At 50.4% G+C, this 136,240-nt stretch overlaps 12 protein-coding genes and 3 non-coding genes across 33 annotated transcripts; 5 read left to right on the top strand and 10 right to left on the bottom strand.

Annotated features, from left to right (window-relative positions):
• Positions 1–9,138: 9,138 nt before the first annotated feature.
• LOC101175551 (protein Tob1) lies at positions 9,139–11,462 on the bottom strand. Its single transcript, XM_004086784.3, has 2 exons — positions 11,242–11,462; positions 9,139–10,847 (listed from the first exon to the last, which is right to left on the bottom strand). Exon 2 carries the CDS (start codon positions 10,789–10,791, stop codon positions 9,829–9,831), a length of 963 nt encoding a protein of 320 aa, XP_004086832.1. The 5' UTR covers positions 10,792–10,847; positions 11,242–11,462; the 3' UTR covers positions 9,139–9,828.
• A 6,562-nt stretch (positions 11,463–18,024) lies between these two features.
• On the bottom strand, positions 18,025–38,169 carry LOC101157681 (C-Jun-amino-terminal kinase-interacting protein 4). 7 transcript variants are annotated; one of them, XR_002872174.1, is made up of 31 exons: positions 37,481–38,168; positions 32,529–32,649; positions 31,706–31,776; positions 31,476–31,567; positions 29,706–29,853; positions 28,444–28,774; positions 28,266–28,359; positions 28,016–28,140; positions 27,905–27,916; positions 27,757–27,771; positions 27,622–27,679; positions 27,059–27,211; positions 26,927–26,984; positions 26,695–26,825; positions 26,539–26,596; positions 24,918–25,105; positions 23,969–24,098; positions 23,815–23,901; positions 22,589–22,750; positions 22,356–22,527; positions 21,996–22,290; positions 21,645–21,770; positions 21,486–21,566; positions 21,346–21,413; positions 21,129–21,277; positions 20,280–20,451; positions 20,092–20,205; positions 19,417–19,596; positions 19,201–19,329; positions 18,962–19,138; positions 18,025–18,913 (listed from the first exon to the last, which is right to left on the bottom strand). XR_002872174.1 is itself a non-coding variant. In XM_023949711.1 (30 exons), exons 1-30 carry the CDS (start codon positions 37,778–37,780, stop codon positions 19,020–19,022), a joined length of 3,936 nt encoding a protein of 1,311 aa, XP_023805479.1. In that variant the 5' UTR covers positions 37,781–38,169; the 3' UTR covers positions 18,025–19,019. The 7 variants fall into 7 exon arrangements, 6 of the variants coding, with proteins under 6 accessions (XP_023805479.1, XP_023805480.1, XP_023805478.1 ...); XM_023949711.1 differs by having other exon boundaries at positions 18,025–19,138; positions 19,417–19,593; positions 37,481–38,169; XM_023949712.1 differs by having other exon boundaries at positions 18,025–19,138; positions 24,918–25,099; positions 37,481–38,167.
• Positions 38,170–38,773: 604 nt separating this feature from the next.
• On the bottom strand, positions 38,774–44,687 carry daglb (diacylglycerol lipase beta). 2 transcript variants are annotated; one of them, XM_004086785.3, is made up of 15 exons: positions 44,040–44,687; positions 43,820–43,971; positions 43,264–43,438; positions 42,930–43,197; positions 42,728–42,850; positions 42,525–42,652; positions 42,318–42,444; positions 42,172–42,255; positions 41,982–42,059; positions 41,838–41,918; positions 40,618–40,745; positions 40,477–40,545; positions 40,299–40,371; positions 39,970–40,223; positions 38,774–39,347 (listed from the first exon to the last, which is right to left on the bottom strand). In XM_004086785.3, the coding sequence occupies exons 1-15, from the start codon at positions 44,132–44,134 to the stop codon at positions 39,158–39,160; spliced, it is 2,025 nt and encodes a 674-aa protein (XP_004086833.1). In that variant the 5' UTR covers positions 44,135–44,687; the 3' UTR covers positions 38,774–39,157. The 2 variants fall into 2 exon arrangements, with proteins under 2 accessions (XP_004086833.1, XP_011471767.1); XM_011473465.2 differs by having other exon boundaries at positions 40,477–40,519.
• A 185-nt stretch (positions 44,688–44,872) lies between these two features.
• On the top strand, positions 44,873–46,242 carry mrpl58 (mitochondrial ribosomal protein L58). 4 transcript variants are annotated; one of them, XM_004086786.4, is made up of 6 exons: positions 44,873–45,330; positions 45,438–45,462; positions 45,536–45,595; positions 45,671–45,753; positions 45,827–45,996; positions 46,063–46,242. In XM_004086786.4, the coding sequence occupies exons 1-6, from the start codon at positions 45,202–45,204 to the stop codon at positions 46,145–46,147; spliced, it is 552 nt and encodes a 183-aa protein (XP_004086834.1). In that variant the 5' UTR covers positions 44,873–45,201; the 3' UTR covers positions 46,148–46,242. The 4 variants fall into 4 exon arrangements, with proteins under 4 accessions (XP_004086834.1, XP_020557641.1, XP_023805486.1 ...); XM_020701982.1 differs by having other exon boundaries at positions 45,803–45,996; XM_023949718.1 differs by having other exon boundaries at positions 45,536–45,753.
• On the top strand, positions 44,947–45,018 carry trnaq-cug. Its single transcript has one exon. It is a non-coding gene; the product is annotated as a tRNA-Gln (tRNA).
• A 104-nt stretch (positions 46,243–46,346) lies between the features above and the next one.
• Positions 46,347–46,418, bottom strand: trnam-cau. Its single transcript has one exon. It is a non-coding gene; the product is annotated as a tRNA-Met (tRNA).
• A 427-nt stretch (positions 46,419–46,845) lies between these two features.
• trnar-ucg lies at positions 46,846–46,918 on the bottom strand. The gene has a single exon. It is a non-coding gene; the product is annotated as a tRNA-Arg (tRNA).
• A 953-nt stretch (positions 46,919–47,871) lies between these two features.
• Positions 47,872–58,914, bottom strand: cdr2l (cerebellar degeneration related protein 2 like). Of its 2 annotated transcripts, XM_023949580.1 has the most exons (6): positions 58,491–58,914; positions 52,374–52,486; positions 50,596–50,744; positions 50,364–50,528; positions 50,083–50,290; positions 47,872–49,416 (listed from the first exon to the last, which is right to left on the bottom strand). In XM_023949580.1, exons 1-6 carry the CDS (start codon positions 58,567–58,569, stop codon positions 48,649–48,651), a joined length of 1,482 nt encoding a protein of 493 aa, XP_023805348.1. In that variant the 5' UTR covers positions 58,570–58,914; the 3' UTR covers positions 47,872–48,648. The 2 variants fall into 2 exon arrangements, with proteins under 2 accessions (XP_023805348.1, XP_023805349.1); XM_023949581.1 differs by lacking the exons at positions 52,374–52,486; positions 58,491–58,914 and adding an exon at positions 52,014–52,364 and having other exon boundaries at positions 50,596–50,888.
• Positions 58,915–62,603: 3,689 nt separating this feature from the next.
• Positions 62,604–65,505, bottom strand: LOC111946450 (keratin-associated protein 10-6-like). The gene is made up of 2 exons (XM_023949778.1): positions 65,500–65,505; positions 62,604–64,720 (listed from the first exon to the last, which is right to left on the bottom strand). Exons 1-2 carry the CDS (start codon positions 65,503–65,505, stop codon positions 62,879–62,881), a joined length of 1,848 nt encoding a protein of 615 aa, XP_023805546.1. The 3' UTR covers positions 62,604–62,878.
• Positions 65,506–69,934: 4,429 nt separating this feature from the next.
• On the top strand, positions 69,935–81,470 carry sap30bp (SAP30 binding protein). 3 transcript variants are annotated; one of them, XR_002289859.2, is made up of 10 exons: positions 69,935–70,348; positions 70,767–70,882; positions 71,976–72,020; positions 75,201–75,240; positions 77,066–77,154; positions 78,632–78,723; positions 79,220–79,332; positions 79,401–79,617; positions 79,723–79,816; positions 80,412–81,470. XR_002289859.2 is itself a non-coding variant. In XM_004086787.4 (10 exons), the coding sequence occupies exons 1-10, from the start codon at positions 70,255–70,257 to the stop codon at positions 80,588–80,590; spliced, it is 921 nt and encodes a 306-aa protein (XP_004086835.1). In that variant the 5' UTR covers positions 69,935–70,254; the 3' UTR covers positions 80,591–81,470. The 3 variants fall into 3 exon arrangements, 2 of the variants coding, with proteins under 2 accessions (XP_004086835.1, XP_020557643.1); XM_004086787.4 differs by having other exon boundaries at positions 79,401–79,459; XM_020701984.2 differs by lacking the exon at positions 71,976–72,020 and having other exon boundaries at positions 79,401–79,459.
• A 3,177-nt stretch (positions 81,471–84,647) lies between these two features.
• itgb4 (integrin subunit beta 4) lies at positions 84,648–100,283 on the top strand. Of its 5 annotated transcripts, none has more exons than XR_002872074.1 (43): positions 84,648–84,924; positions 85,877–85,959; positions 86,188–86,270; positions 86,354–86,455; positions 86,524–86,728; positions 86,798–86,894; positions 86,972–87,143; positions 87,486–87,749; positions 87,836–87,925; positions 87,994–88,116; positions 88,196–88,363; positions 88,437–88,513; positions 88,602–88,810; positions 92,166–92,269; positions 92,337–92,432; positions 92,494–92,626; positions 92,696–92,815; positions 92,990–93,108; positions 93,181–93,214; positions 93,294–93,488; positions 93,578–93,681; positions 93,754–93,812; positions 93,899–93,922; positions 93,997–94,145; positions 94,232–94,411; positions 94,679–94,827; positions 94,902–95,109; positions 95,182–95,729; positions 95,794–95,974; positions 96,068–96,205; positions 96,283–96,465; positions 96,719–96,847; positions 97,145–97,291; positions 97,703–97,846; positions 97,916–98,065; positions 98,185–98,289; positions 98,399–98,548; positions 98,616–98,804; positions 98,879–99,034; positions 99,318–99,482; positions 99,553–99,651; positions 99,719–99,902; positions 99,944–100,283. XR_002872074.1 is itself a non-coding variant. In XM_023949223.1 (43 exons), the coding sequence occupies exons 2-43, from the start codon at positions 85,884–85,886 to the stop codon at positions 99,847–99,849; spliced, it is 5,886 nt and encodes a 1,961-aa protein (XP_023804991.1). In that variant the 5' UTR covers positions 84,650–84,924; positions 85,877–85,883; the 3' UTR covers positions 99,850–100,283. The 5 variants fall into 5 exon arrangements, 4 of the variants coding, with proteins under 4 accessions (XP_023804990.1, XP_023804992.1, XP_023804991.1 ...); XM_023949223.1 differs by having other exon boundaries at positions 84,650–84,924; positions 95,182–95,499; positions 95,569–95,729; positions 99,719–100,283; XM_023949222.1 differs by having other exon boundaries at positions 99,719–100,283.
• LOC111946382 (butyrophilin subfamily 1 member A1-like) lies at positions 100,119–106,775 on the bottom strand. 2 transcript variants are annotated; one of them, XM_023949227.1, is made up of 10 exons: positions 106,612–106,775; positions 105,872–105,968; positions 105,617–105,715; positions 105,445–105,552; positions 105,224–105,373; positions 105,010–105,150; positions 104,887–104,938; positions 104,557–104,583; positions 101,130–101,156; positions 100,119–101,001 (listed from the first exon to the last, which is right to left on the bottom strand). In XM_023949227.1, exons 2-10 carry the CDS (start codon positions 105,932–105,934, stop codon positions 100,442–100,444), a joined length of 1,227 nt encoding a protein of 408 aa, XP_023804995.1. In that variant the 5' UTR covers positions 105,935–105,968; positions 106,612–106,775; the 3' UTR covers positions 100,119–100,441. The 2 variants fall into 2 exon arrangements, with proteins under 2 accessions (XP_023804995.1, XP_023804996.1); XM_023949228.1 differs by lacking the exon at positions 106,612–106,775 and adding an exon at positions 106,042–106,209.
• A 798-nt stretch (positions 106,776–107,573) lies between these two features.
• LOC101160039 (histone H3.3) lies at positions 107,574–109,337 on the bottom strand. Its single transcript, XM_004084058.4, has 4 exons — positions 109,211–109,337; positions 108,430–108,567; positions 108,200–108,353; positions 107,574–108,124 (listed from the first exon to the last, which is right to left on the bottom strand). Exons 2-4 carry the CDS (start codon positions 108,555–108,557, stop codon positions 107,996–107,998), a joined length of 411 nt encoding a protein of 136 aa, XP_004084106.1. The 5' UTR covers positions 108,558–108,567; positions 109,211–109,337; the 3' UTR covers positions 107,574–107,995.
• A 133-nt stretch (positions 109,338–109,470) lies between these two features.
• unk (unkempt family zinc finger) lies at positions 109,471–118,334 on the top strand. The gene is made up of 15 exons (XM_023949226.1): positions 109,471–109,838; positions 112,222–112,431; positions 113,431–113,607; positions 113,669–113,799; positions 113,868–114,003; positions 114,170–114,287; positions 114,458–114,542; positions 114,621–114,889; positions 114,966–115,025; positions 115,278–115,461; positions 115,530–115,625; positions 115,718–115,903; positions 115,980–116,161; positions 116,273–116,533; positions 117,577–118,334. The coding sequence occupies exons 1-15, from the start codon at positions 109,693–109,695 to the stop codon at positions 117,727–117,729; spliced, it is 2,394 nt and encodes a 797-aa protein (XP_023804994.1). The 5' UTR covers positions 109,471–109,692; the 3' UTR covers positions 117,730–118,334.
• On the bottom strand, positions 118,323–125,390 carry unc13d (unc-13 homolog D; the record flags this gene model as incomplete). The annotated part of the gene is made up of 20 exons (XM_023949467.1): positions 118,323–118,466; positions 119,351–119,568; positions 121,022–121,145; positions 121,216–121,336; positions 121,405–121,488; positions 121,561–121,632; positions 121,895–122,009; positions 122,088–122,167; positions 122,244–122,318; positions 122,471–122,677; positions 122,749–122,844; positions 122,920–123,072; positions 123,143–123,260; positions 124,162–124,292; positions 124,367–124,418; positions 124,558–124,655; positions 124,731–124,787; positions 124,853–124,943; positions 125,034–125,155; positions 125,256–125,390. Coding segments are annotated over 20 exons (2,259 nt in total), but the record flags the coding sequence as incomplete, so codon positions are not given.
• Between the last annotated feature and the right edge of the window lie 10,850 nt (positions 125,391–136,240).

Below are 136,240 nucleotides of genomic sequence, written 5' to 3'. Positions count from 1 at the left end.
CAGCAGGACGCGAAGCAGGACGTGAGGCAGGAAGCGAGGCAGGAAGCGAAGGAAGTGAAGCAGGAAGCTCAGGAAGTGAAGCAGGAAGCGAAGCAGGAAGTGAAGCAGGAAGCGAAGCAGGAAGTGAGGCAGGAAGCGAGGCAGGAAGCGAAGCAGGAAGCGAAGCAGGAAGCTCAGGAAGTGAATCAGGAAGCGAAGCAGGAAGCTCAGGAAGTGAAGCAGGAAGCGAAGCAGGACGCGAAGCAGGACGTGAAACAGGAAGCGAGGCAGGAAGCGAGGCAGGAAGCGAAGGAAGTGAGGCAGGAAGCTCAGGAAGTGAAGCAGGAAGCGAAGCAGGAAGTGAAGCAGGAAGCGAAGCAGGAAGTGAGGCAGGAAGCGAAGCAGGAAGCGAAGCAGGAAGCGAAGCAGGAAGCGAAGCAGGAAGTGAAGCAGGAAGCTCAGGAAGTGAATCAGGAAGCAAAGCAGGAAGCTCAGGAAGTGAAGCAGGAAGCTCAGGAAGTGAAGCAGGAAGCGAAGCAGGACGCGAAGCAGGACGTGAAACAGGAAGCGAGGCAGGAAGCGAGGTAGGAAGCGAAGGAAGTGAAGCAGGAAGCGAAGGAAGTGAAGCAGGAAGTGAAGCAGGAAGCTCAGGAAGTGAAGCAGGAAGCTCAGGAAGTGAAGCAGGAAGCGAAGCAGGAAGCTAAACAGGAAGCGAGGCAGGAAGCGAGGCAGGAAGCGAGACAGGGAGCGAAGCAGGAAGTGAGGAAAGCTGCTCCTTAACACGCTGACACTTCTGCGCCAACATGGAGGCCAAGCGGTTAAGGAGCTGGTTTAGCTCGTGCTGGTTTGCGGCGCCTTCCGTCCATGAAACCAGGGTTCAACTCCGGGCTGCTCCCTGTTCCCTTCTCTACCTCTGAGCCGGTCCCAAGCCCGGTTTGAGAAGGTTGCGTCAGGAAGGGCATCCGGCGTAAAACACTGCCAAATTTACCATGCGACTTGTTCGCTGTGGCGACCCCTGATGGGAGAAGCCGAAAGTGGAAGATGGAGGCCAAGCGGTTGAACCAAACTGGCTGCTGGGGTGTTTTTTCCCATCATGCCTCCTGCTGTCAAACAGCAGCACATCTGGAGCCTCCTCACATGGAGGTGGCAGCTTTCTGCTCATTATTTCATTGCAAGAAGAGATTATGGGATGCGGTGGCTGCAGATCCACCGCTGCATTCAAACGTTGAGTTTTGCTTCCATAATCTGAGAACGTTTTAAATCTCTGAAATTAGACTTTTAGAACTTAAACTTCTCTTTTGTTGGAAATGTAATGACTTTAGTTAAACATTTATTTTAGTTGTATAGAATTTTTTTAGAAAACCTCTATGAAGAAATGACAACCAGGATGAAAGTTTGACGGTTTCAGACGTTCTCATGTCCGTTTGCGTGTTTGCAGTCAGGAACTTCACTCGGGTTCTTTGCTGCTTCATTTGATCGCAGGAACTCGAAACTTTTTATGTTCTTCGTCCCCTTGGTGACAGTTTTCCTTCAGCAGGTAGAAAAACAGAATTTATGGATCCATCAACAGAAAGAACTCGTGAAAGCCCCACATCATCACACTCTCACCGCCGTGTCCGAATGTTGCTCTGCTAGTCTTTCTCTGAAAGTCTTTGCTTGGGTCCAGATGGAAAAAGACCCAAACCTTACAGGACGTTGATCACTGGGGCCCCTGGTCCTTCAGGTGGATCTCTCTGGAAACCTAAAGACGTCTTTGTGATCCTGTCAGTCGTTTCTGCGATGGAAACATCTCAGGAGCGTCCAGAGACGTTTGGGCTAAGATCTTCTTCTTTAAGGATTTTATCCTTTAAAACGTCAGAGTCTTGTTTTTTCCCCACACATTTCTGTGGGTCTGAAGCAGGAACAGTTCAGGACAAGAAGGTTTTAGGTCTTAAACCCTTCGGGTTAATTACTTCTCTCCTAAATATTTTAGGCCAAATTTCTGCTCAGAGACCAAATATCTGATTTCTGATGGTTTATATTTTACTCTGATCGTTTGATGGTTTATCATAAACGTTGCCGTTTGGTTCTCAAAGATTCTTCCTCCAGCTGTGGAGTTATGTGAGGCTACTGGAGCTGCAGTTCCTCCTCTAGTCTCTGGAGGAAACACCGCTTTTGTTTTCAAACCTCCGTCTGACCTGAGAGGTCAGTGGATGTTTCCCTGAGGCGAGCAAAACCGGCGTGACGCCATGAGCGGCGTCAACAACCAACCGTGGAATGTTGAGACGCCACATTCCCCGTTGGAGACCAGAGCTTCCCGGACGACAACCGCAAACATCCACAGTGCTGAGGGTGGAGAAATCCTCATTTCAGTGAAAGTTTTGGACAGAATCTGCTTCCTTCAGCAGCAGGACGGTGACATCATCAAGAATTCCCATCTACCCAAAAAACATCAGGAAACTGTTTCTGTCTTCAGCTCGGCGATTCACAGGGAAGCAGCTCTGCACACACCCACTGCCAATGACTCACACACACACACGCACACACACAAACACAGCATCTCATCCCACAGCTGACAGCTCGCTAAGTTTACATCCCATAATATCCAACACAATCACTTTGCTGAGACAAGCAGATGAAATACAACCGTTTGTCTTCGTAAAAGCTGTTTGCTGCCTGTGATAAACGTTTGTTTTTGTAAATATATATATTCGAATAAAACAAAAGACAAATGAATAAATAATAAACGCTGATCGATGTTGACATTTTGTTGGAAATGTCTGTAAAAGACAGTAGAACAAAAATGTTCAAGGATGTTGAGACAAAAAAGGCAGAAAATCATAGAAAATAATGAACATGAAAGCTACTTTGACCAAAACTACACTCAAAGTGATCCTGATGAATGTGTAGAGATGAACCAATGAACCATCCAGGATAGACCCCGCCTTCACTCAACAGTGGCTGGGATAGGCTCCAGCAACCCAAAATGGGATTAAGTGGGTTTTGAAGACGGACGGATGAACAGTTCGGTTGGATAAAACATGCATTTCTGAAGGAATAATGGTGTCAGGTTTAGAAACAAATCATCAAAACATCATATTTGCTGATGATGCATCGTTTCTTTTCTGTAAGATGATCCTTTTTATTTTATTTTATCAAATTTCTTCAGGAAACAAGGACTCGTCCCCAAAAAACCATTGTGATCTCTGATTTACAGAACGCTGTTCTTAGCAGCATAAAACACCTGAATGCTCATCCTGCAGGTGACGCCATCTTTCATCTCGCAGGTTTGAACCCCGGGTCCTTGAGTTGATGGAAGACCCACTTTTGACAGAATCCCGGCAGAAGTGACCTTCTCCTCGGCCGCAGATAATCCTGCCTCAGAGGCGTCTGATTCATTGCCGCACACGAGCAGCGGGAGAAGGTCGCCGTCAGACGGAGGTCAGGGTTTTTGACTCAGACCTTTGTCCGTCTTTAAAACATCGCCGTTTGGCCGTTTAAACGCAGCCACCATTGCCTGTCTGGCCCCACCCCCTGTTAACCTCCACTGGGTTTCCCTGTTCCTCCTCATCCTCCCCCTCTTCCTCCTTAAAATGCAGCCGCATGTCTCCTCGCCACTTTGAACTGAAGATGAAAGCGTTGATCCTGTAATGAGGATCCTAACAGCAGAGCTGCATGTCCAATCAGAGCAAACGCTGCCGCCGCATGAAAGGGATGTAAGCGTCCTCATGCGACTCCAGCACGTCCCTCCCTGCGGCTCGCCGTGGACGGCCGGCGCCCGTAGAGCGATGAACGCAGACTTCCGGCTCGCAGAGCGTGATGGAAGGCCGTCTCCACTGTGCTGCAGGCAGAGACGCTCCTGCAGGAGCTTGGACCAATCACTGCTCACTAACCTCGTCCGGCTCCAACATGGCGACGTCCGTGTGGCAGAAAAACGGCGACTGAACTGGCTTCATTTGGCTGGAGCCGGAGGTAAGGCATTTTCTTGGGGTGACGTTACACGCGCTCAGTCCACGTCTTTGATACAGTCGATGGTCCGCCCTCTAGTGGTCATGAGTGGTATTGTAGTTTTATTGTCTGTATTTATATAAGAGTAAACATCGATCACTGTCACCTTACCTGCTGTACTATGACGACAACACAAGTCCTGTCCAGGAACATCACATTAGTTCTCTCTGACGAAGGTTTTTATTTGAAACAATTGTTGAAAATATTGACTTTGGTCTTTCTCCACAGACGGCGTGTTTTTAAAGGAAACGCCGGTTTTTAGATGGTAAAAGCGTTTTCTCAAACAGACGAGTTCTGTAGTGCAATGGAACCAGAGGTGAGGAGGAGAACGTTCTTTTCTTCCTTCTTTCTGCCTGGATTTGAAGACGGCCGTCCAGCTGTCCAGCTTCAAATCTGACGCAAGCAGCAAAGATGTGAATCTTTCTTTTCTACCTTGACCTTTCTCTGGGTATCATGAAGCGCATCAGGAGACTATTTTCAATCCAGGATGGTGAAATATTGGAGGAGTGGGCGGGGCCTGTGTACCACGCCGCACTGAGTCATCTCTGGAAAGGTTTCTGTTTTCTCTCTGGTGGCAGAAACCTGCAGGGATCCTCTCAGAGGAAATGACACAGCAGGAACATCAAACAGCAGAGAAACGTCCAGAGCCGGAAGAAGAGAGGGATGAGGGAAAAGAGAGAACGAGCAGAGGACGAGCGAAGCTCCTGCAGAAACGCCACAGCTTCCCTCCCCAGTCTGAGGACTGACATGTGGCTTTGATGACCTTCCCAGAGGTCAGAGGTCACTGAGCATGTCATTGGTGTTGTCATGGGGGGACGGGCTCAGGCTCTGAATGTCAAGAAGAATTATTGTTTTTAAAAGTTAGATGTAGTAAAAATGTTTCTTTGGTTTTTTTCTCATTTTAGTTTCTAAAACGGAACATTTGTGGTTGAAAAGTCAAACGTCAACAAGCTGCTTTGAAAATGTCTTCAATTCAAAACAATCACTTCATCTTTTTCCGCTTAGTCATGGTTTCACTCCGTAAAAACCGTCCCTCTGTTTTCTTCGTCTCCCTCCTGCTTTTCTCGTCTTTCCAGACGTCAACAGGCCGCATTCCTCGCATAGCTCCCGCCACGCCCAGAGCTGGGGAGTGGGCGTGGCTTCACAGCAGCAGGTGATGTGGGTGACCTGCAGCATTAGCATAGGAGGAGTCCCTGCAGAGGAGGGGGGTGGGGGCGGCGAGGATTCTCCTGTGATGACGCAGAAACGCTGCAGCGTCTATTTTTAACTCTATTGATGTGCTCCGCCCCCTCGGCGCTGTAACCTTCAGCTTCAAACCAAAACAAACAGAGAGGCGGGGGGGGGGCCCTGTGGAGCTTATGGAGCTGATGAAAAATGGATCATGTCTGCATGTGGCAGAGATGCGGCGTTTCTCTGAGGCTGGGGGATGATCTCCTCTGAAATGAGATGGCAGCAGATGAAAGCAGCAGCTGACGGACGCCGAACGCCGTTTTCATTAGAGCTCCGGCTGCAGGTTGATCCCCGACACAGCTCCTTTATCCTCTGGTCGGCCGCTCTTCCAGCAGAACGCTGAACTCCTTCCTGAGGTTCATGCGGCTGAGCCTTGGCTCCACGAGCCTCTCAAATGACACGTGCTCGCCGCTCTGTGGCGACCAGGAACAGGTGCTCCCCTCCCACACGGAGCACGCTGTGGGTCAAAACCCAACGGCACCAAAGGACCAAACGTCTCTGAGGGTCCTCCTGGACCTGACACCCGACGTTTCTGGAGGGTTTCTGTCACCAAACTGTCTGAAGGACACAAGACCGTCGTCGGCTTTTAGAAAGATTCAAATCTGAGAGGTTCTGATGACTCCTACAAAATAAAAGTTGTGTTCTGACGGAAGAACTTCTCTGGATGAAGAAGACACGTTTCAAATCCACAAGATGTTCAGCTGATGTGACGAAGCTCAAAGACACCTGGACCACCGACGACCTGATGACCTGACAGACCATCGGCCTGACAAAACCACCTTAAAAAGTGTTGGCTGGACGGTGGTCTGTGACCCGGTTTTTAAGGAGTCAAGGAGTATTCATTGCCATTTTCAGTGAACAGAGTAGATTCACAGAATAGGAATTTGCTGCGGTGCCAATGTGTGACATAAAACACTTAAGGATGGAAAAAATAAACAAGAGTAAGCAAAAAAACAACAACACAAAGGTCAGAACAATAAATAGAAGTACAACAGTGCAAACTGAGGATGGAGAGGGTGCAGGTGATGGTCAGGTGATGGTCAGGTGATGGACAGGTGATGGTCAGGTGATGGACAGGTGATGGTCAGGTGATGGACAGGTGATGGACATATAAGTGAAACGTTTAAGAGGGGAGTTAAAAAGTGTTCATGAGTCTGACTGCAGAGGGAAAGAAACTGTTGTGGTGTTGTGAGGTTCTGGTCCTGATGGACCTTAGCCTCCTGCCTGAAGGGAGGGGCTCCAGTAGACCATGTCCAGGGTGAGTCGGGTCGGCTGCTATCCCACCTACACGTCCCCGGGTTCTGGAGACGTAGAGGTTCTGGACAGATGGAAGGCTGCAGCCAATCACCTCCTCAGCTGAGCGCACAATACGCTGCAGTCTGTTTGTGTCCCTGGTTGTAGCTCCAGTGTACCACATGGTGATGGAGGAGGTGAGGATGGATTCTATGATGGCCGTGTAGAACTGAACCATCATCTGGGCCGGCAGCCTGGCTCTCTTCAACTGCTGCAGGAAGAACATCCTCTGCTGGGCCTTTCTGAGCAGAGAGCTGATGGACGGCCCCCACCTGAGGTCCTGAGTGATGGTGGTCCACTATGGTGATGGGAGAGACTGAAAGGAAAGCAGCTGTTTGACAGAAACAGCTGACCTCTGTGACCTCTGTGGGTGCTAGCTAACGCTGCGGTCACCATGCTAACCCCCCCCATCAGATGACCTCACCTCCCCAAAGCCGGCTGTGATGTGATTCTGACCCTCCTCTTCCTCCTCTCCTGCTTCCCATCAGGCTCTTCCTCCGTTGTCAAAAACATCTTCAAATCTTTCAGCTGACTCATGAACAGTCAACAACCGTTTTTTTATTTGTCCCGTTTCATAGATGAACTTTTGAACGAGTGAAACTGGAAAGGAGACGTTCCTTCAGACGCTCCTGAATCTCCCCCGGCAGGAGGCGGATCTGTGGAAACGTGACGCTCCTGTCCGGACGGCGAGGAGAGAGCAAGATGGAGTCACAGCACGGCGACGCCCCGGACGCCAGGAGCCGCTCAGCTGGTGTGACAGCGGACCATCTGTGGACCTGAGTATCCCAGAGAGCTGCAGAGGAGCGCACACACACACACACACACACACTCCTAACCCTGTGTGCGTGTGTGTGTGTGCTCCTCACACACTCCTAACCCTGTGTGTGTGTGTGTGTGTGTGCTCCTCACACACTCCTAACCCTGTGTGTGTGTGTGTGTGTGTGCTCCTCACACACTCCTAACCCTGTGTGTGTGTGTGTGTGTGCTCCTCACACACTCCTAACCCTGTGTGTGTGTGTGTGTGTGCTCCTCGCACACTCCTAACCCTGTGTGCGTGTTTACCAACAGACCTCCACATGAACCGTGACGTCATTCTTCCATCTGTAGTGACTCACACCTCGCCATCTAACCCTCAGCTCCTCCCCCTTGTTCGGCCCTCCTCTGATGTTGGCGCCGCTCCACGTCACGGTCCAACGCCTGACGATCAAACTCTGATGATCCTCACTGAGACCAGAACCCCGCAGAACCTCCCAACTGGGAGAGAGCTGTCAATCAAAACATGCCGAGTCAGAACGTCTCTGGAACGCCAGACTTTCTGTTCAGGGTTATGTTGGGGGAACAGGAGGAGGGAGGGATCTGGTGAGGGAGGGGTGTCCCGTGTTTTCTGTCTTAATGGTTTTATGGCCATTTTATTTGCTTTCATTTAAAGCTCCTTGTGTTTTCCATTTGAATGAAAGGCACTAAACGAATAGTTTGAGTTTTTGTTGGAATGGAAGCCCTGACGGCGGCCCCTTACGGCGCCCCTGACGGTGGCCCCTTACGGCGGCCCCTGGCGGCGCCCCTGACGGTGGCCCCTTACGGCGGCCCCTTACGGCGCCCCTGACGGTGGCCCCTTACGGCGGCCCCTCTGGTGGAGCTTCAGCTTCGCCTCGGTTGGTGATCTAAACCTCCACAGGTTTCAGAATCTGCAGCAGGAAACTCTGAAATGGGAGAACATTTCATAGATTTGCCAAACTGGATCACTGACATCATCCTTTCCATGGTGTTGCTGTGGCAACCCTGCAAAGTTCTTGACAGTGAAGCAGCAAACTCCTGCAATCAGGCTGAAATTGTTTCCCGGAACCGTTCTCCAGAGAAACCCGGAAGGGATCGTCAGAACGACGACAGCCTGAAGCGTCTGAGAGGGACGATCACGAAGCTCCGCCCCCTCACCTGCTGAATTATTCAAACACTGAAGAGACTCTGACATGCCCATCGTGGCCGTTATACAGAAACATTAGGCCCCGCCCCAAAGGCACCAGCTCCATAGCAACCAGAACACACGAGGCTGACGAAGGCGTGAACCTGTTTTCATACCAAAAGCCAAACCTGATCAGGGTTTTCCAGACTGTTTCACAGCTGCCATGGCCCCATCGTTGCCATGGTTACGCCAGTCTCGCCTGACCAGGGCCTGACTGCAGAAACGTCACGGAAACATTTCCTGTTCTGCCAGTTTTGAGTGTTTTCCGTGAGAGCTTCATGGAAACCCAAGCCGCCCCGTTTCTTATTGATGAGCATCTGTTGCCATGGAGACGGATCATGAAAGAGGGCCGACGTGTTTGGACGTCAGCTCTGCGGGGAGGACATGCGTCTGCTTGGACAAAGACTTTTATGTACGGGGGTTTTATTAGAAACGTAGCTGAGCCGTTTCCATGGCTACAGGACCTGATGGGAGGAGTCAGTGAGGTCAGGTAGGTCACTCCAGGCCTCCGTCTGATGAGGTTTTTGACTTTGCTTTGGTTCTGCAGTAGCGAGACCCGTCTCAAAACACGGGTCTCGAATTCTGGATGACCCGCTTTAGTTCTGAAGCTCTGTCCTGCTCAGCTCCAGCGTTTGGACGGCGCCGGCCCGCCTGTGACCCGGACCCACAGAAGCACAGCAGACGGCGAGTTCAGCCGGAGTTTTTTTATTAAAAAGATCAGGGTGCAAATATCAAATAAAAAAAATAAAGACAAGCATTTTAATAGCATTTAATACAAACTTAATATAAACTATTTCAGTCCCTCGACATTAAGACACTGACTCAAAATACTTGTTATACCGTTTCTGTTTCATTTATCAAGTATTGCACAATTTAGGTACAAAATCAATATTCATAAGATTACATTTTCTCCATAATAGCAAAAATCTTCAACGTCTTAACAGAAAATACGATTCATCTTTGAGAAAAAGCAAACGTTTCTACAGCGTGGAGGAACCGCGGGCGCCGTTCTTCAACCGTCGTTACAAAAGGAACCGAAGGAGAAGCTGCTGCAGCCGTCAATCATCCGGAGTAGAAAGATAGAAATGCAACACCGTCATAGAAACAATATAGACTCTGGAATCTTACAAACTCTGTACTAAATCAAGTTCTACGCTTAGAAAAGAGCCAGAACCACGCGGCGCAGAACCCGGCCGCCGGTTCCGCTTCATCGTCTTCTGGAGGATTTAAAAAAAACTTGTGCTTGTTGGCAAAAAGAAAAAGGATGAGTTGAACTCAGGACGCCGTTCCACAACAAACTCAAAGGCGCCGCCGTCCCCCCAGGCGCATGCACGTCAGTCCCGTCTACCTGTGTTTCTGTCCTTCTGGCTGGGGGGGGCTCAGTTGGCCATGACGGGCTGAAACTGCTGGTTGGAGTGCTGCACGCCGCCCAGGCCCAGCCCGTCCATCAGGGACTTGTCGTTCAGGCCGCCGTAGGCCGCCAACACGTCAAAGGCATTGTTGTACTGCAGCGCCCCCAGGCCCAGGGCGCCCTCCCCCGGGAAGACGGCGCCGGGGCTGGCCTGACCCTGCAGGCTGGAGAACACGAACTCCTTGGCGTTGGGGGAGAGGGCGGAGTTCTGGCCCGGCCCGTACAGAGAGTGCATGGAGGAGGACATGGCTTTCTGCTTCAGGAGGGAGGACACATTCACACCCAGGTGACTGGTGGGGGAGGCGCGGGCTGCCTTGCTGCCCCCCCCACTGCCGCCGCGGCTGCTCTTCATCTTTGTGGAGCCGAACTTGGTGGCGGCGAAGGTGGCGGTGGTGAAGGTTAAGGGCTGGGCGGAGCGCGGCATGAAGGACGGGCTCACCGCCGCCGACTGTCCAAACGGCGGCGAGGGGGAGCTGGACTCGGACGAGGCCCCCGCCGGGTCGCTGATGGGCATGAAGACCTGCGCCTCGGGGTTAAAGCTGTTCTTGATCTCCCTGTCCAGCTCCGAGCCGTTCTCGCCGTTGTCGTCCACGTACAGCACCTTCACCGCCCCCTTCTCCCCGATCTGGTAGGACACCTCGAACGGGTCGATCCACACGCTCAGGTCCTGGGGGAGGTTATTCCGGACGTCCTCGATGTCCAGTCCGCTCTCTTTGGCCGCCCGCTCCACCACCGGGTCCACCTTCTCCCCCACGTGGATGCACCTGAAGCCGGAGCCCTTGTAGGGCTTCTCGGGGTACCAGTGGCCCTCGTACTTCCGCCTCAGCTGGCGCTCCAGCTCCTCCCCGAAGATGTTGACGCGCCTGCGCGGCAGCTTGTTGTACAGGTAGGAGATGATGAAGTTCAGAGCCACCTGGATCTCCAGCTGCATGTCTGCGTCACACGAACCTCCGGGTTTCAGCAGAACTTCAGGTTCGGTCCAGGATCCTGGAATGAGAGCAGAACCGTTCAGAGGCGATGGCGGTCCGGAGGCACGTGGGGCCTGACCTCTGCCGGTGTCACCCCCCCCCCCTCCCCTCCCGTCTGAAACAACGTTACATAATCCGCGTTACCGAGCACATAGACGGACGGCGGAGAGCGCGGGCCCGGCACGCGCTCGCTTCGGTGAATGTTTAGCTCTGCCCCGGTAATCGGTGACCCGTTCACTGCCGGGAGGAGGGCGGAGGCAGCGACGCGAAGCGGCGGTGGTTCGGAACAGACGGTGTCAAACAGCTACGGATCCGGACCGAGCTCGGTTCTTATTCTACAATAATACGCGAGACTCGGAGAATTCCGGCGGTTTCCGCTCCGCCTGTTTATGGCGGCGGGACGTTTTACTCACATTCATTGAGGTCCGCGCCGCTCCGTCTCGGTGCTCCGGGACTCCTGCCGCTCTGTTCTGGAGATTTCCGAGGGCGATGAATATAAAAAAGATTCGGTTCCGTCGTCGTGTCTATTCCTGCTGGCTGTCCGTCGCGGGGGGAGGTGGTTCGGGTCCGGTTCGTGGCGCTGACTCCCCGCAGCCTGGGAGTTTTTACAACTCTGCCCTTTAAAACTTCGGGGGATGTGCTTTTATAGTACCCATCCGCCACGGACACGGTGAAGGTGGTGATGCGGCTCGCAGAGGTCAACACCCAGAGGCGCGTTTCTATTGGATGAGCGTCTCTACGTCACTGGCAAACATGTTTTCTCCATCGATGATTGGCTGAAGCAGTTGTCAATCAGCAGTGGTTCAACACAGCAGAGGTTTGCGTTTCAGGTGCGAACAGACGAGAAGATTTGGTTTTACGGACTTTGTGCTCATTTATTTAGACAAATAGAAAATAAAAACTTTGGAAAACAACTTAGTCATAAAAACGATAACATTTCAGTTTATAAACGTTCCTGAAGACCCGTTTTGTTCACCGAAACAAACTATCGACAGTTAGAGAATCAAAAACTAAATTATTTTAAATTCATTATAGCCTCATTTGTTGTTACTATAATCCGGAATTAGTCTAAATTTAGTTTTAGTTTTCTCAATCCGGGACAAACAGATCTAGTTCTTGTCCACGGCGGAAGGATACCCCAGTCTGAGGTTGTGTTTCTCCCTTCTGCCAATGACATTTGGATGTTTTTCTGTTGGAGCGCTGAAGCTGAGGTTCTCCGTCCGTAGAACCGGTTCTCCTCTGCTCGTTCTCTAAGTCTGAAAAACTGTTCTGACGTCATCTGCTTAGCTGCTCTGCAGTGGAACCTGAAGTCCACTAAGATGAAGACATTTTTCTGTTTTCATAATTCTATGGAAGGCTAAAAGTGACGAAATTATGTTGGTCTAAAGTGCAAAGAAAATCAACAAATCAGTCAAAGCAAAAACATTTTAAAGATCACAATTTAAAAAGCCCAACAATTAATACATATTTTTCTTTGAGAAATTGAAACCAAATTCCAGACACTAAAACACAATTCTAAAGGGAAAAAAACAACAAAGAAGAATAAGAAATAAAATAAACAAAAAACAAAAGGAAATATTTCAGAAAACATTAAAATAAAATGTTAATAATTTGCAGTTAAAAGATGAACAAACGTCTTCATCCAATCAGTGATGTCCCATAATTCTTACCTTTCCGGTTTCTTATGTAAAAGAAACATTTTGTTTTCCAAAATGTTTCTTTTTACCTTTTGCTTCTAGAATTCAGTTTTGATTCCTGTTTGTGTATTACTTGCTTTGCGTTTTTAATTGTCGTAATTTTTAAAATGTTTTCCTGTTGAGTGATTTGTTGATGTGATTTGAACTTCAGGGCCACCGTTCAAAATCCACCACATATTGTTTAAAATCACAAGTTTACTTGTTTACATTTTTTTGTACATCTAAATGTTATGTTTTCTTTTAAGAATAAAAAATAGATTTGTTTTAAAATATGTATATTCCTAGTTAAAAATATGGAATTTTTAAAATTAAAAATAGGTTTTTATTTAATGAATTAAACTAAGATAAAACATAAACAAACGTAGGACATACATATTTTTGGCCTTCATATCTCCATAAATTACTCAGTATTTGTATTAATTATGATCACATTCAAAAGATATGTTATGATTAAAATTTACTATTTTTTATTGTTATATTTCATACAATCTCACAGCACCTATTGTCTCTTTTATAATGGTGATGAATCTTTATTTTTTAGTGTAACTTATGCATATTTATTGTATAGTTGCTTTAGCTAATAAAATTCTCTGTTTTTTTTAGATGCATGTCATTTAAAAAATGGTCTCCTTCATCAAACACACTAACTCTCTTCACTTTTAATTTGATTCTTTTCATGATTTATTTCTCTTTTCTGTGACAGTTTATATTTATACAAGTTTATCTTTTTCCACCAAAGACTCTTACATGACACGTTTCCTTTATTTTGACATGTTTGTCCTCATTTTCTGTAAATGACTTTCATAGTTTGGGAAACTCATTTTGTCCCATTTGGTGCTCCGTACTTCAGGATCTGGTCAGATTCCTGAAGCAGATGATCTGATCTCAGACCTGCTCTGAGGAAAAATCCACAACAGGAACACAAACGTTTCCTGTCTGTTCTGTCCACCATGTGTTTGGAAAATGTGATCAATCAAAGCCAAGAACCCGATCGCTGCTCCATAAACACAGTGGAGGAGGTGCAGGAACCTGCAGGAGGAGGAGGTGCGGGAGGCTGCAGGAGGTGCAGGAGGCTGCAGCCACACAGAGACTTCTTCTAGTGTCCAGATTGCGTCTCGGTGGGGGTGAGAGATGAGTCTCCGGTGATGGATGACCCTCCTGCTCCTTAAACACACCGTGGGAGTCCTGGAGACGCACGAGGCCACCGGGCGGGACGGGCTTTACTCCGTCACGTGATGCTGAGAGTGAAGGGAATCCAGACTTTTCTGTCAGGTTCGTGTCTCCTTCTTGTAGCTCTGAACTCAGTGATGCTGAGAGTTTCTACCAGTACGGAGAGACCGTGAGGGGCGGGGCCTCCCGCCGGCTACAGCCCTGCGGGGCCGTGGACGGATGCTTCTGCACGGTTGTCGGTGTGGAATGACGCTTTCTCTGCTCTGACTGAAATGCCGTGTTCCTCGTGGGCAGCGTGTCCGTAGTGGCAGAAGCTGGAGCTGCAAACACGCGTCGGCTTCACATTTGGGCCCCGGCCTGCAGGGAGCCATCTGGATGAGCTGGACGGTTCCACATAGGGACCAGCTGTGCTCCTCCTTTAGATCAGCTGTGCTCCTCCTTTAGATCAGCTGTGCTCCTCCTTTAGATCAGCTGTGCTCCACCTTTAGATCAGCTGTGCTCCACCTTTAGACCAGCTGTGCTCCTCCTTTAGATCAGCTGTGCTCCTCCTTTAGATCAGCTGTGCTCCTCCTTTAGACCAGCTGTGCTCCACCTTTAGATCAGCTGTGCTCCTCCTTTAGATCAGCTGTGCTCCTCCTTTAGATCAGCTGTGCTCCTCCTTTAGATCAGCTGTGCTCCTCCTTTAGATCAGCTGTGCTCCACCTTTAGATCAGCTGTGCTCCTCCTTTAGATCAGCTGTGCTCCACCTTTAGACCAGCTGTGCTCCTCCTTTAGATCAGCTGTGCTCCACCTTTAGATCAGCTGTGCTCCTCCTTTAGATCAGCGGCGGTGACGTCACTGTTCGGAGGAGTTCGGCGCCGTCATCAGAAAACTTTAGGAGGGAACCTGAACGCACCACCTGAGATGACCTCCTGTGAGCTTCGTCTGTGGCCTCAACGCAGACGTCTGTTCACGTTTATGATGCGCGTCACATGACTGCTCTCTACGGAAGCTTTGAAGGGACTAAATATTACAAGAAGAACTGTAATCTGAATAACAAGGATTTGTCTAAAAGGACAATGAAATGAAATGTTTTATGCAAACAAACATTAAAATATGAAACATTAACCGTCAATTGGGGACCAAATCCAAACCAAACCAAACCACTTCTTTCCTCGGGTCGACTCGATTGTTTGCATGTGAGCAGCAAGCAGGCCTGAACTGAGTTTAGGTGGTGCTGGTTCTGACGGTTACCATGGAGACGTGACCTTTGTTCAGGCCACGGTTCTGGATCCAGATGTTTCACAGAGTTTGATCCAAAACTGCAGCTCTAACATTTCATTGAAGACACTAAAATCCTGCTAGTTTCAGTTGTTTTCCTGTCAGATTCCAGTCAATCTGTTCCAGAGGAGTTTTTCTCTCCAGCCGGCCCGTCTCTGATCCTCTGGACGGGACGGTTTCCTCAGGCGGGTCCAGAGCAGAAACCTCTCGGGTTTCCTGCTGATCTCAGTTTCAGAGCAGGATAATTCATCATGCATTATTGAGAGACAGAAGCGGGACTTGAACGGCCTTCACTGCAGCTCCTCCTGTGCTGGTGAGGAGTTCAAGGTCAGACAGGGAGTCCTGTAACTCTGTGTTTTTACTCACACACACTTTAAGGGGATTAGCTGGAGATCAGGCTCTGGTGGCAGCGATGAAGAACCCTAATCCTCCTAATCGTCTTTCAGGACAGTCCTGGTCGGCTGACGATAACCGGCTGGAACTGTACGTTTGAGGAGAAGTGAGGAGCAACCTGCTCCCCGATCGTCGTCTCCTCATGGACAGCAGGAGGACGTCCATCCCACCCACAGACGGGTTCAGCTGTTGGCTCTGAAGAGCTGATGGCGTTTAGGACGAGCTGGAAGAACTCAAGTCAAAAGTAAAACCAAGCAAACAGCAGAAATATAAAACTTTGGGTAATTGGCCATGAAATTGATTGGTAAATATATATATATATCCATCCATCCATAAATACATCAATATTACTCTGAATAAAAATAGACATGACCTCTTTACCAACACAGATTCAGGTCTTTGGAAATCCATAAGTATTAATGAATAGTGGACGACCTGGTCGCCGAAGGACGGACATCTTCCTCTGCAAACATCTGAATAAGAGGAGCGGCCGTTCAGACTCTGACAGTGACGCCATTGAAGAAACAGAACTGAAGAAAATCATTTACAACCTTTCTAGGCCCAATCCCACCCCCCACAGTAACTGGGGGGCCTTTTGTCCACTTCTCCTGGTGAAACGAAGACACTTTACAGGAAGAAAGTCCACTTTCTGCTCCCAGGTCTGTTCTGGATCCAGTCAGAACCGCCGTTCTTCTTTGTGGTTCTGAGCGGTGGAAACACAGAAAGCCGTGTGACCCCTGACCCTCTGAGGCAGGTCCATGAGTGAGTGTGTGCGTGCACGTCTGCGCCTGCACGTGCACGCACACACGTGCAGGCGCAGACGCAGCACTCAGATCAGCTGTCTGCTGGCATCCGGACCGGGTTTCCTCATTCAGCCCCCCACCCCCCTCCTCTGTGCAGTCAGCTGCTGCACCTCATGAACATGGAAAACATGGAAGCGAGCCTGAACCCAGAACACGGCGTGGAAACCTTCTCAGCTTCTGCTGCTCCAACGTCTGACGTCAGACAAACGCCTCAGTCTGTAGAAACGGAGGTTTTTCAGCTTTACTGATCCAGTTTTTGGCTCCAAATTTGGCATTTTTTCATTTCATATCAGCCGTTTATTTGACTAAGATTCATTTGTTTCTTCACGTTCTACAATTTAGCGTTTGAACCTCTTAAAATGATCCATTCTTGGCTGTTTTTCATGCTCTCCGGGTGTTTTAGGTCAAAGCTTCACTGCAGTTCAGCTGAAGTCAGAAAAACTAGAGGATGGAATCTGAAACCCCAGAGACACGCCATCCTCCTCAATCCCAGCAGGCTTTGCAGCACCATGGTCCCCAAGATGAAGGAGAACTTCTACTCAACTGGACCCGGGACGTCTGACTGGTCCGGGTCCAGCAGCTCCAGGAGGACCTGAGGGTCGAGAGCCACGCCCCTTTTCCAGTCCTCCTGGACTGGCTGATGCAGACTGTGTGTTAGTGGAGAAGGTCTGAGCTCAGGCTGCTGACCCCGTGACCTTTCTCTGGAGGAGATGGATGGAAGGACGGAGGCATTTATGTTCCAGTGAGATCAAACTCACAACAGTGTCAGTGAAAGAAAACGAAGCTCTTCTGTGAGGTTGGTCATATTCTAGAATCATTTTGATTTGAGAGCGTTTTGCTGCAGACGTTCTCGTCTCCTTTCCCCTCGGAGGTCGTTGGTTCCCACAGCGGTCCTTCACCACCATGATTCCAACGGTTCAACTAGTTTGAAACAACTTTGAACTTTTACATGTGTGCGTGTGTCAGCTGTGAATTCCATCCCTGCTCCTTCACATTACGTAGTAAACTGTAGAGGGCCTGGAGAAGAGCCTTGGGGAACTCCACATCTAATTTAAATGTCACACCAAAAGCGTGTTTGTCGTAATGATGTCGCTTTTCCCAGTTCAAATTGTGTGATGACCAGCAGGAAACATGGATGGAGAAGCCGAAGATGGAATCTGGATTCTGTCACATGACTTTTTCTGAGTCCCTTTGCTCAAAGGTTAAGGTTTAAACTCAGCTATAATATTCATGTTATATAGTTTTTTTTACATATAAATTGTAAATTTGTTTTCAAAAAGTAAAAGTCTAAACATGAGGAGCTCAAATCAGCACTTTTCTAGATCAAGTCTGCCATCTAGTGTTGGCAAAGAGAAGTGCAGGTTTTCAACCATTTTTGCCTCAAATTCTCTCAATGTTGACATTTTTCTTCACAGATTCTGGTGAACGGCTTCAACACGACCCATTCTAACTCCAATGAGTTTAAACGTTAGGGGTCCTTAAGGAAGAAGGGCGCCGCCTCCACGCCGTCTGCAGATCAGCAGCAGAAGGACAAACACTCAGACTTCATGGTTTCCACATGTCGGCTTTTATTTTCCGTGTACAAAGATACATTCTGAGCTGCAAAGAGGCAAACAACAGAGATATATACTGACATGGCGAAAATGAAACACACACACACACACACACACACACACACACACACACACACACACACACACACACACACACACACACACACACACACACACACACACACACACACACACACACACACACACACACACACACACACACACACACACACACACACACACACACACACACCACACACACACACACACACACACACACACACACACACACACACACACACACACACACACACACACACACACAGTTAGCTTTAACGATTGCATTCCTGTTTTGTCTTAAATAGACTCAGCTTTGCTCCAAACCACTTAAAATAAACTTAAAATTCATAAAAAGACAAACTTTTTTCCCGGTTTGAGAGGAAACATTTAAATGTGATGAAGATTAGAAGCCCCTCCCACTACCAAAAATATCATTTTCCTCATAAGAAAGTCTAAAAATAGATCATTGCACAAGAGTTTGTCACCTGCAAAGCCGCCGCTCGCCGCCGGAGCTCGCCGCGGTAGCAAATGGAGCGACCTTCTGAGAAGAACACATGATCCGTGGCGCCCGGCCTCCACGCATCTAGGCCTCTGGCAAAGGGGGGCGCTGCAGGACGAGTTTATTGCTTCTGATTTCCCGCCTGAGTCTCTGGGATGAAGAGCATCGCTGGCTTTGGCTGCTTTCAGACCTTCAAACCGGTGAGGATCCGGCAGATTTCTCTGATTATTTACTAAAGAAACGGATAGAAACGGTTTCTGACCACAGAGAAACCGTCACATCAGCTGATTGGACGACTTTGATGAAGGTCTGAGTTTGAGTCTCTTTCTGTCATTTACGTCTTTATTTATTGGTCTGCATGTCTCAGGGATTGTTGCTACGGTAACAGTCTGGTCTTTGTCGAACCGCTAAATGTCCGCAAACAAGCGGATGATGGAACGGAGGAAGTTTAGACCGTTGAGAAGCACAGTGATTGATGCAGACGCAGCGGCGGAGGATCAGAAACGTCTCTGATCCTCAAAGCTGAACTGAAAACCAGTGAAAAACATCCTCAGAAGAGGAGGCGGCGAGGAGCGGCGCCTGCAGGAGTGCAGACTCATCTCACCATAGCATGATGCATAGTTCATGTCGCTGCAGGGGGAGGAGCTGACCCGGGGTCAGGGGGAGGGGCTGACCTGGGGTCAGGGGGAGGCGCTGACCCGGGGTCAGGGGGAGGGGCTGACCCGGGGTCAGGGGGAGGGGCTGGTTTGGTGAAGCTCACTCGCCGCTCAGCAGGACCTGCCACACGATCAGGTGGCTGCGCTCGGCTTTGGCTGGGGAGGCCTGCAGCTTTAGGAGGGCGGCGTCCGCCTCCTGCGCCTCGCCGTCCTCGTCACCTGCAGACGAAGGCGCGTTAGAGGTTGCGGGTTTATGGCTCCGCCTCTCAGAGTTCACCCACCTATTCTGAAGTCGATGTAGCCCTCCCCTCCGCTCATCACCAGCACGCTCTTCATTCCCTCCTGACAGGAAGCGTCGCTCTTCTCTCCGGCCGCCTCGCCGCCGCTGGACGAAGGCGGGACGGCGTGACCTGGAACCGAACAAAGCATGAGAGTCGGCGCCACAGCAGAGACGGCAGACGTCCGTCTCCGTGGGAACGTTCCTGCAGATGGCTCACCCGGCACTGCGGCGAAGAACTTGACGGCGTCGCGGTGTCCGTGGAAACAGAGCTGCGCCTGAGCCATGGAGCAGTAGGGGATGACGGTCCCGGCCGTCACTCTGTCGCCGCTGTCGTCTCCGTACAGGCGGACCACGGCGCCCGGAAGGTTCCCGGCCGCTTTGGAGGCCTTGCTGGCTGCTGGTGGAGGACAGAGAGACGCTCAGAAACGGACAGAGAGACGCGAGCTCACCGGGTTCACGTCACGGCCCGGTTCTTCTACGTTCTAATTACTGCGTGGGTTTACGCCGTCGCCATGGCAACATGAAATGAGTCAGATCTTTCCTGCTCCATTCTTAAATCTTAAACGGACCACAGCACGGTTGCTATGGTAACCAGGGTGGAGTCAGTGGTCTAACAGTGGATCATGTTTCCATGTTTGAGGTTGAAATGATTGTTTTTAGAAACTTTGTACACTAACACGCGATGACATCACAACTTCTACTGGACCACATTACATAAAAAGAGGTTTACAGAAACGGTTCACTGGATCACAGAAATGTGACTGGCTGAAAGTGACAAAAAGGTTTCCTATGATCCAACAAAAACCCTGTGGGACGACCCGAAGGAAGAACTCCGATAGAAAAACAGGGGCAGAGCTGCGTCACGTGACCCGTTAGGAACCGCTGCACTCACTCTCCGTCAGCGGGATGGAGATGATGACTCCGTTCCCGGTTCCGATCCACAAGCGGTTGCAGGACATCATGAGAGCCGTGATCCTCACGAAGGAGAAGCCCAGTTTGCCCGTTCCTGCAACGGAACCACCAGTCAGAACCCCGCGGTCCGGACCGCGAACCGGAGCGGCCGGACCGCGGGGAACCCACCCAGCATCTTGCTGACGTAGGGCTCGATGTCCACGTCCTGCAGGTGCTGGTAGGTGCGTGCGTGGAACAGCCGGAGGGTGGAGTCCAGCCTGATGGACACCCAGATCCCGTCGCCGTGCCAGGCCAGCTGCCGGACCTGACTGTCCTGACGGGGGTGGGCGTCGAAGGACTTCTGGGGGGGGTCGGTCGACAGTCTCAGAGAAATGTTTGTCTGAAAGCCTAATTAATGTCATCGATGCATTGAAGCTGCCAGCGGCGTTGTATGACCCCCCCCTCCCCCTTTTTTACCTGCCCCCCATACATGAGCGTCTGTTTTAACCCCCTCAACCCCCCTGGTCAGAACTGCACTTTTTCTAAACTGCAGCTTTTCTGGTGGGTTGATCTCCATAGCAACCGTTTTATGTGGCGGTCGTCTGGTGGAGACGGACAGGTGGACGTCATCTTTGGAAGAATCTGCAAAAGTTAACTTTTAGGTTTCCCTGGTAACAGAGGTTTTTGTTAACCACGCCCACATTCCTGATATGTTCATATGGATTACAGTTTCACAATTCTCCACTTTTGTGACCCCCCCAGCCACCAAAAGCTACAGACGGAGCTTCCAATGAGGCTGGAGGGACTTTTGTCCTTTTGATTGAGGTTAGGCAGACTCTTCCCAAGGTCAAAGGTCACCAAAACTTTAGTAGTGGTTGTAGACCTCAGCTGGCGGTGTGTGCGTAAAGGTTTGTGACTCAAAAGGCTTCTTTAGTGTACTTTGAAACGTTTTGAGCCCCGTTCCTTTTTTTGATGGTTTCTCCCGCCGTGATGTCATCACATCACTGGCTGAGGGCGTGTCTCCAACTGTGTCCTCACCTCCACCCTCATGGCCTTTGGCTTCACCACGTAGATCTTGTTCCTGTAGCCGCACCACACCGCGTCGTGCACGACGGTCATGCAGCGAATGGAGTGGGCCGGCCGCCCCAGGTCCAGCAGGTGGTACCGGCCCAGGTCCCACTGTCCGTCTGTGCAGACACGCCCGTTAGAACCCCTCCCGCCGTTCACTCACAGGTCATAGGAGCCCCGCCCTCACCTGCCCCTCGGCGGAAGATGGCGATGGTCCCGTCGGACATGCTGACCAGAACGCGGCCCTTCACGTGTCTGCGGGACAGAGGGTCATTGGTGGGGGAGGGGCGGCGAGGAGAGGACCTCCACCACTTTAAGTAGACTTACACGATGCAGAAGACGGACTCCTTCAGCTTGATGGAATGGAGACGCCTCCTCCAGTGAGCCACGGAGGAGTGGACGTACAGGCTGTGGGGGGGGACGGTCACACACAGGTGGGTGTGTGTGTGTGTGTGTGTGGGGGGGGGGTAAATAAAGGACACCTACTGTCCGTCCTGAGCTCCCAGCCACATGGTGGGCTGAACGCTGCTCATCCTCTGAGCCTCCTCCATGGTCAGCTGCTCCTCCTGCTCAGGGTTCGATTCCGCTCCGTCCCTCGGGGGTTCCCCCTCCCTGCTCCAAACACAAACTACTGTCAAGAGTTCTGGAGGTCCAGAGATCACTGCAAAGGTTCTGCGCCACTGAAACTGAACCCTCAGTCTGAGTTCTAAAGGTTCTGGTTCTTTCTAGTCTGTCGGATACAAATCCCCTCCAGATGGTTCTGGTCCGTCTTTCCAAGCAGGTCCAGTTGTTCTGCTGAACACGTGTTGGTTCTGCTCGGGTTCTGCAGCGGCTCACCTCTCTAAAGAACCTTCCCCGGCTCCCAGCGGGTCGGAGAAGCTGGTGTCGGCGTGGACGCTCCTCAGACTCTCTCCCGCTGGTTCCTGGGCTGCTCTGGAATCCACACAGAGGTTCTCACCCGGACCGGCGCCGGCGCCCTCGGCCTCGCAGCCCACCACTGTGATCCCGCCCAGGATGCTGTCACCGGACGGCGAGCTGCTGTCGGCTGAGGCGGAGCTGCCATCTCCGGCAGGCCCCGCCTCCGGGTTTGGAGCTCCTTCTTCTTCAGCGGGATAGTCCGTCTCTCTGGCGCCTGAGAAGACGAATCTGGCTGCAGGTCAGAGGTCACAGGAAGCGGTTCTCCGGCGGATGTCTTACCTGGCACGCTGGTGATGCAGAGCACGTGAGCGTTACAAACCACGAAGCTCTCCAGGATGTTGCCGGGCTGGTTGGCGTCGATGACCACGACTTTGGAGGCGGACTGGGTGCTGGTGCAGATCCAGACCAGGGAGGACAGCCGGTCGTGGTGCTGCAGCTCCTTCTGCTGCTCCTGCAACGCGGACAGTCAGGCCGCCGGCTTCAACCGCGGAGGCGTGCCGGTCCGTCCGTACCTGCAGCTCCTGGTCCAGCTTCTCCAGGCTGCTCTGGGAGCCCGCCTTCTTCTGGGGACCCTCGGAACCGGACAGGTCGTGGTAGAACACGCTGGCTCCCACCAACAGGCCCCCGTCTCTGGTCTTTCCTTCAGACAGGTTCACACCGGCGGCGCACCACAGCTGGGGAGATGAAACGTTTGGTGCTAATCCAGAACGGGGAGGATGAAGAGAACCGCAGTCTAAAGGCCTGTACACACCAGGACGAATATTCGCCAGGCGTTATTCGCCAGCGTTTTTCACCACGTTTTTTGTGTTCACACCCAGGAGATTTTCGCTGACGATGAGCCGAGCGAACATGCAATTTCATTCCCTGACATTAGATGGCGCTTAATGTAAAACAGAAATACTCCTGTACACAAGGTGGCGCTGCGCAACTTCACGCTTCTTAAAGTCGCTTTTCACTCAGAAGAAGAGAGCAAGTATTTACACGCTTGTCAGAATCAATCAAAGAAAACATGAATATTTCAAGCACCAGTAGCTCCAACTGGTGCTTGGTTCGGGGATATTTTAGAATGTCCGTCATTATTGCTTCGCGGCTGTGTAGACGCTACTTGGCGTCTATCTTCTTCGCTGGTATATGTGCTCAGCAAGGCAGTTTTGTGTTTGAGCGCCCCCAAGTTGTGTTTTACTGTAACTTCAGAGGCTCCAGACACGTGTGCAAAAGCGCCGTTCTCATTGGTCGAATAGATTTCGACGCGACGTGACGAAAAAAAAAAAATCGAACCCGAGGTGTTTTTTAAAAAGTGACGCTTTGACGGGTGGCGTTTTTTTCGCGTCGGTGTGCACACTCACATTGGTGCCCTTTGTTTAGTCACGAGGCGTTAAACGTCGGCGAAAATCGCTGGCGAAATTAGTCCCGGTGTGAACAGGCCTTAAGCGCCCGTAATCCAGATTATGGAACATATTCTGCATAATTAATGAAGCTTCACTTAAACTGGATTAACTATGAAGTCTGAATGAGAGAAATTCTGATTAAAACGGATTTTTTAAAACATTTTTTAAAATGTTTCATTTTCACCAAATTAACCAGAAAACTTGTTTGTTGACTCTGTCAATCAAGTGCCGTCACCATGACAACCACACCAACATGAACGCAGATTAAAAATAAGATTGTTTCTCCGTTTTAAGGTCAATTGCTTCATTTCAAACATCATTTTTTGCCGTATTTCGGTTTTCTGCAGCACCTTCATGGAAGCCTCCTTCTCGTCCAGCGGCCGGAGGAAGACCGGCACCGGCAAGTTCTTCATCTTCTCCGCCTGAGCGCCGTTTCCCTGAAAGGTCAGAAGCAGCTCAGAGACTCTGCAGGAACACGGAGAGCGTCCGCCGGCGGCGCCTCACCTTCAGCTTCTTGGGCAGGCTCCACCCGTACGCCTGAACGCGGCCGTCCTCTTTCTGCACGTGGGCTTTGACCTGCTGGTATTGCGCCCTCTTCTGCTCCCTCCGGGTCACTACGCTCTCCGCTGGAGCCCTGCACCACCAAAACACGAAACACACTTCCGTCTGAGCCAAAACAGCGCCACCGAGTGGTTCAGACCGGAACTTCACCTCCCTCGGTTTCGTTTATCAAAAAACGAAATGTTCTGGTTCCTATTAGCCGAACTCGCATTTTATTCCATTTACATTAAAGTGCGTTTGTGTTTATTTTGAAGTTTTTACACCAACGTGAGAATCCTGACTTTGTTCTGTGTTCAAATCCTTCCAACCTGTGCCGTGACGGGTTGGAAGGATTTCCTAGCCGTGGTTTTCCAGAACCGTTCCAGAAACAAACATTTGTGTCAGACTAGAGCAGTCGGTGCCGCAGAATCAAAGAGGCGTGTTCATACATCCAAGTCTGTCCGCCTCGCCGTTAAGACCGCAGCCGCCGTATCAACAGCGGTTTCTGTGGGTGTGGAGGAAACTGCAGGAACGTTTGGAAACGTTCAATTACAATACAGAACTCCGTCTTTGGTCCATTTCTATTAAGAGTCGAGACAAAAGGCCTTCAGAAAAACTGAATCTGTTCTATTTGCTGTTAAAAATGTTCATGATATTCATTGTTTTATACATTTTCACTCATCTTTGAGTAAATCTATTTTAAAGTGACTATCTAGACTAAAACGGTTACTTTACAAACACACTGAACCTCAATCCAGTGGAAATGAAGGATTTTTATCCATAAAAGACTTTTTTTATGTTTTGTTCCGAGTGAATCGGTGAACTACAGAAGCAAAGAAGGACTTCCTTTTCCTGACGTTCGATGTGTGAAAGCGAGGCGTGACGGAGCGGCGGCAGAGCGGCGTGGACTCACTCCTCGTTCAGGAAGTCGAATGCCTTGCTTTTGTCGCTGGGCAGCTGCTGCAGGGTGCTGCTCTTCTTCTTGATGGACGGCTGGATGTGGGAGGTGGGGGCGTTGTACTTGACGTTCACCGGAGCCTCCGCCGCCGCCGCCGGCTTCTTCCCTCCTCCGCCCGACGAGCTAAACAAGCGGCTGAAACTGGAGGTGTAAGGGGGGGGGCGGGAAGTGGGGGGAGGGGAGGGAGGAGCAGACACACAAACGTATAGACGGGTGGACACAAGCGGAGCGCCGACATTCACGGGTCAAAGGTGCCGACTCGGCATGCTGTAGACGTCTGGGAGGGGGCTGCACGGGGGGTGGGGGGCTTTAGCCAGGAAGTTAGTGAGCGGCGCAGCAGGCAGGACTACAAAACACTTCTGCAGGTGATCCAGGTGCCACAGTCACTCCACCCACCAGCGTCACAACATCCTTTACTCAACGGAGACCAACTCGCCATCAGGCGGTCAACTTTGACCTTTCCACCTCAGATGGCGGGTTCGGCTCCGTGATGCGCTTTATAAGAAAACGCCATTTTCCTGCCCAGGGGTACCGGCCCGGCCAACGCTCCAGTGTTGACGCTCGTTCACGCGGTTAACGCCGTTCCAGCGGATTCTGAGGCAGAGACCAGCTGCCGATACGCTGGATGTCAAGAGACTTTTACTCTGTTCCTGTACAGTCGTTGGTGTGAATATCACAATATCACACCGTGTGGTGAATTTTACGTGAACGATTACGTTACTGTGTGAAGTGTTTAACGTAACGTGCGGCGTGGAGAGAAGCGGACGCCAATACGCAGCGCTTTGCATTCCCTGCAGCAGTAAAGCTCACAGAGCTCATGTTTAGGCGTCGCCGCTGTTGAAGGGTTAAACCCCATTGACATGGTTTAATAACCCGTGCCGGGCACGGCGGTGGAGAGATGATGATATGGGACAGTTCTGAAGAACTGAATCGGGACCGTCATCATATATGGAGTATATTTACTTAACAGGAGGTCACCTTTCTCAGGTGTTTCTATGTGAGAAACCGTTTTTACCAAAGACTCTGAATCACTTTCAGAACTTTCCTAATAAATTTGGTGAAAAAGCACAGATTCTATCATGTTAACAGCTTCCTAATCCCCCCCATTTCAGCCCCAACACACCTCCTGCAGACAGATGCCACAGCAGCAGGCAGAGTAAGGGGGGACACAAAGAAACAGAAGGAAGACTCGTCAGATGTCGTTCGTTAGCCCCGCCCCCCAAACGATGTGCATTTTCAAACCAAACGTTTAATCCAAAATCCAAACAGGAGAGCGAGACAGCAGGACGACGCAGAGACCAAAGTTCTGCCCGGGCGCCGGTTCACACAGCAGCAGCCAGACATTTGTTCTTGCATGCTGAAGAACAATCGTCTCCAGACTGGGACAAGAAGAAGCTGAAAGAACTAACAGCTTTGTCCTGCAAGAACAAGCGTCTGCTGCTGGCGTTGAACCAGCAGCCTCTGTGCCCGGCTGCCTTCCAGGCTCTCCTGGGTTCGGGTTTCGTACCCATCACAAAAGTCTAAAAGAAAAGACGTCTGCTGCTGAGGAGCTGCAGCCAACCCAAAGAGAAGCTTACAACTGCCAGAGGCTGGACTTCTTCTTCTCCGGGAGAGCGGGGTTCTCCTTGGACGCCCTGAGACGGCAGAAGAAGGGAGGCCTTATTTTCTCAGAACACCTCCTCAGACTCCTCCTCCTCCTCCTCCTCCTGCTGTGCTTCGTCTCCAGCCTCACCGGATCATTTCGGTCCACCGGACGGCTTCCTGCAGCTCCATCAGCCTCTCCTTGTACTGGTTCCTCTCCATCAGGACTCTGGCCATCTCCACCCTGGTGAAGCGCTTCCTCTGCGCCGTCGGGACGTCGCTCTGCGGCCAAAGCAGACGGGTGATGCAGGGATGTGCGCCTCCACCCAGAGAGGAGCAAAGTGGGCTCTCCTCTGACAGCAGGGTGTGGGGTCTGGACTCACATCGTCCTCGTTCTCGTTCTTGACCTTCTGCTTGGCGTCCTCCAGCTCCGCTCGGACTCTGCAGGAGACAGGCAGGCCGTGAAGGGAGGCTCCTCCCACAGAGCGGCCCAGAGGGGGGAGAGGAGGACTCACGTTTTCAGCTCCTCCTCCAGCTCCTTGTTCTTCTCCTCCAGCTTGGTTTTGGCCTGGATGACGGCGTCCAGTTCTCCTCGCAGAACTTCCTTCTCGCAGGCCAGGTCGTCCACCTGAGCGATCAGGTCGTTCTTCACCACGTTCAGAGCGTTTCTGCAGGAGGACGCAGACGTTCACCTCTGAGCTTCCCGACTTCCTGGATGAACCTCACAGCTAAAGGAGCGGGGTCTGATTAAGAACAGCACCCCCCCCCCACCGGCAAACCGGATTTTTAATCTGAAATGGTTCAAGCGCAGAAAACGCAAAGATTTATCTTTGCGTTTTCACCTAATTTTTTTGGAAAGATATGAAAGCGAAAACATTTTCTTAGGTGAAAAGAGAGGAGCTTCCATTCTGCCGACACAGGCGTGTCACCTGGATCCAGGTAACCTTTCCCTGCACACTGGCAGCGTTAGCAGCCCGATGTGACGCCCACAGCTCTGCCCTGAGGAGCTCCAGAAGTGCTGAGTCATGTTTGGGCTCACAGGCCTCCATCAGGACCCGGAGCTGTCCGTGGTACTAACTTGGTCTCCAGCAGCTGCGCGTTCTCGTGGATGAGGTGCTCCACTTCCCGACCCATTCCTGAAAAAAGCGCACAGACGTGAGGACGGTTTCACAGCAGCTGGTTCTGGTTCTTCTGACGGGTCCTGCGGTCTTACCCAAGTAGCTGCCGTCTGACAGTCATGAAAAGCAGAACCACAGTTAAAGCTCAGAGCATTCCTGCTCCTCACTAGCCTTCATCTACACCTCCAGTACGGAGCAGCGCGGGGACATTACAAATACAGGGGGGGTTCTGACGGCACCCACCAGAAAACTCGTCTGCGGTGAAGGTCCGGTCCAGCAGCACAGACGAGACGGTTCAGAGAATTCCACAAAGCGGGAGATGTTTCCGTAAAAAGAGTGGGAGCAGCTTCTCACCCAGCAGGTCGGCGCCGTCGTCCATGTCGCTGATGAGGTCATTTCCTGCAGACGACAGCTCCTCGAACAGAGAGTCGGTGTTCCGGTTGAAGGCCGGGTTCTCCACGCCTCCTTTGGTCGGCGTGCTGCATGAAGAGCAGACGCCTTCAACTGAGGACGATGATGTTTGACCCAGAAAGACCCGACCTGAGCAGGAAGCTGCAGACCGGAGGTCCCAGAGGTCCCAGAGGACCCGGAGGACCGTGAATACCTGGTTCCTCTGCAGCCCTCCAGGTCCATGTCCAGTTCCGGGGTGGACTCGATGATGGCCTGCACCTCAGAAGGTTCTGCGGCCTCAGACCCGTCTACAGGAACCAGAAATCACAGGAGAGCTTTAGCGCTGCCGAGCTGGCGCCCCCGTGTGTCTGCAGGAGGACGCTGCGACTGACCGTCACCCTGCAGGGGGGGGTGAGCAGACTCCTGGTCGTCTGACCCAAATTGGCCCCACCCTCCTTCCCGCCTTGCAGCGCTGGTCTGGGTTCCTTCCAGAAAAACTCTGTTCAAGTCCAGATTCTGCTGCTCTGATGGTTCCGGGTCCTGGGGGGGCTTCACCAAAGACTCCAGGGAGACGTCTGCAATGACAGAGGAGGAGGCGGGTCCGGTTCTGGACGGCGGCACGGCAGAGCTGCTGGGTTTGGACTCTGAAGCTCCGGTTCTGGAGACATGGTTGGTGGAGGAGCCGGACTTGGACCTTCCATTGGGGAAGTGGGCCAGCTCATCCTGAAGGAGGAGGTGCAGGTCAGGCTGATGCACGGCGCGGCCCCACGCGCTAACACGCCAACATGCTAACACGTTAACCTCTGAAGACTGAGAACGAACATGGAGGGAGGAGGAGCCAAACAGGCCGACTGCTGCGTCACGTTTAGTGAGCAGAACCTTTTCTGCTATAACTGTTAAAAAGCAGAACGTGCAAATAACAGACCGACTTCAGACGCAGAAATGATTAGATTAGATCTGACAGAACGACGAAAAAAAGGAAACATCAGGAAGACGAAAATACGACAACATTGATTTAAAGGAGACGAAAATTAATGAATCAATCACACACACACGGGGGAGCCAGTTTAGCTCGTGCTGGTTTGCGGCGCCTTCCGTCCGTGAAACCCGGGTTCGACTCCGGGCTGCTCCCTGTTCCCCTCTCTACCTCTGCCGGTTCCAAGCCCGGTTTGAGAAGGTTGCGTCAGGAAGGGCATCCGGCGTAAAACATTGCCAAATTTACCATGCGACTTGTTCGCTGTGGCGACCCCTGATGGGAGAAGCCGAAAGTGGAAGTAAAAATCACACACACACGGACACACACACACCTAGACACAAACACACACACCTAGACACAAACACACCAACAGTGGGCTCGTGCTGGAGTCCGGCTGTAGACAAACGTTCATCAGATGTTAACATTCATGGGGGGGCCTGCAGGAAACTCGGTCCCCATCAGCAACAATGCACACAGTCTGCCCCCCCCCCCCCCCCCCATATGGTACCACTTCCCGTACTTCCTGGGCTTTGAGCCACATCTCTCAGACTTCCACACAGAAGCTGCTAGAACGCTCCCAGAAGAGCCCCCCCCCCCCCCCCCCCCCCGAATGGAGACGTTCTGGCGTCCATTCTGAAGCTCCGTGACCCCCCTGTACACCCCCCAGCCCAGTGGTACCTTGAGGCTGGTGTTGGACCGCGGATGGCTGAGGCTACTGAACCTCCAAGGCTCTGAAGGAGATTCCAGGGGATCCCTGTGGAGGTCAGAGGTCAGCCCTTCACCCCCAGGAAGCTGGAAAAGGCCCATGGAGAGGGGCCGCTCCCTCCTGCAACACAGAGGGAGGGGCTGCTGTCAGGCCAGAAGGCTTTAGAGATCAACCAGTGAAGGAGAAGCAGCTTCATGACTGTGGAAATAATTAACGGATGTTTCCATGTCAGATTCTGATCAATCATCCATCAATAAACATTTCTACAACATGAAAACAGTTTTAGTGAACCAAGAAATGATTCCCTAAATGTTCCATCCTCATCTAATCTGAAAGAACAACCTGCAGGAACCAGAGCTGCTGCAGGAAATAGTCTGTCCCCGGAGGAGACTATCGCCAGAAAAACAAGGTTTTCTGGAGAACAGAGCAGCCAGTGAGAGGCATGGAACCCAGAGCAGAACGTAGAACCCGGAACAGAACGTGGAACCAAATATAGAACAGAACGTGGAACCAAATATATAACAGAACGTGGAACCCAACATGGAACAGAACGTGGAAGCAAACATGGAGCAGAACGTAGAACCCAGAGAACAACGTGGAACCAAACATAGAGCAGAACGTGGAACCAAATATATAACAGAACGTGGAACCCAACATAGAACAGAACGTAGAAACCCAGAGCAGAACGTAGAACCCAGAGAACAACGTGGAACCAAACATAGAGCAGAACGTGGAACCAAATATAGAACAGAACGTGGAACCAAATATATAACAGAACGTGGAACCCAACATGGAACAGAACGTGGAAGCAAACATGGAGCAGAACGTGGAAGCAAACATGGAGCAGAACGTAGAACCCAGAGAACAACGTGGAACCAAACATAGAACAGAACGTGGAACCAAATATATAACAGAACGTGGAACCCAGAGAACAACGTGGAACCCAACATAGAACAGAACGTGGAACCAAATATATAACAGAACGTGGAACCCAACATAGAACAGAACGTAGAAACCCAGAGCAGAACGTAGAACCCAGAGAACAACGTGGAACCCAACATAGAACAGAACGTGGAACCAAATATATAACAGAACGTAGAACCCAACATAGAACAGAACGTGGAACCAAATATATAACAGAACGTAGAACCCAGAGCAGAACGTGGAACCAAACATAGAACAGAACGTAGAACCCAGAGCAGCTAAAACAAACAGCTGATGGTCTAGAGCAGAAGTTCTCCAGCTGGAGAACCGTGGAACGTTCTCCTGATGCGAGCCGCGCACCAACACACCAACATACCAGCGGCGCCGGGGTGAGGAGGGCAGGGGGGGCAGGCCGGGGACGCCCGCGGCGCGGACGGAGAAGTGAACGAGCAGCAGCACCGACAGAGACACCAGAACGGCGGAGTTGATGACCACGGCTCCGCCCACAAAGCCAAAGAGCAGCAGCAGCACGCACCCGGGGGTCATGGCCCCGAGCCGCCGCGGGGGGGTCAGCGAGAGCGTCTGCTGAGTCACATCCAGAGACGAGGGAGCTGCAGTCCCAGCTGATCCTCAGCAGCACTCTGCCCCCCCTCATGCTTTGGGTGACAGGCTCCTCCCCCTGTCTCTCTCTCTCTCTCTCTCTCCACAGCAGAAAAGTGTTCAGCCAGCAGGTCATGGGGGGTCCAGCCTCACAGCTAAACACTGTTGCTTACTAGCCCCGCCCACATGGACCACCCGTCTCTCAGCCTCACACTGACCGTGTTCGCGCCGACGAGGCCGGGTCCGCGGGTTCTGCCGGAGCGGCGCCGTGTTTGCTTCTCTCCAGGTGCTCCATGTAGCTGTGGATCATCTGGAACGGGACAGGGAGGAGCTTTGTGAAATCGCCATGGAGACGAGGGCAGCAGGAGCCGCCCACAGAACCGCCGGTCCAAACACGGACAGCAGGTTTCAGGAAGGGTCAGCGGCGCCGCGGCGTGGAGAAACCCACCTCTGTGTGTCTGTGGTGGAGAGCGTTGTACTCCTTCTTTAGCTCCGCCTCCCGCTCCTCAAACCTGCCGACTGCAGCAAGAAAACAACATGGGAGTCAAAACCCGACATCAACAGAACCACCAGAACCCATTTGTCCTGATCCGTCATTGGTCGGACCGGGATGAGAGTTTCACGTTGTTTCACCCTGTGGAGAAAAATCCGTGAAGTTGACAAGAAATAATCTGTTGTTTTATGAAAAAAAACTCAAAATGAAATTTAAATCATTTCAAAAAAGAAAAAATCCTTTTCTGAATCAACATGAGTAAAGAGTTATTTAGGAATAAAAAATAAAAATAAAAAAAAAAATCAGAAAAGGGAAATGAATTAACCTTCATGCTATCTTATGACCCCCCCCCCTTCCATTGGCGTGTTCTCCCTACCATGACAAAGGTGGATAAAGGTGGAAAGATTTCATGTAATCCATGGACACCAGTGAAGATCACAAATCATTGAAGAAAAAAGGTTCAGAGCTCTGTCTAGTGGGTCTAGATGACCCAACTCCCAATGGTAAAGTGCCTAGGATAGCACAAGGGTTAAGATGTTACCATGACGTATAAAAACATTAAATCTAGTTGTAATGCCACCAGTCAGCCAGCAGGGGGTGCTGACAGAGAAAGAGACGTCTGCCTGACGTCTCAAAGCAGAGACAGACAGGAAGAAGAGAGACAGGAAGACGCTGGACGTCCCCGCCGCCATTTGAAGCTCGCCGTCTCAGCGGTTGACAGATAAAGGCGTAGAACCACAGGTACGGCAGTCGTAGAGCTGCGGGCCGTCACACTCACTCTGGTCTGCGTAGTTCTTGGTCTTCAGCTCCATCTGACGAACCACAGACTGCAGCGTCACCAGCCGAGCCTGCAGGTCCTTCTTCTCGCCGTCCTGGGAGTCCTCCAGCGCGATGAACCTCTGCAGACAAGCAGACGCTGCAGTCAGCCGCAGACAAGCAGACGCTGCAGTCAGCCGCAGACGGACTCATGGGGGTCTGGGCCTCCAGACACCACTCTGGACTTTCTCACAACACCGTTGTTCACACTACAAGGAACCTAGCCCCGTGTGACCCGGACGTCACATGACTTTGGTCTCAGAGATGGAAGTTCCTACCCCCCCCCCCCCCCCCCCGATCACCTGCAGATAACGAGCAGCTTTGTCTCTGAACGAACGCCACGGCGCCGCCTGAGGCAGAACTGCAGGTCTGATGTGGATCAGATTAAATCCTGCGGACGGCGGGATGAGGTCACTTCCTGCCTCAGGTTAACATTTTCCTGCCGAGCCACCTGAGCGAGATAATGGCGGGAAAACGGCCGTCACCTGAGTCACACCTGAAGCGTTCGACTCTGCTGAAGGTTTTTCAGAAGCATGGATGGACTTAAGCAGAACGTTCTGTCCTGCTGATGAGGAGGAAGAACCACGGAGAAGAACGGAGCAGCAGTGGAACTGGACCTGGTGACAGAACCCCCCCCCACACACACACACACCCCAGGGGTAACCTGCAGAACTGCCCCGGCTCCAGGGGGCCATCCCGTTCTGGAGAGGATCTGAAAGTGGGCAGCTTTGATGTTAGAGAACCCGGTTCCTCCAGGAACCTGGATGCAGCCCGGTTCCTTAAGACCCCCCCCCCACACACACACACACACAAACACACACACTGCTCCTCATATGACGGCGCTCCGGAGAATGACTGTTCCAGCGCTTTAAGGCGCTCTCCTCCAACAATGGCGTCTTTGACGGCGGGCAGCAGCTCCCTCGTGCACGCAGACACATGCTCACCCCCCCACCCCCACCCCCACAAAGACCGAGCAGGGCATCAACGCTCCATCCACAGGGACAGAAATGAGCTCCTTTAGGGGTTTCTGGCAGCTGGGGGGGTTGAGAGCGGTGAAACCCCCAGACTCCCTTCATCTGCTCCACACAGCCGTCTGCAGCTGTGGTTCAGTGGTCCACCTCACGTCCAAGCGCTCTGCCGTCAGCTCTGAGGATGCGTCGGAAAGAGCTGCGATGACACGCTGGTCGTCCGATTATTCCAGATGGGAAAAGTATCTGCAGCTGCAAACCCGTTAGATTACCCCCCTCCCCCCATGACTGTTTAGAAGAATCACATGACGGTCCACAGACTGTGAAGATGTCAGTGGATCCCGACGTTCCTGCAGATTTCCTCGATTCTTCAGATGCAGATCAGCTTTTCCAACATCTTCATTTGTTTCAATCCTTTCAAGTCTATTCCAGAACTTTCAGGACTAAGAAAGAGCTGTTTTTGACTCCTCCCACTTCCTGTTTGAATACGTTCCTCCCGTGGGCTCCATGCTGAACTAGCAAACATCCTGATGGACATCTGCAGGTTCTGATCCAGTTCTGCTGGGTTTGGTTCCTCAGACTTTAACAAACATTCACAGAAACTGATTCAGACGCAGCGTTTCTGCAGCTCTGCTGTGTTTTTGAAGCGTTGGTTGAGTCTGCAGGCTCAGAGGTCCGGATGAACGCCTCTGTCCGTTAAGGGGAGGGAAGTGGTTCTGAAAGGACAGGAAGTGGTTCTGAAAGGACAGGAAGTGGTTCTGAGAGGACAGGAAGTGGTTCTGAGAGGACAGGAAGTGGTTCTGAGAGGACAGGAAGTGGTTCTGAGAGGACAGGAAGTGGTTCTGAGAGGACAGGAAGTGGTTCTGAAAGGACAGGAAGTGGTTCTGAGAGGACAGGAAGTGGTTCTGAGAGGACAGGAAGTGGTTCTGAAAGGACAGGAAGTGGTTCTGAGAGGACAGGAAGTGGTTCTGAAAGGACAGGAAGTGGTTCTGAAAGGACAGGAAGTGGTTCTGAAAGGACAGGAAGTGGTTCTGAGAGGACAGGAAGTGGTTCTGAGAGGACAGGAATGGCGTTTTTCCTGTCCCCAGTTTCCCTCCTCCTGCTGAGAACTGGGATTCCTGCTGGACACAGAAAGGGGCGGGGCTCTCTCCAGCGTCCTCTGAGCCAGCGCCGTGGGTCTGAGAGCTGGGATTCAGGTGTGAACACCTGTTCAGGTGAGGCAAAACCTGAAGATCTGAAATGTGTGACCTTACGAGGTTTATGAAAATTAAAGTTAAACATGCAGCAGTTACGCTTTTTATAAACTGCATTTTTTTCAATATTTATAATTTTAGAAGTTAAAACGACGTCCTAATTAGGGTTGTGCCGATGGACGATGGTATCGTCCACCGTGATGGGTGAGTAGCATCCCGATGGAGAGACACCATCGTGATGCCACGCCCCCGCCACGTTGCGAGTCGACACCATAAGCCGCGGTTACATGTGCAAAATATCTTGATGGGATCAATGGTCGGTCCACTTGACTAGTTAAGTGCGGGAGCGGACTACTTCTTTTCTATTTTGTTTGTTACATTTTTTGTTAAAGTCACTTCCCTCAGTTTATACTGGATCATTGCGGATGAGTCATTAGTTGGGAAATAAAATAAAGTAATAAAGTAAAATAACGAATAGCAATTATATAAGAACGAAAAATTTAAAAATAGCCCCCCCCACGATGATATCATCGTCCATCCCGATGGTTGCAAGCAAACATCGTCAACGGCCAATTTAGGGGACATCGCCCAACCCTAGTCCAAATAAAAGAAAATCACGTCATACGATATATTACCGTAAATTCCGGACTACAAAGCGCACCCGATTACAAGCCGCACCCACCCATATTCACGTGTTTGACTGCTTTTATACATATACAAGCCGCGTCAGAGTACAAGCCGCGTCAGAGTACAAGCCGCACATGTGATAGCCGATATTGTCATCCTGACAGATCACGGCCAGAATCCCAGAGTGAGTGCAATACATTAGCACATTGTGGGTGGTGCCAGTTTTGCCTCTGGGTCACGTATTTGAGTGTATCGACATCTGACAAACAGCATGGACCTATATTCTGTTCACAAGTCCCTCAGTTATGGTGTTTTTATTTCATTTTTTTTTTTTACTTATTGACAATCTAGGTATCTAACATAAAATTACAAACAGTAACCATATAATCAACATTACATCCCTCAGTTATGATGAGGAAATTTACATCCGCGATTCCACATTTCCCATGAGTCTTAGGGGCTAAAGACGGGGCCAACGCCCGGCTCGCCATTCTGTTGTACGTGTTTAAGAATGAGCAAGTAGCAGAAGTGCATGGAGGGGTGAACGGGAAAAGCTCTCCTTCCGCTTGTGTCGCGGCAGCGTTATGGGAGTAACAGGACTGGTTAGAAAACACAACGGTAAAATAAAGCAGCGGCGACTGAAAAGCGCGCGCCTCAGCGCGATACGCGCGCCTCAGCGCGGCGCGTGCGTCAGAATTCAGAAGCCTCTGCGCTCCGCTCCCGCCCCGCGCGCTCCTTGTCTCCCCTTCCTATCTACTCCGACACCTCTGGCCAGCGCGGCTTCAAGGAGGAGCACTTCGTCCCCGTTGCGCCGGTGGATGGAGCAAATCGTTTCTGTGCAAAGCAATCGGACTTAATACTGTACGTTTTGTGTATGAGGGGCGGATGCGTTGTTACGTGTGGGAGCCATCAGACTGCCATCGGCCCCGCAGCTCAATCAGCAGGAGAAGATGTCTCCAGCTCACACGGAGGCTGTGAGTTTTTCAAAGCAAAATTCCGCTTTTACGGTTTCCTTAGAAACCTTAAATGGAGTGTAAATTCACTCCATGCGCGGTTCTCTCCGTCACGCAGCAAACCGGCTTTTCCAAACCCGTTGGTGACGGTGGACTTTTTTACGCTGCTTTTAACGATTGCTTTTAACTTGAAAGCTTCATCATATTGTTGCGGCGATCACGTGCACGTTGGGTCTAATGGCCCCAAAGGATTCTGGGATGCGGCCGGGCATGCGTGTTTCATTTTGTTGAACCATGACTGAAGTGTCTAAGACCTGAAGTCAAGTCCATGCTGTTTGGCTGCTAAGAGGTGTGTTGAATAAAAATGCCTTGAGCTTGGTGTTAGATAAAGAATTCAAACTATTCACTGAGTTCGAAAATACGTGCATGGCGGCCGCTAATTAAATCCATAAATTAGCCGCGTCACTTAAAAAGCCGCAGGGCTGTAAACGCAGGAAAAAAGTAGCGGCTTGTAGTCCGGAAATTACGGGTAATCCAGATTTTCGGTCTTTTAAACAATGTTTAGCATCCGGTAGAGGTTGTTCCTTGGCGGTCCGGCAGACGGACGCACCCTCACGATGGAGGTCAGGAACTCACGTTGGCGCTTGAACTGTGGCGCTGCGGGTCAGAGGGGTCACCTCCCCGTCAGACGCACAGGTCCAACCAGAGGTTCTGCTAAAAAGATCAACTTTCAGGTCTCTGAACCACATTCCAGGTTAGGGTGACCTCACATGACCTGCAAAGGTCAGGACCGGCTTTCTAAAATCAGTCTGTGTGTGTCAACGTTTCCACCAACCAGGATGAATCTACTGGTTTCTAGGGGTTCAGAAGGTCCAATTTACACAAACACAGATTATTAATCCTAATCCCGCCAGATCGATGGATATTGTGAATCTGAGAGGACTTGATAGTTTTTCTATTTTGGATTAGAAATGAAAGATTTGGTCTGATTACTGAATATAAACATTTAAAAACTCGTGATTATTCGGATGAACTGAGGCCACCGGCTGGGCGTTACCATGACAACGGCTGTCTGCCTCCACAGCCCCTCCGACACAACTTCTCCGCGGAGACGCTGCGGTGGACTCCCCGCATGCTCTGGCGGGTCGTTCGGGGGTCCTGCGGAGCACCCACCTCCTCCGCGTGCTTGCGCAGCGCCTTCTCCCGCTCGTACTGCGTGACCAGCTGCTCGTTGTCCTCCTTCAGCAGCTCCAGCTCCACCTCGTGCTCCTGGTTGACCGCGAACACCGAGTCCAGGTTCTCCAGGACGGCCACGACCAGCGGCATCAGCTCCTTCACCACGTCCTCGTCGTACTTCTCGATGAGCCGCTCAAACTCGCGGTAAATGGAGCTGGCCAGGCCGGACACCCGCTCGGACATGACGGCGGAGCTGCCCGGGTCGTCCTGGTACAGAACCGCGTCGTCCAGCTCCATTTTTCGCCCGCGCGAGCACTTCTTTTCCCGGCTAATGAGTTAGCCGCGAGCCTCCGCTGGCCGCGGGAAGTTCGCCCGCACTTTAAGCCAAAGCTGTCCCTCCAACAGTCATCTTTAGTCGGTGTTTGTGCTCAGGGGAGTCCCCAAAAACCCACCAACTCCGTGTGAAGCCGCCGGACGGGCGGCCGGTGGACTTTTCCGGCGCTGTAGCCCAGCAGCTAGCAGCCCTAAAGTCCTGACTTTGACTCCTGATTAGTTTCCCGATCAACAGATGAGCCTCTGCTGCGTTCACGTGCTGTCGGAAAACGGAATCTCGAGAGTAAAAAAAAACAAAACAAAAAAAAACGTGACGTGACGGAGACGATACTGTGCAGCTAAAGCGAATCCTTAGCACATTTATACCCGATTTGAAATTATATAAGTGTCTTCGGGGGCGGAGAACAAACTGCGTCAAACAAGACACTCGTGGTTTCCAGCATCTCTAAAAACAATAGGCGCTTTATTCCATTAAATGTGTTCGCCTTGATGGCAACTTTAAATGTATTTTCATCACTTTTTTGGGATAAGCGATGCAGGTTTGAGAACTTCAATAGTTCACAGAGGAGCCCAGCTATAATCTATTCACAGTTAATAAATGAACGAGCCTCATTGAAGACATCATGGGCGATGACGTCACATTCCATAAAGAGTTGATGGAAATAAAAACACGTGCAAATATTCAGATCTGATCTGTAAAGTAATAATAGACAGTAAGAAATATACTACTGCTAGGTACTATTAATACTAAGAAATATGAATATTATTAACATTTTTCTGTTTTTATGCAATTCTTACCTTATTTTTGGTTTTTTTTACACATTCTATAGGAACAAAATGTAGATGTTATTTTTGCAAAGATGATTTTCCTCATAAATTCCTGATGGTTCCTGATGCTGTGAGGTCAAACTATGCTAAATATTTAACATTTCACACGATTCAATAGTGAAGCAGGACGGTTTGTCATCAATGCCTTTATTTGTGTGAAGGCATTGAAAGCAACTTTATGCAGACATCAGCTGATTTAAGGAAATGACAGCCCCCACCCAGCACAGATGACCCCCTCCTCGGCTCTGCCCGCCCAGACGAGGAGGACGCTGTAAACCCGCTGAGCGGTTCCCCCCTCCCTCTGATGCCAAAACAGCACAGAACACGACAGTCCACATTCACGCGTCACGGCAGGTTCTGCCGTCAAAACGAAGACGCCTCTTCAAAATAAAAGTGCAGCAGAACCAGTCGGCCTCATCCTCCGTTTCCCCTCCACCGCCGCTGCGACCACACCAAATAAAATCGCTGAGTGAAATAAAATGGAGGGTTAAAGCGCCGTCGGGCCTCCAGGTCTCAGCCGCTGTTGTTCCGGCTGCTTCCGGGGGCACAGAGGGGGGAGGAGCGGTCGCGGGTCAGGCTGTTGAGCGCCCCCAGCACGATGTCGGGCATGTGATCCGACAGCATCCTGGGGCTGATCAAAATACTCCTGAACGCCATCTCGCTGGACCACTCTGCCCGGTACCGGACCTGGGAGAAGCAGGACCTGAGGGAACCAAACAAAGTTCTGAATCCTCTCTGTGTAACTCCGCTTCTTCTGTGAGGAGCTCTGAGATCCAGATCTGAGGGAACCCCGTCAGCTGAGGGAGGGGGGCTCACAGAGGAAGAAACTTTACTAACAACACTTATTTGATACAATCCTGAATTCAAACATGTTTAAAGAACCAAAAAGGGACAAAAATAATGAGAAAGAAAGAGAACAAATACATTTCTGATCTTTTCCTGGGTGGGTGGGACTAACCTCAGTCTAAAGCTGATTGGGTGGATTTGGGGAATGAACTGTCAGTTTATTGATGCAGCTAAAAATCGACATATACTTGTTATACATGTTTGAGTGAATTTAAGTGTTCCAGGTAATGCAGGTGCTTTCCACCAGGGGGCAGTGTTGACTCGTTTTAGGGTCAATATGCTTAAACAAGAACACAAGTTGTGTTTTATTTCCTGATGACACATAAACGTTACATAAATATTTCTGTGATCAAAAGCTCATTTTCAGTTGAATGAATCCTTGTTCCTGCGAGCTCCTGATACCAGTCAGCTGTAACGTGAACTTCTGGGGGCGCCTTTTCTAAACACAACCTCAGAAAGTAGAAGATCAGGCCACTGACCTCCGCGATGGTCCGTCTTCAGTGACGTGCAGCACACGGCCTGGCAGGAAGAGGGGGAAGTGCACGGGCGCGTGGGCGGGGGAGTCGTCGGACGCCAGGCTCTGATAGGACGAGGAGTGGCGAATCATGAGGGACTCCTCCCCGAGCAGCGGCTGGCGGAGCGTCTCCTCGCGCCTGTTGTCCATCTCGGTGGGGAAATCGTCCGGGTCGCCCCCGAAGAGTTCGTACCAGCACCCTTGCAGGAGGATGCGGTACTGCAGCAGACAGACCGATCAGAACACGCCACCAGGGGGCGCTTCACGCCATCGCCACAGCTCTGAGGCTCTTACTTTGGGCTTGTTGCAGTTTGAGACCATCTTCAGGATCCGCTTCTTCAGGTCTTCCATGTTGGGAATGCTCAGTCTGAGAAGGGCGACAAAAACAGACGAGACGCTTACGGACTCTGACGCCTTCATGTAACGTGACCGCAGAGCCGCAAACATCAGACGGGCCTCCTGGCCTTCTTACCTGGGAACCAGATCCTTTCCCAGGACGATGGAGACCACGAAACCTTTGGAATAATCAGCCAGAGCTTTACTGCACAAGCAGAAAGAAACGCTTTCAGTTCAAGAAAAAGTCCGACTTGTGTGAAAGCGGAACCCGTCTGACCTGAGGAGGCCCCCTGGTGGAGAGAAGGCATAGCACTGCAGGGTGGGGAAGGAGCTGCGCAGCAGGATGGCGAGCACGGAGGCGGTGCCGGCGCCCAGACTGTGACCTGTGATCACCAGCTTGTACTCCTGATCACAAGACAAGCAGGTTTATCTGATGCAGTTCTTCACAAACGCTTTCTGTGTGAATGTGGAAGAAACGCAGCGCCACAAAGGTTTAAACGAAAGCTTCTGTGTTTGACCCGTCGCCTGCAGACAAACTGGGTGTTTGCTTTTTGAGGAGGGACGTGAAAATAAAGAGAGTAGATGAAACGTGGAGGAAAAACCGCTAAAGTGACTGAAACGGTCAGCAGGAGTTCTGAGCTGAAGTCCATAGACTTATGGCACCTAAAGAAAATCACAACATAAACGATCACTTAACAGAAATGAATCAACATACCACAGCTGGGAGAATCAGCTGATGGTTTTCTGGAACTTCCTTTCCTGACATTGTATCTCTGACTCTAACAGATTTGACGTTTCGTCGTTCGGCGCTTCGGTCTGGACTAAACCAAAACCTCTCAGCGACGCCGGCTTTGATGGGAACTTTTTCCTTCCTTTATGTCAGGGTCGGTTTTCGTGACCAAAAGCTTCTCTGCAGATGGATTCAGTCGGGATGTTTTACTCCATCGTGTGATTTCCTCTACAGCAGACCCCAAAACTTCCTCCAAACACGGCGGCGCAGACGGCCGAGCTGTCTGCAAATCAGACGACCTGCAGCAGCTGGTGTCCGTCTGCTGTCCGTGAGGAGGAAACGGCGGTCGCCTTGGATACGCAGCAGCACCACTGTGGATCTCACATGGCGATTACTTCTGATCTGCATTTGGCAGACGGGAAACAAGATAAGTTGGAAAACGTGTGGAGAAACGTCTGCGTTGTGTTTTGATGTCACCGGGAAGAGCGGCGACGCCGGGTTTTGGCGTGCATGCAGACGTCTGAGCGAGCAGCAGACGGGAGGAGTGAGGAAAATGTGTCTTTTTTTAGAGGCAACAACTGAAACCGTTTGTTTTTCCTTCAAAATAAAGGAAAATAAATAAAAGTTTCCCCCTTATTTTTCTGCTTCAAACGGAGACGTCATGAGTTTGTTGTTGGTTTCTGGATTACAGACACAAACGGCGGCTGTCAGCCCAGTGCAGAAGAACCCCACCTCCCTCCCTGGGGGGTTTCTGAGTGCGTCCTCACCGGGGCGATGGAGAAGGCCTGGTTCAGGATGCCGTCGTTCACCAGCTTCCTGTAGATGTAGCCCGCCGCCTGGCACATGCCCTGCAAACACACCGCTGTCAGAGCGGCTCCTCCCATCCGCACAGACGCGCTCTGAAGCCTCACCTTGTGGGCGTAGCAGGCTCCGGACACGCCCTCCACGGGCAGCTGCTCGCACTCGGCGGACAGGTCCGTCAGGACGTCCTGCAGGAACGAGCAGCAAACGTCTGTGAGAGACTGACACGGCCGCCGCTCCGCCACCGACCCAAAGAAGATCAGGAGACACTGACGCAAACCATCTGAAGGCGCCGCCCACCTTTAAGGAGAGAGTCCCTCTGACCGCCACCACCACCGCCTCTCTCTTATGATCCAGAGCCACAAAGAAGGGGATTTCGTAGATCTGGAAGGCAGAGGTCCAGTGAGCACAGAACCGGGACACGGGACCGGCAGATGGAGCCGTACCTGGTTGTGGAAGCTGACGTGGATGAAGTCCCGGTACTGCAACCCGGTGCTCTCCAGGATGGAGGCGAAGTGGCAGCCGAGGTGGTCCCCGCCCACGATGTCGTAGTCTCCGGCGTGGCTCCGACAGCTGCAACAGGAGCACATTGGGGTTTGGAGCGGGCCGCTCGGCGCCGCCGGCACGGGCGAAAGACGGAGGCGGGCTCTGACCAGTCGCCGCTGAGCTTGCAGGGCGCCGAGAACGGGTTGGAGTAAACGTAGAGCGGCCAGCCGTACGCCGCGGCGGCAAAGGTCATGCAGTGAGCCGCTTTCTCTAGCTCCGCCTCCAGGTCCTGCTCCTGTAGGCAGACAGGAAGCTTTTGACGAGCGGTTGCTTCACTTTTCCCGCTTCTACAGAAGCGACGATGACTTACAATCGGGGAGGAGGGGCTGTGAGAGAGAACGCCGTCCGGGTCTCTGCTCAGCTCCACCTTATCCTGCTCCTGATGCAGCAGAGCCAAACCGGCGGCGATGTCGCTGGGAACCAGATCTGTGTCCTGCAGCACCAACACAAGGTCAATCAGTGGCGGCGAGGACTTTCACCATCACGTCTGCCTCACGGCGAAGCTTCCTCACAGAGAAGAAGTCGCTGAAGAGCTGCGAGATGCTGGCGAAGGCGGCTCTGTGGCCTTCGTCCTGCGGCAGGCAGCAGCAGAGCAGCCGCAGGCGGCATTCCCAAACCTTCGCCGCCACGGAGCGAGCCGTGGACAAGAACTGGGCGCCCTCGCTGCTCTCCATGTCGCGCACCCCCAGCGGCTCCGTGAGCTCAGGCTGACGGCCAGAACTGCCCATCGGGTCAAAGACGAAGACCACCCCCACCCCTGTGAACAGCAGGATGACCCAGCTGGGGGCAGAGCAAAGGTGCTGATTAAACAATCCAACACCCCCCCAAGACACACCTGTCTCTCACCTGGCTACCACAGCAGAAATGACTGCAGCCACGGTGGCGGGGTCGCAGCCCCCGCCGCTGTCAGACACCCAGACGGCCCCCATGCAGGCCCACACCAGCTCGGGCAGGTAGAGCGCCGCCCGCAGGTAGACCAGCGCGGGCATGGAGCGCCGCGGGCCGGGGTTGGTGATGGTGCCTGAGAGACGACCAGGTCAAGTCAACTTTATTCAAACTCAGTCAAACTTTATTTAATCAAACATTAGAAACCAAATAAAGACAAAAAACCTCTCAATGAAGTGCTTTGACTACAATGCTTGAAATGAATCAATAAATCAAATCAATGAAGTATACCAAAGTAAAGAACATATTTAAAGCTTTTCCAGGTATTGATCACCATAGCTACAGATGTGAGACATTCACGGAGGGGGGGGGGGGGCTCAGAGAGGCGGGGGCAGAAGTTGCTCACATCCTATCTATTTCTCAACGACTCTTATTTTGAAATCTCAGCTGCTGTTCTCTGACACCTTCTTTCAAATCTGGCTTCTCCTGAACATCTGGATCGGAACCGGAACCTCACCTTGAGCACTGACGAAGACGATGGCACACAAACAGAGGATGATGAGCATCAGCACCACCAGCAGCCCCACCAGGTAGGCGTGCAGGACGGCCCCCCCTCTGCAGTCGAAGCGCCCCTTGTGAAAAGTGAACAGGATGAGTGTTCCGAGCCACCTGGAGAGAAGGGGCGGGGTCAGCGGCAGAGACGGCGAGGATGATGATGATGAAGGCTGACAACAGACCACAGGACGCGGAGGAAGATCTCAAAGGCTCCCGGGAAGACCAGGTCATCGCTGGCGATCACCCAGCGCCGCCCGAAGGCCACCATCCCCGGCATGTTGACGCCGCTCCCCGCTCTGAACAGACCTCTGCGCCGCTACGCTGAAAGCCGAGAGCTGTTGAGCAACAGCAGCATCGCGTCAGTCATGACTTCATCCCGCGGGAAGCGCGTGCCCCTCCGTCAGCTTCCTTCCTGCCCACGACGGTCTGCGGAGCTCAGGCTCCGTCTTCAACCAAACAATCAAACTTATCAGAATGTCGATGAGCTTCGAAACGGCATCAAAAATTATGTCGACATAAACAAAAGACACTATGGGTTTTTAACATTTACGCATGTCTTCGTCGATTTTAACCGATTTTTGTAGCTAAACGTAAACCAAACGTTAGCATCATCATTATGTTGATGCTAAAAACATTTCGGCTACTTCCAGGAAAAAAGACCGAAGAATTTCAAGCAACTGACGGTTAAACGATCATATATCAAAATATATTTGTACAAAAATCACAATTTTGATAAGGTAACAAAAGGGAATGTAGAATTTAATCTATACAAATTCGTTCTGTTTTTAGTACTGCCGTAATAGTGGTGTGCGCCTTTAAACACTCGGTGGAAACTGAGAGAAAGAAACGTTCCGCTGGGGACACTTTATTTTTTTAACTTTATTTTTTTAACGATGTAGCCACTCAAATGCAACCAAATGAGGCCCCTTTGCACGTATGGCTTTTTTTAAGGTTCTATTTGTAATTGAAATGAATAAAATAAGTGAGAATAAGTCGATAAAAAATGTATTTGCTCAAAGACACTCATGGACATTTGAATTTCGGCTGGAGAAGTAGATATAAACACGCCGGCCCCAAAAGGAGCTAGTTGGTTCCATGGTGTAATGGTTAGCACTCTGGACTCTGAATCCAGCGATCCGAGTTCAAATCTCGGTGGAACCTGTCGTTTTTATTTAGATAGTTTTTTATGTTTTTGTAATCCCTTTTTTTTTGCTTACAAACCAACCAACCACAGAAGTCATACGACCGTGTGATACACGTGAAGGAAGAAGTGATTAAAACTAAATCTAATGCACAACAGGATGGTTTCGACGTCACTTCCTTGGTAGGTGACGTTAATTCATCATGGCGGCAGCATGTCTGACACGACGCGTTTGTTTACTGTCAGATAAAATGACTGTTGTTAGAGCCAACGGTTTAACATTAATGCAAATAAACGCCTTTTCTGTCACCAAATGGGCACACGCCTCCGAGGTCAGTAGAATAAAAAAAAGTCATTTATTTTCCAGTTAAAAGTCCTTCATCTCATGATGCAAATAAACTAAAAGCAGAACTAAAAGCTCTTGGTTGTGATTTTACAGGACACTAAAGTGCACATTCCAGCAGGTAAGAAGGCCCTCTGATGCCAATTTTAAATGCATGTTTATAGTATGTCTTATAGTTGTTTATGCTGTGGTAGAGCGGCTGACAGTCACATACAGCAGGAGCAGTGGTCCAGGAGGACAGCACGTCAATAAAGGTGAATATTCCGTTAAAGAATGTCCTGAAGGAAGTGCTGGTTTCTGGGTTCAGGACTTTCATCCCACACTCACAGTGAACACAAAGGCAAAGGTCCGCTTCCACGTGCACACAGCAGACTGGATACCTGAGGACATTCGACTAAAAGTCATAGAAAAGGTGTGTCTTCAGGTCTGGTTTCCCCTTCATACCTTCTGGTTCATCTAAGATCTTTGCGGGTTTTAAACCACAGAACAGAAGCCGCATGAATAAAGCCGGGGAGCTGCTGGTGAGCTCAGAGGTGAGCAGAAGTCAGCACAGGAATCTCTCCGACTGCCTGCAGAAGATCTCCACCATCCTGGCAGAAGCCAGTGAGAAACCTCATGAACCTACAGCGGAGGACGTGGCTCTGCGGGCAGCCAGGTACTGTCCACCATCACCACCCGGCCTCAGTGTTTGTGTCTAAGCCAGGAATCTGATCTGTTTCAGGTTGAAAAAGAGGAAAGAAGAACGCCTCAAACAGAAAAAGATCCATTCAGGAACCAAACAAAGCAGAAGAGTGGACTTTGATTGACAGATTATTCCTGTTTTTGTGAATATATTTTCCATAAAGATGTACAATATTGTATTCATGTTCCGCTAATAAAATATACAGTATATCAAGTTTGATCTTTGCTGCTCGCTCAGTATATTAATTCACGTACAGCCTTAAGTTTAAAGAAATTCACATCGATACGGTGGCAACAAAAAGCGATGGTGGAAAACGTAACACATAGCAGAGGATGGTTTCGATCCATCGACCTCTGGGTTATGGGCCCAGCACGCTTCCGCTGCGCCACTCTGCTGTGTTCGACTTTTAGCAGGTCAGCAGGTCCAATATCTCTATAATATATTTGTACAATCCACAATGTATATATAATACATTGTAATATATATGTCTGTGGTGTATTTACAATGCCACACATGCGTGCGTGTGTGGACTGGAGCTCAATGGGACAGATGACAAGGTATAAAGGTACATCAAAGGTAAAGGACAACAAATATGTGTGTTAAAGTAAAGATCGACTTAGATTTTATTTTCGGTCAGTTTAGCAGAAGTTAAAATGGCGATCACTGTGTCCGAATTACCCCCCTAAGTTAGTGGGGTGGTAATTAAGAGTTATGCATCAGGGTGGGAATTCAGACACAGTCACAGGTCAGCATTAAATAATACAAATTTATTGTGTTTTTTCCTCTGGCCTACAACACACGGTTAAATGGAGAGACAAAAGACGACCACGAAGGGACTCGAACCCTCAATCTTCTGATCCGAAGTCAGACGCCTTATCCATTAGGCCACGCGGTCTGTATGTCAAAGTCGGCGTTGCAGGACATATTCCTAGATGCCATCACAACCGGCCTAACTGTGGTTAGATTGGGTGTGTTTCAGATAAAAATTAATGTTGGCATTCATGTTTCTTACCTGCAGATAGTCGATGTTTAATACACAAATTACATAAATGCACATCTTTAGCAACACATTTACACCCATGAAGGACTGCCAATCGCAAGGACATTTAGCAAATATAAATCTCTTCTGTAACAGGCAGTGTTTTCTGTGTGAGTCATGTGTGCTATTTACAATCACACCCAGCTGTTCTGTAATGTTAGACAACAACACCCGCGCACGCGCGACATTCTCAATGGATTTTATTTCAGACGCTCGTGTTGAAAAATGGATTTACTGACCGCGATGTAATGTTTGTTTTTCACCACTAGAAGGCGCAGGTGTGAAGTCGGGAGTTAAGGTTCCGTCATTAAAAAGGTTTGTTATATAAAAGCTGTGATACATGTTTTAAAATACAAATGACTGAATCGATGAAAGGTCTCTGAGGCTCTTGGACTCGACGCCAGAATAGGAGGAAAAGTCCAGAATCTTTCCAGTTATGGTGTAAGAAAAGAACCAACACCGAATGTAGCGCGCGCCAAAGATAGCCTAAACGTGAAACATGTGAGCGATTCTGGAACATAATTAAAAATAAAAGTCAAAACCAGAAATACTGTTTCATTTGCAAAATAAAGCTGCATTTTTTTTGACTCAAAATTAAAATGAAAAAGAAATCCGTCAAAATGCTTTTTCATTTTCTTCTTCAACACTGCGTATTCTGTCACTTAATTAAAGTAGCAGAAGTGTATAATACATTCACTTCTGTATAATACATACTTCTATTGACCTTTTATGGTCATTTTCACAGTAATGTGTATCGTTTTTTCCAATAGTTTTGCTCATTTTTTTCACAAATGAACAGAAAAACACAGTATTTCCTTAATGCTTTATTAATGCTTATGGACACAATAACATGTATTAAATGTTTGTGGCAAAGTAGCTGATGAACTCACACTCAACAGATTTAAACCAAATAAAAGCATGAAGCAATATAAATAGTTGTTTTTAACGTTGACATACAGGCACTGCAAAGGTTCAAATCCTTCAGGCACACTGTTTGACCGGAAACGCCATCTGAGGGTGAGACGCTCCTGCAGAGCCTGCAGAGGATGATGAGGGTTTCCTCTCATGATGAAGAGTATAAAACGTTTAGTTAAAGACACACGGAGGGAGAAGCTGCTGCAGCTGTGAGGAAGGTGAGCCTGATAGTTGGAGAAGACCGAAACGTTCAGGTTCTCCGCGTTTGCAGAGAACCTCCACAGTGTCTGTCGGGAGGTCAGTCTGATGATAAACGCCTCAGAACTCAGCTCCTTCTCCTGGATGTTCTCCTCCAGCCTCTGCTCCCCGATGAGGAGAAACAGAAACCGCTGTAGAGAGCGGCGCTCAGGAGGACTGTGACAGGAAGTGACCCAAACAGAAAATAACCACGTCACGCTTTCATTTCTGCGGTTCTCCAGGAGACGTGAGGAGGCGGCTGAAGCTGCAGCAGATGGTTAGCACCATGGAGGAGCAGCGCCCACAGCAGGAGGTCCTCCGTGAAGAAGCTCCTCCTCCTCGTGAAGACGGTCTGACGGTCTTCTGGTGGGGTGGTGCTCTTTTTCAGATCATCTGAGCCCCCCCCCGGCTGCTTCTTCACCTCCTGCAGACCCTCAGTGTTTGCTGGATTTTCCCGATTTTCCCGATTTGCTGACTTTGGCAGCTTTGGTGGCTTTGATGTCCATCTTGGTCTTCTGGATGCGAGAGAAGATCTCCTTGAAGAGGGCCTTGTACTCCGGCGTGTTCTGGCCCAGCCGCTTGTCCACCGCCTCCACCTGCCTGCCGATGCTCTCCAAGGCCTCGGGGGTGGAGGGAGACTGGGTCGGTGTGGGGGGAGGCGCCGGGGCGGGGTCCGCGGCACAGTCTCTCATGGACGGATCTCTGGAGACGGGGCGGGAGGTCTGCACGCCGGCGTGGCACAGGCTCTCCTCGTGACGCCGGCACTTGCCCAGCAGCTCCTCGTACTTCTCCAGCAGGGCGTGGTACTGCTCGTCCACCTCCCTGAGGATGGACATGCCCCTCTTCCTCACGCTGTTGGCGTGGAGCGCGTAGCTGCCCCTCCTGCGGCCGGACGCGTCCCGGGCCACGATGGCGTTGAGCGCCGTGTCGCTGCAGCTCTTTCTGACGGGGTTGGACTCTGGCAAAGCCTCCCCTCCCACCCCTACCCCCCCTTTGGCGTCCTCCCTCACGCCGCCCCCTGATTCCCCGACGCCCACTTCCAGGAAGGTGTCTGTTTCCGGGGTGATGCTGAGGACGGTCTGGGTCAGCGCCACGCCGTCGTCCTCACCGCCCATCAGGAAGGTGCGGGCGCGGCGGAGCTGCTGGAGCTCCTGCAGCTCGCCCTCCAGCTCTCGAACCCTCGCCTGGCAGCTCTCAGCGTCCTGCAGGGAGAGGAGCGTTACACCTGCAGCTTCAAGTGATGCACAAGGACAAAAAACCCATTAACCCTCCTGTTTGCTGGACCGAGTGGCCCCGCCCCCTTGGCGTTTCAAACAGGAAGTACCCACAAATCCCGTAGACTTGTATGGAGACATAAACAGCTGTTCCTCAGTCATTCTATTGGTCAGGAGAACCGTTCTGGATCTGATTCCTGTTTTTCTTCTTTAAAATCCTCTTTTTTCAGGATTTTTTTTCTGTAGTTCAACTTATTCATTTCATAAACTGACCAATCAGATGCCTCAGTAAAAGTGGGCGTGTCCGGCTGGTCCCAACATCCACCATTTAAAATGTGAGACAGATTTTGTGTTGGCCTGCTCACTCCTGATTGGGGAGAGTGGTTGCCATAGAAACGATGACTCACACCGACTCGGACCAATCACTGCTTACAGGCAAAGTCTGGCTCCAACAGAGCGGCGTCCGTATGGCAAAAAAATGGCGACTAAATTGACTTCATTTGGTTGGAGCTGGAAGTGAAGTCGCTCAGTCCAGTTCTTATACAGTCAATGGTTCGGTCCAAACCAGACTTCAGATCAGAATCCAGAGAACCATCAAAGGAAACCAGACCTGGACTGAAGCTGCTAAACGTCTCCCTCTGGTTCTGATCTCACCTGCACTCGGGTCTGCAGCCGGGAGAACTCTGCCACCAGCAGGTTGCACTCCTTCTCCACCCCCTCCCGCTGAGCCCGCTCTGCCCGGACCGCGGCCCGCAGGGCCGACACCGCCTCCCTCAGGTGCTGGTTCTCCTCCTGGAACGGCTGCCGCTTGGCCTCCACGGTGAAGCTCTCAGCTCTTCCCACCACAAACTCGTCCTCGTACCTGACGGGAGCACAGACACGGTCACCCCTTCACCCCCGCGGTGCTCCGCACTCCCCGCCCTCCCCGCTCCCACCTGGGCGCCGTGCACAGCTCCCTCAGGCAGGGGAAGGAGTGGATGGTCTTGCGCCGCTCCCTCTTCTCCCTCTTGACCCGGAGCTGCTCCATGGAGCGAAGCTGCTCCGCCTGTGTAGACAGAGACTCCACCTGGTTCTGCAGCGCCTCGATGGTCACGGTGAGCCTGCAGAAGGGGGCGGGGAAAGGTCAGCGTGTCAGCGGCGAGGGGGGGAGGCGGCGGGCGGGCTGACCTCTCGATCTTCTGCTGCGAGGCCTTGCTGTCCGTCACCAGGCTCAGGTTGGTGCCCTCCAGCTCTCTGGCCGTGCCGTCCAGCTGCTCGTACACTTTGGCGTGTTGTTCGTTCATGTCCCGCAGAACGTCCAGCTGCTTCACCAGGTACTAGAACCGCACAAGCAGACGGAGCGTCCAGACAGATTCTGCAGCTTTTACACCTGTTCTGTCCCACCTTTGTTGTTCAGCAGACGACTCTGAGGCAATAAACACCTGACAGACGCTTCAGTGCTGACCTCCATTAACCATGTCCTAAAACAGGGGTCGGGAACCTATGGCTCGCGAGCCATATATGGCTCTTTTGATGGTCACATGTGGTTCGCAGACACATTTTTAATTTTTTCTTTTTCATTAGACCAGTCCTTCTTGGGCGCGATGCGATGGCAGAGCGCGCAGTAGTAGCGGTGCTTAGAGAGAAGGATCTGCGCCAGCGCTATCAGTTACTATTATCTATTATTTCACAGAGTTTGTAGCAGCCGGAAACCTGTGAATTGCCGTGCCTAAAACTGCGCGCTCCCGTCTCTGAGAAAGAGCGCGTAGATGCGGGGACGGGATGTGTGAGGGAGAAAGCAGAGGGTGAGGGTGGAGTTGTGGGCTCGGTCAGTAAGGTGAACCGCGCAGGGATTGTAAAAACATAAAACCCGCTGCCCGTCACTCACTGCAGCGTGTGAGTGTGTGTTTGGCTCCGTATCTGCATGTGAGCAGTCTTTCTCACATCTACAGAACATTCAGACCTAAGATCACGTTTAAAGTCTCAACGCCTGCATGAAGCAGAAACTCACCACGTATCAACCAGACTAGACCATCAGCAAAACTACCACGAGAAATACTCACCATTTATTAGCAACAGCATAACAATGTTATTAAAAAGAATCCTCAGACTTATTGTACTTTAAAAATGTTGAAATTAAATCAAATGCACACATTCATTTGTATATTTAGTTTTAAACATATTGTAGAAGACTGAGTTTAACGTGGCTGTTGGGCCGCGTTAAAAGTTCTGGAGTTCCTTGAACGCATCAAGCAGAGATCTGATTGGCTCTCAGTTCTGTCGCTCAGCCTGTTGTTAGGTAATTTGGACCAATGGGGTTCAGCTATGGGCCGAATAAGGGAAATGGGAGGGCTGGAGCGGGAGCAGGTGAATATAAAGTTGGGAGAAGCGCTCTCGTCTCGTCTCGGCGGGAGAGATCCAGGAGTTGCTGAATTAATTTACGGCATTTGTTACAGCCTGCATTAACCAGAATAAAGAACCTTAAAAGAGGTTAAGTCTCCGTGTGGGAAAAGGACGCTACATTATTATATGGCTCTTTCGAAATTACATTTCAAAATATGTGGCGTTTATGGCTCTCTTGGCCAAAAAGGTTCCCGACCCCTGTCCTAAAATGTTTCTGGTCCTTTCCTTCACTCAGTTTAAACGTTGAAGTAGCCATGACACTACCACCGCCGTGCTTCCCAGCTGCAGTGAAAATGAATCTGCTTCTAGATGTGAGTTTAGCCTCTTTTTCTGCTGCTCTCCTCCTAACCGACCCGAGTGTGACCGCAGCTGAACGTCTGTTTGTCGTTGAAGGTCAGAAATCGGTTCAATCTTTTGCCGTGAAACCCTCCAAATGTTCCAGAAGCATCACTCTGAGTCCAGATGACAGTCAGACTGGAGGAGCAGGACTGAAGCTGAAGTGGAGACGCACAAATGTTGTCTACATCACACGCAGTAAAACATGGAGAAGCTGGTGGGTTCACCTCGATCTCCTGCACCTGCTCCTCATTGGTGATGTACATCTGCTGCAGGGAGTCCTCCAGCTCCTTGTTCCTCTCCAGCAGAGTCTTCCCCAGCTCCGCCGCCAGGTGAAGGTCTGGCCATGGAAACAAGAAGCCAAAGGTTAGAGGAGGAGTCGCTCTTCATCGTCTCCCTCCAGACCCCAGCCTGCCCATCAGCCCCACTCCTCCTCCTTCTGCCTCAGACGGACAGACTGAGATGAAGGCCAACCGTCCTCTTCCTCTGCAGCTGCAGCGGCGTGAGCCCAGAAGGACCACGTCTACCCACGCGGCGGTACATGGGACACCGGGACGAGCCCTGATGGATGCTGGGACATGTGGGAGACCTGAGTTCCTACATCGTTTTTAGGGGTGAGGGCGGGACTTTGGACCCTGTGAGGGTTCAGAAAGGACTTAAAGCCAGAGGAAGTCATTTCATCCTAAACTAGGATCAAACCGCCGCCATGTGGAGTTAGCATACTAGCTTTAGCCTTGGTAGCGTTTGTACAGTTCATGAGTTCAAAGGTCAAATCAAAAGGTCAGGTGACCTGCTAGCATCAAACTAGCCCAGTCAGACGGGGATGATGACACTCATCTGTCAGTCAAAAGGCCACGCCCCCTTTTTAATCCTCAAACATGCTTCCATTGTAAAGTTGGAGCATAAAGTGAGCCGAGGCCTCCTGGGGGAGCAGCCCCCTAGTGGTGACCAGCTGAACTGCCCCGGCTCCAACTACACTGTTGGGGGGGGTCTCCTGGGTTTCAAAGCAGCTTTAGCTTCCTGTTGCATTATGGGAGCACGGTTACTGTCAGAATGCGGTTAGACCATGGCGTTTTCATGTTTGCTTTGGGGCCACCATGAGAGAAAACATCTTCAACATAAACCTGTCAGATTATGGAGAATCATCCAGATGAGAAAGTCAAAATGTTATAACATAGTAAAACAATTATTATTAGAAAAAGATGTCAAATTATGAGAACAAAGTCTACATTTTAAGTCAATAAAAAAGTCAATATTTTGCTAGAATAAAGTCATAAATGTATTTTTTTAAACTGATCCTTTTTTGTAAATAACTGTACTTTTACAAACTAAAGTCCGATTCTAGCGCTTCCTCTGCAAACTCAAACGGGTTACGTCTGTTGAGACACTTCAAAGCCACATTTCACTTTTCATTTTTAAACTGGAGCAGAAATCTACGACTTTGACTTCTTTCTGATCATTTCCGGACTCTGTTCTGGTCTGTTTTCCTCTCCCATGGGGACGGAAACGCTCCTCGTTTCTCCTCGTTTCTCCTCGTTTCTCCTCCTCCTGTCCTGCAGCAGCTCCATGAGGCGTCATTCCCACAGATGCAGGAATTCCTGTGGGTCGGAGCTTCAGGATTCCTCAGCAGAACATGAGGTTCTCCACGCTCCTCACAGAGCAGCTGCTCTGGACCTGTGATGTGGAAAACATCTGGATGTGTCCGTGTCTTCCTCACAGGGAAGACTGGAAACAGATGCTGCTGCTTTTCAAAGCTAAACTCCCCAAAGGTTTCAGAAATGTTCACACCGACCTCTTCAAGGACCTTCAGGCTCACGTTGATGACAGAAGATCATCCAAACTTTGACAGAGACAGAAATCAAGCGACCGACATCTGTTTTTGTGTTGAAGGCCTCCAGGATCTCCATCAGTGCTGATGACGTCTCACATGTGAGCAAAGGGAAGAGCAAGACTCACATGTTCCTCCAGAGTTCTCAGAGACACGTAGGAGAGCAGACGCGGGTCCAGACGACCCACAGAACCTTACAAACACTGACCAACGTTCTCTTTTTGTTGCTCAGAGACAAACGCAGATCCAGGAAGCAGCAGGAAGCTCCTCGCCGGTACCGAGACGGTCCGCTTCCTTCCTGTTTGACAACTCAACGCCGACTCATGGAAGCTTCAATTACAGCTACCACGCCCGCTTTTATTTTGGAAATATCAATTGTTTTAAAAAATGCTGGTGCATCTCAGAGACTTCCAGCTCGGTTCTGGTTCTAGAGATGCTGTTCTTGAAGGAGGGATGGAGGCTCGTCTCCTGTCTGTCAGACCTCACATCCCGTCCGTCTCCACAGAGACTCTCCTTTCATTTGAACGTTTTACTGTGAAAATCATTTGAATTTAAAGAAGTGGAAAATGGGAATGATAAAGTGGGAGGGGCTAAAAATGGTTAATATTCTGTTGTTTTCTGCAGAGTTTTGATTGACAGCGTCTGCTAAACAGTAAAGTGAGTTAACATCCAGAGGATTAGGCGAAATCAGATTCACCGTAACCACAGTTACTGGGAAACGGGCCAACAGAACCGTCTGCACTCAGGCCCAAAGCCTCCCAGCCTGAGTGACAGCTGTGTCCCCCCCCTGAAGGAGTCAAGGCCTCCTCTCTGCTCCATCAGCGCCTCCATCTTTCCGCTTCCACATCTATATTTCCACGCCAGCACAAGAAACGTCACGATCCTCTTCACGGGCAGCACCAAGAAGTCCGGTCCAGCAGAACGGCAGCATCAGCACCCCTGAGCTGGAAAGACTGGAGAACGAGTGATGGAGGGATGAGCGGAGAAACGAGGCGGCGACCATGATGACTCAGCAGTCTGTCTGCCTTCAGAGGCTGGAGACCCTTAGTCAGCATTGAAGAAGCTTCTAGAGGCCAAACGCAACGAGCTCCTCCGGTTCTATGGAAGCGATTATGTAGCATAAATAAAAAGCAAAGTCAAAACCAGAAATGCTTTTTCATTTTCAAAATGAAAAAGCATTTTTTGACTCAAAAATAAAATGAAAAAGCAATCCACCAAAATGCTTTTTCATTTCCTTCCTCAACACAGCTTATTCTGTCACTTAATTAAAATTAAAATGAAAATGGTATTTGACATTTCATTTTCAAGACGTTCTCTGGTAAATGTGTAGCATAATTCTTTTAGAAATGTCTAATTTGACAATTAAAATGGATTAATAGAAATGCTTTTTAATTTTCAAAATGTAGCTGCATCAAATGACTCAAAATTAAAAAGAAAAAGCAATATTTCAAAATGCTTTTTCATTTTTTACCTAAAACCGCTTATTCTGTGTCCTAATTAAAACGAAAATGCAAAGAGGGGATTGCATTTGCATTTTAACATCCACCCCGCGCAGCTCGTCACAATATTCATTTAGGGAAAGCAATAGCAGAGGGGAGGCGGGGCGATGACGTCACTGCTTTCTCCGTGTGTCCGGCCGCTGACTGACGCACACACGCGCACCAGGAGCAGACTGTGTTAGCGGCAGAGACGAGGGTTTTGTGATGGTTATGCACTTCTGATGAGTTTCCACAGCTTCTCAGGACTAAGTAGCTGCATGTCCGCCTTCTGCGGTCCTCCTCCGGCCGCACCGCGGACAAGCTTTTTTCTTCGGACCGCCAGCTCAGCTGCCTTCGCACAGCGGAGCGCGAAGCTCCTGATGATCGCTGAAGGCGGAAATGCTGCTGCGATCTGAGAAACCATTATATGAATTTGTGTTTCCAGTGGTGTCCAGAACAAAATAAAGACTGATGTAATTCACAGATATTTACACATTTATCTGCAGCTTCGCGGTGAATTTACTGTTTGATGACAGCTGGAGCTCCATCAACAGACAGTAGATTTCTCGATGCTAAACGTTGCTGGTTGGACCAAAAACACTCACTCAGCGCGAAGCTGCAGGAGACTATCTTCATAATGTGCTTTTATTACAGTTATGCTAATATTTTACGGCCTGCTCTGCTCGATTATATGTTTTTAAATCCGTGCGGTCAGACGACGCTAAAGTTGGCTTACGATTCACAGCTTCTGATTCGCGAGGGAGCTGAAGGAACATTCTGCTGCATTTTTCACATTAAGATCACCTAAAACCGGGTCCTGTTCACAAACCGCTGGACCTGGCCAGCTCAAACCTGGATTCCTGGATCTTAATAAATCAAACAGCAAATTCACCGCGAAGCTGCAGATAAATGTGTAAATATCTGTGAATTACATCAGTCTTTATTTTGTTCTGGACACCACTGGAAACACAAATTCATATGATGGTTTCTCAGATCGCAGCAGCATTTCCGCCTTCAGCGATCGTCGGGAGCTTCGCGCTCCGCTGTGTGAAGGCAGCTGGCGGTCCGAAGAACAAAGCTTGTCCGCGGTGCGTCCGGAGGAGGACCGCAGAAGGCGGACATGCTGCTATGTAGTCCTGAGAAGCTGTGGAAACTCATCAGAAGTTCACAACCATCACAAAACCCTCGTCTCTGCCGCTAACACAGTCTGCTCTTGGTGCGTGTGTGTGCGTCAGTCAGCAGCCGGACACACAGAGAAAGCAGTGACGTCATCGCCCCGCCTCCCCTCTGCTATTGCTTTTTCTAAATGAATTTTGTGACAAGGTGCGCGGGGTGGATGTTAAAATGCAAATGCAATCCCCTCTTTGCATTTCTGTTTTAATTATGACACAGAATAAGCGGTTTTAGGTAAAAAATGAAAAAACATTTTGAAATATTGCTTTTTCTTTTTAATTTTGAGTCATTTGATGCAGCTACATTTTGAAAATTAAAAAGCATTTCTGTTAATCCATTTTAATTGTCAAATTAGACATTTCTAAATGAATTATGCTACACATTTACCATGGACCTTTTTGAAAATGAAACGTCAAATACCATTTTCTTTATCATTTTAATTAAGTGACAGAAAAAGCTGGGTTGAAGTATAAAATGATAAAGCATTTTGAAGTATTGCTTTTTCTTTTTAATTTTGAGTCAAAAAATGCAGCTACATTTTGAAAATTAAAAAGCATTTCTATTAATCCATTTTAATTGTCAAATTAGACATTTCTAAATGAATTATGCTACACATTTACCATGGACCTTTTTGAAAATGAAACGTCAAATACCATTTTCTTTATCATTTTAATTAAGTGACAGAAAAAGCTGGGTTGAGGAAGGAAATGAAAAAGCATTTTGGTGGATTGCTTTTTCATTTTATTTTTGAGTCAAAAAATGCTTTTTCATTTTGAAAATGAAAAAGCATTTCTGGTTTTGACTTTGCTTTTTATTTATGCTACATAATCGCTTCCATACGGTTCTGACTGAGATGATGGAGACGCTCTGCTGCAGGAGGAGCAGCTGCAGGAGGAGGACGCTGCAGGAGGAGCAGCTGCAGGAGGAGGACGCTGCAGGAGGAGCAGCTGCAGGAGGAGCAGCTGCAGGAGGAACAGCTGCAGGAGGAGCAGCTGCAGGAGGAGCAGCAGCAGGAGGAGCAGCTGCAGGAGGAGCAGCTGCAGGAGGAGCAGCTGCAGGAGGAGGACGCTGCAGGAGGAGCAGCTGCAGGAGGAGCAGCTGCAGGAGGAGCAGCTGCAGGAGGAGGACGCTGCAGGAGGAGCAGCTGCAGGAGGAGCAGCTGCAGGAGGAGGACGCTGCAGGAGGAGCAGCTGCAGGAGGAACAGCTGCAGGAGGAGCAGCTGCAGGAGGAGCAGCTGCAGGAGGAGGACGCTGCAGGAGGAGCAGCTGCAGGAGGAGCAGCTGCAGGAGGAGGACGCTGCAGGAAGAGCAGCTGCAGGAGGAGCAGCTGCAGGAGGAGGACGCTGCAGGAGGAGCAGCTGCAGGAGGAGGACGCTGCAGCTCACGACCCACAGGAGGGAAACAGAAATCCATCCCAACAAAAGCACAAGAGTGGAACAGTCCGCTGATGGTTCAGTCCGTCGCTCCAAAACAGAGGAGAGCAGGAGCTGAACCTCCTGCAGGAGGTTCCTGGAGGAGCCTCGGCTCCAGCAGGAACCTGCTTTTGGAACCTCCTGCAGGAGAGAAGGAACAGTAAGGTTCCTTAACCTCCTGGCGGAGCCTCGGCTCCAGCTGGCACCTCCTGCAGGAGGTTCAGGACCTCCGCTCCTCCTACGTCTGAACATCCCAAAGCGTTCGGTCCGCTTTCCTCCAGAACTGACATATTTGTATCTTAAAGGTTCCGTCCAGATGAGCTAACATCTTTAGCTTGGATCGCATTAGCTTAACAGAGGGGGTTTCCCGCCTTTGTTAATTGTTCCGAGGCCCAGCGGGCCGCCGGGACCGGGGGCTGCTGTGGTGGTTGGGGGGGCCGCGTCGCGCCTTACCCTGCTCCAGGTCCTGCTGGTCGTACCAGGGCTCCTCCTCCTCGGTGATGAACTCCTCCATCCTCCCCGGGCTCAGCATGGGGGTCGCTCCTGAAAAATGAGGGAACAATGGCCGCCCGGCGGGCTGCTGGGGCGGCGATGGATGCGCGCGGCTCTGTCGTCCTCCTTTCCGCTCCTCCGGGTCTCCTCCTCACTCTGCGCCTCCCCCGCCTCCCATCCAGCCGGTCCAGCCCCGCGCTCCAGCCCGGACGCGGAGCTCCGAGCTGCGGCTGCGCTGCTGCTGAGACGTGGCAGCGGCGCCCTGCGATGCGTTCAGGTGCAGCTCGGTTTTCTCTCTGCTGTCAGCTGTTATACCAGCTTTATTCACAGTCAAATATCAAAACTCTGCGCTATAACAACAACTCTGTTGAATCAACGGAACCAGAACCGGAGCATTTTCTGGATGACAGGTCACACAAACAGCGATGGGGGTTTGGGTCTGACAGGGTTCTGTTATTCAGGCCCGCTGAATGTGGTCTTTGGTAGAACTACTGATGGGTCCATCGACCTTTAGAGTCCAGAAGCACTGAGGTCCGAACCCTGTCTGTCAGCACAGCTGGCACATCTGGAAATTCCCAGCTTTTGAGCTGACTTTGAAGAATGATAGCGCAGTTATTTTATTTATTTTCGAAAATCTTTATTGAAGATTTACAGGATCATATTATAAAATCGAGTCAACTATAAAGTACACAGATAGAAAAATGAAGTTGCTATTCTGCGCATTCAAAAAATTCCAGGGTGTCAAAAGTTCATTTCTTGTTGAAGTTCTCGTAGTAAAGCAGGTCTCACCAATATTGAGACTGAACGTGATGGTAAAGGTGTAAAAAACATTTAAATAACATTATAATTCCTTCATTCCTGCATCCATGACTACTGCGAGTTCTTTGGGGGAAACTGGAATATTATGACTATATATTCTTCCATCCACTTTGCTCTACATCTCATAAATGCACCTTTTCCTTCTATTCCTTTTTCTAGTTTGTTGTTAAATTTGAATAATTCCCAGTTAGGACTGAATACATTGTTGATGCAGTAGCTTAGAATGATTTGATCATTTTTCTTGTCATTTCTATAACAGTGTTGTGGGACAGAAGACTGTTATTTATTTCCAGCGCTGAATGTTGGACATTGGGGAGAATTAACTTTAGGGAGACGATCATTTGGTCAGAAAAAGGAGCTGCATGAGAATTCACATCAACATCAAGGCAAGTTTATTTGTACAGCACAATTCGTACACAAAGTAATTCAAGGTGTTTCACAAAACAGAAAAATGCATTAAAATCACAATACATCATAGAAATAATCAACGTTAAAAAAAAAATTGAAAATTGATTTAAAAATAAAGGAAGGAAAGGAAAGAAAAGTGCAGATAGGACCTTTCAGTCATATACACGGCTAAACAGAAATGTTTTAAGTCTAGATTTGAACATGAACACAGAAGAGGCCTGTCTTACGCCTTCAGAGAGGCTGTTCCAGATTTTAGCTGCAGAATATTGAAACGCTGATTCCCCTTGTTTAGTTCTGACTCTGGGAATCAACATCAGTGACATTTATTTTTTTATGTGAGCCAATAACCAATCAGAGATTATTTAGAATAATAAACAATGATTTGAATGAAGGGAGTTTTGCTCTAAATACATCTACAATTTCAAATGTATCCATGAAATGTTATAAATATTTATTGTTGTGGTTTGTTTTTAGGAGGCTGTCTATCTAAGGTTTTGTCATTAACAACATTGAAATCACCACCAAAAATCAAAAAGGCCTCAGAATATTTTTTAAGCCACAAATACATTTTTTCATCCCATAAATCAAATAACAGACTGTTTTCTAAAGGAGAGTTGTAGCCAAATACATTAGAATCGATCAGATAGCGCAGTTATGCTGCGTTCACACCTAACGCGAGTGACGTGGCAGAGGCGGCCGGTTTAACGGTAACAGTCCGGTCCAGCAGCAGCGCGAGTTCAATACCTTCAATTTAAATCAACCTTTATTTATACAGCAGTTTCATACAGAATGTAATGCAAAGTGCCGTCCACAAAAATAACATAACAAAAGTACAATAATTCAATAATAATAATAATAGCCCTTCCCCACCAACATACAAACCTCAACCCCATCTCACACCCCCACCCCCCCAATGCTGATGAACATTGGCAAACAGGCTGAGCACAGTAAGGCAAATGACCATCGTTCAAATAAACGGTGGTCCAGCAGCGATGCCTGAGAAGAAGCCTGTTTCCAAAGAATAGTCGCTAAAGCGAGTCCTCAGGCTGGACGTGTCTCCTATCTGTGACGCACAAAGACACGATGGACGAGAGAATCACTTCAGACTGAACAAAATCCAGCTTTATTTTGATAGTCCACTTCCGCTTAGTGACACGTATATTTGCATGATAGCTACATATTTAGTTTGGAGATAAATATTTGATTTGTACTCACAAGTTACAAAGTTTAAATGTTTACTTTGGGAAATAAATATTTAGGTCAGATCTAAACATTTAAGTTGCGAACTAAATGATTAACTTTGTAAAATTATATACTTAGTTTACCAACTGAACATTTAGTTAATAGACTAAATATACACAATAACAAGACTAATTAATTTTAAGTTAAATAGTTAGCCTGCTAACTAAATATTCAGTTAGTTAATGTAACATTTATAAATACATGAGTTAAAAGGTGAAAATGTGCATTTGAAAAATAAAACCTGTTATTTTTCTCCTAAAACCGACTAAATAACAGAAAATACTGCTGTTAATATTTACACCTCTACTTTAAAGGAAGCTTTCAGTTTGAACTGACATTTACGTCCAATTGTCCTCTAAGGCTACAACAGATTCACCACTAGAGGGCGACACCCCCCAAGACTCTTTATGTTGCATACAAAACAGTACATTTTCTATAAAAGGAAATGCCACGCATGCGCAGGTGAAACACACTGCTTTCAGGTTAACTCTTATTTGATCATTTTACCATGTTGCATGAATTTCTGTGAAAAAGTGTTTAGACTCAAATTTTGGAAGCGATTTCCCCAAGAAACAGAATCAGTTGTCGGTCCATGTTGTGGTTAGAACAGCCATAAAGTGAGTTTTATTCTGAAAGGTCCTAAACGGCCCTGATGGCTGAGCGTCTGTCCTGCAGGGATCAGGATCCCGTCTCTACACGGCTCTCATTCAAACCTCATCTGTGTCCTTATAAAGGAAATGTTCATGAACAAACTTCTGCCACAAAAGCCTCTGCTGTCCCTGACTTTTCATGTGGGGGGGGGGGGGGGGGGGGGTCTGCAGACAGAGATGCTTGGGCTGGGGGGGGTTGAATGCTGAACAGCAGCGACTGACATAAACAGGACAGACGAGTGATGGACGGACAAAAGAGTCTCTGACGGATTTCCAGCCTCCGCTCTTCGACTTTCAAGCCGTAAATCTAATTTCATGAAACATTCCTGCATTTTCCAAGCTGAGAGCATCAAAGAGCAGGAATGTGAGGGAAACCTCTCAGTTCTGTTATTATGGGATGGCCTGGAGAGAGTCCATGGCTGAAGGAGTTCAGTCTTTAATGTGAAAAGGTCTCAGATGAACACGGAACAGACGATGAAAGCAGAGCAGAGGAAGACCGCGGCACAGCTTTGTTGGAGGAGTGAAGGGTCATGACCCCAGACACACTGAGGGTCACGGCAAAGAGGAAGACGAGGGTCTCAGTTTGGTGTTTGCCATTGTTACGTCAACAGTCTGAGACCATGGGGATCTTCAGACGGACCTCTGGATCCGGCACAGATGCAGTTCTGACACACGCCAAGGAGCTGTCTGGTCTTCAGAACCAAACAAGTCAAACGCCCCGAGAGACCAGATGGACCTTAGATAACTTCCCTCATCTGGGTCCAGAACAAACCTCCACCTCTCTGCTCAGAATCCTCCCGTTTGTCTTCATCTGTCAGTCTGTCCATCGCCACGGAAACAGGAAGGAGTTCAAACACAGCTCCTCTCTGGACCAGCCTGCAGCCTCAAACCAGAATGCTGCAAAGCTGTCAGAGAGCATCTGCTCTAAATCAGAGACGGACTTTTATTTTCTTTCTCCAGAATCAAATCCTGTTTTTGTCGACTTTTCTTGGCTGGAATCCAAACTGCTGCTCCCAGAAACGGGCCTGAATGTGGCGTCTGTGTTTGGTTTGGCTTCAGGTCCACGCCTTTCCTGGAAGGACCTGGACTCTGGGCCAGCCCTCCGACATTCTGGACTCTTCCCCGTGAGGAACCTTAAACGGCATCTCCGCTAAAACCGTCCGGACTCGGGTTTTCCCTGAAGTGTCCCGACTGTGGGCCGGTTCTGGAGCTGCAGACCTGCTCTGTCTGTCAGACGGTCCTGCAGCTCTCAAAGTCTGTGCAGAAAGGCATTGTGGGTAATGAAACAGTTAAAGGTACTAGCTCTAAAAGGACATTCAGGTCAGCTGGCGGGACAACATACAGACACCCCCCCCCCCCCCCGCCCGGGTTTCGTCTCCATGGAGACCGAGAACAAAAATAAAGAGGCCCCAGCACAGCTGGTCTGCAGCGACAGAGCGAGAGGAGGAGGAGGAGGAGGAAGAGGAGGAGTGAGTGAGCGCTCAGATGTACAGAGGGGGAGGAAAAGGAGGAGGCGCACAAACTCCCCAAAGAACAAGAGGAGAAAGTGAGCTGCTGGGAAAACAGTGACACAGAAAGGATCGGATCGGCTCCAAACCTCCAAAGGAGACCAGGAGACGGAGGAGAACGTCTGAGAGGACAGGAGGTCTGAGGACAGGAGGACTGAGGACAGGAGGACTGAAGACAGGAGGACTGAGGACAGGAGGACTGAAGACAGGAGGACTGAGGACAGGAGGACTGAAGACAGGAGGTCTGAAGACAGGAGGACTGAAGACAGGAGGACTGAAGACAGGAGGACTGCAGACAGGAGGACTGAAGACAGGAGGACTGCAGACAGGAGGTCTGCAGACAGGAGGACTGCAGACAGGAGGACTGAGGACAGGAGGACTGAGGACAGGAGGTCTGCAGACAGGAGGACTGAAGACAGGAGGACTGAAGACAGGAGGACTGCAGACAGGAGGACTGAAGACAGGAGGACTGCAGACAGGAGGTCTGCAGACAGGAGGACTGCAGACAGGAGGACTGAGGACAGGAGGACTGAGGACAGGAGGACTGAGGACAGGAGGACTGAAGACAGGAGGACTGAAGACAGGAGGTCTGAAGACAGGAGGACTGAAGACAGGAGGACTGAGGACAGGAGGACTGAGGACAGGAGGACTGCAGACAGGAGGACTGAGGACAGGAGGACTGAGGACAGGAGGTCTGAAGACAGGAGGACTGAAGACAGGAGGACTGAAGACAGGAGGACTGCAGACAGGAGGACTGAAGACAGGAGGACTGAGGACAGGAGGACTGAGGACAGGAGGACTGAAGACAGGAGGACTGAAGACAGGAGGTCTGAAGACAGGAGGACTGAGGACAGGAGGACTGAAGACAGGAGGACTGAAGACAGGAGGACTGAAGACAGGAGGTCTGAAGACAGGAGGACTGAAGACAGGAGGACTGAGGACAGGAGGACTGAGGACAGGAGGACTGAAGACAGGAGGACTGAAGACAGGAGGACTGAAGACAGGAGGTCTGAAGACAGGAGGACTGAAGACAGGAGGTCTGCAGACAGGAGGACTGAAGACAGGAGGACTGAAGACAGGAGGACTGAAGACAGGAGGACTGCAGACAGGAGGTCTGCAGACAGGAGGACTGAGGACAGGAGGTCTGAAGACAGGAGGACTGAAGACAGGAGGACTGAAGACAGGAGGACTGAAGACAGGAGGACTGAGGACAGGAGGACTGCAGACAGGAGGACTGAGGACAGGAGGACTGAGGACAGGAGGACTGCAGACAGGAGGACTGAAGACAGGAGGACTGAGGACAGGAGGACTGAAGACAGGAGGACTGAGGACAGGAGGACTGCAGACAGGAGGACTGAGGACAGGAGGACTGAGGACAGGAGGACTGCAGACAGGAGGACTGAAGACAGGAGGACTGAGGACAGGAGGACTGAAGACAGGAGGACTGAAGACAGGAGGACTGAAGACAGGAGGACTGAAGACAGGAGGACTGAGGACAGGAGGACTGAGGACAGGAGGACTGCAGACAGGAGGACTGAGGACAGGAGGACTGAGGACAGGAGGACTGCAGACAGGAGGACTGAAGACAGGAGGACTGAGGACAGGAGGACTGAAGACAGGAGGACTGAAGACAGGAGGACTGAAGACAGGAGGACTGAGGACAGGAGGACTGAGGACAGGAGGACTGAAGACAGGAGGACTGAAGACAGGAGGACTGAAGACAGGAGGTCTGAAGACAGGAGGACTGAAGACAGGAGGTCTGCAGACAGGAGGACTGAAGACAGGAGGACTGAAGACAGGAGGACTGAAGACAGGAGGACTGCAGACAGGAGGACTGAAGACAGGAGGACTGCAGACAGGAGGTCTGCAGACAGGAGGACTGAGGACAGGAGGTCTGAGGACAGGAGGACTGAGGACAGGAGGTCTGCAGACGTTGGAGTCCAGCAGAGGATGCCGTCAGCTTCCAGAGAGCAGTGAGAAGTAGGTGAGTCTGTTTCTTCTTATTCTCTGTTATTCACATTTCAGAAGAAACTTGTTAAAAGGGGGGAGGGGGGCATGGCATGCAGAGGAAAACGTGCAGAAACTTTTTTCTGACTGCAGCAGCACAAACAGGAAGCCAGAGAAACATGTGGGCATGGTTAAGGTCCTCAGAGATTCAGCAGCTGCTCAGGTTCCTCTTAGTCCTGTTTCTCATCATGTTTTTACCCAGAATGCTTCACTCCGATCCTCTGAGATCTCAGACGCCTGGACTTCAGCCCATCCATTTCAATCATTGACTCTTTGGTCTTCAGTCAATCTGGAACCCTGACCTGCTGTTCAAAGCCCACACCATGATCCCTCCACCTCCATGCTCACTTCCTAATCTCTCGTCACATGGTTGTCGGCTAAACAAGCTAAAAAACTCACTTTCTGTTGAGCCGCTTCTCTCGTTCTGCTCCTGTGACTCAAACTCCGACTTGGACGAGGAGAGTTTAGTTCTGGGGCGCGTGGGAGCCGCCAGACGCCACGTTTCCTCCGTGGTTTGTCCCGTTTGTCTCCGTCTTTTTCACCTGAACATCTTCACCCGTGTCTCTCTGAGGTTCTCCGGCCACTTCGGTTTCAGTGTTTCAGACTCCGTCAGCGGCTGTTTCTGAAACTTGGCAGGAATCCTGGTGGTTTTTAGTCAGGCGTTTGGCGGCGGGGAACATTTCAGAGCTGGATGTGTGCGTGGACACACACCAAACAGTCCTGCCATCATCTCCAAACACCGTTTGTCCGTAAATCATCAGAGGTTTCATGAAACAAACCGAATCTAAACCATCAGTGACCAGGAGCTCCAATAAATGTGGAGGAAATGCTGCAGGGAGCAGAAGCCGTGAGATGAACAGCAGCCAATAGGAGCATTTCTGACACGAAGGCTTTTTCTGATCCAAAGCAGAATGCAGATGATTCTGATTCTGTTTTCACATAAAAAGATGGGAGTGAGTGTGACAGAAACCCGTTAGCTTGTGGTTCAGAAACAAATGAGTCGTGAGGCAAACATAGGACATTAATATGTTTCTATGTCAGAAACATACAGACATGACCAAACATTTCTGCTCAGAAATGAAACGTTTCTTCAAATGTTTTCCATACTTTTGCTGTTTTCATGGAGTCAGACTGAAGGAGAACTCAAACAGAATTATGCAAATGAGCAGAAAACCACATATTTGACCACTGTTCATGGCATGTTTGCCTCATTTTAGGGATGTTATTAAACTTAACTGATAAAAAAAAAACATGAATTCTGTTCAACTGAATGGAAAAACAGAGACTAACCACTAAAAAGAGCAGAAACATCAGCTGCTTTACATTTTCCAGCATTGATTCAACAATCAGAGATGTCATCATTTTTGTTTACATCATTATTGTTAGGAAATGTGTTTGTAAACAATCTGATCTGATGACGCCTACTGGTTGCTTAGCAACACAAGCGCTGCAGCAGTTGAGGAAAGTAAGGAAAGTCTCGTTTTTTTTGGCTCTGCTGCTGTTTTTTGCATCTTCTCAGGTTTGTTTCAGACTCAAACTGAACTCCTCATCAGTACCACCCCCGGCCCGGTATCAGTCAGCCGGGTCTCACCCACACACAGCTGCTGCGGCGCCACGACACGTCTGCTCCTGAAATGCCAGCCGGAAATAGTTTGACTGTTTATAGAGAGGAGGTGAAGGAGTGGACATGCGGTCTGTCCACACGCTCCCACTCACACAGGAAGTTACTGAGTGTGACTGAGCGTGCTCATGAGCGTGCTCGGGGAGCGTGCTCGGGGAGCGTGCGCTCAGAGGGAGGGAACGCCACGGTTACAGGGTTTGCTGGAGCTCTTTCCTCCAGCCTCCCTCCCTCATCCTCTGCCTTTGCTCCTGCAGGAGGGCCGCTTGCATCGAGGAGCCACCATGGAGGTGAAGCAGGAGTTCCAGAACCTCCTGGAGAAGGTGTGGATGAAGCTGCAGGGACTCGGACAGGCAAGTCCGCTGGAGCTGGGGGCCTTCGTCATCCTGGTCCTGTTTTTTGGTGAGTTTGGCTGGAAAACATGAAACTGGAGGTTCAATGACTTTAATTCCAGAAAGAGCTTCTGTCTGACTTGAACCCATCATCACATTATTTCCACTAAACGTGTGGTTAGTAATGACAGTTTACCACAGATCGTGACGTCACTTTGTCACAGCATCAGTTCATTTTAGCATTTAGGATTCATGATGTTGGACCGACTTGAATCTTTTCCTGGAAATTACATGATTTTCAGACTACCCCCCCCCCCCCCCTTTTTTTTAGCATTTTATCTTTGTTGGTTTTTCTTCTACAGTTAAACTTTTGCAGAAGATGAAATCTATGGTCCAGTTTTCATCGGCTGCTTCTTCATGCAGCAGCTGGACGTTTTACTGCAGTTTTCTCAGGTTGTTTGGTTCCTTAAATGAATAAGTATTGAAAAATAAAAATATAAAATGACGCAGACCTGACAGAAATGAACCGTAACGGTCTAAAAACGTCAAAACGTTGATGACCCTCGGTAGACGGACTTGCAGACAGATCCACTGACAGTGTTGGGTAAATACTTTTTAAAAAGTAATTAAATTACTTTACTTTAGTTACTGGGAGCAATTGTAATTAAATTACTTTACTCGTAGCCATCAGAATTCCTGGCCAATGAGTGAGGAGATCTGTAGTGATGTGGTTTTGCTTCCACGCTTTAGTCACCTTGACTGCAGTCTGAATACAGACCAAAGAAGGTTCAGGACTCCATCCGGACCAAATTAAGCGGGTCGGGTCTGGACCAACGGATCTATCCAGAGCACCTTTAGGTCTGGACTGTAGGATCAGTGACGCCTCTCGTCTGGTTCTCCTCACAGCCACGTTCCTCTTCATGATCCTGCTGTGCTGCATCCACTGCTGCTGCTGTGGGAAACCCAAATATCAGGCCTCAAGAGTTCAGCCCGTCTGAGAGGAGAAAACCGGACCAGCAGGACCCGTGGACTCCAGTTAACATCAAACGAGGCTCATCTGTGAAGATGGACGCTGCATTCATCGTCTGAACCGTGAGCTTCTGGATGACCTGGGACTCTGAGAGCTGCTGAAAATGTCAGAGGCTCTTCCTGAGCCCTCATCCTGTATCACAGCGCCCTCTGCTGGTGTGACAGTGCAACTACAGGAAGGTTCTGTTCATGGATCTCACTCCCATCAAAATGTACTTTTGGACTCACGCGGGTTAAAAGTTTGAGCCCATAACCATGAGGAGGAAACTTCATCCTTGTGTTGCTGATTTTGTGTGTTCATTGTGTTTGAATAAAACACTTCCACATGTAAATGTTCAGTCGTTGCTGTAGCTGCGCAGGAATCAGTGGACTTCCTGTTTGACTCCAACAGTCAGCGTTTATGGTTTAAACATTAACCCCGAGCTGGTGTTTTCACTTTGCCGTGGCGGCTGTCCTGGCGGCGAGGTGGACTCCACAGAGGCCTTCCCCGTGCAGGGTGACAGCGGACCGCCATGCTTGGCCTCCTCACGTCCTTCCACAGCTTTCTGTAGAGCCAAACGGGGACTGGAGCCGTCTGTTGGGAGTCGCTGAGCCGTGAACGGATCGTTTGGTTGGACATGGCGGGGCTGAGGTGGGTGTTTGAACAGGAATGTGTTAGTGGGGGGAAGGGGGGGAAGAACCACCAGCAGAAGGTTAAAAATATATAAATATATTTTTCTAAAACTATGTTTTGGGGTAACTTTGGGGCTGATTCCTCCCTTCCTGCACAGTTTGCTGGAGCAGCAGGAACCCACAGCTTCACCTGAGGACTGGGTGGACTGGTTCCTGCATCGCATGCAGCAGGAGCCCTGGGCCCTGGGGGGCTTTGTGGTCTTGGCTCTGTTCGCCTTGGGGACGCTGGCCTTGGCTTTCTTCGCTCTGCTGTACGGATGCTGCTGCGGCCCACGGAGGAGGAGGAGGCAGGAGGACTCTGTGATTTAGACGCCAGCAAACGTCTGGAGTCTATGAAAGGACGGATGGTCCAAATGCTGAACTTCGTTTTAGTTCCCCCCCTTTAAAAACACATGTACCGCGTGTGCCTGTGTGCTGTAAAACAACGTAGTGATGGGCTGCAGACGTGACAAATGAAACATCCGCGGCTTTATGACTCAACTCATGTCTACAGGAGTTCATTTATGGACAATTATCCTCAAAATGATGATTTGAAACCACAAGAAAGCAGTAAAATATAAAAACCTTCCCCTTTGTCTGCTGATGTCTCACTAAAATGAGGCATTTTATAACCAAACACAACTTCAGTTTACTTTGCTTTAGACAAAATCTAATGCAGCCCTCTATGGATGAATAAAAACATCACAGTGTGCATTTCTGTTTATTTCATCATTTCTCCTCATTAACGTGAAATGAAATCGTTGTTTCTACTAACAAGAACCTTTTTCCGGTTTGTATTTAAAGATGATAAACGATCACAAAAAACATTAATAGAACCTTCAAACAAAGAAAACAAGATTTAGAAAATGGTATTTCTTACAGCCAAACCATGAATGAATACAAATGCAAGTTTTTCTGTTCCATCAGACTTTCTTTTTTTGATTTAGAGAATGTTTTGAACATTTCAGAAAGAAAATCCCAAATTCGGAATCTGAAGGAACAGAAAAACTTCCATAAATACAGAACAAACATATTTCAATAAAAGTTATATTTTTGAACCATTACCACTAGCATGGATAATGTTTAAATGAGGTAGATGTGGATCATCTGTCACTCACCTATAATGTTCTCTGATCTATCGGGGGGGGGGGGGGGGGTGAGCTGCAGGAACAGCCGCTCAGAACCCTTTGCGGGTCAAACTCTAACCGTAATCCTCATCTTAACGCTTCCTCTGGGTCGGTCCGGCCCAGAAAAAGGTCCAGGACTCCCGCAGCTATTTTGAAAATTACGTGCCAATAGACACTGAATTGTTTTCTTTAAAAAAAAGTTACATAAAGGAAACTTTGAGTCGTCGTGTTTGGGCTTCGTGTTTACTACTCCGATCACAACACAGAAACGGCATGTGCGCATGCGCAGTTTGTGACGTTTGAATTCCGCGACCAAGCATCGCGTTCGACGGCGATGGCGAGCGGCAAAAAGAGCGCTCTTCTTTCGTCTTTAGCGGATTATGGAGACGATTCAGAACCGGACTCTGACCCAGAACCAGAGGAGTCGGGTATGTCAGAACTGTCTTTCGCTTTGGGCGACTATAGCTCGCCTTTTAAACCGGACCAGGAACGTCATGCTAAAGCTAACGTTAGCTGTAGCTAGCTTAATATAACCGACCTCCTTCATTATCTTTGGTAAAAATACTCTTTTGTTATTTTAATTTTGCCTGTTTCTAAATGTCAATAATAACATATAGTTAGACACCCGGCACAATTTAACAAGTATTTATTTACATAAAGGTAAACTTAACAGAGTTCAACATAAATTTATCGAATCGAACTGTATAATATTTACTAATTTACTGTAGTTAACGCGGATCCACATTTAGCTCCGTTTTCGGTGTGACGTAATTCACTCGGTGTCGTTGCTGATTCTGACCCGTTTTCTTCTTCCTGTCTGGGAATCTTGTGGTTCTGTCCGCTCAGAGGTCCATGGAGGAGGAAGCCTCGTTTTATACGGTTATGGGGAGGAGGACCTGAACCGAACCGAAGATCCCGGAAACAGAGAGTCTGAAGATGAAGGCATCAAGGAAAGCAACTCGGTCAGTATTTGACCTAATTCTGCCTGTTTGAATGTAGATGTGGACACAGCTGTGAGGCCCTTTGCCCTGCTGGAGGCAGAGAGTGAAGCAGCTGAGAACTGCTGTCTGGACTTTCTGTCTGTTTGTCGAAACATTTTAGTTCTGGTTCAAGTTTTTTGTGTCTGTGACTCTGATGGGAACAAAGGAAGCAGCAGAAACTCTTAAAAACAGCCTGATAGTCATAGTTCTGTCATAGTTTCAATAAATATCATATAGATGTTTTATATCAGCGGTGACCGACTGCGTTCATAAAATTTCACTTTCTTTTTATTTTTCTTTGTAGTCTCAAGAGTTTATTTGGTTATTTTTTCATCACATACTTTTGTTAAGTTATTTTAGAGGAGTTCTGGATCAAAAACAATCAAATCTAAAGGAAAGGAGCAAAAATAAAACTTAATCACATTCTAGGATAAAAATAATCTGTTTATTTTAACGATCCAGAATGAATCAACCGTTACTGTTCGGAACATGTTGGTCCTGAAAGCTCCTGCCTGACGGACCTGTTTTCATTTCTGCCTGAACGTCAATGTTAACCCGGACTCTGGTAAAAAAGCAGCCTTGGATGCAGAAGAGTCTTTAGTCTGCGTCATGGTTTGTTGACGTCTCACAGAAGAAGCACCAACTGGAACGCATCAAACCTGCTTTCTGTGTGGAGGTTTCAAAGGAAAACGGGGTTTTGATGCCACACATTTCCTTTCCTGTTGTGCTGAATATCCTTATGGATAAATGTTCAGGACTGGATGAACCTCGGAGCTTTGTGCTGCTTTCAGGTTTGGCTGGATGCTCGTTTTCTGCCGTCAGCAGCTTCATATGTTTCCAGGCCTCTTTCCTTTTGGTCAAAGTTTGGGCCTGTGGAACAGGTCGTTTGAAACGGTGGGGTTTTATTCCGAGCAGTTTCCTATGAGGAGACGGTGAAGCGTTGTGTCAGGGCAGAGCCATGTGGCCTTCAGAGTTTCAGCAGCAGACTCAGGTGTTTGGCAGCGGAGGATGAAGATGGCTCCTCCCTCCCCGCTGCTGTGCCACAGTGTTAACCTTCTATGTTTTTGTTTTGTAGGAAATGGACGGATCAGACGAGGGGAGGGACCCCGATGATTTTGAGGTATTTGAACCCCCACCTGCTGTGGGATGGATGCCGCTGCTGCTCACCTGTGTGGTGCTGGGACCTGACTAACACACCTGACAGCTCTGTGTGTGAAGGAGCAGTCTGCTAAAGTGTGCGGCGCTTTGAGCTGAAGTCCACACCGGCGCGTACCTGCGCACGCACACAGGTGTGACGCCCGCCAGCCTGCGGCGTTGAGGCTCGGTCCTCACCGGCAGCAGCAGCCTTAAGCCTCAGCTTTCTGCTAATCTGATCCTCTGCTGACGCATGAAGGTCGTCTGTCTGTTTTTCTACGCGGGGAAGCGAGACGACAGCAGGCGGAGCGTGTCTGACTGTTTATCAAAGGTTACAGGAGCAATGACGTTTAACACTTGTCTGTAATGAGACGTCCATCTGTTGACTGACAGAAACGCTGGTTTTCCTCGCTGATGGAGCGATGGCGTTTGGGTTCAGTGGAGTTTACTTCTCATGGTTGTTGCAGTGAAGTTTGTTTGCATCGTCTCTTCTCGGAGCCGTTTGCATCCACACAGATCCTTATACAGATCAAGTCCGGTTCTGGTTTTCTGTTGGTAAATAACAGCAGATATAATCAAAGATAGAGATGTTTAACCAAAAGCATTTCCAGAAGAAAATGCAGGTAGATGCCGTGTTGCTGAATGAAAATGAAACTTAAAGGCTAATGATTGGCAACAAAAGAAAGAAATGTTCAAAATTGACCTTAAATAAAATGAGAACAAATAAATAAAGTAAGAGAAAAATAGATATGTTTGTGTAAAATGCCAGAGCCGGGTATCGAACCAGCGAGCGTCTGCACCAAGGATTCCCCATGTGTTTCAATGGAGGCAGAAATCCTGGAATATCTGGAAAAGTTCAAGGATTTGAAGGACCAAAAGTCACAGCTGGAAAAAGCTGAAGATGCTGAACATTTGAATAGTTGAATGGATAAAATAGCTGAAACATTGTAGAAGTTAGGCAGCAAAACATGGAGGAAGATACTAGAAAAAAGAACGAGACACAGGAAAACTATGATTGGTTGAAGGATTTATAGATTTAAGCGATTAAAAACATCCTCATAATCAAACAGGTTTATGGTGCAGTGGTTTTTTCTGGCACTCAAAGACTTTCCAAATATAATTGAAGTTAAGTTGACAGATAAATAACCCAAAGAGGGACCTAAACAAATCCAAGTCACTCCACATTGAACTTCTCCTCATTTTTTGTCCCTCTCTCCCTTTATTTTTATGTTTTGTTGTTTCCATCTTCATCATCTGTCTTCTGTTTGGACTAACCGCCCTGAACCAGTCGGATCCCCGTCCGCCTGCCGGATCCTCATCCTCCGCTTATCAGCTTTTCTCTGCTTGTTTTAAATCCAGCTCTGCTTTTTCCTCCACGTAACACGGGAGTGAGGTTTCTGTGGTCATGAAGGGTTGATGGCGGGTTGGGTCTGGGTCGGCTGGGGGGGGGGTGGGGGTATGACAGGAGGAAGAGCCACAGTCTTCATGCTGACTCCAAAAGCATCAGATTTGCTGCTGGCTGTGGACGTGGAGTGTCTGTGGGTTTGACAAAGATGTGCTGTCAAGGTTTCACATGTCCAGATCCACTAACATCAGGTGTCAAAGGTCAATTGTAGTCAGGAATGTGTGCTGCTTGGGAATAGGTTTGATTCCTGATGTTCATAACTGAAGGGACCTTATAAACATGTTAATGTTTGAAGGGAATTTGTTAGCGTTGATCCTTTTTTACCTGTCAGGAGTGAATCTCTGAGCTGTTATTCAGAATCTACTCTGCTGTTTCTGGTATGTATGTGGTTTGTCGGTCATCTGTTTGCTGTTTTTTGGTCCTCCGTCTTGGTTGCCAGGTTACAGAAGGATTCCAGAGAACATCGGCTCCTTCTGTGCTGGAAATGCGGTTCCTTCATCTGCAGAGAGTTGGCAGAGCGGGCAGCATTTCTCAGTCGGTACACGACTCCAGCCGAGCTGCAGAGATTTACTGTTCCTCCTTTGAAAGTCCAGCCTGAGGCTTCACTGCAGGGATTTCAAGTAGAGCTGAGAGATATGGCCAAAAATAAATCTCTGAAAGCCCCCCCCCCACCACGAGAAGAGGGCTTTCAGTCCGTCACTGTGGTCTGAAGCTGCTGTAAAGATTCAAAGCTGCTGAGAAAACAAGGACAGCTTTACTGAAGGGGAGCAGATGGACAGAAAAAGCTCTTTATTCCTGATTCGGCCTCCAGGTGAAAAAGTCTCAATTTCCCCAAAAATACACGTCTAAAACAACAAATGAATCTGTTAAATCCATGAACCGCATAACCCTGACTTGAAGGGGAGAACTTCCACCACTAGGGGGCACAATCCCATGCTTTCATGTGGCTGTCCCTCATCTGGGTAAATGCTGATTCACACACAGAACTTTCACACCGGATGGTTCTGGTCCACAGGAACACGGATCAGCACCGGTGCAAACGGGGAAACAGATGAGCTTAGAGCAGCAGGTTAGGGATGGAAATGACTGATGGAGACATGGAAGGAGGACTGATGAATGAGGGACATGTTGGAGGAGAAGAGGAGGATGTTAGGGAGGGTTGGGGAGGAAGAAGAAGAGGATGAAGAGTGGAAAGGCAGTTGGTCCTGCTAACAAACCTGTGGAGGGAGAGGATGTCAAAGGAACGGAGGAGAAGAGTTCTGCTTCCATTTTTAGGAGAACGGAGGCGTGCAGAGGTATAGAAATAGAGGAATGACGCTGAGGTTATGGGACGAGTGGAGGTCAGAGGAACATCTGTGAGGAACACGAAGAGAACCACAGATGTTTGCTTTGAGGATGTTTCTGGAGAACATCTGGAGCAGCTGCTTTGGGTCTTTGAAGGTCCAGAGAGAGGAGCTGCGGTGAGGATGAGGAGCAGCAGAGAAGGAGGTTGGAGATGTTCAGGACATGGATGAGAGCTGGAGGATGGGGGAGAGGTGCATTGTGGGGGAAGCAGTGATGATGTTGGTGAAAGGATGCTGAGGGCGGAGCTACCAGGAAAGGGAGGGAGACCAAAGATGAGGCAGATGATCTGCTGTGGCGCCCCCTAAAGGTTAAAGGCAGAGAAAGCTGATGGGGCCTCAGGAAACTGCTTAGACTTTGAGGAAACCTAAATGTTTCTGTTTGTCCCCCCCATTCCTCTTCATTTGCTTTCTATTCCAGATCTCTGAGAAGAACAACATGGATCCAGGTGAGCTTGTTGGTGAGTGAAACAGTTATTTTCTCTCCTAACCTCTTAAAGTTCTAAAGTTTGTCTAAACGAACTCTAATTAGGTCACCAGTGTGGAGAGAGGATTTTCCAAAGCTAGAGGTCACCTAAAGGTCAGAGTGTGAGAGGTTCAGAGAAGCTGAAGGACGCGGAGGCTTTGGTTTTTCAGATCTGGAAATGACTTGTAGGAGAAGTCGGCTTTAGTTGACGCGGTTAAAACAGAAACGAATCCTCAAATGGGAAGCACGGCAGTGGTAGGATGATGACATGGGATTTGGTGTCTGTCTGTCCCTGCGCTTTCCTTCATGGTAGAGATGGTTCTGAGTAAAACGTTCTCGGCTTAAACAGGTTTCCTCAGCCTCAGCGAGAACTGATCTCCAAACTCCTCAGTCTTGGACTGGAACAAGGTTCCATAAGATCCGCTGGTTGAATAATTACAAATATGAGTCATCTTTAGAGGACATGAGCTTAATCCTGTAAATATTGAGTTTAGGGTCATGAGCTCCGTTCTGGATCATCTAAGGAGGCGTGTTCTCCTTGTTGAACACAGAATAGTGTCCTAATCTGAAGGGCGCCCCCTGCTGGATGCTAGTGGTAGAACATCATTAAAAAGATTTTGAGGCGTGTGGAGATTTCCGGATGAGTCAGCCGTGTTTGATTCAGAGATTTCTATTTTATGGAACAAAATGTTCTTGTGAAGCTGACTGAGCAGCGAGTCATCGCTCACCTGCACAGGTGTGCAGCATCACACAGGATGGGTGGGTCTGGGAGGGGCAGCTGTGACCACGCTGGGGCTCATGAGAGCTCGTCGTCCGCGTTCTCGCCTCTGCAGCATCAGAGTCTGGACCTGACCGCTCCTGCAGCCCGGCCGTCCCCCGTCCTCAGTAAATGCCAGCGTGTCTGAGAGCGCCCTTTGTCTGATCTCTGGAGGGGCCGACTGTCCCAGCAGCCCCCCCAGGGCACAGACTGTGACTTGTGGGGAGGACAGACGGTTGTTCAGATGGTGAATAGAATCTTGTCTCTGTTTTTTACTCATGGTCCAGCTTCCTGCTGCACTTGCTGTAAAAATAAACGGACATATTTGGGGAAAAGCACGCAGATCTTCATCCCCCCCCTCCTCCTCAGTGGGCCTGCTGGGGTGGGTTTGGCATAGCGAGGCCTGTGCGGTGGGTGCAGTCATGATGCGCGTGCATGTGAACAGTTTAATGAGATAAGTGAACCCCTGTGAGTCACCGGGCCTGTCCCGTCAGGCTTTTCCTGGAGGCCACAGAGTTGCAGCTCCTGCTCCAGAGGAGCTGGGAGCTCTGCTCCACCACGAGTCTGTGCTGATCCTGCCAGACCAACACAGCCGTCCCATGGGGGGGGGGCTGTCAAATGTGGTGAAAAGGGAGACACTTTAATCCCCCAACAGAACGGTTCTGTTCAGGAACAGAATGACGGTTTGAAACTGAGCCTCCAGGTGAAATGTTCCTCTGCTGTTTGGTTCAGGTGGGACCGCAGGAGGAGGAGGAGGAGGAGGAGGGGGGAGGGGGTGAATCTCCCCATGTTTGGTCAAGTTTCCACTCGTCTGCAGCATTCCTGTAGCTGCAGCGCCGTCTCTCTGACTGAGGGTGTGACGCCCAGGAATGCCTGGCCCGCAGTCAGGGAAACGGCAGCAGGAGCAGACAAAGGGGGCTCCCGGGGTGGGGTGGGGGGTCTGTTCATCATGCAACGCTCAACCGTCGCACCCTAGCTGGGGAGGGCAACCTTACACCATGCTGTCCTGTTAAAGATGCCCCCTCCACCCCCTGATTGTCCTGTGATGTTTGTGTTCCTGCAGCTCTGTTCTCAGAGAGGGTGAGGAACATGTCACCTGACGAGATCAGGATCCCCTCCGAGCCTCCGGGACGCTGCTCCAGCCAGCTGCAGGTACGGCCCGCACCGCGGGAGTCCAACTACAGTCCTGTTCTCCAACCCACGAACCCCCCTGACCCAGGTGACCTGCAGCAGATCTCACAGCAGGAGGTCACTGCAGATCACAAAGAGAAAGAAAACGGCTTTCTGTGACCACAGCTGAGATCAGGAGGCCGGTTTTCATTGGTTGGAACTCCTCACCTACTCCTCACCTACTCCCCAGGAGTCATGAGCAGGTGAGGAGCAGGTGAGGAGCAGGTAAGTCCTCTAAAGCCTCTGCGTTGCTGGTTTCTTCGCCTCCTATATCAGTGAAAGTGTCTAAACCTTCTGCAGGTAATCCCATAATCCAGTTCCTCTGGAACCAGATTACTGAAGTGATCTGGTTCCTCTGGAGAACCCCCTACCCCCCTGAGCACACCTGAACCCCCGCCTCTGATTGATTGATGAGGAAGAACGTGTCTTTGAGAGTCTTTCAGAACCCTGCAGAACGTCTGCTCTGAGGACTCGATCAGACCACAGAAGGGTTGAGGACGTGGCGTTCTCAGAATAACCCGTTTGTGGCCTAAATGAGAGGTTTCCTCAGGTCACAGAAGCTTCTGGTGTCAGCAGAGATCTGCCTTAATCACAGCAGAGCTCCACCTTCCTCCTCCCCCTCCTCCTCCTCCTCCCTCGGCGGTACATTCGGTACCTTTCACTCCTTTGAGGTCTGAGGCAGGTCAGGACACACCGCTCACCAGCGGCGCCCTGCGGCCCGACACTCCCGCCGCTGTCAGATGAACAAGCCATGATTCACCTGGACGCCCCTGAAACCCCCACCCTCGGGCTGTTGTTTTCATGACCCGCTTTGATCCGTTTTACCTCCAAAGCAGCGAGAGAGGGGGAGGGGGGGGGGTGTCATTCCAAACGTGTGCCAAATATCAAAAAAAACTTTATTAGTGGAAACAAACGCAGAAAGCAGCTTCACTATGAAAGAGTCCCAACACGGTGGTGGTGGTGTCATAGTCTGGGCTTTCTTAGCTGCTTCGGGACCTGGAAGATTGGTTCTGTTGAGCAGAACCACACCGTCTGGATCTTCCAGAAGTCCTGAGGCAGAAACCTCTCCGGATTCTCCTGGAGGTCCGCCTCAGAGCGGGTCAGGAGAACCAGAGGACCCTGTGACCCCCCCCCTCCAGCCAAAACACTGGACCACTGCTGGTGGGGGGGCAGAGGGTTGGTCTGATCTTTAAACGTGGTCTGAATGAAAGTTGGACAAACGTGTAAATAAATCGAGGGGTCATTGTTCACTGAGGGAGTCGCCATGGCAACAGAAGCAGCAGCTCAGAAAATGATAACAGACTGGAACAGCTGTCATGTTGTCCATGATGGAGGAGTCTGTGGTTTAGTGGAGGGGATGGTCAGACCCCCCCTCTGCCTGCTGCAGAAAGCAGCCTTTGTGTGGCGGCAGAGGGGGCGGAGCTACGGTTTCCTTCAGCCCTCTTTGTTTCTGTTGCAGGAGAAGATCCACAAACTGTATGAGAGGAAGCTCCATGGAGACTTTGACACCAACAGCCACATCCAGAAGAAGAAGGAGTTCAGAAACCCCAGGTATGCAGCCGAGGAGCCCCCACCTCCACAGATACTTCCTGTTTGCACCCAGCTGACAGAGAGACGGAGCGAAAAGTGTTCAGGAAACCGTCTGTCAGATGGGACGGCGTTCCAGAAGGGAAGGAGGCTTCAGGAGGAGCTGTGGTCCCACGGCGGTCTGTGACGCCGCTTTAAAGCCACAAACGTTCTTAGTAAACTCCTATGAGGGACAGAGGCCACACCTGACACCAGTCACATGACCCGAACATCAGACACCTTCACCCAGGAATAACAGTCCTGTCCCTCAGTGTCAGTGGGACGGTAAAGGAACTCGCACTGTGGTTCCAGGACCGCAGAGGAATTCTGGGAACTTGTGGCCTCTCTGTTTCTGACAAACAAACCAGACTGCAGACCAGAGACGAGGACTCGGTCCTGCTGGGGGTCATGACCTCCTGTGCAGATGGGGCGGCGGTGTGCGGTTGCAAACTCAGTAAACCCTCCTGCTGTTTTCTTCCAGCATCTACGAGAAGCTGATCCAGTTCTGTGCTATAGACGAGCTGGGCATGAACTACCCCAAAGACGTGTTTGACCCCCACGGCTGGTCAGAGGACTCCTACTACGAAGCTCTGGGTGAGTCGGCTTCTCTTTCCTTCACGCCTTCCTCCTGAAAACGGCTCATCCTCCTCCTGCTTCTGCAGCCAAAGCCCAGAAGGTGGAGATGGACAAGCTGGAGAAAGCCAAGAAGGAGCGCACCAAGGTGAGGCTGGATTCCTGCTGCCTGCCAGGGGCAAGTCTGCACCGGCTGCAGCTCATCCCTGTCAGCGTTCTGCACCAGAACCACCTTTACCGGCCAGAACCCGGCCCAGACAACGCCAGGAGAAACTGAAGCTCCTGCTTCCTTCTCAGCTGTGTTTAGTTGAGAACCGTCTGCTGTGGTTTTACAAACCTCTGAGGCACATTTCCATGACGGGCTCCTGCGTTTGTGTCTCTAATCTCAGTCTGCTGTGGTTTGTTCTGCAGATCGAGTTCGTCACAGGAACCAAGAAGGGAACCAACCCGTCCAGCACAGCAGCCTCCACCACCAGCAGCGGCAGCAGCGGCAGCACCGCCACAGGTGAGCCGGCTGCTGCCGGGGCACACGCAACACAAAAGCATCAGAAGCTTTGGAAAGGAGCAGAACTCCTGAACAGCAGGAGAACACAGATCCTCCTCCTCAGGAGGAACCGGGCTCTCCTGCTTGGTCCAGAAAGCAGGTCACTCCGTGAGACGGACAGAAGCAGCACACTCGTCTCTGATTGGACGAACACTGACGAACAGAGGAAGGAGTGTTTCAGGTTCTGCTGTAAATAGATCTGACGCCAAGAACTGGATCAGTCCTGATCCCCACTAGTTCTTAATCCCACAAAGGCTCTCCTGAACCTCCGCTGGGCACTTCTGCACTTCAGATATTCAGAAAAAACGCCACAGGAAGTCACATGTGGCCTTTTATTTTGAAAAACCAGCCGATTCTCTCCCGGCATGACCTGCTGGAACTCCTTCATCAGTCATTCCTGCTGCAGTTTAATGTTTTGACCGTTTTAACTCAGTACCTGTTTCCTTCTTTTACTGTCATTAGAAACTAAAATGGATTCAGAATAGAATCTTCAGGCCTCTGCTGACAGAGCAGCTGGAACGTGTGACGATGAACTGCTCTGTTTCTTCTCCTCCAGACGCCCAGAAGAGGAAGAGCAAATGGGACTCCGCCATCCCCGTCACCTTGGCCCAGCCCACCCTGATCACCACCTCTGGGACCCTGCCCGCCGTGGTTTCCGTGACGACCACAGCCAGCGGCACCAAGACCACCGTCATCTCTGCGGTGGGGACCATCCTGAAGAAAGCCAAGCAGTGAGGAGGAGGAGCAGCTTCAGGTTCTTCGGCTTTTCCTCAGACCAGGTCAGGTCCAGAGAGGAGCTTCCTGTGCTCGGACTCTGTGGAACCGTCCAGAGACTCTTTTTCACATTTTTGCGTTTGTACATACGGGAATAAACGGATGAGCTGTTGCCTTTTCAGGCGTGTCCTGTGAATGTTGGCGGGAAGCCACAGCATGTGTGCGGCAGGTGGAGGCTGCGCTGTCTTCACCTCAAACACGCCGCCCCTCCCATCAGCCATTCTGCTTTTCACATAGGGGGGGGCTGTTCTGTCACGGCAGCATCTGTTTTTCATGGAGTTGGTCGTCGGGGTGTAGCGGGCCGCTGAGGAGGGCGCGGCCCCGATTCCCGACCATCAGCCGAGTCTTGCCCTGGTTTGGCCCCGTCGGTCGTGTTCTTGGCTCTGAGTTGGAAAACCTTCTGCTTGTATCTCAACGTGTTTTTACAGAGCCAGGAATGCTGGAGGAGACGAAAACATCAGGTTGGCTGTGGGGTCTACAGCTCATGACTTTAAACCCTCCCTTTATTTCTAGACGCAGGTCAATTAAACACAAAGAAAAAACGTTTTCTGGTTGGAATGAAATGAACTTTCTCTTAAAATCCTGACGTCGTCATGTAAACAACAAACAAACGTGAACTTTCAGCAACATGTCTGAACCAATGATGGACGTGATGAACCTTCTGTTCACAGAACAGGAAGTGACATCACCGTTGTCATCTAAAAATGTTTGCGTTTCAATGTATGTACAGAATAAATCAATAAAAACCTTTTCTTTAGTTTCATAAAGAAAAGGTTAGCTGTATTCTGAAATCGAGAGATGTTTGTTAAAGGACCATAAATAAACTTTAAAATAACTGTCATTTGGTGGAGAGACGTGGTCATGTGACCTGGTGCGCACATGCTCAGAGCGTTCCTCTAAAGCTAACCTAACGGGTTCTAGTGTTGGGTTTTTTGTTCCAGCTTTAGTAAAATATTCAGGTATTGCTAGCTAATCATTAGCCTAGCATGCTAACGTTTAAATAGCTTAATTAGCTTTTCCATCTTTAAATGAAAGTAAATGTTTCATTGTTCTTGAATTTTCTTATGTCTGTTGCTGAAAGTTGCAAAACAAATGCACACACATATTAAATAATAAAGTTTACCCTCAAGCAGAAAAGTGGTTCATACAAATGTACTCCTCCTGTGTCTAAAACGACATAAACCCCTGCAGTAGCAGCAACATCTGTCCACCACTAGAGGCCTTCAGCTCTGATTGGGTTGTTCAACATGCCTCTCAACTGGTTCCACTCTTACCTCTCTGGTCCCATCTAATTTATTCAATTAAAAACATTCACTTCCCACACAGTTCCTATCATTACAGGTGTGCCCCAGGGCTCTGTCCTAGGACCCCTGCTATTTATCATTTACCTACTCCCTCTTGCTCAGATCCTCCGTAAATACAAGATTCACTTCTGTTGTTATGCAGACGACACTCAGCTCTACATCTCCACCAGGCCAAATTCCTCTCTACCTCCCACTTCCCCCACTGACTGCCTTCTTAAAATAAAGTCTTGGTTTACTGTTAATTTCCTAAAACTAAACAATGATAAAACCGAACTTCTGATCGGCACTAAATCCATTATAAACAGCATCCAGAACTTCTCCATTCCCTTTGAAACCTCCTCCATTGCCCCCTCCCCTCAGGTCAAGAGTCTGGGTGTCGCCTCTCCTTCACTTCACTCATCAACAGCATCACCCGGTCTGCCTGTTTCCACCTTCACAGCATCCGTGGTCTTCGCCCCTCCCTCAGTCCTCATTCCACAGCCGTCCTGGTTCACAGTCTGGTCACTTCCTGCCTGGATTACAGCTTTAACTCGCTTCTTCTTGGTTTACCACAAAAAACTACAACATGTTCAGAACTCAGCTGCCAGAATTATCCCTGAAACACATCACACCTGGTCTGCAGCAGCTCTAATAGCTATAGATCACTCAGCCAATTACAGACAAAATACTCCTCCTGACTTCCATCCACAACCTTCCTCCATCATATCTATCAGATCTTGATCATGTGGCCACACCCACCCGTACCCTCAGATCCTCCTCCTCCCTTCATCTGGATGTCCCCACTGCCTTGTCACTATGGGGGGGGAAGCTTTCAGCTGCTCTGGAACTATCTACCCCCTGACCTCAGAAGCATCGGCTCTTTCTCACAATTCACCAGGAAACTAAAAACTCATCTTTTCTAACTTGCCTATTTCCCCCATAACTTATTCTTAAAAGTTTATTTTATTGCTTTTATTTTCACTTTATGGTAGGCGACCTTGGGTTCCTAGAAAGGCGCCTAACAAATCAAAAGTATTATTCTTGTTATGATTGAGGCGCTGGGGGGCGGGGTCAGTAAACCAGATGGTTGAGTCAGGAGGGGGGAGCTGGTTCTAAAGGAGTTTTGTTCTCCTGCAGAGAACGCTCCATTCTGTTGAAGCATATCCGGTTGCCATGGCAGCGCTTGCTCTGTGGGGTCTGTAGAGAGAGGAAGGTGCCCCCCCCCCCCCCCCCCCCCTTTAGATTCTTTAAAAGTTCAAGCACAGAGACGTTTAGGGGGAACGTCACACATTGAAGAGTTCTCTGAAGTTCTTCAGAGGGTTTTGATCATCGTCAAATGTGGACCATGAGTCCACCGCTGCAGAACCCTGCTGTGGTTCTGAAGGTTCTTCAGCTCCTGTGACTGCAGAGCTGACACCCCCCCCCCCCAACCTCAGGGACCATCAGAACATCGTGAGAACCTCAGTCAGTTTGGTGGCTCTGGAGTTCTGAGTGGGTTCTGTTGGTTCTGGTCAGGTTGTGCTGGTGTGAAGGGTGCTGCAACCACAAAGCACCACAAACAACATGAACACCTGCACAGGTTGCAGGACGGCGAGACGTTCCAGGTGTGACCTCTGCCCTCCTTCTAGAACACGCCAGAACCAGGAGACAGACGGTTTGGATGCAGCTCCGCGTTTATTGAAACCATTTGGGTCGGTGTTATCGGAGCGCCACAGCTGGATGCAGTTACTGTGACGGCTCCGTGCACGTTATTTATGAACACACACACACACACACACATCTCCACATTAAAACTCTTTAGCTGCTTCTAGATATTATTGAAAGTAATTCTGTTGACTTCCACTCGATTTTTCATCGGAACAACATGAAGTCTATGATCAACCATTTGTGTAGCAGAATTTGTGTATTTGTTAGTTGTGGTTGTGTGTCTGAAGGTTGTGAAAAGCTGTTTTCTGGTGACTCCATTTCTTCTCAAGACGTCCTCACACTCATCAGGTATTTTAGCCTCATTTTTATTCAAATGAACATTTTACTGAAATTTCACTGAAAACTGAAACTGACAAATTAAACATTTTATTAAAAATATAAATGATACGACTCAAAGAAGCCTTTTTATAAGTGAACGTCAAAAAGAGGAGATGTTCTGATGTTCACAGGAGGAACGTGTCGTGATTGAAGACAGAAGCAGAATGAAGTAGTGAAGCAGAATGAAGCAGAATGAAGCAGTGAAGCACCACCCAGGTGGTTCTGGAATTGAATTCGAATGAAAGTTCCCGTTTTTTTTCCTAATCCGGCACCAGAACTGCAATGGGTCACAGGCTGATTTGTGGCGTGGTTCTCTCATGGTCAGACCTGCGGGGGCGAGGCCTGTCGGTGCAGGCATTCCGTTGCTGGGAGCGAGGGGCGGAGCGTTGCCATGGCAGCACCGGTGCAGCAGGGCACGGCTGAGCAAACAGCAGGCACTGTTTCTGCAGCCTGCAGGCACTGTTTTGCTCGCTGTGCCACGCCCAGGGCAGGGAGGGGCCAGCCTCAAGCCCACACAGGTGAACTCCTACTGAATGGAATGCAGGGGGGGGGGGGGCACACACAAAGGTGTGCAGCTTTCAGACAGATAGAGGAAACGGAAGTAAAGTAACTTTCTCTGTTAGAGCGCCTCACCTGTACAGTGTGGGTGTGTGTGTGTGCATGTGTGGGTGTGCACGTGGGGCTGAGGGAGGGGTCACAGCAGAGACACACACATATTCAGTCAGTCGCTCTGAGCCTCACAGTCTCCTCCTGCTCTGAAAGCTCGCACACGCTCAGTCTTCAACCCAGTCCCTGCAGGAGACGCAGGAGAACAGAGGAGACGCAGGAGGACAGAGGAGACGCAGGAGGAGCCTGGAACAGGACTTCTTCTCTGTGAGGAACTTTGAACCGGAGCAGACTCTGACGTGCAGACGGAGCTGCAGAGGAAGTCCTGTCCTCCTTCGGTTTGTGGACTTTGGGTCTTGGACTGAAGCCCAGCAGAAAGAGGTTTGATCCTAATCCTTTTGTTTGCTGCTGTTCTTTGGTTGAGCGGATCCGGTTTCTGTGAACCACATGCAGGTCCAGATTCAGGTCTTAGATCTCCTGTCACCTTTCAGGTTTTAGATCAACCACTGATTTCCCCCACCCGCCGTCTGCAGACGAGCACTAAAAGGCAAAAGTCTGAATTGACCTTTTTAAGGGGTAAAAATCCTCATGGCTGTGGGGGGGTGAGCGCCCCTCCCCAGTGGGAAAAAGCTGCTTTTTGTCTCCTGACACCTGAAGCGGATTCATGGAGGGATCCACCTGGAAGCTCAGGTTCACAGAGAGGCACCAAGTCCCCCCCCCCCCCCCCCCCCCCCACACACACACACGTGTTTTCAGCTCGCCCATTCTCTCGCCTGGGGGAGAAATTCCTCCTCCCAGCCGTAAATTTGCAGTTTTCTCCAAACTGGCGGCGTGGTGAGGTTTACCTTCACGTCAGAACCCCCCCGCCAGCATAGCATATTCAGTCCCCCCCCCCATCAATCTGTTGATTCTGGATTCGATCAGTAGAGTCTGGTTCTTGAATTGATTGCCGACAGGATCTCTGTTGATGGATCCAGGACGCTCCAGACGTGTGTGTTTAGCGCCGCCACAAGGCGCCATTAAGTAGTGAGGCGAGAACGATGCAGAAATCTGCTCCAGCTCTGGTTTTCATCAGAACTGCCCGATCCTGAACCTGGACATCTGAACACCTGCAGAGATCACAGCAGGAGGATCTGAAGGATCAGGACCAGGATCAGGACCAGGATCAGGCAGACCTCTGTGACACCTCAGGATGGTCTGGAGGTCCATCACATCTCAGAACCACATGAGTGTTTTTGAGAAGTTCAGCCTCAAGAAGCTTTGGATGTGGATCAGTATTAGATTAAAATGTGGATCCGATGTGGTTCCGACTGCTTCTGGTTTCCGTCTGCAGGTAGGAGATGGGGACCTGGATGCTGCATCTCTCAGCCGGCTGCTGCCTGCTGCTCCTCCGTCTGACCGTCTGCGGCGCTGAAGGTAAAGATCCGTCTCTGAGATCAGGATCAGCTGATTCTGTCTTTGAAGCCGTTGAATGTGACGCGTGTCTTCAAACACGATGGCGGTCACTTCCTGCGCCTCACAGACAGCTGTCCGTCTGACGGTTGGTCCCTCAGCAGCAGCAGCAGCTCACCTGTCCCCACAGGTGTGTCTCTGGAAGTTCCTTCCTTTTCTGTGACTGACGTTCTTCTCCGCTTTCGCCCACAGCAAACTACTGCTTTGCAGCCAGAGGCAGCAACTGCAGTCAGTGTCTGCAGGCGGGGAAAGGCTGCGCATACTGCTCTGAAGAGGTGAGGGCAGACGCTCCTGTGGTTCTTCAGAACCTTTTTTGTCAGGTTCTCCATCAGCGGCCCGACTCTCGTTTCCGCCTCAGGTTTTCAGCGGCCCCCGCTGTGATCTGTACGAGAACATCCTGGCCTTCGGCTGTGGAGCGGCGGCCGTCATCACGGCTAAGAGCAGCATGTCCATAGAGCAGGTGGGTCTTCATCCTCGTGTTCCTCCTGCAGTTCCTCTGCTGTAGCTCACTTCAGTTTCTTCTCACAGAATGAGAAGATCAAAATGAGTCTGCAGCAGTCCCAGGTGTCGCCACAGCAGGTGAGCATGATGCTCCTGCCTGGCGAGGAGAAGCTCCTGGACGTGGAGGTCTTTGCTCCGACCAAAGGTCCTTTGGATCTCTACATCCTCATGGACTTCTCAAACTCCATGGCAGACGATCTGGACAACTTGAAGAAGATGGGGAACAAGCTGGGTGAGCAGGTGTCTGGGTGTTTTGAGCGAGGAGGAGCGCTGACGCTGAAGCAGATGTGATCTTCTGCAGCTAAGCTGGTGGAGCAGCTCTCTGATGACTACACCATCGGCTTTGGCAAGTTTGTGGACAAAGTGATCGAGCCTCAAACCGACATGAGGCCTTTAAAGTGAGAGAGAAGACATAAGGACCGCATGAAGGACCCAAAGTCCTCCTCCTCACCCTGTGTCCCCCCTCCTCCCGCAGGCTGAAGGAGCCGTGGCCCAACAGCGACTCCCCCTTTTCCTTCCAGAGCGTCATCAGGCTGACGAGCAACCTGCAGGACTTCACACGAGAGCTGCAGAAGGAGAGGATCTCCGGGAACCTGGACGCTCCTGAAGGAGGCTTCGATGCCATCCTGCAGGCCGCAGTGTGCGGGGTCAGTGAGTCTGGGGGGGCCGCCTCCATCCGCCGATGAAGCTGATGACATGCAGTCTGATCGACCTCCTGTAGCTTCTCTGAAGGAAGGTCTTCTCCTGTTGTTGACCTGCCGGGTCTCAAGTTTCTCTGTGACTGCAGTCAGTGAAGCAGCAGATTCTCTTCTGTCCATGGTGGAGAGGTGGCCTCCAACCTCCTCTCCAAGGTGCTCAGGTGCAGCCGCCTGGAGCTGCTGTCACTTCCTCTTTTGTTCCGGCCAACAAAAATAATCCCCGATTGAGGAAAATGTCCAAACTGGTCGTCTTGATGCATCTTTTCTGCCTCCATTCTTCACCTGCTGCAGGAGAAGATCGGCTGGCGTCAGCACAGCACGCACCTCCTGGTCTTCTCCACCGAGTCGGCCTTTCACTACGAGGCCGATGGCGTCAACGTGCTGTCCGGCATCCTCCCAAGAAACGACGAGCAGTGTCACCTGGACGACCAGGGCCGATACACTGAAGCAACCACCCAGGACTACCCCTCCATCCCCACGCTGGTCCGCCTGCTGGGAAAGCACAACATCATCCCCATCTTCGCCGTCACCAACCACTCGTACTCGTACTACGAAGTCCGTGGTGTTCAGATGTTCAGAGGCTCTGCTCCTGGCTGAAGCGTCGGTCACTGAACCTCCATGTTTCTGGAATTTGCCTGCAGAAACTCAAAGCGTATTTCCCCATCGCTGAGGTCGGGCTGCTTCAGGACGACTCCTCCAACATCCTGCAGGTCATGGAGGAGGCCTTCAAGGTGAGAGTCTGCAGGTGGCGCTGTCTGGGTGGAAACCGTTCCTCTGTCTGATCCTCCCGGCCTTTCAGAGTATTCGCTCCAAGATGAGCATCCGTGCTGAGGAGCGGCCCAAAGCCTTCGAGGCTCAGTTCCTGAAGACCAGCGGGGAGGTGGCAGATTTTGGAGACTTCCAGTTTGAGCCTGGGATGATTGTAGGTGTCTGAATGCCTCATGACCCATGTTGGAGCTCAGGGGGTGTTGGACATGACTGCATTCTCGTCTGCTCTCAAGGGAAAGTTCAAGATGATTCTGAAGGCCCGGCGAACCATTGATGACGAGCTCGTCTGCAATATGGATCCAAGTGATCAGAAGGGCACCATGAGGGTCAAACCCACGACCTTCAACGCCGCCATGAGCATTAAGGCCTCCGTTCTGTGTCCTTCCTGCAGCTGTGAGATGGTCAGGTTTGCGTGCATGAGCTGCAACGTTCACTGACTGTCATGGTGGACTCATGTCCAGATGTTTCCTGCAGACTCCCATCCTGAAGTCGGACAGATGCCACAGAAACGGCGACCTGGTGTGCGGGAAGTGTCAGTGCCACAGCGGCTGGTGAGTCCACCACAGGGATGTTCAGGACAAGCGAAGACACACCAGGTTTCTGCTCGATTTGAATCCTTTTCCCTCGTTTCTCTTTCAGGCTCGGAAACTTCTGCAACTGTTCAGAGAAGGATTCTGTTCTGGACACCAACCAGTGCATGGGCCCTGGCATGACGCAGCCGTGTTCAGGCCGCGGCGACTGTCAGGCGTGTGGAACCTGCATGTGCTACAACCCTGAGCAGTTCGAGGGCCCGTTCTGCCAGTACGACCGGACACAATGCCAGAGGCATGGCGGCTTCCTCTGCAATGGTACCGCAGCTCGCCAGACATATCTTGTGGAGTCCCTCAGGGTTCCGTCCTGGGCCTTATTTTATTCATTTCTTATATGATTCCATTTGGGAAACTAACTAGCAGATGTAGCCACATTTCCGATCATTTTTATAGAGTAGACATCAACATACATTATTCTAAATTATTGGATTGACTACCATTAAATTGTTGTTACTTAGCAACGGTTTATACTTGAATAGGCAGAAAACAGAAATGTGCATTTTTTGGAAACTCACTTCCTGTTTCATGACGTGGAATCAGACGTATTTCCTGATTGATGACATGGAATCAGACTCACTTCCTGTTTCATGATGTTAAATCAGACTTGCTTCCTGTTTCATGACGTGGAATCAGACGTATTTCCTGTTTGATGACATGGAATCAGACTCACTTCCTGTTTCATGATGTTAAATCAGACTCGCTTCCTGTTTCCTGTTTGATGACATGGAATCAGACGTACTTCATGTTTGATGACATTGAATCAGACGTACTTCCTATTCAATTCAATTTTATTTGTATAGCCCAAAATCACAACAACAGTTGTCTCGATGGGCTTCGAAGTAAAACATGAACTCAAAAGGATCATGAATACAAAGAGTTCAATAGGAAAATACTTAAATGAACTAACAAACTGACTAAGTTATACTGGCATCCCTGCCCTTAGACCCCCCTTCCTGTTTTATGACGTGGAATCAGACTCACTTCCTGTTTTATGATGTTAAATCAAACTCACTTGCTGTTTCGTGGAGTGGAATCAGACTCACTTCCTGTTTCATGACGTGGAATCAGACTCACTTCCGGTTTCATGACGTGGAATCAGACTAACTTCCTGTTTTATGATTTGGAATCAGACGTACTTCCTGTTTGATGACGTGGAATCAGGCTCACTTCCTGTTTCATGACGTGGAATCAGACTAACTTCCTGTTTTATGATTTGGAATCAGACGTACTTCCTGTTTGATGACATTGAATCAGACGTACTTCTTGTTTGATGACATTGAATCAGACGTACTTCCTGTTTGATGACATTGAATCAGACGTACTTCCTGTTTGATGACATTGAATCAGACTCACTTCCTGTTTGATGACATTGAATCAGACATACTTCCTGTTTCATGACATGGAATCAGACTCACTTCCTGTTTCATGACATTGAATCAGACGTACTTCCTGTTTCATGACATTGAATCAGACGTACTTCCTGTTTGATGACATGGAATCAGACGTACTTCATGTTTGATGACATTGAATCAGACTCACTTCCTGTTTCATGACGTGGAATCAGACATACTTCCTGTTTGATGACATTGAATCAGACGTACTTCCTGTTTGATGACATTGAACCAGACGTACTTCCTGTTTGATGACGTGGAATCAGACTCACTTCCTGTTTCATGGATTGTAATCAGACTCACTTCCTGTTTGATGACGTGGAATCAGACTCACTTCCTGTTTGATGACATGGAATCAGACGTACTTCCTGTTTGATGACATGGAATCAGTCTCACTTCCTGTTTCATGGATTGTAATCAGACTCACTTCCTGTTTGATGACGTGGAATCATACTCACTTCCTGTTTCATGGATTGTAATCAGACTCACTTCCTGTTTGATGACGTGGAATCAGACTCACTTCCTGTTTCATGGATTGTAATCAGGCTCACTTCCTGTTTGATGACATGGAATCAGACGTACTTCCTGTTTGATGACATGGAATCAGACTTACTTCCTGTTTCATGACATGGAATCAGACGTACTTCATTTTTGATGACATGGAATCAGACGTACTTCCTGTTTGATGACATGGAATCAGACATACTTCCTGTTTGATGACATTGAATCAGACTAACTTCCTGTTTGATGACATTGAATCAGACGTACTTCCTGTTTGATGACGTGGAATCAGTCTCACTTCCTGTTTCATGGATTGTAATCAGACTCACTTCCTGTTTGATGACGTGGAATCAGACTCACTTCCTGTTTGATGACATGGAATCAGACGTACTTCCTGTTTGATGACATGGAATCAGACTCACTTCCGGTTTCATGACATGGAATCGGAGGTACTTCATGTTTGATGACATGGAATCAGACGTACTTCCTGTTTGATGACATGGAATCAGACATACTTCCTGTTTGATGACATGGAATCAGATTAACTTCCTGTTTGATGACATTGAATCAGACGTACTTCCTGTTTGATGACGTGGAATCAGACTCACTTCCTGTTTGATGACATTGAATCAGACTAACTTCCTGTTTGATGACATTGAATCAGACGTACTTCCTGTTTGATGACGTGGAATCAGTCTCACTTCCTGTTTCATGGATTGTAATCAGACTCACTTCCTGTTTGATGACGTGGAATCAGACTCACTTCCTGTTTGATGACATGGAATCAGACGTACTTCATTTTTGATGACATGGAATCAGACGTACTTCCTGTTTGATGACATGGAATCAGACATACTTCCTGTTTGATGACATTGAATCAGACGTACTTCCTGTTTGATGACATGGAATCAGACTTACTTCCTGTTTCATGACATGGAATCAGACGTACTTCATTTTTGATGACATGGAATCAGACGTACTTCCTGTTTGATGACATGGAATCAGACATACTTCCTGTTTGATGACATTGAATCAGACTAACTTCCTGTTTGATGACATTGAATCAGACGTACTTCCTGTTTGATGACGTGGAATCAGTCTCACTTCCTGTTTCATGGATTGTAATCAGACTCACTTCCTGTTTGATGACGTGGAATCAGACTCACTTCCTGTTTGATGACATGGAATCAGACGTACTTCCTGTTTGATGACATGGAATCAGACGTACTTCCGGTTTCATGACATGGAATCGGAGGTACTTCATGTTTGATGACATGGAATCAGACGTACTTCCTGTTTGATGACATGGAATCAGACATACTTCCTGTTTGATGACATGGAATCAGATTAACTTCCTGTTTGATGACATTGAATCAGACGTACTTCCTGTTTGATGACGTGGAATCAGACTCACTTCCTGTTTCATGGATTGTAATCAGACTCACTTCCTGTTTGATGACGTGGAATCAGACTCACTTCCTGTTTGATGACATGGAATCAGACGTACTTCTTGTTTGATGTCATGGAATCAGACGTACTTCATGTTTGATGACATTGAATCAGACGTACTTCCTGTTTGATGACATTAAATCAGACGTACTTCCTGTTTGATGACATTGAATCAGACATACTTCCTGTATCATGTCATGGAATCAGACTCACTTCCTGTTTCATGAACTTCCTGCCTCCACGCTAAACGTGTCTGCCTTTCACCCCTTCAGACCGCGGCTCGTGCTTGATGGGGCGTTGCGCCTGCACTGAGGGATGGGAGGGCGACGCCTGCGAGTGTCCCAAGAGCAACCAGACCTGTTTGGACAGCAGAGGGGTGAGAACCTCCACCGGGGTATGCGGTTCCGTCACCTCGCCGTCTAACATCTGTGTGTGTGTGTCAGGGGATCTGCAGTGGGCGGGGTAAGTGTGTTTGCGGCCGCTGCGAGTGCCTTGATTCCGGCACCGAGATGACCTCCACCTGCGAGCCCAACTTCCAGGTGAGCTTCCTGTCACCTGCAGGGCAGAGAACCCTGCTTCTCCTCTGACCTCCTGCTTCAGTTCCAGCTGGGCGCCTGCGAGGCCAGCAAGAGCTGCACTCAGTGCAAAGCCTGGAAGACGGGCGAGAAGAAGGAGCAGGCCAAGTGCGACAAGTGTCTGTTCAAGGTGGAGCTGGTGGAGGAGCTGAAAGAACGTAGGCAGCAGGAGCCAAGCACCCGCAGCCCCACGCTGACCCGATCTGACAAGCTCTGTCTGCTTTCAGGGGAGACGGTCGTGGATTCCTGCAGCTTCAGGGATGAAGATGATGACTGCACGTTCAGGTACACCGTAGAAAGCCTGCCCTCCTCCAAAGAGCTGCTGATCCAGGTGCTCAAAGATAAAGGTGAGCCGATAAACGGGAATTTTGAAAACCCCCGTTTATGTCTCAGATGAGGACGGGTTTACGGTTAAGATGATCAAGATTCTGAGGGTTCTCCAGAACCGGCATCAGGCTGTACGTGTTTTTGCTGAAATGAGGAGGTGAGAGTCAGACCAACGCTGTGCTTTGACCCGTCAGAATGTCCTCCTGGTGGCCTCCTCTGGCTGCTCCCGCTCCTCCTGTTCCTCCTGCTGTTGCTGGCGCTGCTGCTGCTCTGCTGCTGGAAGTACTGCGCCTGCTGCGCCTCCTGCTGGCAGGTAAAGCCTCCCACCTGAGAGCAGGCGGACGCCGCTCTGGCCTCCCTCTGACCACCTTCTGTCTTCACACAGAGCTGCCTCGCCCTGCTGCCGTGCTGTAGGAGGGGTAAGAGGCTCGTCATGTGACTGTGACATCACAGTTCCACCCCTCCCACCCGGGTGACCTCCCGCTGTCGTCTCTCCAGGTCGCATGGTGGGATTTAAGGAGGACGAGTATTTTTTTCGCCAGTCCTGCATCAACTCAGACCACTTGGACACCCCCATGGTGAGGACCGGTCCTCTGAAGGGGCCCGACGTGGTCCGCTGGACGGTGACGGACAACGTTCACCGGGAACCGGATCATCCCGCCGCTCTGGCCACGCCCAACAGCCAAGAGACGAGTGAGTGTCCTGCTGATGCCTCGCCACAACGGCAGCAGGGGCTCTTACTATGAAAAACGTCCTAACCTTCTTCCTTTGTCCCTGTGAAGTCAAGTTCCCCATCTCCCTGCGGCTCAACCGCCCCTTCAACGAGAACCTGTCCTGGCCCGAGTCCGTGGAGGCGGAGCAACTCAGCAGTGAAGTCTCTGAAAACGTGAGTGGCGTTGTCTGTTAAGCTCCTCCCATCAAAGACTGATTCACCAGAACCGACCCCCCCTGTCCTCAGCTGAACGAGGTGTACAAGCAGATCCCAGGAGCCCACAAGGTGAAGCAGACCAACTTCAGGTTAGGACCCCCCATCTCCACCCGCCCCCCAGAACCTGCTGCTGTCAGTCTGTTGGTCACAAACTGACGCTGCTCTTTTCTTCCAGGGTGCAGCAGAACGCTGGGAAAAGGTAAAATCCTGGTTCCTGGTTCCTCCTGGAGAACATTGTAGTCATACTTCTGTGTGTGTCCCCCCACCCCCCAGGAAGGATTACGCCATCGTGGACACGGTTCTGGCAGCCCCGCGCTGCAGCTTCAAGGACATCATCAAACTCACGGAGAAGAACGTCCAGTCCGGAAGCTTCCGCAACCTCAAAGTGGCGCCCGGATACTACACGGTGGCCACAGACAGGGGTTTGTGTGTGGGGGGGTCACGGTTACGATGGCTGTGCTCGTCCGTTCTGCTGGTGACCCTCACGACCGCCTTTCTCCTGCTGCAGAGGCGGCCGGAGCCGTGGAGTTCCAGGAGGGCGTGGATCTGGTGGACGTCCACGTGCCGCTCTTCATCAAAGACCAGGACGATGACAAGAAGACGCTGCGGGTGGAGGCCATCGATGTGCCGCTGGGAATCGCAGAGATCGGAAAACGGCGGGTCAACATCACCATCATCAAAGAGCGCGGTGAGAAACCCTCTATGGGGTAGGGGGTGGGGGTCAGGAGCAACCGTCTGACCTGAAGAGGAATGAAGCTGCAGCTATGAGCGCCTTTATTTTGAAAAGTCTGGGACATCAGAGAGACGGATCTCCTCACAGGGTGGGAGCAAACGGAGACCTCATAGCCCCCACAAACGTTTGAAGGGGTGGGGGGGGGGTCACATTCAAACGGTGCGAGCAGAAGGGGACAAACGGTTCGTTCCACCTCCTGAAGCAGTCTCTGCTCCTCCTCAGCCTCCAGCATCTTCTCCTTCCTCCAGCCGACCTTCAGCTGCAGCCGGCTGGACGGAGTGGCCAGCGTCCCCGTCACCAGAGACATCGTGGAGGACGGACGCGCCCAGGTGTCCTACAGGACACGAGACCTGACAGCACAGGACAAGAAGGTGGGGGCAGCTTCTGCGCGTGCAGTCCTGCTCCAGCAGGAGGCGCCGTAACACTCTGTTTGTCTGGACTGCAGGACTTCGTGGCCACAGAGGGAGAGCTGACCTTCGGTCCTGGAGAGACCCAGAAGGTCATCCCGGTCCCCCTGCTGGATCCGTCCGAGATGGACGGCTTGATGGACGACAGGCGGCCTCGGCAGTTTGCGGTGGACCTCAGTAACCCGCGGCAGGGTGCCAAGCTGGGACGCCATCCCAGAACCACCGTGACAATCACAGACATCCCAGGTGAAGGAGGCGGAGCCTGTCTTACCGGTCTCTGGAGGAGATCTTTCTTTGAACGTCTTTTTCTCCATCCAGAACCAAGTGTGGTGATGTTCAAGAAGACCGCCCAGACCTTCTCCAGCACAGATCAGGTCTACCACATCCCTGTGGTCTGCACTCCCGACCATGACGATCCTGTTACCGTCAAGTGGCGAACAAAAACGCAGCAGCGCTCTGAGCTCTCTGGTCCTCTGAAGTTCGGTCCTGGAGAGACGGAGAAGAACATCGTGATCAACTCACAAGCCCTTCAGGGACTCGTCCAGCCGAAGTCCTTGCAACTCGAGCTGTTCGACCCGAGCAGCAACGCTTCCCTCGGAGACAGGAGGACCACGCTCGTCAACATCTCAGAGGAAGGTGAGACCCGTCACTGTCCCGGGAGAAGGCGGAGCTTTAAGGAGCCACTGACACTTCTTCCATCTCCAGAAATGTCCCAGGCTCCTCAACGGATGGGTTACGTCAGTCCGAAGGCCACCTCGCCGGGTGGTTTCCTTCTCTCTCCAGAAAACGTGACGGCCAAAGCCACCGGACCGAGAAACATCCGCCTGAACTGGGAGCCCCCACCCGGAAACCCCATAGGATACAAGGTACCTCCATTCATCAGACTCAGACCGGTTCTTCCAACCCTCAACTTTCCTTCTGCTGTTTCAGGTCAAGTACTGGATCTATGGAGACCAAGAGAAAGACGCTGAGATCTTAGATGTGCATAGTCCTCAGGCGGAGCTGACCAACCTGTACCCGTACTGCGACTACGAGATGAAAGTCTGCGCCTACAACGCCCTCGGAGACGGATACGAGTCCAGCATGGTTCCCTGCCAAACGCTGGAGGACGGTGAGGGTTCATGATCATCTGGATGTTTGTGGACTTCACTCACTCTGGCGTCTACGATCATTCTTCTTCCTTGCTCTCCCTGCTCTCCTCCAGTTCCTGGAGAACCTGGTCGCTTGGCATTCAACGTCATCAGTCCCACCGTCACTCAGGTCAGCTGGGCGGAGCCTGCAGAGCCTAATGGCGTCATCACAGCCTATGAGGTCCTGTACACCCCCATCAACGACGATCAGAGTGAGCAGAAACTGCACAGCTCGGCCTGCTGGCGGCTTGCGACCTTGTCTTACCCGAGACTTCTTCTTGCCCCGCAGAGCCGGCGGGGGCTGCTAAGAAAGTGATGATTGACAGCCCCAAGAAGAGGATGCTGCTGATCGAGAACCTCCAGATCGCCCAGACGTACCAGTACAAGGTCCGGGCCCAAAACAAGGTGGGCTGGGGGCCCTTTAAAGACGCCACCATCAACCTGGCATCGCAGCCCACCAGACCTCTGTCCAGTAAGTCTGCAGGATGGTCCTGATACTGATCCTGCTGATGGTCCTGATGCTGATCCTGCTGATGGTCCTGATGCTGATCCTGCTGATGGTCCTGATGCTGATCCTGCTGATGGTCCTGATGCTGATCCTGCTGATGGTCCTGATGCTGATCCTGCTGATGGTCCTGATGCTGATCCTGCTGATGGTCCTGATGCTGATCCTGCTGATGGTCCTGATCCTGAGCCACTCTGACTCCAGACCGCTTCCTCTTTAGTTCCCATCATTCCTGACGTTCCCATTGTGGATGCCGAGGAAGGCGAGGAGTATGACCGGTTCTTGATGTACAGCAACGACGTGCTGAGATCTCCCTCTAGCTCGAAGGCGCCCAGCGTCTCTGGTGACGGTGAGTCCCGCCCCCTGTGGAAGATGTTTCCGTTTTCAGACCATTTTTCACACAAACTGATTTATTGTGTCTGATCTGGCTAAATATTGGGGTACTTAATCGTTTCTCTAGAGCTAGAGTTCCCTTTCAGTTTCCTGTTCTGTCAGAGCTTTGGAACTTTTCAGGGGCTAAAGGTTCCCCCTCCCCCTCCCCCACCTCCATCCTGGAGGAGCTGCGAGCTTCTTCTGTGGCTCCTCCCCCTGAGGCGTCCAGCGTCTGTGTGATGAAGCGGTCCTTTTGACCGGTGTCTCTCCGAAGGCTGGCAGCACGTGCAGCTGGTGGGGTCGGAGCTGGACCTCCGTCAGGTGTCCTGGGGGAGGCGGGTGGAGATCATCCCAGGTCGGCTCAGCACAGACGGCGCCGAGGAGGCCCCCCACCCCAGCTCCGCCCGCACGCCTCTGCCAGGTGAAGACCGCTGCATCGAAGCGACCGGCCGGCTGTCAGCGAGGGACCCCCTTTCCTCATTTGCTCTGCTGCTGCCCCCCCACCCCCCACTGAAGGCATCAACTGCCCCGCCTCCAGTTGATGATCAGAGGAAGGTTTCTGGGGACCTGTCTTTGTCCGCTCCTGTCCCACCCAGCTGGGGGGTGGGGGTTACCCTCTGCGCTGGCAGGCCACGCTTTCTGCAGGGGGGGTGGGGTGAGGATAAACTGTCCTCTTCCTGATCGAGTGTCCACAGGTGTTCCAAAGACCTCAGTTCCCCCCCCCCCCCCCCCCCCCCGAGGGGTACCAGTCCGGTTTTACTTTGACGTTCTGGTTCCATAACGTTCTGAGGTTCCTTCAGTTAAACCCACCTCTCTCTGCGTTCTTCCAAAGATCACAGCTTCCTCTTTCATGGGGGGTCAACCACACACAACCTGTCGACATCGTCCTCCCCCATGTCCACCCTCAGCTCCGCCTACAGAGGAGCTGGCAGCTCCTTCACCACCGAGACAAACTCCGCCTACTTCTCCGGATCTGGTGAGTGGACGTCCTGAGGGGGGGTCCAGACGGGAGGAGGATCTGACTCCTCCCCCTCTGCTCCTGCAGGTAGCACCATCAGGCAGGTGGGGGTCGCCGGAGGAGCGCACACCACTGAGGTGGTGATGAGGAGGCGCCTGGGGAGCAGAGGCTGCGTGGAGGAGAACATCCGTGACTCCATCGTGATGGGAGACGCCTCCAGCAGCTTCACCAGCTTCGGTAAAACCAGAACCATGCATGAGTCTGCAGGGTGGGGGGCTGTGCTGACTGTCGCTCTACCCCTCCCTCTGTTCATCTACGCCCCTCCCTTTCCCCTCCCCCGCTCGCCGCGCCCGCAGGTGGCTTCGGCTCGGCTGGGATGCAGAGCTCCCAGCAGTTCGGCTTCGGCCGGCCGGCGCATGACGTCAGCGAGGCGCTGTTCAGTCTGGACCGGGTCCTGCAGGGTGAGTCTGCAGAGGACCCGCATGGAGGCGCCGCTCTGTGGGCTGGGGGGTTCTTCCTGCTTCTGTCTGAGTCTTTGGGGGGGTCCCTGTAACAGGTTTCTCTCCTCAGACGCCAGAGTCTCTCCTGGGGTGCCAGACACCCCCAGCAGGCTGGTGTTTTCTGCCCTGGGTCCTACTGCCCTGAGAGTCAGCTGGCAGGAGCCGCTCTGTGAGAAACCCATCCTGAGTTACTGCGTGCTGTACCAGCTGCTGAGCGGAGGTAGGTGCACCTCCTCTGGGCTCCTGCGGCCTCCTGCGGCGCTCCTCATTCTCATGTCCTCCTGCAGGGGAACTGAAGCGGATCAACGTCACCGACCCGGCGGAGAACTCGGTGATGATCCACGACCTGCTGCCCAACCACTCCTACCTGTTCAAGGTGAAGGCTCAGAGCGAGGAGGGCTGGGGTCCGGAGAGGGAGGGGGTCATCACCATCGAGTCGGCAGTGGACCCCAGGAGCCCCCTCAGCCCCGTGCCAGGTGGCGTCCCGTCCTGTCCCTGTGTCCATGCTGTGTTCATGAAGACGTGCTGATTCTCCTCCGTGTCTCCGCAGGGTCCTCGTTCACCCTCAGCACCCCCAGCGCCCCCGGCCCCCTGGTGTTCACCGCCCTGAGCCCTGAGGCGCTGCAGCTCAGCTGGGAGAAGCCCCGCCAACCCAACGGAGACATCCTGGGTTACGTGGTGAGCTGTGAGCAGCTGCACGGCGGAGGTGAGCAGTGGTCGGGGATTCTTCATAAGGTTTGCTAAACCTGAAAGCGGCAGCAGCAGCCCCCACCCAGACTGACCAGAACCTCTTATAGGACAAGGACAATTAGCCCTAATCCATCACACTCCCACCTCCCTGTCTGACCGCACTGGTTTGGATCCAGGAGTGACGGGCCGGTTTATTAAATGAAATAATCGTCTGAACCTCCGTGTGTGATTTAAAGATCTGAGGAAAAGCGTCCATCTGCTGGGTTAAAGACCTCCGCCTCACTTCCTGTCTCCCCCAGGTGACCGGCGCTCCTTCCAGGTGAGCGGCGACAGCGCAGAGACCAGCCTGATGGTCCCGAACCTGACTGAGAACATCCCGTACAAGTTCAAGGTCCAGGCCCGGACGACGCAGGGCTTCGGCCCCGAGCGGGAGGGGATCATCACCATCGAGTCCCAGGATGGAGGTCAGCTGACTCGTGACGCCGCACGTTATGGCGACTCGCCTGACGACTAACGGGGCGCGTCTCTCCGCAGGTGCTCTGTCGCAGTACAGCAGCCAGTCCGCCACGAGGAGGGAGGTGTTCCAGATGCCCACAGAGGTCAGCTCCTCCCACAGCGACGCCTTCTTCTCAGGTAGGACCCCCAGCACCTCCTCATTTCTGCCCCCTTCACTCTCTGACCCCACCTGCCCAACCCACAGATGGCATGATGATGACCACACGGCACACGGAGGCGGGTGCCATGATGACGCGACAGATCACACGGGGGGTGGTTCAGAGAAGCGTGACGGGGGGGGTGTCTGTCACCAGGGAGATGATCTACGAGTCCTAAGATGTGTTTAGATCCCAAAGCACCTTTAACCTGAACTTCTGCAGGTATTCCCACCTCACCCAACCGGCCTCAGCCCCCACCCTCACCCAACCGGCCTCAGCCCCACCCTCACCCAACCGGCCTCAGCCCCCACCCTCACCCAACCGGCCTCAGCCCCACCCTCACCCAACCGGCCTCAGCCCCCACCCTCACCAACCGGCCTCAGCCCCACCCTCATCCAGCTGCCCTTTTGGAGGAGATTTCTGCTCCATTTGTACATTAAAATGTCCTTTTTACTTTCAGACATATTTAATATTTGTACCAATTTTATTTTAGCAAAACAGAAAATGATTGACAGCTTCCAGAAATGTGTGACATGGATGCAGTTTGTTCATCTGAGCTGTTGTCTCATCAGCATGCATCGTCTTTGCGTTTGATCTCAATAAAGTTTGACTTAAAAAAACCTGGGCATGGATGACGTGACTGAATATTTCCAGCAGCTTTGGTTTGATGAAGACGTTTTGCTGAAGAAGCTTGAAGGACGAAGAGGATTCTGAAGCAGGCGCCGGACATCTTCGTCCTCACTGCAGGGAAGCCCGGTGGACCAGAACCTTCAGGCCCACAGGCAGGGTCCGGGGCAGAGGCAGGGCTCCCGGACCCCCGCGGGCCTCACCACCAGGTCCCGGACCACCTCCACAGTCCCGAACAGCGGGAACAGCTCCTCGCAGAAGCTCTCGTTATAGGTGAACAGATGCGAGCGCTTCTCCACGTCGTAGAAGGACAGCTGGCCTTCCTCGTAATCCAGGTACACGCCCACCTTCCGGGGCACCAGGTCCTTTGGCAGGAGGGTTGGGGGCACCGTCAGGGCCTTCAGGTCTGAGCCCCTCTCCAGGCGCAGGGTCAGGTACCCCGTCTCTGTGTTGAGGGGCCGGAAGCCCTGCCTCACGGCTGATGCTTTGGCCACGCCCACGCGCCAGTCCCGCTCGCCCACCTCCACCTCCCAGTAGTGGCGTCCGGAGGCGTAGCCCTCCCTCCCTACGGCGCACCACCAGCCGTCGAAGCGCTGCGGACACGGACACACGAGGCGGCGCTCCAGGCCGCACCTCACGCGCTTCTCATCGCCGGAGAGGAGCAGGTTCGGGTTCGCCGAGTCCGGGTCCAGAGTGACCTCATCTGCAAAACACGCCAACAGTCAGGTGACCACGCCACGTCTCCAAACAGCAGATTATTCACACGCATTCAGGTCACTTCTACAGTGCCGGTCAGACTGGTTACCATGGAAACATTGAAGAGCTTCATACCTGCTGCTTCACAAATCCAGTTCCAGACTGTAAAACACATTTAGACAGAACCGTCAGAGGTCAGAGGTCACGTGTAACCAGCGTGCCAGCAGCAGATTACAAATCTAAAATATCGTCAGCGTGGTCAGAAATGCAGACAGAGCCAGTCGCCATTACGAAACCGGCCGACAGCGGGAGACGACGGGGCGACTGCAGGGCGACGGCAAGGAGACGGCGGGGCGACGGCGGGGCGAATGTAGGGCGACGGCGGGGAGACGGTGGGGCGACAGCAGGGCGACGACGGGGCGACGGCTGGGCGACGGCAGGGCGACGGCCGGGAGACGGAGGGGCGACTGCAGGGCGACGACAGGGCGACGGCGGGGCGACTGCAGGGTGACGGCCGGGAGACGGAGGGGCGACTGCAGGGCGACTGCAGGGCGTCTGTAGGGCGTCTGTAGGGCGACGGCGGGGCGACTGCAGGGCGTCTGTAGGGCGTCTGTAGGGCGACGGCGGGGAGATGGCAGGGCGACGGCAGGGCGACGGCGGGGCGACGGCGGGGAGACGGCGGGGCGACTGCAGGGCGACGACGGGGCGACTGCAGGGCGACTGCAGGGCGACGGCGGGGCGACGGCCGGGAAACGGAGGGGCGACTGCAGGGCGACGACAGGGCGATGGCGGGGCGACTGCAGGGAGACTGCAGGGAGACTGCAGGGCGACGGCGGGGTGACTGTAGGGCGATGGCGGGGAGAAGGCGGGGCGACTGCAGGGCGACGACAGGGCGACGGCCGGGAGACGGAGGGGCGACTGCAGGGCGACGGCGGGGCGACTGCAGGGAGACTGAAGGGGGACGGCGGGGTGACTGTAGGGCGACGGCGGGGAGACGGCAGGGCGACGACAGGGCGACGGCCGGGAGACGGAGGGGCGACAGCAGGGCGACGACGGGGCGACGGCTGGGCGACTGCAGGGCGACGACAGGGCGACGGCCGGGAGACGGAGGGGCGACTGCAGGGCGACGACAGGGCGACTGCAGGGTGACGGCCGGGAGACGGAGGGGCGACTGCAGGGCGTCTGTAGGGCGACGGCGGGGCGACTGCAGGGCGACTACAGGGCGTCTGTAGGGCGTCTGTAGGGCGACGGCGGGGAGATGGCGGGGCGACGGCGGGGCGACGGCGGGGCGACGGCGGGGCGACGGCGGGGCGACTGCAGGGCGACGACGGGGCGACGGCTGGGCGACTGCAGGGCGACTGCAGGGCGACGGCAGGGCGACGGCAGGGCGACGGCCGGGAAACGGAGGGGCGACTGCAGGGCGACGACAGGGCGATGGCGGGGCGACTGCAGGGAGACTGCAGGGCGACGGCGGGGTGACTGTAGGGCGATGGCGGGGAGAAGGCGGGGCGACTGCAGGGCGACGACAGGGCGACGGCCAGGAGACGGAGGGGCGACTGCAGGGCGACGGCGGGGCGACTGCAGGGAGACTGCAGGGCGACGGCGGGGTGACTGTAGGGCGACGGCGGGGAGACGGCAGGGCGACGACAGGGCGACGGCCGGGAGACGGAGGGGCGACAGCAGGGAGACGACGGGGCGACGGCTGGGCGACTGCAGGGCGACGACAGGGCGACGGCCGGGAGACGGAGGGGCGACTGCAGGGCGACGACAGGGCGACGGCGGGGCGACTGCAGGGTGACGGCCGGGAGACGGAGGGGCGACTGCAGGGCGACTGCAGGGCGTCTGTAGGGCGTCTGTAGGGCGACGGCGGGGCGACTGCAGGGCGACTGCAGGGCGACTGCAGGGCGTCTGTAGGGCGTCTGTAGGGCGACGGCGGGGAGATGGCAGGGCGACGGCAGGGCGACGGCAGGGCGACGGCAGGGCGACGGCGGGGCGACGGCGGGGCGACGGCAGGGCGACGGCGGGGAGACGGCGGGGCGACTGCAGGGCGACGACGGGGCGACGGCTGGGCGACTGCAGGGCGACTGCAGGGCGACGGCAGGGCGACGGCGGGGCGACGGCCGGGAAACGGAGGGGCGACTGCAGGGCGACGACAGGGCGATGGCGGGGCGACTGCAGGGAGACTGCAGGGCGACGGCGGGGTGACTGTAGGGCGATGGCGGGGAGAAGGCGGGGCGACTGCAGGGCGACGACAGGGCGACGGCCGGGAGACGGAGGGGCGACTGCAGGGCGACGGCGGGGCGACTGCAGGGAGACTGCAGGGCGACGGCGGGGTGACTGTAGGGCAACGGCGGGGAGACGGCAGGGCGACGGCGGGGCGACGGCTGGGCGACTGCAGGGCGACGGCGAGGCGACGGCCGGGAGACGGAGGGGCGACTGCAGGGCGACCACAGGGCAACGGAGGGGCGACTGCAGGGCGACGACAGGGCAACGGCGGGGCAACGGCGGGGCGACGGCCGGGAGACGGAGGGGAGACGGAGGGGCGACTGCAGGGCGACGGCGGGGCGACTGCAGGGCGACGGCGGGGAGACGGCAGGGAGACAGCGGGGCGACGGTGGGGCGACGGCAGCTCTGATTGTAAATTTATGGAAGCCTTTTTGTCATTAAATCAATATCCTTGATATCAGACTGTTTTAAGCCAATAAGTAAAGCCAATAGTACAACTGGTTAACTAGTAATGGTTAAAAATGTACACTAGTTTACTAGTGGGGACTTTTTCTGCTAACTAGTCAACTAGCGAACTAGTCCTCAGCTGGTGTTCCAATATGCTAATGTGGAGGAGTGATGTAATCATGAAAAAGTCCTCCTATTGGCTGTGCAGCAAAGCTCCACCCAGGATTAACCCTTCTGGTTCCAGTTTTTATTATTCCTTCACAATAAAGAGAAATATGCGAACATTGCATCAGAATAATTTGTGAAAATGTGTCCAAAACAGACAAAGAGTGCTCACTGGTTACATTTTTATCCATCACTAGTTAACTGGTTGTAGTTTTGTTATTACTGGTTAGGCCTGATATCCAGCATGTTGACAGAATACTAAACAGGTTTGTCATAAATGTTTTCGACCGTTCATACGGAGGCGGGGCTGTAGCTGGGGGCGGTGCTTCACAATACAGTTACTTACATACACAGTTATATGGAGTACATGGAAAACCAAGTTACAAACTCAGATCAAACAAGCTCATCCTTGCTCATTCACGTCAGCCCCTCCCCCATAAAAGGAGACCCTCAGAGCTGCAACCCGTTATCGCCGGGGGCCCGCTGTCAGCAGTCAGGGTTGCTAATCGGATGTGACAGTGGGACGCAGGGGGCGCCAGTCTGAAAGCGGGATCACACGACCTTCGGGGGACCTGGACACCCTCCTTTTAGTCAAATGTGGCGCGCGTGAAGAGGCGCGTCCGTGCAGAATAACCTTCTGAGTCACTTCCAGACGACAAACAGGTGATTCTGGATCAAATGATGCTCTAAAACAGAAAAAGAGAAGGGGGGGGTCTGAACTCACCGCTGTGGGGGATGTACGGAACCGCCCCTGTAGGGAGAAACAGGAAGAGCATGAAAACACACCTGAGGAGCTGCTGGACTCTGCTTTCCCGCTTTTCTCAGGTTAATGTCTGAGAAAAGCGGCTGAGGCCCCACCCCCGGTTGAGGTCTGACAAGTTCCTGCTTTAGCGCCAACGTGCAGTTAGCGTCAGAATGTACCACCAAAACACACTGAGGCTGGAATTACTGGAACAAGCGAATGTGTTTCTCTGGTCTCTTGTTAGGAACAGACAGGTGAGGCTACAGGTGAGGCTGTGGGGCTACAGGTGTTTGCGTGTCCGTGCGCGCGCACCCATCCTCTGGCTCCTCTGCTTATTCAGCAGCCACGTCTTCGTCACGTCCTCCTGCACACAGACAACAGTCACGCGCCTGAGACTCGGCCCCACCCCCGGGACTCGGACACGCCCCCACGCACCTTCACTGGCGCGTCTGCGTTCAGGAGGGCCAGCATGAGCAGCTCCACGGCGGGAAGCAGCGTGGGCAGGCGGCCCCTCTTCCACTGCAGCTCCAGGTCGTCCAGCATCAGCATCGTGGGCTCACCAGGCCACAGGGGGGGCTGCACGGAGGCGGGGCCACGCTCAGGTCAATTTCTAGCAGACACGCGCTCGGAACTGGGTGAGGCGGCTCACCTGAGTCCTGCTCCTAATCTCCCGCGTCCAGTCCATGATGACCCTCTTGTGGGGGCCCATGTCGTACTCGCCCCCCGACTCCAGCATGCAGAGCAGCTGCTCCCTCCAGGCCCGCTTCTCGTACTGGAACTCGGACGGCAGGATCTTGTGCTGAATCACAAACACAGACGTCACCCCGCGCCGTGCACGCGCACGCGCTCCGCCTCCCGCGTACCATGTACCTGCACCCTCCTCTCCAGCACAGCGGCCCAGTCCACGATGAAGTCACGGCACACGTGGGGGGGCCACACGTCTTCGCAGGTCCAGATGTGGGCCAGGATGTTGGACCTCTGCAAGGGAGGGGGAGGTGAGCGCGCGTGGTGGGGGGACACGGAGGGGCGGAGCCGCGCTCACCTGACAGAGTCTGTTCAGCTCACGCGCCAGCTCCATGATGAAGAGCTGGCTCTCCACCAGCGGCTCCTTCTCCTGCTGCGTCACGCGCCTGCGGGAGCCCTGCAAGGCGCACGCGCGCGCCCCGCGGGCGCGAACTGGGTTAGAGTTTCGTGACTTGTTCTGAAGGTGTCACGCGATGGTCACAGGGACCATGTATGTATGCATGACATTCTGATGGTGTTTACATTGAAATGTTGTGGCGCGCACGCGCAGTACCTTCAATCGGACCTTCAGCTTCTTGGCGGGCTCGATGAGAAACTGCAGGCAGTCCTTCATCATGCTGGCAGCGGGACAGGGAGGGGGGGTCAGTGCCCTATGGAGTGATAATGAAAAAGCTTAAGCGCGTGCACCCCCCCCCCCGCGATCGATGGAGACAGCAGATTTACGCGCGTGCGGAGGAGAGCTGCGCTGCAGAACTGTCATCAGGCTCCCACAGCGCTGCGGGCGCGCGCGGCCAGTTTGGAGGTGTCGATGCATCAGCACTTTTGGAGGGGGGGTGTGGGGTGTGTGGAGGGGTTTGTTGTTGATTCAGCAGTCAGCCTGTCCGCTTGGGGGGGGGGGGGGGGGGGGGGGGGCAGCGGAGCCAGAAGATCAGAACTTCTCCCAAATTCCCCCCAAACTCCTCCTCAGAAGGCACGCGCCCCCGTGACCTCTGAGTATGACCCTTCCCCCCACCCCTCACGTTGGACACTCTGCGTCCTGATGAGATTAAAGAAAATCCGGGATTACCGAGAGACTGCAGCCCAAAGACGCGCACGAGCGCAGGAGTCCTGCTGCAGGTCCGAGGAAAACTTTCAGAAAATGATGAAACACAGTAACCCCCCCCCCCCCCCCCCGCCCTCTCCATATCTCCCCTTTAACCCCCAAAGTGGCAGCAGTAACCGGTTAATCAGGTGGAGAAGCGCCGATAAACCGGGATTCTGGTCAAACGCTCTTTAGACGCAGCTGAGTCTCACCTGGTTGCGACGGAAACCCGGTTCCTCTAGAAAAGCGCGCGCTTCCTTTGCAACGTTTCCTCCGAACTTCTTCGCCGGACTGACATCCTCCGCGGACGGAGATCTCCTGGACGGGTGTCGGGGGCGCGGCGGACGGGGGCGCGCTTTTGCCGCGCTGCAGGAGCGGAGGTGCGCCGCCAGAGGGCGCCAGATCACAAATCATGAAGAATTCAGTTTTATGTGAAGAAGTTCGATTTTATATTTGAATTCAACACTTATCTTCCTGTTTATTTGTAGTAATTAACATTAAGGAAAAAAAATATTTCTTTTTGTGTTCAGGTGCGAAATTAATTTTTCATACAAGCTTTGGGCAAAATACACCGGAACTAACTTTCATTTAAGTTTGGAATAGTTTTTGAAACTCACTTCAACTGGTCCAATAATGAGGCCCCTCCCTCTCTGTACTCAAGCAGCTACACTGGTTACGCATCACTTTGTTATTCATACCCCCCCGCCCCATGTCTCTGGATCTTTCCCCATGGGGAGCAGGGCATTCAGTCTTTCTGCCCCACAGCTCTGGAACCCCCCCGGATTATGGACTCTTGAATTGAACGTCCGATTTCTAAATTGGTGCTTCCGTTTGATGACCTAAAGTTGTGAGGCTTTCAAAATGTATCACAGAAAAAGTGGTTTGCTGTTGGGGGTTGCCAGTCCTCAGGAATGAGGAGAATGTGGGCGTGGCTCCACACCTTACCAGGTGCAGACGTTTGTCGACCTTGACTGTGTGCTGCTCCACATAGGTGAAGCCCTTCAGAACCCCATCAGACCTGCTGCTAATGAGCATTTAGCCAGCCCCCGGCTTTGATCACCTGCAGCCTCACCTGTCTGCTCCTCACAGGAACACAAACACATTTCCAGTCGTCCACCTGCTACAACAAACATCTCCACACTTCAGAACCAGATAAACCAGAACGGACTCGTGATTCTACTCATAAAGACATTTAATAGAAACGTGACAACATTCCATAAATAGTATTAAATGTAGCTGCCAAGATTTGGGGGTGGGGGGGTCTGAGGAACATGGTCTGCTCCCTCCAGAGCACAGAGGGACCTGAACACCCCCACACTGCAGTGAGGCCATCTGACACATTCATGGTACAATGACTGCCCCTTCCCAGGATGAACCCCCAGAATGCAATCAGCTCAAATGTTGTACAATGAACTGAGGGAGGGGGGCAGGTGGTTGAAGCCGCCTTTAGTGTACATGAGGGGGGGGTTGTGGAATGGTTGGTTTATTGATCACTCTAAAAATACAAAATTCAAAGAACTTATAAAAACCCAAGAAATAAAAAATGTCCACAAGATGGTCAAGTGTGATAAATAGGATCTGCGGTGATGGGGGGGTCTAAGCCCTCTCCCCCCTTATCCTGCGGGCCAGCTGGATGTCTTTGGGCATGATGGTGACCCGCTTGGCGTGGATGGCGCACAGGTTGGTGTCCTCAAACAGACCCACCAGGTACGCCTCGCTGGCCTCCTGATGAACAGCAAACAGAGGTTTCAGGAAGATGAACTGGCCCTCTCAGGCCACCGTCCCGCCTGAGGCCCCTACCTGCAGGGCTCCGATGGCGGCGCTCTGGAAGCGCAGGTCGGTCTTAAAGTCCTGGGCGATCTCCCTGACCAGCCGCTGGAACGGCAGCTTACGGATCAGCAGCTCCGTGGACTTCTGGTAGCGGCGGATCTCCCTCAGAGCCACGGTCCCGGGCCTGGAAAACACGCCGGGAGGGAGGGGTTACAGGCGTTCAGGCCCACCGAACCACGGGGCCCGCCGCGTGAGCTCACCTGTAGCGATGAGGCTTCTTCACGCCGCCCGTGGACGGGGCGCTTTTCCGGGCGGCTTTGGTCGCGAGCTGCTTCCGCGGAGCCTTTCCTCCGGTGGACTTACGGGCCGTCTGCTTGGTACGAGCCATGGCGAACGCTCTGGAAGCCCAAAAGACTCGGTTCAGGTCTCAGAACGACAACAGCAGGGCGAGGGGACGGTCACTGCCCGCCTGCTGGGAGTTCCCCTCCCCCAGGCCGAAACCCCCCAGCAGTTTGACGGAAAATTAACGGAAAAACACAAGAAAGCAGCACAGTAAAGCTGAATCTCCTACAAACGCCCGCCGTGATGCCAACACCCCAGAACTTTCTGCCCGGCCTCAGCCCGCCTCTCCGGCTCACCGCCTTCACCCTCATTTCAAAACAAATGGCGCCGAAGCTCCTCGGCTCTTCGTCTGCGCCATCTTTGTTTCCGACCGGCCTCCACGGCTTTCAACTATTTTACGGAACTCTGAGGGAAATCCTACTTCGATTGTGACTTAACACGATTGTCTATGAATGTCAGTTATATGCAGTCACAAGTTTACTCGTTTTAACCAAAAATCAGCATTTAATCAGAGAATAAAACGTTACATTCTCACTGACTCCATTGTTCTATTTTTAGCTAATAGGCTAATCTGCTACCGTAACGGATCGACATGACGGCCGTTCAGACACAGCAGATCGTGAGGAGGTTTAAGTACAAAAATATTAAACGGTACTTTTTTATATTCCAATACAAATCGCAATAAAGATGTTAAATTACCTTCAGTGTGTTTGTTGACCACTTAATAAAGCCAAATCGCTGTTGGTGAAAGGGAATTTTTTGCTGAGACAGTGGCCGAGGCCGAGTATTTATACATTCTCTGACGTCACTCTTGTAACGACTTGAGCAGCGATTGGTTCAGCTGTCAAAGAAGACACGGGGCAGCCGATAGGATGTAAGTAGTAAAAAGCACAAAATTAAGTGGTTATTTTTCTGTTTTTATTTTCGAGTTTGATACAAATATTTTGTACGGAGCTTCTCTAAATTAAAATATTCAAAAGTAAAAACGTTTCTGGTGTTTTTTCGGAGTTTTTTGTTAGCCTGAATCTGGACTCCATGTCCCGTAGTTCCGTGTTTTTGTCTACTTCCCCTTGTTTTGCGCATGCTCACATTGATGGACAATGCGGATTTCGAAGCTAATAAAATTAGCTAGCTAGTAAGCTAAAAACAATCTTTTTGTTGTTAGGCTTTAAACCGAGGAAATGTCTAAAACGCATCCACCGCCCCCGGTATCTTCGGCAGCGACGACCACCGGGGGTCCCTCTTCGTCCTCGTCGCCTTCGCCCGCTGGGGGTTCGACATCTCCCGCAACCGTGAACGTGCAGCCCGAGAAACCCCAACATTACACGTACGTAGCAGTTAGCTGCATTAGCTGAGTGTACACAACCTCTCACGTTGTTCCACACTCTTAGCAGCAGCACAACCTCGTTTGTTTAGCTAATGAGCGTTACATTAATGCTAAATAAGCAGAGCATCGCGGTTCTGCGGTTAGGAGCCTGTTTACATGTCGGTAGGAATCGGATAACTGAGAGAGTAATCAGATTACTGCATGAATTGATCTGTCATGTTTGCACGTACCTCAGTCATAGTTTTTTAATTTATTGATCCGACTTCTGCCAGTTCGCATTTCATTTCCGTTTAGCTTGTTTTCTATACATCTCCTCTGCTGATCGATGCTGAGAGGAATCAGCTGTTCCGGATCTTCTCTGAGGACCTGACGGGTCTCAGTGGACCTCTGGGGGTCTCAGTGGACCTCTGAGGGTCTCAGTGGACCTCTGGGGGTCTCAGTGGACATCTGAGGGTCCCAGTGGACCTCTGAGGGTCTTAGTGGACATCTGGGGGTCTCTGAGGGTCTCGGTGGACCTCTGGGGGTCTCAGTGGACATCTGAGGGTCTCGGTGGACCTCTGAGGGTCTCGGTGGACCTCTGGGGGTCTCAGTGGATCTCTGGGGGTCTCGGTGGAACTCTGAGGGTCTCGGTGGACCTCTGAGGGTCTCGGTGGACCTCTGGGGGTCTCAGTGGATCTCTGGGGGTCTCGGTGGAACTCTGAGGGTCTCGGTGGAACTCTGAGGGTCTCGGTGGACCTCTGAGGGTCTCGGTGGACCTCTGGGGGTCTCGGTGGACATCTGAGGGTCTCAGTGGACATCTGAGGGTCTCAGTGGACATCTGAGGGTCTCGGTGGAACTCTGAGGGTCTCGGTGGACCTCTGAGGGTCTCGGTGGACCTCTGGGGGTCTCAGTGGACCTCTGGGGGTCTCAGTGGATCTCTGGGGGTCTCAGTGGACCTATGGGGGTCTTGGTGGACCTCTGAGGGTCTCGGTGGACCTCTGGGGGTCTCAGTGGACATCTGAGGGTCTCGGTGGAACTCTGAGGGTCTCGGTGGACCTCTGAGAGTCTCAGTGGACATCTGAGGGTCTCGGTGGACCTCTGAGGGTCTCGGTGGACCTCTGAGAGTCTCAGTGGACATCTGAGGGTCTCGGTGGACATCTGGGGGTCTCGGTGGACCTCTGGGGGTCTCGGTGGACATCTGGGGGTCTCCGTGGACATCTGAGGGTCTCGGTGGACCTCTGGGGGTCTCGGTGGACATCTGAGGGTCTCGGTGGACCTCTGGGGGTCTCAGTGGACATCTGAGGGTCTCGGTGGACCTCTGAGGGTCTCGGTGGACCTCTGAGAGTCTCAGTGGACATCTGAGGGTCTCGGTGGACATCTGAGGGTCTCGGTGGACCTCTGGGGGTCTCGGTGGACCTCTGGGGGTCTCGGTGGACCTCTGAGGGGTTTGCTCCTCCAAGAGAAGACAGAAAATCCAAACCTCCGTTGACTGAATAGGTTTGGCTGTAGAATCCAGTGGGGAAAGGTTTGCTCCCTGCCCCAAAAGTCTTTCATCACCAATACAAGTGAAAGAAACTTTATTCAAAATTATTCATACATTTTGTCCACTGAAACATTTATTTAAAGCCAAATTTAAAAAAGATCTGGAACTAAACGGTCATGTAGTCGTTCCTCACAGCCTCCTCTGTTTGAGTTTTGCTCCGTCACTCAAACATTTTGGAAAAATTTAAAACATTTTATACCAACCATCAATGTGACTATAAATTATTCCATAAACTTATTATTTTTATGATGCTGACAAAAAACAGTAGTTCATGTTTTTTTGTCAATAGTATTAAATCCTGTTGGAACAGTTGAAGCATGGTCACTTTAGAAACTTTAACAGACTCCTTTACCTCTATTATTTTGTTTTATTTTTAATTATTCAAGCAGTTTTTTTATTGCTATTACTATGGCTCTATTAAAAACTTTTATTCATTTTCCTGGCAAATGTGAAAATTGGTATTTTGCATGTGAAAGATTTGTTAATACAGTTTATTTAAAAAAAGAGAGAAGACAGCAGCTGTTTGTTTTTGCAGAAATCATCTGCCTTTGTCTTCTGTTTAGCCATCCCTCATTTTTGGACCATTTCACATAAAGAAAGCAACAAAGTAATCAGATAAACAGAAAAACACACATGAAGAAATCAGATTACTGCCAAAAATGTTCTTATTATCTGTCATAGATTAGATTTGAACTCTCCTGTCTCATATCTCTGTGGATCAACGCTGAGCTATTTCGGTTTCAATTCTGACGTCAAACTGAAGTAAAGTCGTGTTTTTATAAACGGAACAGAACCTGAAGTGAGCGTGAAGCCAAGCAGTCCAGGGTGATGAAGACGTTTCTCTGTCTGCTTCTTCCTCAGATACCTGAAAGAGTTCAGAACGGAGCAGTGCCCCCTGTTCGTCCAGCATAAATGTACACAGCACAGACCTTTCTCCTGTTTCCACTGGCACTTCCTGAACCAGCGGCGCCGCAGACCCATCCGCAGACGGGACGGGACCTTCAACTACAGCCCGGACGTTTACTGCACCAAATACGATGAGGGGACGGGCGCCTGTCCCGAAGGAGATGAGTGAGTGACCCCAAAAGACGTTCCTTCACGCCGCCTCCATCAGAGCTGAACTACTGAGCTTCATGCAGACCGGAACGGTTCTGAGCGGAGACGTCGTCATTCTGGGGGTTTGGAGAAAGATTCTTTCATGAGCAGCTGCTGAATTTGACATGAATCAAGTCATTTTCCTGATGTGCTTTGAACAGATGTTTGTGGAAAATACAGATAGAGATATTCTTTATTGATCCCACGTTGGGGAAATTCAATTATTGCAGCAGTTCAGTGCAAATAGGGGCAAAAAGGAGAAACAACAGCAATGTGCAAAAAGAATGAAAGGGTGTTTAAAATGTGCAAATGACATTTAAGAACATGAAGAATCTACACCTATATACACTTAACACAACGTGTTATACGTAAACTAAAGTACAGACAGAATATTGGGATGGGCTGTGTTTGGTCCGTTTGTGGGAGCTTGAGTTCCTCTTTCAGTTCGGTTTTGATTTTTGGTGGGAAAGTTTTCCCCTAAGAAAGGTGGATTTTTTCTTTCTCCTTCCCATCATCCTCTCATGAATCACAGGGTGTGGGGGGGCGTGGCTTTAGCGGGAACATGCTGCAGCAGCAGCTTTTGGGTCGGTTCTGCCTACAAGGCAGCAGGAAGTCACAAAGGTCTGCAGAGTGACGTTTCAGTCTCAGCTCAACAAACGTTTGCAATAGGAAACTGACACCAAGCTGTTTCTGACGACGGCCAAACGGTGGTTCTTTTGCTGTAGAACCATAGTTGTGCTGTGGTTCTGCGGTTCTCTTGGTTTCCCATGGCGGGCTCGTCCTCAGACGGCTTCCATCGGAGATCTTTATGTTCCTGAACTGCAGGAAGGTCAGAGCGAGCAGCCAAACGGAGCGATCCTGAGAGTTCTGCAGGGACCGGGTTCTGACAGGGACCAGGTTCTGACAGGGACCGGGTTCTGACAGGGACCGGGTTCTGACAGGGACCGGGTTCTGACAGGAGCTCTTGTCTTCCAGCTGTCCCTTCTTGCATCGAACGGCGGGCGACACCGAGCGACGGTACCACCTGCGCTACTACAAAACCGGATCCTGTATCCACGAGACGGACGCCAAAGGCCACTGCAGCAAGAACGGCTCGCACTGCGCGTTCGCGCACGGATCACATGACCTGCGCACGCCCGTCTACGACATCAGGTACGGACGCTGGCCCGCCCGTGGCGGCGAACGCTGTGCTGACTCTGCTCCTGTGCTGCAGGGAGGTGCAGGTGATGGAGTCTCAGGGCGGCGCGGGGAGCGGCGAGGGGAGCGGGGGGGACTTGCAGTCGGGCCAGGCGGCGAGCACGGCGCTGATCGAGAAGATCCTGAGCGAAGAGCCGCGCTGGCAGGGTGGGTGTGAGCCTCGGAGCAGCAGAGCTCCGCCCCCTCCCCGTCCTCACCCTGTCCCTCCTCCACAGATAACGGCTACGTGCTGTCCCACTACAAGACGGAGCTCTGCAAGAAGCCCCCCCGCCTGTGTCGTCAAGGTTACGCCTGTCCGTACTTCCACAACAGCAAAGACAGGAGGCGGAGCCCGCACAAGCACAAATACAGGTAAGACTGTGGGGGGGTCATTTCTGCCGCTTTAGTTCAGATGAGTCAGCAGAAAGGAGTCAGCCATGATTCTGCACATTTGTAGTGAGTACTGGGGGGGCAGGGTGGAGGTGTGGGGGGTGCTGACCCGGTTCTTTTTGAGAACCATGCGTCTGTACCGCCGCAGAGCGCTCCCGTGTCCCGCGGTGAAACAGAGCGAGGAGTGGGGGGACCCCAGCAAGTGCGAGGGGGCGGAGGCGTGTCAGTACTGCCACACCAGGACGGAGCAGCAGTTCCACCCCGAGGTGGGTTTACACCAACGCCACACGTGGTTCCGCCTGCTTCTGGGTCCAACCAGTCGTGAGTCTTTGTGGACGGACAGACAGCTGTTTCTGCCGCTAGAGGACGAACGCTGCGTCGCTGGGCGGCGTGCTCTTCCTCCGCAGCAGCTGACCTCTCAGCGTCTCCTCTGCAGATCTATAAATCCACCAAGTGCAACGACATGCAGCAGAGCGGCAGCTGCCCCCGCGGACCCTTCTGTGCCTTCGCCCACGCCGACAGTGAGTGCCGCTGTGTGCCGCTTCTCCCGCCCGCCGTTCTTCAGCGCCTCACCCCGTCTGCGTTCTCGCCCTCCGCAGAGCCCTTCGTTCCCGAGGAGCCCGCTTTCCCCGGATCCCCTCCCTCCTCCAGACCCCCGGACCCCCTCCCGGGCCAGGAGGCCTGTCAGAGTCCCGGCAGTCGCTCGGACCCCTTCTCCCCGACGGCCACGTCCTGCTCCGCGGCGCAGGGCCTGCTGGGAAGTGTCCTGTCCATGTGCGAGGACGCCAGCGGCAGGGCGGAGCCTCTGTGTCCGTGGGCTGGAGAGGGGGGGTACGGCAGGGCCCCTGGATTCGAGCGGGAAGATCATGTGAGGAGAACGGCAGAACCCAGATGCAGAACCGTCTAATGAAGAAGCTTCAGAACTCACTGATGTGTCCTTTCAGACCAAACAGAGGAGCTTTGGAGAACAACGGAGCCGAGAGTTCTCTGCACAGAGCAAGCAGGTACACACACACACACACACACACACACACACATGTACACACACACACATCTACACACACACACGTGTACACAAACACACACATCTACACACGCACACATGTACACAAACACACACATCTACACACACACACGCATCATGTACACGCACACATGTACACAAACACACATGTACGCACGCACACACATGTACACACACACACACACTCCCAGCCTCTGCAGCCTCAGACTCTGGTTCTGGTTCTGGTCTTCAGGACCTGCTGGTCTTCCTGCCAGTCGGCAGCCCGTTGAGTCTTTCCTCCAGCATCCCGTCCAGTCTGGCAGCCACCCCCCCAAGCCCCGCCCCGTTTGGACCGCCTGGGTCGGGCATTTCGTCGGGCATGAACGCCAACGCCCTGCCCTTCTACCCCACCAGTGAGACGGTGGAGTCGGTGGTTGGTGCGTGACAGAAAGCCCTCCCTCTTCACGGCGTTCTCCAAACGTGACGTGTCCGTTCTTCTCTGCAGAGTCGGCTCTGGACGATCTGGACTTGAACGATTTCGGCGTGTCGGCGCTGGAGAGGAGTTTAGAGAGCAGCCGCTCCAGTGTGGGCGTCATGTTAGGTACTACACATCAGTTCCTGAAGGTGGCGGGGCCCCCTGTGGGCGGAGCTTCTGCTGATGAGCTCACGCAGAGCCTCTGATTGTCTCCGCAGGAGGCAGCCAGCTCCAGAGTTCTGCCCCCGTCAACATTCCCGGATCCTTCAGCGGCGCCGCTCCTTTCAGCTCGCCCTCGCCATCGCCCCCTGTCAGGCCGCACGCCTCGTCTTTCTTCTCCACTAACCTGTCGCAGCCCAGCCAATCAGAGAGCTCCTTCCTGGGCCCCTCCCACAGCTCTTTGGGTGCGTGGCCTCGGCTGCAGGAGTTCAGGTGTTTCAGGAGCTCGCCGTGACTCTGCTGCTGTTTGTTGTGTTGAAGGTCTGAACGGCATGAGCACCAGCATCTGGGAGCACTTCCCCCCCGCCCAGGGCTCCCCCGGGACGCCCCCCGCCCTGCTGTCGTCCGGCCTGTCGGCGGAGGCCGGCCGGCTGAAGCAGGAGCTGGAGGACGCCCACAGGGCGCTGAAGCAGTGGGGTCACAGCTGGAGGCACACAGCTCAGGTAGGTATGTCTGCCCGGCGGAACGCCTCCGTCCGGCGCCCGCTGCCCCGGCGCCCGCTGCCCCGGCGCCCGCTGCCCCGGCACTGATCTTCCCTGCTCCCCTCCTCACAGGCGTGGACGGCGCTCAAAGCGGAGGCGGAGGAATCGCGCTCCAACGCCACGCGAGTGTCCATGGAGGCGGAACGTGCACGGCAGGCGGAGGAGGAGGCGCAGCGGCAGATCACTCTCCTGCAGGAGGCGCTGGAGAGCCTGCGGAGCGGAGACAATCCCCACCTGGCCCTGCATCAGCTGCAGCTGCTGCACCGGCTCCCCCTGGAGGCGGTGCAGAGCCTGCAGGCGCAGCTGTGTGCCTGTCTGCACGCCGTGGAGCAGGTAACTCCTCCCCCAGGTCTCCTGGTGGAATCGCATAAACCTTCATGTTGAGGGGGGGGGGGGGGGGGGGGGGTTGGGGGGTCAGCATCAAACTCATAACATGAACATCTGAGACGTCTGAACAACACTTGAAACCAAAGTCTTTCCATCAGAGCAGCTGAGGCTGAGTCGCTCCTCCTCCTCCTCCCCTTCAGACTCTGAGTTCTAAGAAGCAGCAACCCTCCCACTGAGTTCAGACTGAACCGAAGAAGAGCCAAAATACGGGAACGTCGCAGATGTTCTCCGTCAAATGGTCCTAGTGTGGGAGCAGCTGCTTAAGGAGAAGTCTGAGGAGCGACGGGGGTTTGTCAGGTTCTCAGAGTCGTGCAGAAGGTTCTAGTGAAGGTTCTGGTGGAGGTTCTGGTGGAGGTTCTGGTGGAGGTTCCAGAGGAGGTTCTAGTGGAGGTTCTAGAGGAGGTTCTAGTGGAGGTTCTAGTGGTTGTCCTAGCGAAGGATCTGGTGGAGGTTCTAGTGGAGGTTCTAGAGGAGGTTCTAGTGGAGGTTCTAGTGGTTGTCCTAGCGAAGGATCTGGTGGAGGTTCTAGTGGAGGTTCTGGTGGAGGTTCTGGTGGAGGTTCTAGTGGAGGTTCTAGTGGAGGTTCTAGTGGTTGTCCTAGCGAAGGTTCTGGTGGAGGTTCTAGTGGAGGTTCTAGAGGAGGTTCTAGAGGAGGTTCTAGTGGAGGTTCTAGTGGAGGTTCTAGTGGAGGTTCTAGTGGAGGTTCTAGAGGAGGTTCTAGTGGAGGTTCTAGTGGTTTTCCTAGCGAAGGATCTGGTGGAGGTTCTGCTGAAGGTTGTAGTGACCTGCAGGTTCCTCGGGAACCAACAGAAAAAGGAGGCAGGAGCAGACAGTGATCCACAAAACACTTTTATTGGGTTCTGATTGCAGGATGAGCTCATTTCAGGATTTCTTTAATAAATATTTTCTTTACCTTTTTTGTTTTTATGCTTAATAAAATACTGCTGAGGGTTTTGTCCCTGAACCCGCTAACCGTGGCGCCTCCACAGGTGGTGTACAGGAAGCAGAGGAGGTGCTGCGTGACCTGTGGGGAGCAGGGCTCGCTGACGCTCCCCTGTGGCCACGGCCTGCAGTGCGAGAGCTGCTCCGCCTCCACGGAGTGCCCCCTCTGCCCCGAGCAGACCCCGGAGCCGCTGTCCTGACCCCGGGACCGGTCCGTCCTGATTCCACACAGACCAGCCGGCGTGGCGACGCAGCGCCGATCCGGACGCCCATGGCGGCAGCTCGAAGCAGGGAGGCGGAAAATGCGGGCGGCGAGGCGGCAACGCTTCTGTCTTTGACCACAAACACTGTTGAGAGCTGGAGCAGACCAGCTGTCACTTCTGCTGGGGGAGACGGGATGATCGGACACTAAACAGCAGAACCTTTGCAGAACCTTCGACCTGCCTGAAGCTGCTGCTTCACGTTCCAGATTCAGATCAAGCAATACGGAGCCTGAAGGTTCTGGACGGCCGCTGGCTCGTCTTCCGGCCCAAAACGCTCAGGTTTCCCCAACAGTCTGCAGGAGTTTCCAGACCCCTGAGCTGCTCTAAAGCTCGCTCTGCCAAACATTCCCTGACCTGAGTGTGGGTATAATATATCATATATATTATATAGAATATGTAGTAAAGGGAGGTTCTCTCTGGCACTGACTGGAAGGTGTTGACGATCACTGTGATGGTCTGAGGCGCCGCTCGCCGGCGCCGCTCCATCTTTCAGAGTCTTTCTGTTTTTGGTACTGATCATTAAAAGTCTATTTTTGGAGGAAGAGCGCGGCGTCCGCATCTTTGTCACGGCTGAACGCCCTCCAGGGATTGTTTCTCGCGCTGGCGCCGCTTCTTCACAAACGCCTGCGCCTCCCGCTCCCCCCTCCGGGACTCCAGCAGCTTCAGGATGCCGTCTTTTTTTTTGGGGGGGGGCACAGAAACACAGTGAGGTCACATGTTAGTGAAGCTGGAAGGAAGGTTCAGGTAAAACTGAACATTTCCTAGTATTTTACTGCAAGTTAAAAAAAATATTCTAAAACCTTAAAGGCTTCAGATTCACACAAATGTTAGTTGGAATATAAATTAAACATTTTTTCTATTGGAAGTGGACATTTTTCCATTTTTTGGTTGTAATATTCGGCTGCTCCCCAAAAGTTGACCAAAAATCATGAAATTTGCCTTTGCAGCCCAGAGGAAGATCGTTTTGGGTTCTCTGGGGTCAAACGAGGCCGTTTTAAAACTAAAGGTTCATTTTTAGGTTTAAAAATGAACCCTAAGAAATGCTAAAAAATGTAAAGAACAGCGAACATTTTTAGATGATAATGGATAGAATTTATCATTAACAAAAAACTGTAAAAACTAAAGTGGTAGATAAAAAAAAAGAAGTGATTCAGTCGTCAGTACATGAATCCATCGTCTGCATAGAGTCAAACTGCAGTTAAATTCAGGAGGAAGCTTCCTCACATGAGTGTGTGAGTTTGTTATGAGAAATCATCTGGAATGTTCTCTCAGGGAGTAAAGCCTAATATGTGGAGGGAATGTAGCTTTTTATCTGGTCAAGGTTCCCTCCGTCTTAACTATACGTGGATCCGCATTCCTGTCAGGAACTGCTGTAGGAGTCGGAATGGGAACTGCTGATGACATCATCAAAAGGGGACCTTGACAGCTGTGAAGCCACATTTCATCAGCAGCAGGAAGCTGTCTGATCACACTTGTGTTTGTTGGTTATAGTTCTCATTTAGTCCAGGAGGGTCGGTGAACGGTTCTGACCCGCGCTCCCCTGTGCTCCGTGACCTACCGTTGGGTTTGGGATGCATCAGAGGCAGGCGTAGCTGAGCCGGAGCAGCATCCGGCCGTGAGCTCAGGTCCTCCTCGGTTCCTTCAGAGACGCCCATCACATTGCTCAGGGACAGAAAGGCCTCGCCCTCAAAGTCGTCTGCACTTAGGGTGTCGTGGTCCAACACCGTGACCACCAGGCAAGCCCCTGGAGCCTGGCACTGCTCCGGGGAAATCAGGCTGTCGTCAAGAAGGATGGAAAGGATTTCAGTTAGGCTTGAATTCTATCCAAAGTTAACGAAAGCATTCGCTCTACACAAAGTAAAATCTGTTCACTCAAAGCTTCAGCCTTAGTCACATCCACCCGTCAGGGCGTAACCCGGAGTCCTACTGGTTTTTGGGTTGTCCGGTCCGTGGAGGTCGTAGAGGAGCGGCTGCATCTTCCGGGCAGCACAGGTGTGTCTGACAGATACCTTAAGGCTCGTACGACCACCTCAAGGGACGCCATGAAGATGGATCCTACCATTGTCGTGTGTTAGTAAGTGTATCATGAAGTATTGGTGAGGATGATGGAAGTGACACGTACAGGTGAGGCTGTGGTACGGCGTCCTCACGCCACACTCTAGTCGTTAGTGAGGCGTGAGTTCCTTAATGACCACAAATGCTGCACGCATGTGGTGTGCACGTGATCCGTACAGTAAGTGCCCGTCCCATGCCCCCACAAACTACACTGATGGTCTAATTTCTTAGCACTAACGGCTCCTTGTTCAGTCTGCAGGATTTGGGGGGTAAGTAAATGAGAAATCTGTACGACACGCCTGGCCTGCGTCTCACCTACGTGTTCTGGATGACCTGTCGCCCGCAGCATGAACCTAGAAAAAACATGCATGGACATTTTCCCTCTGGGTTCACTGAGCGGTCTATGACCTTCATCTTTCATGGGCTCACCTGTGTGCCCCGTACAGGTCTGACCATTTTCACCCACAGAGCCGCCACCAGTGTGTGAATGTGTGTGGGACTGTGACTGTGAAGCGCTTTTGGCCTTGAAGAAGGTAGAAAAGCGCTATATAAGCATACACCATTTCCCATTTACAGACAGCTGCATCCACCTGAACGGACAGCTGGGACTAAAGACTTTAGGAGGACACGGAGAACCCTGGTTCTGACAAACAGCCTGTTTAACCCAGGGAACCCGGACGAGTCTGACGAAGACAGAACGTGTCCGTCGAAACAGGTCAGGTATGTTTAAACATAACCCGTGTCTGATAGCAAAAGAACCAAGAATTTGGCCTCTTGAACCGTTACCCACTGGTGAGAGAAGTGTTTACTCAGGCCGAGTTCTGGATTTCAAACGTGGGGTTTGTAGGGTTCCTGTCCAAAAGGCTTCTCTGGTGCAGTGGAGGAACCCGTCCAACCAGCTGACCTCCATTAAGGGCTTTGTGACCTGGACGACCAGGAGGCTGATGACACGGGTGTCTCTGTCACTTCTGCAAGTTTTAGTCAAGTCCCAAGTCTTCAAGTGAAGTCTGTAGAACATTGTTCCCAAGTCCCAAACATCAGGACCAGGACGGAGCAGGACCAGTCAAAACTCATCAATGAATGTGAGACCTGGAGGAACTCGAGTTCGAGTCACAGGTCTCTTCCCAGTCTTGTGATTCTGTCACATGTGAAAGGAAAGCAAAGACAGACTCACAAGTCGAAGGACTCGTCAAACAGAGGATTGAGGTCGCAGCTCTTGATCTGAGTGACGCGAGGCTCCACCTCAGGAAAGACGTGGTTTGGTTCCAGACACAGATGAACAAACGGGTCGCTGGAACCTGGCAAACATTCCAGCACAGGTCAAACAGGTCAGTGCTGCTCCGCGGCGCCGCTCTGCACTCGCCTCACCGTTAGAGTCCATGGGGATCAGGTTAACCGCGTTCAGCACCTCCACCCGCAGCCTCTGGTCCGAGCTCCTGTAGGAGGCGCGGAGGGTGACCGCGCCGTACTTCTCTCCGCTGTACGTCCTCTGCACGGCAAAGAGCTGAAGTGAGGAAGAGGAGGATGGCGGAGCTGCTCCACCTGCTCCAAGCTCACCTGCTCCGACGTTTTCTTCTGAAAGAACTTCTCGATGAGCTGCCGGCTGCTCAGAGAGTTCTTCTCCAGGTAGGTCTTCAGAGTCTGAGGGAAAAGGCAACCATCAGACGCCGAGGGGGACAGGAAACGAACACATCTCTCATGAGTCCAGCACACCTTGTACTCGTCCGAGTGCAGACTTTTCAGAGGAAGTCCGTTCCCCTCGGCGTGGAAGCACTGCTCCAGACACTGAAATACACAGACACAAAGGTCAGCAGGTCACCGATCGACACTCCACAGTTTCATGTCCTGAGAACATCAGGATGTTTGGACCTTCAGTCCAAGAGTTGGAATCCTGACCACATTAATCCAGACTATCTTCTCATCTCTAATCGCCTCTGAAGCTTCAAACCATTGGATTTTCTCACACAACACTTGGCTGCTCTTCACGAGTCAGAGGCTAAATCTGGAGCAGAAATGAGGCCCAAAAGCTTGAACCTGGTGGACGTACCTGCAGCGTGTACAGCAGCCTCTGGCAGAAGACCATCTGTCCTTCCTGCTGAGAATACTGGTTTGCCGTCTGATAGAGGATTTTCACCGAGTTGTTCCACAGAGGAGTCAGGAGGCTGGACACACCAGAGGAAAACAGAGTGTTTGGAAAGAGTTCCACCACCACATGTGGATCTGCAGAAACACCAGGACACCTGTTGAAGTTCTCCGGCACCAGGTTCTCATTCATGTACTGCAGCTCCTGTTCCAGGTACCGCATGAGAGGAGCAGCAGCCTGAGAACCAAGAACAGGAGGAGGTGACGCCGAGCAGTTATCTGTGGGTGTGGAGGAGGTGGAGTCGAGCTCTTACGTCCTCGGAGGACTTGGAGGGAATTCTTCTTCTGGTGGACATGCTTCTGACGTACGTCTCGATGTCTGTGTTCAGCTGTGGAGACACGGTTCTCCATCAAAGTCCAGGCCTGGCTCACAGACACTAGATTTTCCGTTTTTGCCTCCCGTCGCTCATTCGGAGCGTGTTCTTCTGCTTAGCCCTGATGCTCTCATCCCGGGCCGATGGGAGCTGGGCTCCGGCCTCACCTGCTTCCCCAGCGTGTCCAGCGCCGAGCGGATCTCGCGGCTCAGGCTGCTCTGCGCCTGCTGCAGCTGGGAGCTCAGCGTGTTGTTGAACTGGCTGTCTGCGATCACGTTGACGAGCCGCGAGCGGAGGCCCTCCCAGTTCAGCTGGGACGGGAGCTTGCTCAGGTGTGTCCTCAGGTGCTCCAGGTCATTCACCACCACACACAGCTGCAGGGGGAGAGGTCAGGTTTGAGCGTCCAACTCTCTGCACCAGCAGACGCCATGGAGGCTGTACTCGCCATGTTGATGGCGATGCTGTGGTCGGAGTTCTCCGACAGAACCCGGACTCTGTCCTTCAGGAGTTGGCAGTAGCTCCCCACAATCTTACAAACATCCTGAAACACACATGAAGCGGCAGCATGAAGCGGACTGAGCAGAAACACCTGAGCTGTCCGGGTAAAAGGCAGCACCTCCGTGATTTTGACCATCAGCATGAAGGACTCCTCTGGGTCGGGCCAGGACAGCTGCTCCCACAGCTGGCAGATGGGCTGGATGCAGGAGACCAGGTCCACGGCGGAGGAGCTGTGCTTGATGAGCTCCGAGCCGGTCTGCAGGGGCTGCAGCTGACATCAGAGCAGAGCCGTCAGTACACCGTGCAGGTTCTGTGGTGCCGGGCCACGTTGGCAGCGTTACCTGGTCCACCTGCACCGCCCTCTCCACCCTGTCCTTGGTGGTGCTGAATGCCTGGTTCAGCCAGTACGGCATCGCCTCTCTGAAGTCCTCATGAAAGTTCGAGAGCTTCAGTGACCCTCTGAAAACGACAGGAAGCAGTCAGACTGCGTCTGGGAACTGAACTGAGTGGCCCCGCCCCTCTGGCGTTCCAAACAGGGAGTACCCGAGGCTCCAAGAAGCCCAAATCCCGCAGATGTCTACAGAGAAATGACAGCTGTTACTCCTCATTCTATTGGTCAGAATAATAATTCACCTTTTTGTTCTACATCTTCTTGATAATCCTCGTGTTTTTTCACAATATTTTTTCTATTATTCAAGTTATTCTATTTATAAACTGACCAATCAGATGGCTCTATAAAAGTGGGTGGAGCCTAAGGGAAACAAAATCCAACATTCCAAACGTTTGATTGACAGATTGTGTGCAGCCTGTCCTCTGGTGGGAGGGGTTTGGCCTTCCAACAAGCTTACTCCTGATTGATTAGAATGGTTGCTATAGAAACGATGAATCAGACTGACTCAGACCAATCAGGGCTGACTGACGTTTGGTTGGAGCTGGAAGTGAACCATTTTCTTTGTGGGGGGGCGCTCTGTCCAGTCCTCTGATGCAGTCGATGGCGGTTCTGCATCAGCCGCCGCTGCCTCCTGCTGCCTCCGGCCTCACGTGTGCCCCCGTTTCCTGTGGTTGCCCCCACACTTTCCTGCTCACCAATCAGCAACTGACATGAAGTTTATTGGCTGATCTCTGCTCCCCTGGAACTCTGATCAGCTGTTATTTTGACTCTCACACAGAATGGATTTCATTGGATTCCGTTTAAATTTGGGCTCAGTTTGAGCACAGACCCTTTCCGCTTTGAGGTTTGCTCCCTGTGACCTTCTGTCTGATGACTTCAGATGTTTTTGGAGCAACGCTGGAAAATGAAGTGAAGAAACCCTTTTGTGTGTCCTGGCTGTGGTGCAGGTGAGAGCGTGAAGCCTCTGACCTTCTCTGTAGGAAGGCCTTGTTCTTGTGGATGCCGTGTAGGTTCAGGTAAATGGGAAACAGGCATTTGGAGAGACTCAGGTCCATGTGACCCTTCATCAGCGATAACGTCTTCATCACTTCCTGTGCAAGCTACAGAGGAAAGAAAGGCGAGGTGAGAGGGGTCACTTCCTGAGGAAACTCGCACGTCTCTGGCTTCGTCTTACCAGGGAATCAAACTTTTGGTAGACGACCGTGAACACGTCCACCTGCATGGCACTGTGGTAGAAACATGATCAGTATTCATGCAGGTACAGTTCATTGAAATGTTTATTTTCAACCATTCAGATCGTTTTCTGTGGTCAGACTCTTTATGGTTGGACGCTAGGGGGCTTGTACGCCAGGTTTTTGCACTCACCTGAAAAATACTCGGTTCCAGACGTCCTTGTTGCTCTTGATGTCTCTCTGCACCTCCACAATCAGCCTGGAGAGGGCGCTCCCCATCTCTGTCAGGTCCTGTGTGAGGAGGCGTCACGGTTTTCAGGAAACACGGAGCAAAGCGGTAAATGTGACATGTGAGTTTGACTCCACCTTGGTCATGGGCTCGTGTAAACCCTTTTTGACGGTGAACCAGTCCTCGGTGCCTGTCTGTGTGAGGGTCATAGGTGAGTAAGGGAGCTGCTGCTGAAGACCTCCTGAGGTTCCTGACTCACCTGTAAGGCCTCACAGATCTCATCCTGAAGGTCAAAGTTAGCTGGGTTCAGTTCCTGGAAGGCCTTGGTCTTACAGATCTGAGCCAGGATCCTGAAAAGAAGCATATGGGATTCATAGCCGAGGGGCCGCTGTGATCCCTTACAGCAACCCCCCCTCTCTTTAAGCTCCTGACCCCCCTACCTGAGCAGAGTGTGCAGCTTTGGAGTGGCAGAGGGAGTTGGGGGGAAGATGTCTCTGTATTTGGCCACCAAACATAATCCATATTGAAGGAAACCATGAAGAGAATCACTCAGCTCCCCTTTCTACAAAACAAGGTCGGAAATCAAACCTCCTGCTTTTAGTGACAGAAGGTTCTGATGGACGAGCCACGAAGGAAGACCATGTGTGTGTGGAGCTTCATACCTGCTGCTGGGGCAGCGTCACCTGATGCCAGTGGTACTCGATGCTGGTGAGCTGCTGCAGCAGCACGGACGAATCCACCTCCAGGCTCTGGTACAGCCGGCTGTACGCCACCCACTTCCTGTAGGGAACGGAGAACTTTGTTCAGAGCGAACGCTGCGCCAGACGATGAGTCTACACGCTACTGCATGCTACTCCAAACAAGACGCTATTATACACATCATGCTACTCCAAACAACACGCTACTCCAAACAACACGCTATTATACACATCATGCTACTCCAAACAACACGCTATTATACACATCATGCTACTCCAAACAACACGCTATTATACACATCATGCAACTCCAAACAACACGCTATTATACACATCATGCTACTCCAAACAACACGCTACTCCAAACAACATGCTATTATACACATCATGCTACTCCAAACAACACGCTACTCCAAACAACACGCTATTATACACATCATGCTACTCCAAACAACACGCTATTATACACATCATGCTACTCCAAACAACACGCTATTATACACATCATGCTACTCCAAACAACACGCTACTCCAAACAACACGCTATTATACACAACATGCTACTCCAAACAACACGCTATTATAAACAACATGCTACTCCAAACAACACGCTATTATACACAACATGCTACTCCAAACAACACGCTATCATACACAACATGCTACTCCAAAACAACACGCTATTATAAACAACATGCTACTCCAAACAACACGCTATTATAAACAACATGCTACTCCAAACAACACGCTATTATACACATCATGCTACTCCAAACAACACGCTATTATACACAACATGCTACTCCAAACAACACGCTATTATACACAACATGCTACTCCTAACAACACGCTATTATACACAACATGCTACTCCAAACAACACGCTATTATACACAACATGCTACTCCAAACAATACACTATTATAAACAACATGCTACTCCAAACAACACGCTATCATACACAACATGCTACTCCAAACAACACGCTATTATAAACAACATGCTACTCCAAACAACACGCTATTATACACAACATGCTACTCATAAACAACACACTATTATAAACAACATGCTACTCCAAACAACACGCTATTATAAACAACATGCTACTCCAAACAACACGCTATTATAAACAACATGCTACTCCAAAACAACACACTATTATACACATCATGCTACTCCAAACAACACGCTATTATACACAACATGCTACTCCAAACAACACGCTATTATAAACAACATGCTACTCCAAACAACACGCTATTATACACAACATGCTACTCCAAAACAACACGCTATTATAAACAACATGCTACTCCAAAACAACACACTATTATAAACAACATGCTACTCCAAACAACACGCTATTATACACAACATGCTACTCCAAAACAACACACTATTATACACATCATGCTACTCCAAACAACACGCTATTATACACAACATGCTACTCCAAACAACACACTATTATACACAACATGCTACTCCAAACAACACCCTATTATACACAACATGCTACTCCAAACAACACGCTATTATAAACAACATGCTACTCCAAACAACACGCTATTATAAACAACATGCTACTCCAAACAACACGCTATTATAAACAACATGCTACTCCAAACAACACGCTATTATACACATCATGCTACTCCAAACAACACGCTATTATACACATCATGCTACTCCAAACAACACGCTATTATACACATCATGCTACTCCAAACAACACGCTACTCCAAACAACATGCTATTATACACATCATGCTACTCCAAACAACACACTATTATACACATCATGCTACTCCAAACAACACGCCATTATACACATCATGCTACTCCAAACAACACGCTATTATACACATCATGCTACTCCAAACAACACGCTATTATACACAACATGCTACTCCAAACAACACGCTATTATACAAAACATGCTACTCCAAACAACACGCTATTATACACATCATGCTACTCCAAACAACACGCTATTATACACATCATGCTACTCCAAACAACACGCTATTATACACATCATGCTACTCCAAACAACACGCTATTATACACATCATGCTACTCCAAACAACACGCTATTATACACAACATGCTACTCCAAACAACACGCTATCATACACATCATGCTACTCCAAACAACACGCTATTATACACATCATGCTACTCCAAACAACATGCTACTCCAAACAACACGCTATTATACACAACATGCTACTCCAAACAACACGCTATTATAAACAACATGCTACTCCAAACAACACGCTATTATACACAACATGCTACTCCAAACAACACGCTATTATACACAACATGCTACTCCAAACAACACACTATTATACACATCATGCTACTCCAAACAACACGCTATTATACACATCATGCTACTCCAAACAACACGCTATTATACACATCATGCTACTCCAAACAACACGCTACTCCAAACAACACGCTATTATACACATCATGCTACTCCAAACAACACGCTACTCCAAACAACATGCTATTATACACATCATGCTACTCCAAACAACACGCTATTATAAACAACATGCTACTCCAAACAACACGCTATTATAAACAACATGCTACTCCAAACAACACCCTATTATAAACAACATGCTACTCCAAACAACACGCTATTATACACATCATGCTATTCCAAACAACACGCTATTATACACATCATGCTACTCCAAACAACACGCTACTCCAAACAACACGCTATTATACACATCATGCTACTCCAAACAACACACTACTCCAAACAACACGCTATTATACACAACATGCTACTCCAAACAACACGCTATTATAACATCATGCTACTCCAAACAACACGCTATTATACACATCATGCTACTCCAAACAACATGCTACTCCAAACACACGCTATTATACACAACATGCTACTCCAAACAACACGCTATTATAAACAACATGCTACTCCAAACAACACGCTATTATACACAACATGCTACTCCAAACTACACGCTATTATACACAACATGCTACTCCAAACAACACACTATTATACACATCATGCTACTCCAAACAACACGCTATTATACACATCATGCTACTCCAAACAACACGCTATTATACACATCATGCTACTCCAAACAACACGCTACTCCAAACAACACGCTATTATACACATCATGCTACTCCAAACAACACGCTACTCCAAACAACATGCTATTATACACATCATGCTACTCCAAACAACACGCTATTATAAACAACATGCTATTCCAAACAACACGCTATTATAAACAACATGCTACTCCAAACAACACCCTATTATAAACAACATGCTACTCCAAACAACACGCTATTATACACATCATGCTACTCCAAACAACACGCTATTATACACATCATGCTACTCCAAACAACACGCTACTCCAAACAACACGCTATTATACACATCATGCTTCTCCAAACAACACGCTACTCCAAACAACATGCTATTATACACATCATGCTACTCCAAACAACACACTATTATACACATCATGCTACTCCAAACAACACGCTATTATACACATCATGCTACTCCAAACAACACGCTATTATACACATCATGCTACTCCAAACAACACGCTATTATACACAACATGCTACTCCAAACAAGACACTATTATACACATCATGCTACTCCAAACAACACGCTATTATACACAACATGCTACTCCAAACAACACGCTATTTTACACATCATGCTACTCCAAACAACACGCTATTATACACATCATGCTACTCCAAACAACACGCTATTATACACATCATGCTACTCCAAACAACACGCTATTATACACAACATGCTACTCCAAATAACACGCTATTATACACAACATGCTACTCCAAACAACACGCTATTATACACATCATGCTACTCCAAACAACACACTATTATACACATCATGCTACTCCAAACAACACGCTACTCCAAACAACACGCTATTATACACAACATGCTACTCCAAACAACACGCTATTATAAACAACATGCTACTCCAAACAACACGCTATTATACACAACATGCTACTCCAAACAACACGCTATTATACACAACATGCTACTCCAAAACAACACGCTATTATAAACAACATGCTACTCCAAACAACACGCTATTATAAACAACATGCTACTCCAAACAACACGCTATTATACACATCATGCTACTCCAAACAACACGCTATTATACACAACATGCTACTCCAAACAACACGCTATTATACACAACATGCTACTCCAAACAACACGCTATTATACACAACATGCTACTCCAAACAAGACACTATTATACACATCATGCTACTCCAAACAACACGCTATTATACACAACATGCTACTCCAAACAACATGCTACTCCAAACAACACGCTATTATACACAACATGCTACTCCAAACAACACGCTATTATAAACAACATGCTACTCCAAACAACACGCTATTATACACAACATGCTACTCCAAACTACACGCTATTATACACAACATGCTACTCCAAACAACACACTATTATACACATCATGCTACTCCAAACAACACGCTATTATACACATCATGCTACTCCAAACAACACGCTATTATACACATCATGCTACTCCAAACAACACGCTACTCCAAACAACACGCTATTATACACATCATGCTACTCCAAACAACACGCTACTCCAAACAACATGCTATTATACACATCATGCTACTCCAAACAACACGCTATTATAAACAACATGCTATTCCAAACAACACGCTATTATAAACAACATGCTACTCCAAACAACACCCTATTATAAACAACACGCTACTCCAAACAACACGCTATTATACACATCATGCTACTCCAAACAACACGCTATTATACACATCATGCTACTCCAAACAACACGCTACTCCAAACAACACGCTATTATACACATCATGCTTCTCCAAACAACACGCTACTCCAAACAACATGCTATTATACACATCATGCTACTCCAAACAACACACTATTATACACATCATGCTACTCCAAACAACACGCTATTATACACATCATGCTACTCCAAACAACACGCTATTATACACATCATGCTACTCCAAACAACACGCTATTATACACAACATGCTACTCCAAACAAGACACTATTATACACATCATGCTACTCCAAACAACACGCTATTTATACACAACATGCTACTCCAAACAACACGCTATTTATACACATCATGCTACTCCAAACAACACGCTATTATACACATCATGCTACTCCAAACAACACGCTATTATACACATCATGCTACTCCAAACAACACGCTATTATACACAACATGCTACTCCAAACAACACGCTATTATACACATCATGCTACTCCAAACAACACGCTATTATACACATCACATGCTACTCCAAACAACACACTATTATACACATCATGCTACTCCAAACCAACACGCACTCCAACAACACGCTATTATACACAACATGCTACTCCAAACAACACGCTATTTTACACATCATGCTACTCCAAACAACACGCTATTATACACATCATGCTACTCCAAAACAACACGCTATTATACACATCATGCTACTCCAAACAACACGCTATTATACACAACATGCTACTCCAAATAACACGCTATTATACACAACATGCTACTCCAAACAACACGCTATTATACACATCATGCTACTCCAAACAACACACTATTATACACATCATGCTACTCCAAACAACACGCTACTCCAAACAACACGCTATTATACACAACATGCTACTCCAAACAACACGCTATTATAAACAACATGCTACTCCAAACAACACGCTATTATACACAACATGCTACTCCAAACAACACGCTATTATACACAACATGCTACTCCAAAACAACACGCTATTATAAACAACATGCTACTCCAAACAACACGCTATTATAAACAACATGCTACTCCAAACAACACGCTATTATACACATCATGCTACTCCAAACAACACGCTATTATACACAACATGCTACTCCAAACAACACGCTATTATACACAACATGCTACTCCAAACAACACGCTATTATACACAACATGCTACTCCAAACAAGACACTATTATACACATCATGCTACTCCAAACAACACGCTATTATACACAACATGCTACTCCAAACAACATGCTACTCCAAACAACACGCTATTATACACAACATGCTACTCCAAACAACACGCTATTATAAACAACATGCTACTCCAAACAACACGCTATTATACACAACATGCTACTCCAAACTACACGCTATTATACACAACATGCTACTCCAAACAACACACTATTATACACATCATGCTACTCCAAACAACACGCTATTATACACATCATGCTACTCCAAACAACACGCTATTATACACATCATGCTACTCCAAACAACACGCTACTCCAAACAACACGCTATTATACACATCATGCTACTCCAAACAACACGCTACTCCAAACAACATGCTATTATACACATCATGCTACTCCAAACAACACGCTATTATAAACAACATGCTATTCCAAACAACACGCTATTATAAACAACATGCTACTCCAAACAACACCCTATTATAAACAACACGCTACTCCAAACAACACGCTATTATACACATCATGCTACTCCAAACAACACGCTATTATACACATCATGCTACTCCAAACAACACGCTACTCCAAACAACACGCTATTATACACATCATGCTTCTCCAAACAACACGCTACTCCAAACAACATGCTATTATACACATCATGCTACTCCAAACAACACACTATTATACACATCATGTACTCCAAACAACACGCTATTATACACATCATGCTACTCCAAACAACACGCTATTATACACATCATGCTACTCCAAACAACACGCTATTATACACAACATGCTACTCCAAACAAGACACTATTATACACATCATGCTACTCCAAACAACACGCTATTATACACAACATGCTACTCCAAACAACACGCTATTTTACACATCATGCTACTCCAAACAACACGCTATTATACACATCATGCTACTCCAAACAACACGCTATTATACACAATCATGCTACTCCAAACAACACGCTATTATACACAACATGCTACTCCAAATAACACGCTATTATACACAACATGCTACTCCAAACAACACGCTATTATACACATCATGCTACTCCAAACAACACACTATTATACACATCATGCTACTCCAAACAACACGCTACTCCAAACAACACGCTATTATACACAACATGCTACTCCAAATAACACGCTATTATACACAACATGCTACTCCAAACAACACGCTATTATACACATCATGCTACTCCAAAACAACACACTATTATACACATCATGCTACTCCAAACAAACACCGCTACTCCAAACAACACGCTATTATACACAACATGCTACTCCAAACAACACGCTATTATAAACAACATGCTACTCCAAACAACACGCTATTATACACAACATGCTACTCCAAAACAACACGCTATTATACACAATCATGCTACTCCAAACAACACGCTACTCCAAACAACACGCTATTATAACACATCATGCTTTCTCCCAAACAACACGCTACTCCAAACAACATGCTATTATAAACAACATGCTACTCCAAACAACACCCTATTATAAAACAACATGCTACTCCAAACAACACGCTATTATACACATCATGCTACTCCAAACAACACGCTATTATACACATCATTGCTACTCCAAACAACACGCTACTCCAAACAACACGCTATTATACACATCATGCTTCTCCAAACAACACGCTACTCCAAACAACATGCTATTATACACATCATGCTACTCCAAACAACACACTATTATACACATCATGCTACTCCAAACAACACGCTATTTATACACATCATGCTACTCCAAAACAACACGCTATTATACACATCATGCTACTCCAAACAACACGCTATTATACACAACATGCTACTCCAAACAAGACACTATTATACACATCATGCTACTCCAAACAACAATATAAAATCACAAACACGCTTATTTTACACATCATGCTACTCCAAACAACACGCTATTATACACAATTCATGCTACTCCAAACAACACGCTATTATACACATCATGCTACTCCCAAACAAACACGCTATTATACACAACATGCTACTCCAAATAACACGCTATTATACACATCATGCTACTCCAAACAACACGCTATTATACACATCATGCTACTCCAAACAACACACTATTATACACATCATGCTACTCCAAACAACACGCTACTCCAAACAACACGCTATTATACACAACATGCTAACTCCAAATAACACGCTATTATACACAACATGCTACTCCAAAACAACACGCTATTATACACATCATGCTACTCCAAACAACACACTATTATACACATCATGCTACTCCAAACAACACGCTACTCCAAACAACACGCTATTATACACAACATTGCTACTCCAAACAACACGCTATTATAAACAACATGCTACTCCAAACAACACGCTATTATACACAACATGCTACTCCAAACACACGCTATTATACACAACATGCTACTCCAAAACAACACGCTATTATAAACAACATGCTACTCCAAACAACACGCTATTATAAACAACATGCTACTCCAAACAACACGCTATTATACACATCATGCTACTCCAAACAACACGCTATTATACACAACATGCTACTCCAAAAAACACGCTATTATACACAACATGCTACTCCAAACAACACGCTATTATACACAACATGCTACTCCAAACAACACGCTATTATAAACAACATGCTACTCCAAACAACACGCTATTATAAACAACATGCTACTCCAAACAACACCCTATTATAAACAACATGCTACTCCAAACAACACGCTATTATAAACAACAGGCTACTCCAAACAACACGCTATTATACACAACATGCTACTCCAAACAAACACGCTATTATAACACAACATGCTACCCAAAAAACACGCTATCATACACAACATGCTTACTCCAAACAACACGCTATCATACACAACATGCTACTCCAAACAACACGCTATTATAAACAACATGCTACTCCAAACAACACGCTATTATAACAACATGCTACTCCAAACAACCACCCTATTATAAACAAAAACATGCTACTCCAAACAACACGCTATTATACACATCATGCTACTCCAAACAACACGCTATTATACACATCATGCTACTCCAAACAACACGCTACTCCAAAACAACACGCTATTATACACATCATGCTACTCCAAACAACACGCTACTTCCAAACAACATGCTATTATACACATCATGCTACTCCAAACAACACGCTATTATAAACAACATGCTATTCCAAACAACACGCTATTATAAAACAACATGCTTACTCCAAACAACACCCTATTATAAACAACATGCTACTCCAAACAACACGCTATTATACACATCATGCTACTCCAAACAACACGCTATTATACACATCATGCTACTCCAAACAACACGCTACTCCAAACAACACGCTATTATACACATCATGCTTCTCCAACAACACGCTACTCCAAACAACATGCTATTATACACATCATGCTACTCCAAACAACACACTATTATACACATCATGCTACTCCAAACAACACGCTATTATACACATCATGCTACTCCAAAAACACACGCTATATACACATCAGCTACTCAAACACAGCTATTATACACAACATGCTATCAAACAAGACACTATATACACATCATGCTACCCAAACAACACGCTATTATACACAAATCTACTCCAAACAACACGCTATTTCCATCATGCTACTCCAAACAACACGCTATTATACACATCATGCTTACTCCAAACCAACACGCTATTATACACATCATGCTACTCCAAACAACACGCTATTATACACAACATGCTACTCCAAACAACACGCTATTATACACAACATGCTACTCCAAACAACACGCTATTATACACATCATGCTACTCCAACAACACACTATTATACACATATGCTACTCCAAACAACACGCTACTCCAAACAACACGCTATTATACACAACATGGCTACTCCAAACAACACGCTATTATAAACAACATGCTACTCCAAACAACACGCTATTATACACAACATGCTACTCCAAACAACACGCTATTATACACAACATGCTACTCCAAAACAACACGCTATTATAAACAACATGCTACTCAAACAACACGCTATTATAAAAACATGCTACTCCAAACAACACGCTATTATACACATCATGCTATCCAACACACGCTATTATACACAACTGCTACTCCAAACAACACGCTATTATACACAACATGCTACTCCAAACAACACGCTATTATACACAATGCTACTCCAAACAAACACTATTATACACATCATGCTACTCCAAACAACACGCTATTATACACAACATGCACTCCAAACAACAGCTACTCCAAACAACACGCTATTATCACAACATGCTACTCCAAAACACCTATTATAAACAACATGCTACTCCAAACAACACGCTATTATACACAACATGCTACTCCAAACACACTTTATACACAACATGCTACTCCAAACAACACCTATATACACATCATGTACTCCAAACAACACGCTATTATACACATCATGCTACTCCAACAACACGCTATTATACACATCATGCTACTCCAAACAACACGCTACTCCAAACAACACGCTATTTATACCAGATCATGCTACTCCAAACAACACGCTACTCCAAACAACATGCTATTATACACATCATGCTACTCCAAACAACACGACTATTATACACACACTGCTACTCCAAACAACACGCTATTATAACACATGCTACTCCAAACAACACGCTATTATAACACACGCTACTCCAAACAACACGCTATTAACACTCATGC

Source organism: Oryzias latipes, chromosome 19 (assembly GCF_002234675.1).
Source record: "Oryzias latipes chromosome 19, ASM223467v1".
Lineage (NCBI taxonomy): Eukaryota > Metazoa > Chordata > Actinopteri > Beloniformes > Adrianichthyidae > Oryzias > Oryzias latipes.
Note: the sequence above shows the minus strand (reverse complement) of the source record. Positions and strands in the feature narration are given on the sequence as shown.

Coding starts and splice junctions, on each gene's coding strand:
- LOC101175551 (XM_004086784.3), bottom strand. CDS start 10,791: ATGCAGCTGGAGATCCAGGTGGCTCTGAACTTCATCATCTCCTACCTG.
- LOC101157681 (XM_023949711.1), bottom strand. CDS start 37,780: ATGGAGCTGGACGACGCGGTTCTGTACCAGGACGACCCGGGCAGCTCC. Junction 28,141..28,265: donor GAGGGCTGCAGAGGAACCAG/GTATTCACGGTC, acceptor CTCTTCATGCAG/CACGCCGACCAAAGGAGGCG. Junction 27,212..27,621: donor GCGCAGCTGCTGGAGACCAA/GTTAGTACCACG, acceptor GTCCTCCTGCAG/AAACGCTCTGAACGTGGTGA.
- daglb (XM_004086785.3), bottom strand. CDS start 44,134: ATGCCGGGGATGGTGGCCTTCGGGCGGCGCTGGGTGATCGCCAGCGAT. Junction 43,439..43,819: donor CGTCTTCGTCAGTGCTCAAG/GTGAGGTTCCGG, acceptor GTCGTCTCTCAG/GCACCATCACCAACCCCGGC. Junction 42,445..42,524: donor TGCAAGCTCAGCGGCGACTG/GTCAGAGCCCGC, acceptor CTCCTGTTGCAG/CTGTCGGAGCCACGCCGGAG.
- mrpl58 (XM_023949717.1), top strand. CDS start 45,202: ATGGCGGCAGCATGTCTGACACGACGCGTTTGTTTACTGTCAGATAAA. Junction 45,463..45,535: donor TAAAGTGCACATTCCAGCAG/GTAAGAAGGCCC, acceptor ATGCTGTGGTAG/AGCGGCTGACAGTCACATAC. Junction 45,754..45,802: donor GACTAAAAGTCATAGAAAAG/GTGTGTCTTCAG, acceptor GGTTCATCTAAG/ATCTTTGCGGGTTTTAAACC.
- cdr2l (XM_023949580.1), bottom strand. CDS start 58,569: ATGCTGAGCCCGGGGAGGATGGAGGAGTTCATCACCGAGGAGGAGGAG. Junction 52,487..58,490: donor CCAGCAGGACCTGGAGCAGG/GTAAGGCGCGAC, acceptor TTCCATGGCCAG/ACCTTCACCTGGCGGCGGAG. Junction 50,291..50,363: donor GAGCTGTGCACGGCGCCCAG/GTGGGAGCGGGG, acceptor TGCTCCCGTCAG/GTACGAGGACGAGTTTGTGG.
- sap30bp (XM_004086787.4), top strand. CDS start 70,255: ATGGCGAGCGGCAAAAAGAGCGCTCTTCTTTCGTCTTTAGCGGATTAT. Junction 77,155..78,631: donor GCTGCTCCAGCCAGCTGCAG/GTACGGCCCGCA, acceptor TTTCTGTTGCAG/GAGAAGATCCACAAACTGTA. Junction 78,724..79,219: donor AAGGAGTTCAGAAACCCCAG/GTATGCAGCCGA, acceptor GTTTTCTTCCAG/CATCTACGAGAAGCTGATCC.
- itgb4 (XM_023949222.1), top strand. CDS start 85,884: ATGGGGACCTGGATGCTGCATCTCTCAGCCGGCTGCTGCCTGCTGCTC. Junction 93,109..93,180: donor GCTGCGCCTCCTGCTGGCAG/GTAAAGCCTCCC, acceptor GTCTTCACACAG/AGCTGCCTCGCCCTGCTGCC. Junction 95,975..96,067: donor CTGCCAAACGCTGGAGGACG/GTGAGGGTTCAT, acceptor GCTCTCCTCCAG/TTCCTGGAGAACCTGGTCGC.
- LOC111946382 (XM_023949227.1), bottom strand. CDS start 105,934: ATGATGAAGGACTGCCTGCAGTTTCTCATCGAGCCCGCCAAGAAGCTG. Junction 105,374..105,444: donor TGCTGGAGAGGAGGGTGCAG/GTACATGGTACG, acceptor TTTGTGATTCAG/CACAAGATCCTGCCGTCCGA. Junction 101,002..101,129: donor CTGGATTTGTGAAGCAGCAG/GTATGAAGCTCT, acceptor CGTGTTTTGCAG/ATGAGGTCACTCTGGACCCG.
- LOC101160039 (XM_004084058.4), bottom strand. CDS start 108,557: ATGGCTCGTACCAAGCAGACGGCCCGTAAGTCCACCGGAGGAAAGGCT. Junction 108,354..108,429: donor AAGAAGCCTCATCGCTACAG/GTGAGCTCACGC, acceptor CGTGTTTTCCAG/GCCCGGGACCGTGGCTCTGA. Junction 108,125..108,199: donor CCGCCATCGGAGCCCTGCAG/GTAGGGGCCTCA, acceptor GCTGTTCATCAG/GAGGCCAGCGAGGCGTACCT.
- unk (XM_023949226.1), top strand. CDS start 109,693: ATGTCTAAAACGCATCCACCGCCCCCGGTATCTTCGGCAGCGACGACC. Junction 113,608..113,668: donor ACGCCCGTCTACGACATCAG/GTACGGACGCTG, acceptor CCTGTGCTGCAG/GGAGGTGCAGGTGATGGAGT. Junction 114,890..114,965: donor GATTCGAGCGGGAAGATCAT/GTGAGGAGAACG, acceptor GTGTCCTTTCAG/ACCAAACAGAGGAGCTTTGG.